This window comes from Perca fluviatilis, chromosome 10, assembly GCF_010015445.1.
Source record: "Perca fluviatilis chromosome 10, GENO_Pfluv_1.0, whole genome shotgun sequence".
In the NCBI taxonomy this organism is placed as follows: domain Eukaryota; kingdom Metazoa; phylum Chordata; class Actinopteri; order Perciformes; family Percidae; genus Perca; species Perca fluviatilis.
The window spans coordinates 16,341,512-16,461,812 of NC_053121.1; the positions used below are offsets into that span (position 1 = coordinate 16,341,512).

Here is a 120,301-nt window from a genome sequence, read left to right on the forward strand (position 1 = left end):
ATTCTTGAAATTTGGCACAAAGGTGCACTTGGACTCAAGAATGAACTGATTAGAATTTGTTAATCAAAGTTCAGAGCTCAAGGTCACTGTGAACTCACAAAACACATTTGGGCCATAACTCAAGAATTCCTGTGTCAGTTATGACATTTCACACAAATGTCTAATAGGATAAAATGATGAAGTGATGACATTTTATATCCAAAAGGTCAAAAGTCAATTTCATTGTCATCTAACCGCGGCAGGCGGTAATTCTATTGTTGTTGTTATTAAATTGTAGGTAGCCTCATTAGGCATCAAAAATTAAAGCTGTACTTAGCAATATTTTCTGTTAACAGTGGGGAAAATGACAAAGTATAGTCTATATCCACAACGTTCCACTTCCAGGATTGCTCCGGTGCCACCGGAAATTTCCTTTGTGTTGTAAATGTTGTGTTTTAACCTCCAGTAAATTTATGAGGACTATGGTTAACTGCTTCTCAGATATCTGCAGGGTAAATCCAGACAGCTAGCTAGACTATCTGTCCAATCTGAGTTTTCTGTTGCACGACTAAAACAACCTTTAAACGTACACATGTTCCACCAAAACAAGTTCCTTCCCGAGGCTATTTTGCAGCGGCACCGTGCCAGCCAAAGACAATTGTGATTGGTTTAAAGAAATGCCAATAAACCAGAGCACATTTTTCTCCCATCCCGGACTGCTGTGTGGACTAGCCAGACCCTCCTCCGCAGCGCTGTGGAGGAGGGTCTGGCAATGTGAGACTAGACAAAGTATAATTTGAAAGGGGTCACTTAGAGCTTTATCAACCAACTCTGCAGTTCCCCTCAGCTCTACAGAGCACATTAGTGTCTTTTAGCTAGTTATTTGGATTTTCTGTCCCACAACTTTGGTTTACACTCACCGCTCTCATCAGCTTTGTTTTCAACAACAGGCAGTTGTTTCCAGCTAAAAAAAAGCTCTAATGAACCCACTGTATGTTACCTACCCAGCACCCAAAAAGCAGACAATGCTAGCAGCTAGCTAGCTGGTGAACAATGTGGAGCATTTAGCAGCTAAAGAGCCAGATATTTTCATAAGGAGTTGGTGACCAAAACAAGAGTGAATAATGGACTTACATTCATCTGGTGGACAGAAACAACAGCCTCCAAATGAATGCTATTGTCTCTCCGTAGGCCTATCTCCTGGATGGTTAAATGGTCAGCAGTTTGCTAACACATTAGCTATATTATCTTCATAACCTGATAATGTATCAATGATGTGTTGTTTTGCTGGCCTCAAGTGGCCAAAAAACTATTGAAACAGTTTAAAATGAATTTAGGATTGTGAAAAGTTCCAGTTAACTAAATAACTCAAACTCCAATACAATAGTTATAGCAACGTAGAGGAATTTCTGTCGACCAGCAACGTATTATCTTCATGGCTAACTGGTTGGTAAATAATTTACATGCTTCCAGTCAGGAAGCTTGCCATAATCGCTTACCGATTGAACATGACCTACAACTTCTGAGAATTTTTGGCTGCCTCAATCAAAACAAAACAAAACCCCTCTTGAACAGTGACAGCTACTTTAAAGTAGCTTGGCAGAGTGCAGTGTCGTGGTTATGGACTTCACTGAGAGAGCGTGCGGGTCGCATGCACGCCCCACATCCTTCCTATGATAGTAGCTGTGTATCTGTCATGTGTTTCCTGACCTGAGGATGGACCGGATGGTGTGCTGGCACTTCAAGGACGAGTCCTTGAGTCCACAGTTGTCTCTCAGGAGCCAGCAGGATTATTAACCGAAACCTTTTCATCTGACACAGCAGGGGCGATCATGCTATCATGCATGATGCCTATTGTTTGTTATCACTGTTGTCTGAATGGCTCGCCTGGATACTTGTGTGCGGTTTATTGCTTTATTGGCCATTCGAGTGTTTTCATGCGTTTCTGACATTAGGCTATCTGTTTTATATTCACAATGAGATTTGGTAACTCCCTGGACATAGCTTTGTTAGGCTATCAACACAATTTAGTGTGTTTATGTTCCTCTGAAGCCAAGGGCGCTGCGGGCCTGAAACCAGGAGAGCATTTTAATTACAACCATTCAATCACAACATTGTGTTTTAAGGTCAGAGAGGTGGATTGCCGTAAGGGATCTGGGGGGAAAACGTATGCCCACAATAACACGCAATGACCCTTTGACTCCCTGTTATTCCACACACTCCTGATGTCTGGTTCTCCACGGTTCCGAAATCATTGGGAATAACAACATTATCATATTGAGAAACAAACATATTCTCTTATTGACAGCTGCTGTTAGATGGGTGGGTGTTTAGCAGTTTGGAAGGCACAGTTAGGAAGGAGTCAGCAAGTGTTATTATTGCTGTTATAGATTTCCAAGATAGATACAGCGTACTATTGAGTTTTGTTAGGTTATAAAAAGTTAAACCATGTGGTGATGTATACTTTTAGTTAAATGAACACTGTAGCTAGAAAAAACACTGAATCAACCGATTGCATCACACCACACTAATTAGCATTTGTCTGCCTCACCCCAAACTCAAGCTTCTAAAGAATTAATTAGGTCATGTCTGTTATTTAGCATGAAAGTAGATGCTCTAGAAGACTTATTGTTTAAACAACTTTTGGGGAGCCACTCCCTGCGGGGCCAGACTTGATTTGAAACAAAGGAAATGCAAACTCTGTAAACTTGAACAGAATCGGCACTACCATGATAAACGACCTTTGTCTGTGACCTGGAGTTAACCTGAAATTCAGAGGTGTGTCCTTAACCTGAGAGACAGGAATATAATTCGGAACCTGAGAATGATTCAGGACTGATTGATGTAATTTCTGAAGAGGAGGCATGTCATTTCAGTCCACTGCTGGCAGTGTTTCATGTTTTATGTTTGATTGTGTTTTGACTGTCGTTTTCATCGTGTTGTTCATTAAACCTTTTGCTTAACTTTCAATTCGACCCAGGCCTCTCCTTCCTCCTCAGAAATCAAACGAACACGTCTTTTAGTTTTTCTTAACAGTTTACAGCACACGGTGCTGGAAAGCAGAAGTGATTGATTACACTGGCTTGAACATGCATGCTGGTTCTTCTGTGGCTCCGTAAGATTATTTGTTGGGCATTTTTAGGCCTTTATTTGATAGGACAGCTTAGGCATGAAAGGGGAGAGAGGGGAATGACATTCAGCAAAGGGCCGCAGGTTGGAGCCGAACCCCGGCCCGCTGCGTCGAGGACTGAGCCTCCGTATATGGGTGCGCGCTCTACCAGGTGAGCTACAAAGGCGCCTGCTCCATAAGAAGTTTGACTGGACCTTGAAGCTGCTTATTCATCAGGTCTTATTGAAGTCTAAAAAAGGTATACAGTTTAATAATCTAAATGTTAGGCCTTGAAAAGTATTTTTAGAATGTTTTTTTTTTATTCTACGGTGTTGTAGTTCTTTCTTTCGCTAGTCCAACTGTAATCCGCTGTATTACGATTACAAATGAGACCAACATGAATCTTATATTGCAGCCAATCAGCTTTCCTATTATTGGCGCGAGTCTCTTTCGGATTGTAGCCTACCACATATATAGAAGTGCAAGTTTAAGGATACTTGGCTTGAAAAAAAATGAATTTAGGGCTTGGTTAAAGCCACTTGCTAACACAACATAGCCTATTTGAAGTCTACTACTTTTTATGCAAGAAAGCAATTAAACTGGGAACATTGGGTGTACAGCTGCTGGAGTCTCATGCAAAGAGGGAGAAACATCTAACTGCTGTGAAGGGTCTCCAGCAAACGACAGCCACCAGCCAGTTCTGCCGAGTGTATGGTGGCACCAGCCCCAGCTCACCTCCACACTGACCCACGCAGCAGCTCTGCAAACTCCCTTAAGCGACCTCCGTGTCGCTTTTGGATCAGAGCCAGCACTAAGAGTGGAGGTGCTCTGGGTCCTCCACAGGGTGACTAGACACCAGTCCTATAATGCGAATGAGGAAATCTGGGAATTGTTTCAGACAATGTTTCCAGACTCTGACATCTGATTTATTTTTTATTTTTTAATGTGTGATATTGGCCTAGGTCTTGAGAGCCAGGAAAACCACAACCTGGTCTTATTTCATTCATAATGGTCTTAAAAAGTCTTACATTTGACTTGGTAAAACCTGCAGAAACCCTGTGTAGCCTACCCTATCGACTTTTTATTTGTGTGAGTGTACACGTTTTCAATTTTCAAAATCCCTATGTGTAAAAAAAAAAACAGGGATAGCAGCTTACTATGGGCATGTGGTGCTCTTAGTACATGCTTTTCATTCACTCGGAGGACTCTCTGAGGAGGATGGATCTGTGGGCTGTGGGGGTTAACAGGACTTAGACAAGGCTGGAAGAACTCTGCACAGTTTTGTTTAATTGGAGGCATCATTCCATCTGACTCTTTGGATGAGTAATTACAAACTCTGTGCTACTCCCAAGGCATCCCTGCTCAGCTGTAGATTGTCTGGATGAAAAAAAAGATAACTTTTTAACCTCTAATTTATGACAGACATTTGGCCTTAACAGATAAAACTGGCATTTACATTATGGTGTCAGAAGAGTTCGAGGCTGGTCACATTATTCTGAGGATAAAAGACAGCCGACCAAAGGAGAAAATATCATGTAATAGTCTTCTAATATTCCTCCAGGGGCTGTGGTATTTTGTTCCCTTCCTTGGTGACACTGTTGTACTCCTGTGGTGGCTTTATACGAATGTCTGATGGTATTAGGAATACCTGCTGAGCGTTTGAATGGATGTCAGGAGGAATTTAAATGCCTTGAAAACCCCCAAGGAATGAAAGTCAATGTCGAACAGTGTTGCACTAAAGCAACACATGGAAATCCACATCTCTTAAACGGCATCATACATTCTCTGATCATGGAGATTATAGTATTCTTATTGTGCGTTGTATTGTCCTTTGTTATCCTAGACACAGTGAAGTACTCAGATCCTTTGCTAATACTACTATATATATATGTACTATAATACTATTTAGTAATTCAAAACCTTATCTAAGTAAAAGTATGTAAGTATTATAAGCAACTACTCATTATGCAAAAAATGTTCCCTGTAATGTAATATTAATCCAGAAACATCATGTTTAATAGTAAAACACTGACGTTTTAATATTGTGGTTCCGGATTAATATCACTGCTGCATTAATGTGTATGTTGCATTTTACAGGTCCCATGACATGGTGCTCTTTGGATGCTTTTATATAGGCCTTAGTGGTCCCCTAATACTGTATCTGAAGTCTCTTTTATATAGACCTTAGTGGTCCCCTAATACTGTATCTGAAGTCTCTTTTATATAGGTCTTAGTGGTCCCCTAATACTGTATCTGAAGTCTCTTTTATATAGACCTTAGTGGTCCCCTAATACTGTATCTGAAGTCTCTTTTATATAGGCCTTAGTGGTCCCCTAATACTGTATCTGAAGTCTCTTTTATATAGACCTTAGTGGTCCCCTAATACTGTATCTGAAGTCTCTTTTATATAGGTCTTAGTGGTCCCCTAATACTGTATCTGAAGTCTCTGCAGAATTACAGCCACTAGAGCCAGTCCCACAATGAGCTTTCCTTAGTATGTGTCATTTCTGTGTCTGTGAGGAGAGAGAGGGGGGGGGGGGCAAGATGGAGGGTGGGGGTGTGGCCTTGACCAACTGCCACTTTGCTTGTTTGAAAGCCATGATGTCTCTCTCTCATGGGTGGGCCAAATTCTCTGGGCGGGCAAAGCAGAGAAAGGGGAGGTAACCTTGCTCCTTATGACCTCATAAGGAGCAAGATTCCAGATCGGCCCATCTGAGCTTTCATTTTCTCAAAGGCAGAGCAGGATACCCAGGGCTCGGTTTACACCTATCGCCATTTTTAGCCACTGGGGGGACCATAGGCAGGCTGGGGGAAAGCATATTAATGTTAAAAAACCTCATAAAGTGAAATTTTCATGCCATGGGACCTTTAAGGTTGTGCTCATTTTCAACTCCTTTATATACTGTTGGGTAGTTTAATCTATAGCAGTGCATAAGATCACCATATGTTTGTTGCGTTGCCGTCCTGTGAGAACCACGTAACTCTAAAAAGTCAACTTTTCATGGTGTCAGCAAAACAGCCCTTTGTGACGATGCGCTTTCCAGCTAATCCAAGTTGGGGTCTAAAATAGTTTATTTAGCTTAGGAGTTCAACAGAGAAAACAAGGAACACGTCATCCTTCAGTTTGTTAGAACATGTTACACTTCAAATAACCAACCATGTGTTTCACTGGACAGAAGGGCGATGCAAAAATGTAATCTGCAAAGTAACTAAAGTGAGGAGAATGTACAATATTTGCCTCTGAGGTGTCGTGGAGTAGTATAAAGTTGCACAAAATGGAAATAGTCAAGTAAAGTACAAATACCTCATACCTAAAATGTGTCATGGATGTTAGGGGAAACCCCCCCAAGCACGCACACACACACACACACACACACACACACACACACACACACACACACACACACACACACACACACACACACACACACACACACACACACACACACACACACGTTTTATGAACTGGATGGTTGGGTGTGCATGCGCTCCAGTCACGAGCAAAGGAAAGGGAAATCAATTGTAAATCCCATTCAGTGCCTTGTGCATCCTTTTGACAAAACGGGGGTAAAAGACGTTTTTTTTTCTTCCTTTTCCTCAGCATTTCGGCGCTGTCCACTCTGTGCAGAGCAGCAGCAGACAGGCATCGATTGGCCGACGTTCACCTGAGTTTTTACCCCATCCACGGACATTCATTCAAACCACCTCTCTAGGGTCTCCACCAGCATTCAGACTAAAGACCTTTTTTTTTTTATAACAAAAAGCGCTCAAGCTTCTGCGCTTCTGGACCGGAGATCTGGAGATGAAGACAGATTTTACGCTTTTCTGTCGGACTTTGATTGGAATAGCATATGCCTCAGGTGAGGGGAGAGCTTTACAGTGAGTCTGAAACTTTTGAGCGCATAACTTTTTATGAGTGAAAAAAATGAGCTGACTGTTGACACTGCCTTTCGGTAAATTATTGATCCTAGGTTGGTTAAAGTTGTATTTCTAGAGGCGTACAAGTTGTATTCATGTCAAACTGCGGTCCTAATCTGAAGCCAGGGACATCCCGAATTTACGCTTTTCTTAATGACGCGTACTTTCTGTTTAATTAGCCTAATTTTAAAAGGGGTGGGGTATTTTTTATTTTTTATTATTGATATTTAACGCAACATATTTCAATCTTAGCACATAGCCTGCTTTCTGTTGGTAGTTCACAGTGCACATGAATTCCTTCATAATTCATAATTCATTCCCAGTGTGGGACTGAATTAAGAAGAACCCAGTGGAAGTCTTCGAGGCTACATGCAGATAGGCACTAGGGGGAGGCATGCTGTTTTTTTGCGTTTGATAAAGATGCTAATTGATGATGCTTAACTCAGAAGGAGAAGAAAAAGAACAGATTCTATCTATTATGTTGAATTTGAGTGACTTTGGATAAGGGTGTATGTATGTAGGTCACATTTTAGAGGCAGGGTGGGAGGAGAGGACTGACATGTGGAGTGGAGGAGGGAGGGGGGTCAGATGCCTTCAAATCTCTGGGTGAGAGAGTGGTTTACTTTTTTGGTAATCTTATTTTTGTAAAGCGAGTGAGAGGTGAGAGAATGTCACTTGCTTTGAATGCAAATCAACTTGTTTCAGGAATTGCAGGGTTATTCTGAGTGTGATCTGTCACCATGTGTGCTGTGTAGTCACTTGTGTTTCTAGAAAATTCACAAAACAAGTACAACTGAGACTAGATCATCTAAAGCACGTTGTTTTCAGTGTACTATTTCATATTAGATCCTTGAAACAGGGCCCTCTGATCGACTTTGTTGACTGGGAGCATGGCTGAGATTGTTTGCAGTTTTGCTCAGTGACTCAGTGTGTATGTTTGAGTTGTTCATCACTGATTGCTGTTGAACAGCTGTTCATATAGAACAGGGAATAGTTTTGTGAGGGGCAGTCGCCATATGGCTATCTGAATCATGACTCCGGGGTGGAGGGATGGCTCTCGCTCCTTTCATAAATATCACTGAGCTGTGCTGGGTGGGTCACGTACATTTGTAGGAACAGATAAACAGGGGCTCTGGTTTTTTTTTTTTTTTTTCAGAGAGGAGTGCAGATTATGGCATCACAAAATCCATTTCAGGGGAATCACTGCCCTCAGTAACAGTAATGATAGATTTTCTATTGTGCGACAAATTGAGTCTCTCGTCTTTTTTCCCATGGCCACAAGTCCCTTTGAGGGTGTATCCAAACTTTTGCGGTATTCAAAACGAAGAGAAAACTCAAACAATACACATAGGAGTTTTCCATGAATCCACAATGTGTACCTTGAAATTGCAAAGCTCCGTCTGACACTTGTGTCATCACACAAAACTGATGTGCTTTTTAGCGAATGTGTGTGGTGTTATCTGTTGAAAGACTTGCTGGCAGCCCCGTTCGTTCAACCATGCAGGGCCCCCATCTTTCTCAGTCGACACTGAACGCATAATGGACAATAACCAATATCTCAGAACTACCCTGCAGGCTGAAAGAACCATCAGCTTCATATCAGTGAGGCACATCTTTCAATTACAGCCTCACAGTATGTACCTAAGATCGAGTGCCACGTCGAGGTGGAGAGGTGAGGACAAGGTTCAGAGATTTTTTTTTCTAATGATGCAGCCTTATGTAAGGGTTGATCATATTCTTGACATAATGGATATGTAGAATTCATGTAAAAGGATTCTTTTCAGTATTTCCCCCCCCCCTTGTGAATACAAAGCATGACACAACTCCAAGAAAGACAAGGTGAACCTTTTACCTTTTGTCTGTTCTGCCTTTAAGAATCTCTCGTTAAACAACTTACGCATTTTATAAAGAAAAAGTCTCAATTGATTAAATAGCTCATATTTTAAATACTAAATAATCATATTTGTCTTTAGTCAGATAGGTTTTGTTAACCTTCTTAACCCCCAAATATCTTTTCAACAAAATACAAATGTGTGACATTAAAAACTGAGTCAGAGTCTTATGCAAGCATAGTCAGAGCCCTGCCACCTTACTCTGATCGGAGCGTGTGATTGAAGGAGAGTGGATTGCAGACCTGCCAGCCCAGAAGTCATTGTCGTTTAAGGGGAGGGGAGGGGGGTGGGGGTGCAATTTATGCAGCAGCTGCATTTATGGATTTCACCCCGAGCCATTTTCTACCATCTTCCTGTCACGCTCAGTCTCTGGTTTGAATTATTATGGTTCCAAAACATTTCTTGCACAGCTACAAAAAAAATCGGTCTCATTAAAAAAAAAAAAAAAAAAAAAAGACGTCTTGGTGCAACCTCGTTGGTATAGGATACCACTGAAATGAATTTTAAATAACTCATTGATTAATTCATCTCTTAATTTCGTTGTTTTTGTTGCAGCATAATTGGCTATTGAAAACCTTCCCAGTCACATGTGAAAGACACACATATGAGTCAATCTTTTTTTTCTAAAGCTGAGCTCTAGAGCTGAATGATCTTTGGCTTACTCTGCGTCTTGGGTGCATAGTGTTGATATTGCTTTTAGCAGAGTGTTTTCTGTACGCATACCTCCGCTTGATCAGATCATCCCAGAAATCTGACTCTAAAACTATGGGTATTATTCTAGTCGTCCACTTGTAGGGGTCGAGTTGTTTTAGCCAACAATAGCCCCTTATCCTCAGTGCTGATCTCAGGATTCAACATCAGGACTCTGAGGAGCGGACCCTCGGCGTCTGTCCTTGCATATCTGGTTCTATCAGCTGGAGAGCAGCTCGGATGAGAGAGGAATGCTGCTGCTGCTGCTGCTGCTGCTGCTCCGTGTGGGAATCGCTCTGCAGTAAAGTCCAAATAAATAGGGAGTCCGGTGCCTCACTCATCACTGGCATGAAGTAGTGAGGCCCCTTGGGCATTAGGATGTCTGGTCACTCACTTTCTCATCATGCTAAAGCACCAACACCCCAAATATGACTAGAGCTGAGAGATAAGCTCTTTCAACACCAGGAATCTGCAGCATAGGCCAAATATGTGTCTAAATTGGTGTTAGATAGTTGATGAAAACCATCTGTGGTATTTGTGTTTTTCATATTTCTGACCCCTCCATATTTTCTGTGCCCAGTTTTTAGCCATGCTAGATGCATGGCTCTGCGTGTGGTTCTACGTGTGGCATCAGGTGGCAATGTGTATCTGTTGGTCGCTCTACCACTAAAATATCTCAACAACTATTGGACATATTGCCATTTTTTTTTTTTTTACAGACTTTCATGGTCCTACAGGGATTGAATCCACTGCTTTTGCTGATCCCTGGACTTTTCCTCCAGTGCCACCATTAGGTTTAAATTTGTATGCTTTTAGTTAAACTAGTGCACTGCTTGTTGAACATGTGTCTGTTCGGAATGGAACAACTTCAAACTTCACACTGCGCTATCCCTTGGTTCCTGAGCAATTACACCTGCCATGACATTACTCTACTTTGCAGATTTAGATTATTAATAAAAAATATAATCCACTAATAAATGATGATGATATTATTATAGATTAAGCAGTAGGCTATACACAATACATTTACCAGCTACACCATTAATGTGTGTAACAAATTTGATAATTTAATGACATTGGTTGGACTTTGTGTTTACTGCTAATAAGCAAATGTTAGCATGCTAACACGCACAATTAAGCCACTGCTGTGCCTATGTACGGCCTTGCAAAACTGCTAGCCCGGTCGTAGACTCTTAGGGCCGGATTATGCTAGAAAAGAACTGGTTAGTTTGACATTTTTGTGCGACCACATCGGTAATCAAAAGTGTTTATGCAGGCTGAAAATCTGGTTATCATAGAGAGGGGGGAAATGTGATGTAATTTAAATACGGGATAAAGGCACACATTCTGCTCCAACAATGTATACGTTTCTTAGCATTCTTAACACTTCCCCACACTTGGAATAATTACCACGCAGAGAAGGTTTACCTATTGATTTTCTCTCTCTCTCTCTTTCTCTCTCTCTCTCTCTCTCTCTCTCTCTCTCTGTCCTTTCTATCATGCCTGAGTTTCATACTGCAGCCAGCAGAGCACATAGACAGTCAGTAATCAATTTTTGTGAGCACTTGAGCTATAACTCAATGAGTGAATTAACACACCCATGGTAAGACTGAGCGTGCACAATTAAACGTATAAGTGCTTTTACGTCGAAGATGAAATAAATGATATGTCACTGCAGCTAACATTAATGGTTGACAAAAAATGGTCACAAGGACTGCTGCACATTTTTCTGCTCATCTTAAATCTTGCCGAGCTAGTAGAGGTCGCATTTCATTTGGCAGGGAGGGGTTTATCAACAAATTAGGCAGTCCAGAGTAATTCGGGACTTTACAGCTACACATACTTACCTAGTTGTTCTCTTGACGTTGTAATGCAAGGCCAAATAAGGAGATTCAGCATCTGTAACGGCCAGCGTTGACAGACACTGAATTGCTTTGTGGCGTCTATTGCCTTTATTGGTTGATTACACGTTCTGAAGGTAGAAACTGGATCTTGGGACACGTTGGCTGTTACACGGATATTAACACACTCCAAAGTGCATGCGTTGCTTAGAAACAAGCACCATTTAGAGCACTTCCACCATCGCTATTACATTTAAATTGCTACTCAAAGGCAGATGTGTGTGTAAAGGGTTGTGACTTGGAAGTCCGTGTAGCATTTCATTGGTCACTCATACCTCTTGCCTTGTCATTGGAGGTCGCTTGAGGTTCATGGGAAAGAGTCCATTGGCAAAGCCTGAGGAAATTACCAGCTTCCCTCGCTTTAGGCATTCAGCACCATAATTGTTGACCCAGCACTCCCTACTTTGCCCTTGTTGTCTACGGCAACTTAAGCTGCCGCAGTGATTTACTTCACTGGGACATCTGACAAGGCAGCACATACTTGTTTATGGCCTGAATCTCCAGGACTTAGGTAACAAGCGCAGTAATGGGCAAGTTTGGCCCTCTGAACAGTCGCAGCATGAGTTTTAGGAGCATGCAAAACATCACAGCAGGCGCGGACTGTGCTAATCGTTGGCATTTGCTTGTACTAAAAGAGAAATTATAGAAGTTTCACAACAGAAATGTTATCGCCAGGAGCCAGGACAGAGCATTTACCAGGGGAAAACATTTCTCAAAAACGAAAATGATGACATGCAGAAAAAAAAGGGATCCCCACAGAGGAAGAGCTTGAATTGTCCGGTGTGCCTGTGAGGCAGGTACAGGAAGATTTAGTCAGGGACAGAGGTTTTAAACATAGGAAGCTGGACCAGATGGCGTGTCGCCGCATCCTTAATTTCGCAACCCTCCTCTGGCAGGATGTTGGAAAGGCCTAACTCCCCTATTAGTGGAGAGGACAGGGACGTGGTGGATGTCATCCTACTCTGTAGTAACAATGAAATCAAAGCCTGGCTGCCAGTCAGTCCGTCGCCTGGCTTTGGCCCGGCCTTGTGTCCAGATGACTCTTTCAGAGTGAGAGAGAGAGGGAGTATGTTATAGCATGAGGCCGGCTGACTCCACATCCAGAGTGCAGGTCTGCTTCATGGCCTGCATGGCCTCCTGTCCTTCGCCGGACATACAGGGCTATTTCAGAGTTTCCCAGCCTTGGCCCTTTGCCAGATACTGTGTCACTGAAATAACTAGCTGCACTGTCACTTACATGTTTTTTTTTTTTTTTTTTTTAAAGTGCAATACAGTTCTAGTATGGAATACTTTTGCTGTCTCATTCAATTGGGTTTAACTCTGTGTGATTTGTGTCCATTGAAGGGGAGTCAGAGCTGAATATACATGCATAGGCATTTATACAGCAAATAACCACAAAGCAACAGCACAGGTACCTAATTACAATTACTATATCTGTGAAAACCTGTGTCTGTATTTTTGAAGGACGCCCACGTCGCATCCTTTCTGCCAAACTATTTGTTTACACAAGGTTCCTCTTTTCCTGTTCCTGTCATGTGACTGATCAGGGACAAAACTACAGAGGAGCGAGGAAACACTAACGGCAACATCTCCTTCACCGTCCATGAAAAAGGGAAGTGGGAGACGCGTGAACGTGATAAAGAAAACAGGAAATTTGGTCCCAGTGAAAAACATTGCGTCGCTTTTTTCGCACAAGCTTTAATGTGCCCTGTGTCGTAGCCCTCGTCTTCATGTGCAGCTTTGATGCTCTCGACTCCTGCCTGCCTTGTCTCTGTCTGCTTGTCAGAGAAGCTTTACATTTTTAACGGGCTTAGAGTACCTAATGGCAGCTTGGCGTCTTCCTATGCATGTGTGTATGATTTATCTTTATTCAGCAGGTGGCCTCCATAGGCTGGGGCAGTCCAGTTTCAGTACTGCCTGACTGTGACAAAAACATCAGCATTAGCCCTGAACAGAGCTCAGCAAAGGATAAGATGAATGCAAATACGCAGAGGCATTTAAATGGGTTAAAGATCTACTATATCATTTATATATCACTGTTCTCCCACTTACTAGAGCAATTCTACAGTTCATTGTGCCATAAATCCTCACAAAACAAGAACATTTGAATAGAAAATAGAATTGCCTCTGTAACTCTACAAAGCTTTTAGTTGGACATTTTTGAGGCCACACTGGAGTGCTACATACATACACTGTCTGTTTACCCACACACACTTGTAGCCATCATCAAGCAAGGGAACAAGGGATTTGAGAAGAAACTCTGTTTGACTTGTTGTGACTCTACTGCACTTTTGAAAAAAATAGGCTGCAGTATTTCACCATTTTCTATATCTTAAAGCATACCTTCAACAGGGTGTCCAGGACCCCTAGGGCGTCCTCATAGTCAATGCAGGGGGGCCTCCAAATTATTGTTAATTTTTTAACGTTTTTTTCAATGAATCCATCATATCATTAGCAAATATAAATCCCCACTGAGGATAGGCTCACTTACTGGCCTAATAGGTAAGGTGATCACTAAGGTAGCCATCCACAGATACAGTTAATCCGGAGGATTTACTGTGCCACATGTAGGTTGAAATGAAAACATGATTTATAAAATCATGCCAACAATTATAAGGCTTATTTTCTTTTATGCTAAATTTTTGTGGGCATTTTAGGCCTTTATTTCCACAGGACAGATGAAGACTTGAAAGGGGAGAGAGAGGGTAATGACGTCGAGGAGTAAACCTCTATATATGTGTGCCTGCTCTACCAACTGAGCTAACCTGGCCACCTAAGGCTATTTTAAAAGCTTAGTATTCTCTGCACTAAAAAAGGTATGCCTAAAGGCTTTAGGCCGCCCTCCACGTAATTGTAGGCCGAGTTTAATACGCAACTTAATTTTATACAATATATGTAGTAGGGGGTCCATGCTCCGTCTCTCTTTCAGTTAAGGGGTCCTTGGCTTAAAAAGCGTTGAAGACCCCTGTCTGGAAATACACATATCACACTAGAGTTAGATGAGAAGATTGATACCACTCTGCTGTCTGTATATTAAATATATACCTACAGCCAGCTATCTTGGCTCTGTCAGAAGGTAACACAATCTACATACCAGCACCTCGGAAGCTCAGCTGATGTTGTTTTAATCATAGAATCCACATCTAAGTCTCGGGAAGACATAAAATAAGCATAGTTGCCTAATTGTATCTAATTATTCCTTTTAATTTGGAGGAATTTTTACTTTGTACCCTGGCTGGGACAAAAAGGAGATATTGTGGTTATGCAGGTTTTTCTGTTAAATTATTTTCATATTTTACAGCACTTGAACTGTTGCAAAGCTCTTACATGCAGCAGTCATCTGCCCCTCTTGGTATTTTGGCCCTTCAAACATAAATAAAGAGCTACTGCTGATGTTCCTCTGGCATGCTGTTTGAACACTTCAATTGCCAGTCGCACATCTTTCCTCCCCTGTCAACCAGGTATGTGAAGCTGACACATCAAAGTGCAGCCTGATGCACAGCCTGAGTGAACAGGCACAATTGTCCTTGAAAAATTCGGACTCCTGGCACTTTTCTCACGTATACATCTGGCACTTCCATCATGACAGAAGCACACAGCACACAAAATGCAGAAAGACCAGCTGTGTGACCCCATGTGTCTAATGTGGCCATCTCTATATGGTTGGCATGCTTGCACTTTGTTCCTCATCCTTATCTGAATTACATTTTACCTACCAAAGCACTTATCAGCCCCTCTCTTTTATTGCTGTTTTGAACAAATATCGGCCTGAAAGTTGTGCTTAGGCCATTCAAACCTTAATGTTTGCCTGACAGATCTAGCTGGAGCTGGTGCAGGGTACACACACATGGCTCCCACAGTGAGAATGGCTTTTCACAACAACAGAGAAAGCACATTTCACAAGAGCGATGTCAAGTTTTTACAAGGGCATGTTCAGTGAGCTGTTTCTCAAAGACAGGACTATGTCAAATGAATGCCAATGAAAAGTTCTTTTTTTAAATTCAGTAATTGCTGAATAATTTTTGACAGTCCCCAGTGATCAGTATGTCAGACATTGTGAACGCAATGAGCTCAATTACAAGGTTTATAAAGTCTTCAAGTGCTTAAAACATCTAACATTGGCTTAACAAGATTAACAATTTACTGCCAGAGACTGTTAATGCAGCGTTTTATACATCTAAATGTGTGTTTATGCCCTGTGTAATCACACGATAACAGAACGAGTGAGTCAAGTGTGGAAATATCCTGTTTTATCTTTGTAGGTTAAAATGATGCTTTTTGTTGGTTGAAGCTCATCAGCCGAGGCTGCTGCTTATCTCTGCACCACCAGCTGGAATGCATGGGAAAAAAGGGGGAACCAAGTTCAAATATTGTTTTGGCTCTCTGCCCCCTGTTCACATTCGTAAGGTGGTTGCCAACAAGCCAACCACCATCCATTTGCGTTGTCAGGCCAAGCAATCATTCTGAATAGATAGCTGTTGAACTTTCAAATGTTAGCTATAGAATAAGGATTTGAATAATGGGCCATACGAGTGATTTTGCATGTTTTATCTCACAACAAGTATACTTTACATCACTGCTAACCATTTTCATACCATGCTGTTATGTTTTCATTTTTTAAATATGTTTTTCTGACCTTCCAGGCAGCCAATGGCTTCCATTAATGTCTGTACTGTGTAAAAAAAAAATCTCTTTATTATCTGCCAGTGATATGTAATCTGTGTCAGTATACATCAACTTTGCATTTATTTTTGTCAAAATTACATTGTCATTATGAGTTTTTTTTCACATCAATCTTCACTTTGCAATGATAACAACACCCTGACAAAAATAAATGGAGGCAAGATGTTTACTGTGATGGATTACACAACTTAAGCAGTTCACTGATTGACTTTCATATCTCACAGAATGTAAAGTTAATATAAACTGTAGCTAGGGAGCTTATATAATAAATGAAAAAAGTCTTAGTTTTAACTCAAGAGTGAACTTAAAACATGTTGTCGCAGTGTACACTGACACTGTTGAGCCAGTCCTTTTCTTTTTGAACAGTCTCCCTTAACCAGAGTTCACAGCTGCAGCTCTGCTTACTCACTGTCCACCTACACAGCTGTTTGTGCATCGGCTAAAACGGCTTATACGATATACATATGGAGACTCCCCCCCCCCCGCTTCACTGTTTAATGCATATTAAAATAAATGAGCTGACTGAGTGATAACAGTCATAACAATCTGTCAAGAGACGCAGCATGAAAGGTCATAGCAGGAAAACGTGTTTATTATCATGACAAGATATGCTATCAGCCATGAAATTCTATGAATTGATGTGTTTGGTTTTCTTTGGCATTCGCTTTACATTGCTGAACATTGGAGCAGCGTGTGCTTTTAATTATATTTGACAGAGGGCAAACAATTGCTAATGGGATTATTATGTTTTCTCAAACCATTAATGTAGCTGACAGGATGACAGGCCTCCATATCTGGTGTCTCACAGTTTGGAAACATGATGTATACATTATACAGCACATCCATATGGAAGATATTGACATCTGGCAAAAAATATTTTCATCATTGTGAAACATGGGGAAAGAGCTAGCAGCTCCTGGAGAATCATGGGTGAGACTCACCAAGGCGTAGAAATGCCCCTTCATACCTCTCATCAATCTCGAGTGTCCAAACAGCAGAGAAGTCAGTGGCTGTTTTGGCCAGCAGCCATGTGTATCACATTAAGTTATGACTTTGCGGCACCTCCTTTGGCAGTTATGAGAGAGCCACTTAGGATGCCAAGTGATGTATAAGAGATCCAAGTAATGTGGTGCACATTAGCCTCAAACTCGCCCTGGAAATATAGACCGTGTCAGGACTGCTGAGCTCACTGGGCACCAGCATATTTGTCATGAATTGTATCAGTTTGAATGATCTGTGTTTTGCTTGACTTCAAAGAGCTTTTTGCTTTGTGTCTCCATGTGGGTGTAATGTCCATCTCTGCCCTCTGGTGTGAGACACTCTTGCTGTACTGTGATAGACACGATCAGTCTATCTTGCTATACTTGAGCAATTCAAATAGCAGAAGCTGAAATCTTCCCTTTACAGTAAATACATATTTTTCTCTCCCAAAATACACCCCCAACATCTTTATGTCTCGTCTCTCTTAGAGCATGCCAGTCAGTCATGACATTTCAAAGAGATTTACAATTTGCATCCTGTCTGTCACTGTGCCATCTCTCAACTGATTGTGAGGGAAGCATCAATCATTGAGACTCAGCTACAGTAGCGATTCATCTCAGAGCATATCACTCTAAAAGAAAAATCATGTCACTACACATCAGCCTGTACTCTATATTCTCTTTATATTTCCCCATATATCTCAGAGATCTTTTCAATTCATGTTGTGTTTACTGTTGAATATATACTATATATAAATGTCTGTCTTGCTGTGCACTGGGAAGTTTATCCTTGGACTTTGTGTTAAAGTCACAATGGGTATCATTTTGTTTTATTACAGCATATGTTTTAGTTTGTAGAACAATGTAGAAGGAATCTGTGTGGGTGGCAGCGTGTATTGCAACAATGTCTTGTTTGATATTATCACTCTGTGATATTATCACTTTTGTTAGAATTTCTTTAATATTACACACAGTGTAAAGCAACAAGTCCTCCAACCTAAACAACAAAACAAGTATTCTTTTCAATGCCTTCCGAATTTGTCCATAAGAGATTCATATGGAGGTTTTCTGATGTGCCACCTCTATGGTTAAGGTTTGGTCAAGTTTAGGCAACTAAACTACTTAGTAAAGGATCGGTAGTTGTGGTTAAAAGAAACCGCAATGACTGCTGGTAGAGAACAGGATGCAAACAGCAGTTATCGGCACACTTTGTATGCCCCAACCATCCACCCTGACCTCCTTTTTGTTTTGTGGCACTTCAACAACATCCCACTACTTCCGCCTTTGCCTTCATATACTTGTCATTTGTTGTCATTATTCACAGCCTCAAGAGGCCGACATCAGAAAAACAGATTTTAAAGGAATAATGTTGTTTAATGTTGCAGTTGTTTTAAAGGAATAATCTCAAAGATTTTTATTTAAATAGATGTCTGTTAAGTCCCTATCTATCGCCGAATGAGGCAACACAATGGTGATTGAGCCTATGGCCCACTGATGAAAGCCCTCGCGTTTGCAGTATTACGAACTGGGTGTTTGTGGCAACATTCCCTGGAAAGGGCAGAGGTAGTCTCGCATTGTCAGACCTTCCTCCACAGTGCCGCGGAGAACAGTCTGGCTAGTTCACACAGCATTCTGGGATGGCAGAAAAACGTGCTCTGGTTTATTGGCATTTCTTTAAACCAATCGCAATCATCTTGGGCAGCGCTAAGCGCCGGACGGAGCAACGGTGCCTCTGCAAAATAGCCTCGGGAAGGAAATTGGAAACAGAAAAGTCAGATTCGACAGATAGTCTAGCTAGCTGTCTGGATTTACCCTGCAGAGATCTGAGCTCTGTTTTGGTTGCCTAAAACTCCTGGGGGAGATTTGTTTCTCTAGCTGCAAAATGCTGCACTATGTTCACCAGCTAATCACTAACTTTGTCTGTCTGCTGTTAGGTGCAGGGCAGGTAGCCTACAGGGTGTTTACCAGAGCTTTTATCACTGAAAACAGCAGATGAGAGCTGTGAGAGTGAACAGAACACACAAGTCGCAGGCCAGAAAACCAAAACATTGTACTGAAAGGAGCTAAATAGAGCTGCTAGAGGAACTGCAGAGTCAAGTGATAATTCATATAACATATCACAGTACAAGTACTTTTAATCCATTTTTAATATAAAAATACCAGATTAGTGCAGCTTTTAAGTTGTTGTCAATTCTGATTCTACCTCTCACACTAAATTTGTCTACTATTTGAATGTCATAAGATACAAGCTCCCAGGCTTTTACATAGCTCTCCATCTAAAGCAAGAATAGTCAAGCTGTCCTGACAGGAATTTCCTTTCACACTTTCCCCTTGTCTTTAGCTCTTGGGGGGCCCTGTGTATATGTTTCTCCACTGTTTTGGCCTCAAAGCATTTCAGGTGTGAGGAAGAGTGGACAAAGCTGTGTTCTGTTGCAGACGGGTGGGGATGGGACTGAAGTCGGTGGTGGGTTCACATCTGAGCTGAGACAATATGTTGGGAAAACTTTGCTTCTCCTCTGGGACAGAGTTAAAGATCTCTGAAAGAGTAAGGAAGGAATACCCTGCTGGGAGCCAAGCTGGGAACGATTCATGCACTGCCACCACTTCTCACTTCAGTGGCGTAACATGTTTGTTTTCCGTCACCATCCCGATATTAGCTTTCCTAGTTCACATGCATACACGTGTTATTTTGTGGTTTTAAATTAGCATGATGTCACTTTTAATATCCGAGCAAAGACACAAAACAGATCTTGCTTGATGGTTTTGTTGTCTCAACTGTGATCCCCAGCAGAGATAAACTATGACATTTGAAATGTCAATCAATATATTATTAGCATGACAGAAAGTAAGAAGTTCAACACCAGTAAAGCACATGTGAAGAGTTCAACTTTTAGGGAAATAAACTTATTATTCACAGAGCCATTTTTTTATTTACATGCATTCTTCTTCCTTGTCAAAACCTATCCCCTGCATTACCCACAATGCAACTTGACTGCAGACAGTTTGGTCAGATATTTGGGCGTGTTGTTACATTACATTACATGTAATTTAGCTGACGCTTTTATCCAAAGCGACTTCCAGTTAAGTGCTTTTAACCCTGAAGGTGCAAACTCCAGACAACAAGTAGCAAGTGCAAGTACATTACCTTTTTTTTTTATGTTTATCCGAGGTGTAGTCGGAAGAGATGTGTTTTTAGCCTTCGGCAGAAGATGTGTGGGCTTCTGGCCATCCTGATGTCAATAGGAATAGTGTTGTGCTCATGGATGTATAGGTTGTGCTGGTATAGCGGCTTCTGTAGTCTGAGCTGCTAGCCTCAAGCAGAGATGAGGAGCAGGTTTTTATCAGACTTTGCACAGCTCCCTCTGGAGACACGGAAGGCTTGATACAACTTTTTCACACCAATAAACAGACTGCGCTGTGTAAAATCAGTGGAATTTGCATAACAGCCCCCCTAAAGCTCACTTATTAACATGTATTAACATATATTATTAATATCTTGTTTGTTTAATCCCTATAAAAAATGGTTAGGCTGGGTCTTGTTTTCACTGTGAGGTTGCCGCCTCCTGTAAAACCATATATACATAATATGGATTTATATTAAATCGGTATATATATATATATATATATATATATATATATATATATATATATATATATATATATATATATATATATATGAGCGTACAAACAGATATGAGAGTGGTATTAATCACTTTGAACTCTCGGCAAGAAAGCAAATAAGAATATTTTCCAAGATGTCAAACTATATACTCTTTAAAGAAGTTAATAAAATGATATAATATTGACATGACATGCTAATGAAATGAACAGTATAAACTGTATCTGTAATCCTTATATTTCTTGGAAACCCTTTCTTCATTTTAATGAATTCGTTCTCGTTCAGAGTAGAGGTTGAAAAAACAAGAATCTATATAGCAGAATGCCATGCAGCAGGAGAGTGGCCGTTATTATTGTCATGTCTTAGAGAGTGTTCCAGTGAAGTCCTTATAACAGAAGTAGAAATATACAAGTCGTGTCAAAGGAAGGCCATTCAAAAATAGAAGGTTTTTTTTTCGACCTTGCTGTGTAAAAGTTTACTTTACTGTATTCATGACTGAGCACTCAAAGTTGAGGCTGTCTTTGAGTTTCACTCTGTTTGCAGTATTGGAAGGAACCGGGGCTGATCAGTCTCCTTCCAATGGGATCAGCCTTTACTGTAAACACGATTAACAAAATATTTACATGAGAATAACCTTGCTCTATTGTGCTCCCTGGTCAGCAGGATGTGCTGGAGGAATGAGGCTTGTGTACAAGAATGGCAGCTGTCCGGAGCTCAGGGTTTTAATTGGCAGCAGGTCATGACTGACTCTTGTGAAATCATTTTTGCTGCTTCTCCGCTGCCGGTGCTGTATTATTATTATTATTATGTATTATAGCCTGAAGTCTGTATTACACATGCTTGAAGATGTGTGAGTCTGTCACATCGAAATGTCTATAGAAAAGAGAATAATGATTCAAATAATCAATGTAGGCTTTCAGTTGCTCAAATTGCTGCTGTATTTGTCCTTGGATAGTTTGTCCCGCTTTGTTCTCTCTGCTGGGACAGTGCCACCGTATAGTGCGTTAAATACAGCACACGTATCATTTTCAAACACTGATGTGAAAAATGATCAGAATTTGCTTTAATAAATGCAAAGAAAGCCTCTTCATCTTCATACACCCGCTCAGTCTGTGCTATGTGTGTGTGTGTGTGTGTGTGTGTAAATGTGTGTGTGTGTGTGTGTGTGTGTGTGTGTGTGTGTGTGTGTATTTTCATCTCAAATGATATCCAGGTGGGGCATAAGTCATGATGACACTTTTATATATGATAGACTGTAGGTGTGGAGTCTGACTAAGCGCTAATAGCACCCTGAGGGGACTCTGGGACGGTAATGACATTCTAGACCGGCCACATTAACCAAGCACAAGTCAGCGAAGTGAATGCATTGGTAATGAATCAAGGGCAAATGGTCTTTGTGGCTTTTTCAGAGGGGAAGCAGAGAGCTTCGAGCAGCATTGCCTCTTGAGTGGGCCATGGTTTCTCTGCCTGGGTATTTCTCTGCGTCAGGGACCGAGTGCTTTGCCTGCAGATTGCCTTACAGCTTGTAAATGTAATGAACAACATGCTATCTGAGCTGCTGTCGTGTCAGATTTCAGATTGGGAGATGTGTTTAGGAGATTCAACAGCCTAACAGCAGCTCTGTAAAAAACCCTAGGTCCTGACTGACCTGTGTAACATGAATCTAATGCAGTTGCCGTGTTCGCTCCCTCAGGTCTGGTAATTGGCTTTTCTATGACTCCGCCCATCCTTGACAGCTCCAAAGACGACCTAGTGATTCCAGTCCACGAAACACTCACCATTACATGCAGGTATGTGTGTGTGTATGTGTGTGTGTGTGTGTGTGCTGCTCTGGTTTGGAAGTGTGTACGTGCAATTGTGACTTGTTTGTTAATTCAGGCTTCTTATTTTTTCATCATAATGACCCAAAAATGCCAGAAGACGTTAATATATTGCTGTGGTGGTATGTGATCAATCAATCAATCAATCAATCAATCAATCAGTCAACCAATCAATCAATCAATCAATCAATAAATCAATCTTGACAAGTGATATTTCTTGTCCCTTTATACTTTTAATTCAGAGAGAAATATACTTTTCACTCCATTTTATGTGACAGTTGTTACTAGGTATTATGATTATGATATGATAGATGATCTTATAAAATATGGTACATTATTCTGGATTAAACTACCCAATGGTATACACTACCGTTCCAAAGTTTGGAACCAGCTGTTCCATTGATGTTTTTTTCTTTCCTTCAATAAAGGCTATTTTAACGATATTTTAAAGATACAAAACTATAATTCAGACACCAAATGTATTATTTGCAGATTGTGATACTAAACATTGTAGTAGCAGTCCAAGTCACATTGATGTATTGACCATGTCTTATTATTCATGTAAACCCCTGGACTCAGAGTGACTCATGCATGACACTGAATATGTGCAACATACAAAGCATCTCTGTTCTCTGTGCTAGTCAGACTTCAGGGGCACAGTCTATTGGTTTCTTTCACCAATGACTGATTTCTTCAATTCATATTTAACTGTTGCCCAGAAGAATCTTTGTCTCTTTCTGCTCTTTTAGTTGTCAGTCTGCTTGAACCATTCTACAGCATTTTGTTCTCCATATTTGTACACATAACTGTCTTTGCAAACCCTTTATACACAATAATAATAATATCTATTTGTAAATAGGACTTTCTGCAACCTAAAAGCATGAAAGTCCATACACATATATATAGAGTAGTCCTCTCAGTCCTCTCTGACTGTGCCCAATCAGCAGATGAATCGATAATGAAAATAATCCCTAGTTGCAGCCCTATATTAAATAGTTAAAATGAACGCCACCTCAAACAACTACATTAAGTTCTGCTTCATGTATCAGTAATACAATCAAATTATAAAAGCTTAAAACTCACAAGGGTCTTGTTTTTGCATTGCGGACCTTTTATAATTCAAGTACATTTTGCTTGTAATGCGTTGTTTCTTTTACTTAAATTACTTTATATTATATTTTAAATATTTTAAATGCAGGACTACTAATTTTACAGGGTTCTGTTGCTATTTTACTCTAAATAGATCTTCCACCATTAATACATTATTACAAAACAATGTCAGTCCAGTTTTCACTGGATTTTGTATGCATTGTGCAAAAATGTGTATGGGCTTTAAATCAATCATGTACAACATACAACAGCATTTATCCTTAGACCCTGTGGAAAAAGCCAGTAAAAAATACACCCAAACAATGGGACTCTACATTTTCAAATACATATGTTCTATAAAGACACAGATGTGTTTTTGTTTTAAAACACAGCCAACACTGATTTAAACTGAGTCCAAGTGAGATATGAATTCACTCATAATAACTGTCCTTTATCCTTATGAGATCTCTGATGCGCTGCCTGCTGCCAAGCTGTCACTCCATTCAACTTTTTGTTTCTGCGGTATAAAAAAAAAAGATATCTTGGAAAAGATGATAATAAGTTTGGAGATTTACCAATACAGGTCTTATATGGTCGTTTGTATTTAAACCTCACATGGCCAGCACTACTGAGAATCTCCTGGGAGAGGAAGTCAGTTTTGAGTAAATCTAGTCTTTACAATGTACAATTTTCTTGAGTCTAGATAGATAGATACAATTTTTTCAAGGGTTGGAAAATTACCCGCAGCAGAATACTTTCATTGCCTTATGGATTTTTTTGCAGTCATTTCCAGTCATCACATTTTGGCACTGTCTACAAATGTGGACATTGTAGTTGGTGGAGGCAGGTGGTGAAAGCATAGCTATTATGTTTCAGGCAGCCATTATGAATCCACTCAATCTTGCTCCTAAAGCCTCCAGGTCCAACCATAACTGAATTTATGTGACAAAGCACCAGTGGTGGAAGAAGTATTCAGATGCTTTACTTAAGTAAAAGTATTAATACCACACTGTAAAAATACTCTGTTACAAGTTAAAGTCCTGCATTGAAAATGTTAAGTAAAAGTATGTAAGTATCATCAGGAAGATGTAGTCATTGCAGAAAAATTACATTTTAGAAACTGTGTTTAATGATCTAATCATTTCAGCTGGACTTGTAGACCATTATATTGTTGGATAGTTTAAAGTTTAAAGTAAACTACATGTGTTTTGTGTGCAAACATCTTAATGTGTAAAGTAACTAGTAACTAAAGCTGTCAGATTAATGTAGTGGAGTAAAAAGTACAATATTTCTCTCTGAAATGTAGTGGAGTAGAAGTAGAAAGTTGCATGAAAAGAAAAGACTCAAGTAAAGTACAAGTACTTCAAATTTACAGTACCTGAGAAAATTTACTTAGTTACATTCCACCACTGTAAAACACAAAGCAAACAGGGATGTGTGGCTGCATGGAGACATTTACAGCAACACACACACACACACACACACACACACACACACACACACACACACACACACACACACACACACACACACACACACACACACACACACACACACACACACACACACAAATAAACATGCACACACTGGTATCCACTCACATACACACTCTCAACTTTACAGTTATTATCTATTACGTGACTCGTAGTTTCATATGTAAATATTACAGATACCAAAATACTTTTGATTTTTAACTTAATTTCAAGGATTCTGTTCACATTTTTTCAAGTCTTCAACAGTTTTTGAACCTATCCTTTTATTTCAAATTGTACCTGTGGATGATGATTTATCACCCTGAAGCTAGGGCTGCACGATATTAGGAAAATATCTAATTGCGATTATTTTGACTGATATGATATGATTCACGATATTGGAGGGAATGATCATTTTTGTATCATTATTCTCATTTTCATTTAAAAATATAAAAAAATAAGTGTGATTTTTTTGCAAGGATCTGTACCAAACAAAGATTTTTTCTTCAGTCTGTAGGCTGGGATGTCTCTGCAGCACCACAATACTTTATTTTAGAATGGTTTGACACATATTTTGCCTTTAACAAATATTGCGCCCCCCCTGCGATTTGGATATTGCACTAGTTCATATTGCGATTTCGATAAAATTGCGCCCCACCTGAAGCTCATACTAACGTCAACTCTGCCCCGTGTCCTGGCCTCCTCAGGGGACAGCACACTCTGGCCTGGGCCTGGCCTGATAAGACTCTGGTGGGACAGGAGCTCAGTGACCGTCAGGCCCAGCTGCCGACCACCAGGGCCCCGGGGCAGAGGATCGCCTTGGTCAGCGAGTGTCCGGGGCAGCCCGGGAGGCCGTACTGCAAGAGACTGGTCCTGAACGGGGCGCAGGCCAGAGACACGGGCTACTATCGCTGCTATTACAAGGATGTCAAGGCCATCATTGTCGGCACCACTGCTGTCAGCGTTTATGTCTTCGTCAGGGGTGAGTCGCACTCCCACCAACCCACACACACTGTACACTATGCTGACGCTAGGAAATGAAAATTGAAAATGTAGCCAGGAGTTTTGCTTTTCTATTTAGAAATCCATTTCATATAGTAGTGAGTCTGAAGTTTGTGAGGGCCATTTTGCTGCCAGCTTGTTCTGTGTTTAAAAAGAGCATGTTTCATCGCCTGCCTGCCTGACCTGGTCTGCAGCTCTTTGGCTTGCTTGTGTGGACTCTTTAGTCTTCAGTTTCTCCTTTCCATGGGAGGTTCACAAAAAAACAACAACATAGTTTTCCTACTGAAACAAATCTCCTGTTTGATTATGACTTCAATATCAAAGCAGCCACTTCACAACTGGCGTTACCTCAGAAACGCCCTGGATGCTGGCGGGATTAATGTTTCGGAAATTAGAGATGCAAAGTGTTTGATAGAAATTAGCAGCTCATTGCCTTTTCTAATTCGAGAAAGCACATGTTGTCATATTTATATTGAAATATAGCAGCAGCTCTCCTTTACTTTACACGAGAAGAGACTTTTCAGACTTCGCAGTGTCAAATCTGATAAGAAGAGCACAATAAAATATGTTTTGCTACCTAAGTTTTCTCTCCTGGTTTAACCGTGTCTTGTATGGCATTAGGATTCAGAGCCTTCACTCCTACTTTCTTGATTTGAGCCAACTTTAAGACTCTGAGCTTGGCCTTAAGGGTTTGCCTCTTTACTTTTTTCTTGCCTCGCTCCATGTGCTGTGGGAGAAAAATAGAAGTAGGAGTGGATAAGGAGAGTGGGAGAGAGACAGATGATTGTCATGTAAGGGAATGTAGCTGACCAGTCCACTCAAGTGAAACGACTGTTTATCCTCTCTGACAAGGTGCCAAAACAGTTTCCACAGATTCTACCAGGAGGCTGATCAGAAGCAGATGAAATCGCAGCCATAAATTAGACCCAGCGTGTGGCGGGATGAGAAGAGACGCATGTGGATTGAGTTAGACAGGCAGACGTCGCACTTTTACCCTATCTCTGCTACACACGATCATCCAAACACTCAAAACACGTGACTGTAGTGTGCATGAATGTACTGTATGAGTATAAGCTCTCTCTCTTGCTCACACACACACACACACACACACACACACACACACACACACACACACACACACACACACACACACACACACACACACACACACACACACACAGGTTTGTGGCACTATCTTTGTGGGGACCCGTCATTGATATAATGCATTCCCTAGCCCCTTACCCTAACCTTAACTGTCACAACTAAATGCCTAACCTTAACCCTTACCCTAACCCTAACCCTAACCCTAACCCTAACCCTAACCCTAACCCTAACCCTAAAACCAAGTCTTAACCCTCAAACAGCCCTTTAAAGTTGTGGGATCCAGCATTTTGGCCCCACAAAGCTGTCGGGACCCCACAAGTATACTGGACTCCCATTTTTTGGAACCCACGAATATAGTTAAACAAGAACACAGACACATGCACACACACACACAGACACACACACACACACACACACACACACACACACACGCACACACACACATATATATATTTATATATTTATATAAGCTTGTGTAAATACTATCTCTTCTGACACACACCTTTTCACCCAGGCTCATATCCCTGATGGTTTGCAAACTCTTCTTGCCCCGGGCGTGACATCTCCTCTTACAAAACCAATTGCACTCTATTACCTGCAGTGATTTATTGTGAAGAACTTTAACTGCGAGGATTTGTGTATTATTTCTGTTACCTGTGTGTATTTTGACCATCAAGGGGCAGAAATATAAGCCTTTCGATAGGACCTATTGTTTGGCCTTGCTTGCAGATGATTGAATTCATAGCTTTGAGTGAGGGAGAAAAAAAGTATTACAAAAAATAAGAACTCATCGTGAGAAAAAGAAAAAAATAAGAAAAGAAGCGAGCAGTCACACACCATCTTTGGCTGCTGTACAAAAGTCGCTGGTATTGATAGGAAAGCTTGAGAGATAAGCATTTCTGTAATAGTGTGCGCTCATTCTGTGGGAATATAAGACTTTGTAGTGATAACAGCTGCAATGTAAATTTGTCACACAATTGCTGTGATGTCCCCCAAAGCCCTCCTGTGACAGTAGCTTTGAGTCACAGACAATAGAAAGGAAAATATCAAGGTGTTAAGGGAGAAACACAGGACAGATATTTTTCCACTATCAGAAACTGTAGCGCTGTTTAGAGGAGGACTAAACCCCCGGCTGTCTGTCTCTCAGCTGACATGTAATCACAGTTCTTAATGCTATTTACTGTGTGGGGGACTGGCTGAACTGTTGCATTACATGGTAATTATTGATAAACTCCACATATGACGTGTCTTCGGGGGTCATTATCAGGCTTTGAGATATGTGGCCGTCCACTCGTGAAGTTACCTCAGTAATAGCTGCCATTACACGGGCTGGTAGGCTCATCATCAGGGTTACACTTTAACAGCTCCCTGTTTCTATTACCGCCCAGACCCCGAGCAGCCCTTCCTCAGGAGAGGCAGCTACAGCGCCCAAAGTGACCTAGAGACCATTTTAATGACTCGCTTCTCCACCCACGTCATAGTGCCATGCCTGGTCACCGTGCCTGATCTGAATGTCACCCTCCACACGGTTTGTACTCACCACAGACACTCTATTCCTCCAATTGAAGCTGTCAAGCGATGCTTTGATTTATGATTTTTTTTTTTTTTTTTATGTGTCATCTCAGTATCCCTCGCCTCTGGAGACAAGAGGGATGACATGGGACAACAAGCGAGGCTGGTCCATTCCCAGGCAGATCGTGGACAGCGTGCCGATGATCATCGGAATTGTGTGTGTCGCCACGCTGGGAGACAAACAGTATCAATCTCCCAACTACCTGATCCATGCAACAGGTACAAAAAACAAACTTCATATCTGTGCTACCTCCCAAGGTTTAAAGAGTTCAGTCTCCTCTGGCGTTCCAGCAAAAACATCGAGGATCACACAAACCTTAACTTTAGTAGTTACAAAAACATAACCGGCCCAGTACAAATATTTAAATTAGATTTGAAGCTCTACTCTTGTTGAAAGAGAAATTAGCAAGGAAATCAAAGGTGGTGCTCGACTGACTGCACTGCCACCATCATTCTGCATGGCAGCCAGTGAGCCAATTACGCCTTAATGCTGACAATTTAAAGAATTTTATTTCATAATGTAATTTCCTTGAAAACATACAACTCCCTTTTTAATAGGGTGACGTGTGCCATTATGCCAGCAGAATTAAAAGAAAAGAAAGAAGGGGAAGAGAAGAGAGGCGAAGGCATAATTGAATTGTACGAAACTAAGACGAAGAGGTTTCATGTTGAAGGTCCCTGTCGTTGCGAGTGAGCTGAGGGACCCACAGGCTCTTTGCTATGTCGTGTGAAGATCATTCACCTCTCACTTCAGAGGGCGAAAGGAAACTCATACCCACCGCTGCCGGGCCAAAAGTAACAGCAGCATCAGTCAGAGGAGAAACTGAGAGCGAGTCTTCACTCCGAATGCTAATGGAGCGTTTAAACAATCACGCAATCACAGTCTGCCGCACAGACATCACCAGCGCAGGTTGTTTTACACCCCATGCCATTTCCAGAGACTGCAGAGACTTGGAAATCAGAGACACTGGCCAGTGTCCAGAGCTTTCTTGCTTTTTCTGTCTTAGGCCTATCTTGAATTAAGGCTTCTCGCTATTCCACTTTAATTTCCTTCACTGATACAGACCTTGACAAATGAGTGGAAATAGTGCGAGCTTGGGACAGACAGCTTCTTTATAGTGGGATGGCTCCTCTGGTCCAGAGGAAAGTCATTTCCTCTGGTGGAGGAAGGAAGAAACCGCTGACGATGTCACCGTGACCTCTCTCACTGTCTCCCCTCCCTCTGTCCCTCTGTTTCTACCTCCCCCCTTTTTTCTCTTTCCCGGACAGGAAGTCAGGTTTACGATGTCAAGCTGTTTCCTGAGGAGCCAGTCGAGCTGATAGTGGGGGAGGCCCTCACCCTGAACTGCACAGCGTTGGTGGAGTTCGACGCTGGAGTGGACATTCAGTGGTCTTACCCTCGCAAACAGGTACGTAGCAGCAACGGTTGGTCACATGTTGAACGGCATCAGTAAATATACAATGCTGAATTTCATTTCATCTCACCAGCCAAACACTTTGGAGAACACTAAGCCCCATCGTGAAGCTCTGTCTCACGCCACAGAGGCTGTGAGCGTCCTGACCATCAACAGCGTCAGTGTCACAGACACTGGCCCGTACAGCTGCAACGTCACCAGCATGGACACAAGACACACGCAACAAACTCATGTCATAGTTTATGGTAAGCACTAGCTCAGAACACTGCAGTCTACTACACGGCCTTCCTCTTGTTCAATAGGTCAATCGGTAATCCTAAATATCACTTTGATCATGAGTATCTGTACATATTAACAAGACTAAATCCGTGTTAGCAGCTCTGTGTGGCTGTACTTGAGCTAAATGCTAACATGCTAACATAATTAAGCAGGTGGAATGTTTGCCATGTTCATGGTTCTTTGTCGCTGATCTTATCAGGACAAGAAAGGCTAAAAAAATCCCTAAGAGTGGGGGCGCCCTGGTAGTTCACCTGGTTTAGAGTGCGCCCCATATACTGAGACTCAGTCCTTACCGCAGCAGCTCGTGTTCGAGTACAACCTGAGAGCATTGAAATGTGCAGGGGTGTTTTATTGCTTATAAAATAAATTAAATTCAAGAAGAATTTATAATTTATTTCCTGAAAAATGATATAGCCTTACTTTAAAAGAAAAATAATCGATCAAATATTTAGTGCTGTAATCCTGGGTTGCTCTGATTCCAATGGTGACCCTGTATCACAGCAAGAAGATGTGTTCAAATATCCACAGAAATGTCTCAAACCACTGCTTGCGTGTTTAGCAATGAATTGGCAAAGCAACAAAGTCAAGATACTGTGTGGATAAACAGCAGAGGAGTGATTTGAGAAGTTTCCGTGGACATTTCAACTGAAGTTTTAAGCCTACAGGGGGTGAGTGTTTGTTACTGAGGAGATTTTTGGTGGAGATTACTTTGAGCTTTGAGACTCAGACTACAAATGAGTGAATGTCTTCTTCTTCCAGAAAAGCCATTTATCAGCCTCAACTACAGAAATGGACCAGTGGTGGAGGTAACTGCTGGCCAGAAGTCGTTCAAATTACAAGTAAATGTGTCTGCCTTCCCCACACCCGAAACACAATGGTAAGATGAGACTCTGGTGTATTCATTAAATGTAATGGGCAATATCCAAAAGCAAAATTAGGCCTCATACTGCTTAGGTTGACAGATTAATTTCGAGGCAGAGCAGCTCAGCTGGAGTGTATCCTGTTCTGCTTTGTGTCCAGGTATAAAGATGGAAAGCTGATAAACCAGCGGCCAGAGTTCAAGATGAAAAGGATGAGGATGCACCTTAACCACGCTTTGGAGATCAAGGATGTTTGTCAGGAGGATTCTGGTCTCTACACTGTGGTGCTGAGGAACAGTGCCGCTGCGCTGGAGAGGAGGCTCAACATCACACTTGTCGTCAACGGTAACTAGTCTGTGTACCCTCAGTGGAGATCACGCCAGATGTTTTCTTCATAAAACAGTGGATGTGCAACAGTTAAAACGAATACTACAAATCTCTAGAGGCTTACTAGTTTTACAAGAAACAAAGAGTGTATGCACAACCATGTATTATATTATTAAAGGGGTGATAGAATGATTATATAGTGTATTTTACACTGTTCCTTAAGGTCTCCTAATAGGGTATGTAACATTGGTTGGGCTGACAATTGCCCGAATGCTATTTTATTAGGCCCTTAACTACCCTGTGAATATGGCTTTATTTGGAACAAGAGCTTTTCTTCCAAATATGGTATGCTCATGAATATTTAGAATGAGTTGCGCGCTGATTGGTTTGAGCAAACCACATAGAAACACATTGGAGACTCGACAGCAGGTCTCATATTTCAGTTTCAGGAGTTGCAGGCCCTGGAGCTCTGTCAGAGCAGCGGCGTTTGGTAGTCCACTAACCCATAAAACAGTGACTTTGTGCGGGTATGGAGTGCTGTGGGCTGCCAGCCGTGACAGAGCTCCATTTACCTCACAGCAGGCCGGGATCTGTGAAGGAAGGCAGGCCGGGCAGCGAGGCAGCAACACAGGCAGCACCAGCCGCTGAACTCCTTGAGATCTGCGCGACCTATTCAGAAGACTAAGCTGACCTCAGATCAGTTGTGTAGCATATGTAAATGTTGGGGCGTGTCAAACATAGAGACTAGAGCCAAATGAGGAGGAGCCGCCGAGTTGACGTCAACTAGGCGGCTCGTTGAGATTTGCCCGTTTTCAGAGGCAGTTTCAAATTGTGAGATTTACTGAGTAAAGAGGTGTCATTGGGATTTTGAGGTTATATGTATGTCCTAGTTACCCACTAAACTGTCATTATTCAACTATGACAAGGTAAAATCAGTTTTGCATTCTATCACCCCTTTAACCATAAGTATTATGATGAGTATTTTATATTAGAAATTAGTTAATGTGTGGTTTGGATTTGGGGGAAGAAATTAAACAAAAACTGAACTGTTGCATCAATAAACAAAAGATGCGCACAAGAGTGCTGATGATAGATTGAATGGCAGAGCTGTGGGGCCTGGACATGTGAAAGAAATGAGTTCATGAAACCATCGTGAATGATAAATTACATTGGAGCTACAATGAAAAGCCATGATGTATGTAAAATTACGGATTAGTCCCTTTTACTTTCTTGTACTCTCTTAAGAATAGTTACCAGAAGTAGTCAATGTAAACACATTTGTGTGTTAAGTTTGTATGTTCCTTACATTTTATCAGGGTTTCCTCTCTGTTTTCTAGTGGTCTAGTTGTCTTCTAGTCATGTTTTAGTTTCCTCTCATAGCTGTGTATGAGGCGTATGAGGGTGATTTTCTCTCTGTTTGTTTTAGCTCTGTTACTGGCAACTAGTCCAGGGTGTTTCCTTGTTCTGCCCAATTAACATAAACTGGGATAGGTCTGTGACCCTAAATATTATGGCTGGCTGGCTGGCTGGATTGATTAATTGGCTCTCCTCTTCCGCAGTTCCCCCACAGATCCATGAGAAAGAAGTGGCAGTTCCGTCCAGTCCTTACCCCAGCGGTAGCAGCCAGATTCTAACATGCACTGCATATGGTCTCCCAGCTACCAATGTCAGCTGGCAGTGGAGGGCATGGGGCCCGTGTGTCCTCAACAGCACCCGGAGCAGTCTGTAAGAAAAACTACACACGCTCACACACAGGACTGATATTTTTTTTTGTTGCAAACTCTGTGTAACCAGTGTGGGAGCAGATAAGGTTTGATCGAACGGGACAAGAGGGGAGTGGGATGCGGTGCGTGAAGCGTTTTGTAAAGACTGGCTCTGAGTGAAGAAGAGGGAGAGGAAATGATGAAGAAAGAGGCGGTGGGGATAGAGATGTGGAGGTGGATAAAAAGAGCAGCAATAAAGAGGAAGGTGGAAGAGAAGTAAATAGAGAGAAGAAAGAGAGGACGAAAGGAAAGTATGTCTGTTCTATGTCCAACATGCTTCCTCCCTCGCGCAGCGATACTGTGCCTATTACTCTGTGGCTGATCCGCCACGGTTCAGCTGTCACACAGTCTTACTTTCTGACATACATAGGCAAAACACACACACACACACACACACACACACACACACACACACACACACACACACACACACACACACACACACACACACACACACATAAACACACTTATTATCAGGCATTGCCCTCTGCTTTTTCTCCCCTTCTCCATCTCCGCCTAATCCCACAACACAATATAATGGATTCTCTGGACAGCCATATACAGTAGACCTGCCTCCATCTTCCTCCAAGGCTTAATTTTTTCAAGTTATTGCTATTCTTTTGACCTTTCCATTTGGGCAATGCAACATGAGTGCAGACACGAGGCGCCCAGAGTATGCACTCAGAAACACACAACAGTGGCAGGTCAGGCGCAACTTTTGCTCCTGATGTCCAGTTCATGTTCTGTCTCATGTACATCTTGTGACATATGCAGTCGATGCTTGTGACATTTCATGGGCGCCGACTGACGCATGTCTGCGTTAACCTTTTCTGTTTGTAGAGTAAGAATTGAATTCCCCTTTTTTTTGTGTAGTCCGCTTGATGATGTGTCCTTGAACAAAACTCGGAATTCGCATTAGATGTTTTGAACAAAATTCTCTGCAAAAGTGGAGAACTTACTTACTGTATATAAGATGAGGACGGTGTCTGTATTGATCACATTGCACGGACAAATATAAGCTCACACGATCAAATTGTAGGGACTCCCTTGTGGGTGCAATAAACAGGTCCTCACAAGCCGTGCCAGAACTTGGTTTTACTAAAAAGAATAGTAAGAGCTGAGTAGATCAATATCACTCTCTTATTACATGGCTTTGTTGAATACTCGATTCTGATTGGTCAGTTATGGCATTCTAGTCTAGTCAGTCTGTTATTTATTGTTATTTCTGTATAATAGCAGACTGCTGTTATCAATAACAGACTGTTGCTAAAGGTAACAGTTCTGATCATGGACTCTTGAGAAATATTATGAAATCAATACAATTATTTTAAATCAATATTTTGTGTCAAATTATTGACTCCTTTAGTAAGAAGTCGTGTAATAAAGGGGTACTGTAGAGCGAGCGGGTCATTATCCCTTACATGAAATATAAACATAAATATGAAGCTATTGTCAGGACACTGTCAGGTTAGCTTAGCTTAGCATAAAGACTGGAAACAGGAGGAAACTAGCTAGCATGGCCCTACAGCCCCCTTAACACATCATACCTTGTTTGTTCAATCTATTCAAAAACTACAAATTGTGTGTGTGTGTGTGTGTGTGTGTTTTCCAAACTCTTCTGCATTACCAACATGCATCTTGGCTGAGCAGTTAATCTCACCTCCAAAACTCATTCAAACCACCAAAACCCTTCATTCATGTCTCAAAATAAGCTTGTTGGACCAAAACACTGGCAACAATTTTCACTCAGAAAGCAAAAATCGTCATTTATAACACACTGACCTATAGAACAACAGGAAGCATAAGGGACTTTTATATTTGAAGTTTTAATGATTTTTCACATAATAGAATAGGAATAGGTAATACCTTTCACTTTGACTGTACTAAAGTTAATGTAACAAGAATGAATCAAAAATTTGCTACAATATCCTGTATTCTTTTCATATCTGTGCATACAGTAATTTACTTAAAATAAAAAGTTGAAAAAAAATCATTCCTGAAATTTCAGGGCTGCAACAATAATGACAAAAAAAAAAACATAGCCAACATGTAGGCTATAGTATAATCACTCATACTGTACAGTACTGTGAGGGTCCTAGTCAGCCATCTCTCCTGCATCCTCTCATTACAGTAACTAGTAACTATTTACAGTAAATCACATCTTATGTCTTCTCTGTCAGCTAAAATCAGCTGTTTGGAATGATTATTACTTCATTTTATTGTAAATATTCTGCTAAGATTTTCTATAGATATATCGATAGGTTACTGCTGAAATGCACAAAATCTTCCATTATTCTGTTTTACAGTAAATGTCTTTTCAACAGTTTTGAAAGCAGTGTGTGAGCATTTGAACAATGTACTGCAGATTCTTTTGCAGGTGGAGTATGAATGAGAAAAGAGTTCATGGAATTTGGAAAATGTGGTCATTGAATGCATTTTGTGTGAAAGAAATGAAAATCCACAGTTTGGTCCACATAGACTTTTTGTTTCGCTGACTGTGTGAAGAGTTTTGACAGTGTGACTTCAGTTTGGACCGATGCATGTTAGCAATAAAAAATAACTGACCCTGACATGTGTAATATGTATGCATATTAAGAATTTAAACTCCTTTTATGTTGTGTGTGTGTGCGTGTGTGTGTGTGTGTGTAAGCTAATATTTGCAATAGCAATTTATACTGAGTGTCATGAGCAGCTGTTTGGCGGAAATATTCTGAGGGAATCAAATCAGGCTGAATCATCCACACAAGTTTAATTCACAAATAATTGATTTATGTATAATAATTTAAATGTATTTATGAAGTATGTAAACTGTTTGCACACTATGAAGAGAGTAAAACAAAATTGACCCTGATAGCCTTCTGCTAATATTTCAGCGGTGCCTTAAGGAGAAAATGCAAGAACAAAATATCCATTTCGCATTTCATGTTTCATTAGTTCTGCTATGATGTTCACACTATGGATCTCCATAACAGAACTGATATCATAGTTTTTCCATTAGTTGCCAGGACACTCAGCATAATTGACTTAGCTTTGGGATTTAGGATTTGAAATGCAACTCAGTGTGTGAAAAAAAAATCTCATAAAAGGATGTCTGGTTTGATGTGCTTCTGAATTCTCTCCCACTGCCCACTCTCTGCTGTGCAAGTCAATGAGGGGAGATGTCACAAATGTGTGTGTGTGTGTGTTTCTCTCCAGGGTCCGACGAGACAGGAAGGGCCGGAGTGACAGGATCGCAGACTGTCAGAACTGGCAGGACATTAACTCGGAAAACACCGTGAATGAAATCAAGGCTATTGAAACGTCGGTCGAAGTGGTGGATGGCCGACAAAAGGTTCATCACAGCTGTGATTGTGATTCTATGTAGAAGACTAACTATTCATGAATTTAAAAAAACAACAAATCACAATATCATAATATGATCACATCATTGATGATAGGATTGAAATATCCGTTAAGGAAACAGAATATGATTAGGACGTAGCCCAGATAAGAAGATATTAATATAACTGGACTTATCCGTGAACTGTGATGTATTTATGTAAGCGTCCCAAATTCTGAGCTCCATAACAAAATTTGTTAATCACGAACCATTTCCACAGTTGAAATATTTAGAGCGGTCTTCCTCTGCAGACTTCCTGTAAGGACTGATAATAAAAACATCCAGAGAGACACACATGTAAGGGGCGCATGTGCGCATACACATGCCTGAATATTTATAAACCTAAAAAAAAAAGATGAAATTATCACTCACAGAAAAACGCACACATGCAAAGTCCTGATGGTTTTTCAGTCACACCTGGGTGAGTTTGCTTCCTGCTGCCTTGTCGGCACAAAATCTAGTTTGTGTCAGCTCACATGACAGCAGACTGCCCTTTCATTTTAGAACACGCGTGTGTCCTCCATATGAATTCAAGTCTCATCCACCTTTTCTCACCCCACAGACAGTAAGCAGGCTTCATATTGGCAACGCCAGTGTTTCCGTCATGTACAAGTGTTCTGCTGAAAACAAAGTTGGCAAAGATGAGTGGCTGATCTACTTCTATGTAACCAGTAAGTATGTTATCCGCAAATTAGTTGACTTTACTAGAAATTTGGGGGGAAAACCATTGCCTTAAACCATCTAAGTTTTTACACAGGGTGAAACTAAGTTGTATTAACACAGAGCGGTAAGTTGATGCGGTAGACAAATCAAGTTTACATTAGTAGTCATAACTAAAAATCATTAGTAAACATAAATCATGTTGTCTAAAATGAGCATGTTAAGTTAAAGCTTTAGTGCGTAACTTTTTTATATTAACGAACATCTGTTACATTCAAGCCATTGCCAAATGAGTTGATACAAAGCTAACTAAGACTATCAGCTCCAAAATACTCTCTCTGTATTTCTCAGTATGGCTGTGTTCAGAAACTGGTGTCGTCCGGCGAGTTTTGCGCGCAGAAAATCGAGTGAAGATAATAGTGCGTTCCATTTACCTCGGGGACTGACGTCATACCCGAGTTGAATGCCTTCCTTTTACAAATCGTATTTTCATTGTTTTCATTAGCTCTATCCAGGTTAGCCATGGGTAGCAATGCCAGTTTATAACAACGCATTACGCTGTTTTTTTGTGCACACTAACAGCGTAGCAACATGTCCACAGATAGAAGTTGGACAGGACTGCGTGTACGACTGATTTATTGAGACACAAATAACACAGAAGTGCTTATAACTGTATGTTTCTACAGCTTTCACAACTGTTGGATTTTTTGCTCAGGGTAGGGGGTACTTTGATCAGGGGGCGTTTCCGACTTTGACCTCGGAAAATCCGACTTCCAAGTGCGAATGGAACGCACTAAAATGACCTCTTCGAGGAGGCGTGGGGGATCACGGAAGGCTTGTATCATGTGGACGCGCCGACAGTTTAGTTGTCATTACTTAGAATTCCTCATGGGGGAGACAGTAGCTATGCACTACAGCTTTAAACATGCAAAGAAACATAAACATAAAACCTTAGGCTACTCATCACTACTAGCAATAATTCAATCACACAGATACTATTTATTTCCCTTAATGTCAGTATGCTTTTTAGGACAATGTACTACTCAACACATGCGTTCCAGTGTTATAGATAGGATAGCGATGCACATACTACTTTGTAATTTTCAGTTGATTTGTGTTACGTGGAAAGTTTCACTGAGATAATAGAGTTACTAGCTTCCAACCTGTGCGCTTTCTCGCTGCCAAGAGCTCATCAGTCCCCACCCGGGTCTCGGTCATGGTACAACAATAAATGTAGATAAATATGAACACTAAATCAACCATAGAAAACTAAATCCCAGATAACATAAATGAACACCCAAAACATTAACAGAACAGTATTAAAACACTTTAATTAGGACAGAAACCGTCAGCAACATTTTTTCCCCATCACTTCAGCGCAGAACAGTTCAAATGACCCCGCCCCTCCCATACAGAAACTTAACATCCTTAGTTAGCTCTGCTTTATATGATATGTGCACTGCATAATTACAAACAACTAATGTGATTCAGTAATGAATATGGTTTTTAACAAAACATGAAAGAATAAGTAGGCCTAGTGACCACTAGAAAGTAAATCTGGGTTCACAGTGATCCGGTTCAAATTCACCCTGCATTTGACAACAAAGAACACAAAACACAGGGCAGACCCTTTAATTCTTCTGTGTTTCTGCCAAAATTCCTGCTAGTGGTGTGTGTGTAGTGTAGATGGTGGTTTTATTTGTTTTATATCTGTCCCTGAGGTTCACCCCATTACAATGGAAGTGAATCCAATTTGTGGTTCTCCCGGCATTGGAAAATTACGTTTAGAGAAATCAGCAGCAACATTACTTTGTACGTGAATGGATTATTGAACATTCAGGGAGCACCGTGGGTTTGAAATGAGAAAAGTGTTTTTGTAATTTGGGTAAACCAACCCTTTAAGGAATGATTCTCATTACAGTAGGCTCTGTCTTGCGAGGTTACCTAACCGCCCCACCTACCTTTCTCTGTATCTTCATAGCCATCCCTGAGGGGTTCAGTGTGGACGTTCAGCCCTCGGAGAATCCCCTGGAGCAGGAGAAAGTGTCCCTGTGCTGCAGCGCTGACAATTACACCTACGAGCAGCTGCAGTGGTACCGCCTCGACCCCCAGGCCCTGCAGGACGAACAGGGCAAGCCGCGGGAGTTTGACTGCAAGAGCGTGCACCTCTACGCGTCCACCCTTGACGCCGAGCTCTCCTTCCAGGACCACTCCAACAGCTGGGTCCTAGACTTCACCATCCCCTCCATACAGCTGCAGGATGAGGGGCATTATGTATGTGAGGCTCAGAGCAGGCAGAACGGGGTGAAACAGTGCCTGTTCAGATACGTCTCTGTGAAAGGTGAGAGATAAAAGCTCCAGACACAGACATACACACATCGCCCAGAGTAGTCACTCTCAACCACAGCTAATTAGAGAGCAATGCTCAACCCTTGGTAGCTGAAACACAAAGCAGTGGAGCTGATGTGGAGATGCTGGAGGCTTAAAGAAGCAGTAGGTAAGACTTAGGGGGACTGAGAAGTTGTCGATGGTCAAATTCTTTGGCTAAAGCCTGGATCTTCACAATCCTACCTACAGAACCTTTAAAAATACACACACTCACAAAGCCCACGCAGCCCGATACCTACCTTCACACACGTGATGGAGAGAGTACCTGGTGTTTGCACAGCATCTAGTGACAGGAAACAGAGCTGAGACGCTGCAGGGTTGAAATGCACAAACAAATTCCTGCTTCATTCATATTGTGTGCTGTAACCTTACCTCAGTGCCTGGAGCACATATGTACATTTTAATGGGATTTTATACTTTTGCCCTTTTTTATCAATCTTACGAGACCCTTCGGTGAATAACTATCATGTACATTGATGGTTCTTGGGTTGCACTGTTTGTGGAGACAAGGCACAGTGTTGATTTCCCTTCTCCCTCTCTTTTGGCCCCCCTCTCTCTCTCCATAGCCCCAGAGGCGCCTCGATACAAGCTCGGCCTCACCAACCAGACAGTGAATGTGACTGAGTCTCTGCGCATGGAGTGCGACGTAGAGGGCAGACCTCTACCCCTCCTCTCCTGGTTCAAAGACAACCTGCCTCTCCACCAAATGTCAGGTGTGTGAATACACCTACACAGGTGATGCACACGTTTACACAACAGTGCAGCAGCCCACCCGTCCACCCACACCAACAGTTACTCATAAAGTTTGCCCCTGTGAATATTAATTTAGCAGGGCTTGTGGCGCATGAGAGTTCATGCTCTGCTCGGGGGAATTCCCTTGAAAGTCTGCCACATTCTGGCTTCACATTAGATAAAAGAGCAGAAACAATAAGTGTTGTTAATATTTACTCGAAGATCGGCAGCTTTTGGCAGATGTTGCTGTTTTTTTTGTCGCAGTTTCCGTCATGACGAATAGCAATCCAGCTATTAAAAGCCAACAGATACACAACCACCCACCAACCCACCCGCACACTCAACAAATGTGTCAAACAGAACCAGTGACAAGAATGCTTGTATGGATGTGTTTGTTGCACATATGCCATTACACACCCACTCACACACAAAAACACACACACACACACGCATAAAACCCTGCAGGACAATAGTCATGGCTCATTAGCTTTCTCAGTGTGTATCGGAGTAGGTGGGAGGAGGTTGGGCGGGGTTGGGGTGTGGCACGCCTCACAGAACCGAAATACAGGGTTTATATGTTCACATTTTAAATTGAATACCGGAGGTGTGACCGAAATTCAAGAAACGCTGTTGAGAAAGTTGCTGGATTTATGATGTGAGAGCCGAAGTGGTGCATTGAAGTGTGGCGCTGTGTGTGGTGCTATTCAGGGATCCAGCTGCAGGACTCAAACCGCACGCTGAGTATCCAGAGGGTTACAGAGGAGGACGCCGGCCTTTACACCTGCACTGCCTGCAACCAGCGTGGCTGTGTCCACTCATCAGCCGCCGTCCGGGTCATCGGTGAGACAGCCGCGCTCACACATGCAGAAACAGATCGCCGGATACAATCTCAAAGACACCTGAATCAACTCACACACACTCAGCGCTGACAGGCTTTTTTTCGAGTGCACTCAGGCCTGAAATCCCAGTTGCCCTCGAGCTCAAATCTTTAAACACAAAATGTACATGTCTGGATTTTAGTCGTTCACCTCTCACACTTTTCACTGCAGCTGTAGTTTTTGTGCTTTTGTTGTAATACAGCTCTCCACAGTAAAAATCAAAGTCATTGACTGCTGGGACATTTTATATTCATGATGAATATATGAACGGGTTTGCTGGAAGTGATCTTATGATGAATGGCTGAGTTGATTAAATGACTGTTTAGCACAATAACCTAACCTAAATATTTCAACGTAAGGAGTTTGCGAGAAGGTTTAATAGTTTGTAATATAGCACCCCCTACAGTTGGTAAAGAGTAATGTCGTCAAAGAGAGATGTGAGAGGATAGAGTGGTTTCAGATACAACAGTTGCATTCTAAACATGACTTTCTTTCTTTCTTTCTATCAAGGTTCAAGTGACAAGGCCAATGTGGAGATTGTTATTCTCATCGGGACTGGAGTCATCGCTGTTTTCTTCTGGGCCTTGCTCATCCTCATCTTCTGCAACGTGAAGCGGGTCAGAGGGCGCCGCTTTTCACCGTGTGTCTGTGTTTGTGTCCGTGGGTTTGTGAGAGAAACTGACCGGCTGTGACGGAGACACGTTAACCTCCGGCTCACAACATGTCTGTCGGCGTTAGAGCCGAACCTGTTTGATCTCTGAGACAGTCTGCAGATCGCCCACTGAGAGAGTTACTGATATCCGCTGGGAGCGAGTCCAATTAGTCGTAGCACGTCTATAACGAGGACCAAATTGCTTTTTAGTTTTCCTCACTTGGTCACTCGTTAGATTGTCTCACACAGTCGCTCCGCAGTGACTTCACAGTGGGGTGCTGTCACTAACAAATGAATTAAGAGATGGCTCTTTTTCTCTCCGCTCTCCCACAGTAGCTTTATCTTACTTGCCTCCCTTGATCACTTGTGCCCTAGGTGAGGAAAAAAGAAAGAAAAAAAACAACATTCATTAAAAAAAATAAGAATAATGAGATCTGGGGTGACCTCCAATAATTGCCAGTCACATCACACCAGCTCCTCTCAACATCTGTAACCCTTTAAAAGCAGCAGGCAGTTTATTGAGCTAAGAGGAGAGGCCCAGATGGCTTTCTGAAGAAATCATTGTCTCTGAGAGGAAAACAAAAACAAAAAATACAGTACCCCATACAGGAAATAGCCTACTAAATATGAGCATTATGTTAATATCTATAATAGTAATATAAAAATATAAATGGCGTTTAAATTGTAAGAGAGACTGGAACTTTGGTTATTGTTACACCAACAATGCCACTGCTGTAAATACTCCACAAGCCACCTAAATAAACTGTAATTATCTTGCTAAAATGACAAGTTGAGATTATGAAGAAGAAATGGTTTGGAAATTTGCTTTAAATAAAAGTAGTCACTGCTTTATGAATAATCTCACTGTATAAACTTGATTTGAACTTAATTGTGTAGAAAAGGCACATAGCGTCTGTTACCATTAAATCTCATTGTGTATGAAGATTTAAACAATAAATGAACCCGCTGTGCAATCTGTGTAAAATGACACACTATACATCAAAAACTGGAGACTGCAGATGTTATGCACATATTCCTGCTGCTGATGGCTACAGGTGTTTACTGTAACTACACAGTGTCTCCATTATGCCTACGTGCCAGCGGCTGGCCTTGAAAGCCATCCAATAGTAAAACGGCTACTGTTGCAATATGCTTTTCAATTGTGAATGGATGAAAAGTTTGTACAAAAAGTTAACTTTTCAGGAGCTATGAACATCTACTTTGCTTCCACCTTGATCATAATTCATTTTTGACTCATCTAATGTGATAAAAGTAAATGATAGAAATGTAGCTATCACAGCTGGCAGAATGACATGTTTACTACAGTGGTCATTTGTTGCAATATATCATTGTGGTTGACACTCTTTCTCTGTCTGAACTTCAGGTTAACCCGGCAGACATAAAGACGGGCTATCTGTCAATCATTATGGACCCGGGCGAGGTGCCTCTGGATGAGCAGTGTGAATACCTGCCCTACGACTCCTCGCAGTGGGAGATCTCCAGAGACAGACTCCGACTGGGTGAGCAGTCGGGAAGGGTGGGAGAAAAGGATGGATGGATGTTGGGATAAACGAGTGAATGGGGGCGAGGGGGTTTGCGAGGGAAATATGCAGCCGGGGATGAGAGCGAATAGATGGATGTAACAGATTAGTTTTCCATTTCCAGAATCCTTAATGGCGTGACTTTGGATCGCAGCCAGTCGGGCAAAGTGCTGCCAAGTAAAGTGCTAATGTTACATATGGGTTCATTCCCAAAACGCCCCGAGGAAAAGCATCTGTTCCACGACAATTCCCAACTCATGGGAACATGTTGTTTCAGAATTGTGCAGTTGAGATTCCAATTCCTCCCCCTCCCTTGTCTATATGGATGCCAGATGCATTTACATTTTGCAAGAGCTCCCGACCAAAACTGTTTATGTATTCCAATGAGACTAAAACACAAAGCCTGCATAGATCAATGAGCATGAATATTCTGTGGTTGTTCCTGTTCTTTCTCCTGCCACAGGAAAGGTTTTAGGCCACGGGGCCTTTGGAAAAGTAATTGAGGCATCAATCCACGGCGTCAGCAAGAGCAACAGTTTGGACACAGTGGCTGTCAAGATGCTGAAAGGTGAGATTTGTCTTTGTGTATGAGTATTGTAGCTAAACAACCAGATGTATTTTATGCATTATGTTCCAATGTGTGTGTGTGTGTGTGTGTGTGTGTGTGTGTGTGTGTGTGTGTGTGTGTGTGTGTGTGTTGTGTGTGTGTGTCTCTCAGATGGATCCACAGCCAGTGAGCACAAGGCCTTGATGTCAGAGTTAAAGATACTGATTCACATTGGTAACCATCTGAATGTAGTGAACCTGTTAGGAGCCTGCACCAAACCAAATGGTGAGATTTACATCTATTACTCATCTCATATATTGTGTGCGTTTAGACGTCCTATATATCAACCTATGTTGTTCATGTTCATCATGTCCCTGTTAGTTAGTTTTAACGTCTGATCATTGCTCTTCTTTATATTCATTTAAATTTTTTTTTTTAAATATACGCCTAAAGTTTGGGTACAGACAAACTCTTTCCAGCTATGCTGCTGTTTGTTGAAATCTCTTCTGTATGTGTTTACATTATTTTGTCTACCCCCTACAGCTTTTTTTAGAGCAAACCAACTGAGAAAGTCAAACAGCTGCCTCTCTTTTTCTTTTACACCCCTACGTTTATGTCCATACACCCACTTGATCTATAGAGCACCTTTCTGAGGGATGCACATCTTGAAATGTTTAACCATGTTTACCTTAAACAAAAGCAGCAATTTAGCCTTGCAGCTAAACCCAGCCATGAAATGCTTACAGAATGCCAGCTCTCACTGTTGTGAATATGGTGTAAAAAAAAAAAAAAAAAGGAAGAAAAAAAATAAGAGTCCCTTAACAAGAGGCAGAGATTATTTTAATGTGTTTTACCATGTAAAAAAAAGTGTGTTAAAATATGTGTAGCTTTTTTTCACACAGTACTGTGATGATAAAAGTTGTCTGTATCACCAGGTCCACTGATGGTGATAGTGGAATACTGCAAGTATGGGAATCTGTCCAACTTCCTACGAGCCAAGAGAGAGTTCTTCCTCCCATACAGGGTATCCCAAGCACTGCAGACACCGAAACACTGTCTACCATTTTCTTTTTGTTTATAGAGAATCTTCTTTGCTTTAGTAGAGCCGATATTTCTGTCCATCCTTTTTCAAACAGTATTTACTTCTCACAATTTTTTTTTAAATATATATTGATTTTGGAGATGATGCATTACATTGTTTCCCCGCTCAGGATCGCTCTCCTAAAACTCAGAGCCAGGTGAGACGGATGATTGAGGCGGGTCAAATGGACCACAGAGCTCGCCACCCGCCTTCTCCTCCGTCCTGCCCACTCACCAGTCCTCAGAGTCCACCGTCCAACATGCCCACTGAGAATCCTGCTGGGGAGAAAAGTAAGGCTGCTTTAATTCACAAGAGTATTTAAAGCGTAACTCTCGCCAAAATGCAACCATGGGACTTTTTTGTGAATATACCCGAGTCAAACTTTTGGTAAAAAGCATAATTAGGACGGAAACGTCACTTTTAAGATTCACCGTATTCTCGTTTTCGGTCAAATGGCCTTTTGAATGGGAGTGCTAGGGGCACTACTATGATAGCATCAAAATCACTATTTTTAAAACACTAAGAAGGCTCGACACAACATGAGACTTTGCTAGAAGTATCACCAGGGCTCTACACATGAACTCCATCGTTGAGAACATTGTTTGTGTACACAGAGTTTACTAAAAAGAAAGGTTTTGAACGACTCACTTTAGCAGTTGTTGTTTACGCTATCCGCCATCTTGTCAGTCAAAAAGAGTTGATCTCCGAATGCGACTTAACAGGGAGGAGAGTGGAAGATGGAAAGCTCCTAAAGCTTAGTTCCATATAAATGCACGGATAATTTGTTGTTTTGTCGTCAGTGAACAACAATATTGACCTTGTAGTTGAAAAAGGAGTCTCGTATAAGAATGACATTTCCTCCTATGGAGTCCGTTCATTCGCATTCGGAGATCAATGCTTTTTGACTGACAAGATGGCGGATAGCATAAACGACAACTGCTAAAGTGAGTCGTTCAGCAATGTTCTCAATGCTGGAGTTCATGTGTAGAGTCCCTGGTGATACGTCCAGCAAAGTCTCATGTTGTGTCGAGCCTTCTTAGTGTTTTAAAAATAGTGATTTAGTGATGCTATCATAGTAGTGCCCCCTAGCACTCCCATTCAAAAGGACATTTGACCAAAAAATGAGAATACGGTCAATCTTGAAAGTGGCGTTTCTGTCCTAATTATGCTTTTAAACGAAAGTTTGACTCGGGTACATTAACAAAAAGTCCCATGGTTGCATTTTGGCGAGAGTTACGCTTTAACTCATTGTCTTGTTACAATTATAGTTTAATTTCTCCTTCTTTTTCTTACCGTGAATGACCCTCCCCTTCATCTTCTCTCTCCAGTGGAGGACTTGTGGAAAACTCCTCTGACGATAGAAGATCTAATTTGCTACAGTTTCCAGGTGGCTCGTGGGATGGAGTTCCTGGCCTCCAGAAAGGTTAATTGTCAGCTTTACAAAGACAATTAGCGAATATGCTGGAGATTGGTCATTTAGCTTTTCAGTCTATCGTGCTTTTTAAAGTGCTCATATTATGCTCATTTTCAGGTTCATAATTGTATTTTAACGTTGTACCAGAATAGGTTTACATGGTTTCATTTTCAAAAAACACCATATTTTTGTTGTACTGCACAGCTCTCTCTCACTGCTGCAGATCCTCTTTTCATCTGGTTTCTGTTTTAGCTACAGAGTGAGACCTCTTTTGTCCTGTACTATCTTTGATTGCACTCGCACATGCGCAGTAGCTCAGATCGTAGATCATGTCAGCTAGCTCCGTAGACAGTAAAAGAATTGAGAGAAGAATTTCTGTTTTCTGTTGCTGTTGATGGACACTATTAACCCAGTGCACCCATGACATTGAGAAGCTACTCACAGCTGCAAAACATTAACACAAATTGTGGATGCTTAAATTGTTGATGTCTGTCAAACAAATGTGGATCTGAAGAGGGCATATTTGATTCAATATTTTGTTCTCACAGACAGCTGAGATTTTCTTTTTAAATGTATCAGCACTGTAAAACACTGTATCCAAGTAGTGCCAACTGTCATCTCTGCTGTTATTGGATTGTTTTGATTCGTTGGTTAGCTGATTTAATTACTTATTAACAGCCACGGCCCGGCTATCTCACACGAATCCAGTGGTAATCGGGTGAAAAATGAAATTAAACTGGTGACGACAAAAGCGGACTATAACTTATAATGACTATCAACGATATGACTGTACTCTAAGCAGACTGTCTTTGAATGACTCACAGTCGTGACCCTGTAGGCGCGTTTACTCGACAGCTTTGTGAATGATGTTGGATCTCCTGCGGAGATTCCACAGAGCTCAGCCAGGATGAGACACAGTCCAGTCCCAGTTACAAACTGGCACAGACACACACACACACACACACACACACACACACACACACACACACACACACACACACACACACACACACACACACACACACACACACACACACACACATTTTAAGGCAACAGATTATCAAAAAACAATTAAGCCAGATACTTCCTCCAAATCATATCTGTAATTCATTCATCGGAGAAAACAAAGTGGAATCGATACATGCAAACATACAACGGGTACACACATGCCCACACAACCGGCCGCAGGGTTATGATGTATGTGTGGTTGTGTGTGTGTATATCCACAGTGTATCCACAGAGACCTGGCAGCCCGGAACATTCTCCTGTCAGAGAACAACATCGTGAAGATCTGTGATTTCGGCCTGGCCAGAGACATATACAAAGACCCCGACTACGTCAGGAAAGGCAATGTACGGCACCTCCCACTCCATTAGCCATCTCCGTTTACTGTAGGAAAACACTTAACTCCTTTTTGTTGTCATCACCCCCATAAGGGGTGAATTTAAAGGAATGGTGTCATTAGTATAAATTTAACTATATGTCTGGTATTAATAAGTAATGTTCTCTCAGGCTCGTCTGCCATTAAAGTGGATGGCTCCAGAGAGTATCTTTGACAAAGTGTACACCAGCCAGAGTGACGTGTGGTCTTTCGGAGTTCTCCTCTGGGAAATCTTCTCACTGGGTAAAGACACTCTTTTCATCAAAAAGTTTCAATACAGTCTCCTCCCGAAGTGTGTTGATTTTAAAAGTGCCTATCAATCTCCGTTTCCGCCAGAAGCAATTAGGAACTTATTCTTTGTGAACTTTTCGAGGAGGAGTAAATCTTCATCCCTGTTATCCAAACACACGATGACTTTGTTTTTCCTTTCTCTGACATTTTAATTAATGTTTCATCCTAAGGTGCGTCCCCGTACCCGGGCGTACAGATTGACGAAGACTTTTGCAAACGATTAAAAGATGGTGTGAGGATGAGGGCTCCTGAGACTGCCTCCCCTGAAATGTAAGCTTTGATTTATTCTTTTTCTCATCTTTTGCTGTCAAATAGGATTCATAGTCCTTTAACTGCTTGAGGCCATCCCAAAGGCAAACAAGAATATGCTCATAAATATCATATGTTTGACTAACTTGTACATTTAGGAGAGGATATAGGGTCTATTTGTTTTTTTGCAGCTATATTAGTGAGACAGGGAAGTTGGAGCCCTCAGTGTTGTCTTTGTTGTGACGGTGCTGCCCTCTGCTGGTAGATACGGCATCATGCTGGCCTGCTGGCAGGGTGAACCCAAAGAAAGACCAAACTTCCCTGCCCTGGTGCAGATCCTCGGAGACCTGCTGCAGGACAACAGCATACCTGTGAGCTCACTTCTGGGGAAACGTTCATTCTAGCGAGTTTTGCAAAGAGTTTTCAGTTCTTGATCTTCTCTCTTTTCCCTTCAGGATGGGAAGGACTACATCCCTCTGAGCCACTCCCAGAGCTCAGAGGATGATGGGTTCTCGCAGGCCTCGTCACGCCCTCCATCTGAGGAGGAACTGAGACTAGCCTTCAACACTCTACCCGCCAGGTACTCATTTGCACATCCTGTATCCCTTCAACTGTTAAATAAAGGTTTTAAATATGAGCAACATGCTTCTACTTGAACAAACAGTTTTCTGCCAAAGTTCCAACAGTTACGGTTACTTCACATGAGAGATTTTGTGTTTTTGTCTGAGCTCCTCTCACTGGTTGGACAGGGGTTTAAAAGTTGCAAAGAAAAACTCCCGCACACTGTCTAACTTGCAAAAATGTAATAATAGGCAACGTTTCGGTACTAGACCATCAGGCAAATGGTGTTACACCCTGAGAAGCCATCTTTTGTGGGAGGTAACTTTTTTGTGCGCCAATCAACAACTTCCACACGAAAGGCAGGTCGAACCCACGGCCGCTGCATCGAGGAGGTAAACCTCTATATACAGTATGGGCGCGCGCTCTACCAGGTGAGCTAACCAGGTGCCCACTGGTTAAATTTCTTTAATTTATACTTTACTTTCAATTTCATTAATTTATACTTCAGGTTTCAAGGAAATTACGATTTGAAAAGTAAATATATGGTTTTAACAGCTATTATGGAAAAACTCTGAGATAAAGTTACATTTAAAGATTTTTTTCCACATCACGTTAATGACGTGATACACACTGTCAGCCTGTCAGGACACTGAGCCTACGGAAAAGAGACCATTTAAATCAACTAGTTTTTTATTAAACTAGCGGTCCCAAACCTTTGGACAAGATATCATTTTGTTGGTTATAAGATGTTTTATGGCATAGGAAAAACATTTTAAATTACCCAGATGTACCATCGTGTCTGTATTTTCAGATGATGTTTGCTTTATCTTGTGTATTGAATAGGTATTCATACAGTATTTCTTTTACTGAAAGAAACATATTTTGCCATCTTTTTTAACCCTTTCTTATTTGTAAATGTAAAGTTTTTATATAGCGCTTTTCTAGTCTTAACGACTACTCAAAGCGCTTTGACATAGTACAGGAACCACTCACACACATTCATACGCTGTGGCCGAGTCTGCCGTACAAGCTGCCATTTATTCACAAACATTTACACTCCGATGCACAGCATCAGGGGCAACTCGGGGTTCAGTGTCTTGCCCAAGGTCACTTCGACATGGGAACCACCAAACTTCGGATTGGCAGACGCCTGCTCTACCACTGAGCCACAGCCCTTTTTTGTCTCGTGGCATTTGTATGTCAGCAGGAGGCCCCATCATGTATTCATGTGATAATCCTTTCTACACCTCTTGACCAGGTATTATAACTGTGTGCCCTTTGCCGGCTGTGTGTTTGTGGGACCTTCCAAAATATGCCAGCCCACAGTGAAGACATTTGAAGAGTTGCCTCTGGAGATGCACCGACAGAAAGCACCTCAAGTAAGCTCTTTATCTTCTTATCAACTGTTGAAAATGTGACTGGTGACATTTGGTAAACGGCATTGAGGAATGTTTCCAGAAATAGTTGCAGACACAGGACTGGGGTCAAACGAAGTCATTTAATTCACACGATGTCCAACTGTGTCTCTTCCCAGGACAACCAGACAGACAGCGGGATGGTTCTGGCCTCCGAAGAATTTGAGAGAATTGAACACAGGCACAGAGGCGCCGTCTCAAAAAGGTTAATCATACAAAAGCGTTGAGCCATATTGATGTCTGGAACTGAGAGTGACGCACAAAAGATATTCAGCCAGTGATTTAGTCACAGTGCAGAGTCAATATGAGAGAACAGTCATTTTCTCCTGGATGGAAGCATGTAGAATGAAGTCACTCACAGCTTTATATGTAGTGGAACTACAGTAGATTTGCATACATTTATGCATGAGTACGTAGGAGTAAGCAACAGTCTGAGTCATTTAAACCCATGCCACGTATTCATCAAACTTTTGAGAGTTAGAGTCAGCAATGTTCGAAGAGCAGTAAAAGGTTCTAGTGAATACTAAGACACATTTATCCAGAAACTCACTCCTACTTACAGAAAAGATGTAGGAGGAACCTTTAAGAGCGGCTCTGAAGCGAGTACATGATTCATCACATTGTACATTCAGAGCAGGAAAAGCAAATCAGACACAAGGATGTTACCCTCTGCCCCATTGTTCAACATATAACAACTGTAGCAAGAGAAATCTAGTACCAAATTGACAAGGAAGGCAAAAAATAAAAAAGTGATGCTATATTGTATCAAAAGTGTTTCTGGACATTGCCAGAAAGACACAGCTTAGATAATGTATTGTTCATTATTACCAACTCAGGTTACTCTCAGGAGCTCTCTCAGATTTAGGAATATTTTGGTCAAAAGAAGTACGATTAATAGCTTTTATTCTTAAATTTGAGATTACGAACACATACAGGATAAGGCTGGCAATATCCATTAGGTTTGTTATTGCCGACAAATCCCATGAAAAGACCAAAAGTTAGTCTGTCTATCGATACTTTCTGACTTTCCTCTCTGTCTGTGATATTCAGCCCGATGGGCTCCAACTGAAGCCATAAAGAATGTTATAAAGAATAAATTGTTTTAGTTATTTAAATAAAATAACTTCCTATATCAGCTGGATTTTTCCTATCAAACATTACTAAAACAGGAGTAAATCGTGTATTCATTGGGGACTATTTTTAGCGAGTGAGTATTTATGTATCTGACTGGTGTATGTGGGATTGACACAGTGCAACAGTGTAGCTCATTGATGCATTTTTAATAGTTTTTGGACAACAACAGAGCTCTATGTTACAGAGCAATACGCTACATTAGGCAACACAGAGAATACTGGTTAGTAGGATCAGATGGTTCGTAATCTGTTTTTTTCATGAGATTGCAGGACCCCAGGAAGAATAGCTTCTAGCATTATCAATCAGGAATATTCACTTTTAACAGTCTCAGGTTCAGAGCTTAAAGTCGGACATGAGTGACTGTGGTTTTCAACTAACTTCCCAGTTGAGAAACAATCGTTCATGAACTCCAATGTCCAACATACCTACAGGTATCTGTAGACTGTGTCTCCTGATTGCTGACTGTGCTAATCTATCCGCCTCCGTTGTCAGTAATAGACCATAATATTGTTTTTGGTTGTCGTCGTTCTAACCGCAGTCGTATGGGCAGCAGCAGCAGCACAGAGCCTCTGACAGCCTCCCATGGTTCCCTGGGTCGATGCAGCGGCGCCGGCAGCTCCATGCACCGTCCCAACTTCTTCAGCCAGCTTTCAGGACAGACCTTCTACAACAACGAGTACGGACACCTGTCCGAGGAGGGCTTCTGCGACTTCTTCTCCTCACCTGACGCCCTTTGCCCAGCCTCATCCAATGTGTAATCAAATCAAAGATGCAGCTCGAGAGAATGGAGGTTAAAAAAATTAAAAATAAAAGTGGGACAGCTCAGGGCGAGGGGGGCGTGTAGGCTTAAGTAACATCCTAGTAATAATATGTAACTAGCCATGTATTAATAAAGGTTATAGATCTTAGAGCTTACCCATACTCATCTCTTTCTCTCTTCCTCTCGGGCTGCTGCCTCAACAACAGACTGAACTATTATGTGCCTGAAGTTCCTCTAGCCAGCCACTGGGTGGCAGCATTATGACAAAAACAAACTCCAAGTATTTTCTATTCACACTTTTATCTTTTATATACAGTATTCTTCCTTCATTTGTACAAATTATGACTCATATGGGAAGAAATAAAGAAATGTATCTTCTTCTCGCCCTTCTCCCTCTGATTAATATGAAGTCAAAGCTGTCATTAAGTACATGTTCTAAGAGCAACTTTGCATTTGTCATGCTGTGATGTATTACAGGTCCACAGCGAGCTAGAGCCACAAGCTCTGTGATGAGCCACATAATGGACCAATCAAGGAAAACGTGCAGATATTTGTGCATCTGTGTCATTCAGCGGAGGTGGAGACGCTTGGTTACGTGACACCACGAACAACGAAGAAGTGACGGAGGTAAACAGAGGGACGTAGGGCGAATAAAAGGGTGTGAGTCACACTAAGCACCTCTTATCAGAACTGGACGTAAGCATGATGACAGCTGGGACAGCTGAACCACCTCTTACATGCTCACATCAAAAACGACAACCTGCTGGTTGTTGACACTGGCTGCCAGCTGAGGGAAATGAGCATCTGGGTGCAAAGTCCACTTCATAAAACACACAATTACAGCCACTAGAGCTCAGTTAATGTTTAGAAATCAGAGGTGCAAAGGTTCCATTTTCAGTTTCTACGAATTATTGTCGATAAGGGTACCTGGACCCTACACAACCTGGCATCCGTGACTCGACTACTTCAGGTTTTATTATGAAATCAAGTGAATTCTTGTACGTTTTCAGGCCAGATATATAAAATCCTTCCTTGTTAAACCTCAATTTAGTAGGCGAGGACTCTCTTTGAGTAGAGTCAGAATGGATAGAAAAGAAAAAAGGAAAAGAGGAAATAAAATGAAAAGAACTAGTACAACATGTAGAACGAATGGCAGCTATCTTATAGAAACCTGAACACACAACAGTGGTTTTTATGGTACCTTTACTTGAGGAACACAAAGCATTACAGACTCATTTGAGACAGAACAGGATGTAAATGACCTTATCAGTAGAAAGACTAGTTTCCGAGGGCTTGTGATCAGAGAGGTCTTTTATACAACAGTACAAGAGAAAGATAAAATGACGGAAGAGGAAAAAACACCTTGGCCTACAGGTTCTCTCCTTACAAATCTTTTCTTTACAACTTCATAGAAACTCAATAAAAAAAAATTTAAAAAAAAAGTTCACGTACCGTGTAAAAAAAAATAAAATGTAACTAAATAAATTGATCTCTTAGAAAAAGAAAAAAAAGACATTCACTATATTTTTTGCAGTAATTCAAATGTAATGGAAAAAGTCAAAGCTAGGACCTTTAACAGTGAAATATTTGGTATACTACAATGACTGAAAGGTAAACAATGATCTCTTAAAAAGTGAATCTAAACAGTAAGTTACATGCAATAGGTGCAACTGGTTTTAGTGGACAAACATACATGATGATGGTAACCCTGTTTGGTAGAAGAGGAAACCTAAAAGGCACACAGTTTGAATACTGGAGATAAAAATTAGAAGGTCTGAAAAAAAATAACGTAACATGATTTATGTATTTATTAAGTGTAAATTACAGAAATACTTTAAAGTCCAGTTTTATAAACCAGAACACTTCCTTCAAATGATCATTCCCCTTTTGCGGTACTGGGGAAACAAGCGCAGTATGGTTAGACCGATATTACTGCATGTACTGACAGAAATTAACCTTTTTATTCATATAAACAATTAGTTATGTCTTGTTGCCTGTTAATCATTGAGCCATAACTTGAAAATATCCCTATAAATTGAATATATGCGATTTGTGTTGAATGAAATTCTTAAAAAAAAAAAAAAAAAACACAGGTGCAGCCTTCAAATACCCATACAGGTTTAACCCTGCCACGCAGTACTTCATCTCCACAGTAACAAAAGACTGAAGACACTGAAGACGGAGGAAGCAGACATGTGATAGTCAGCGGCGTCACCAGGGCAGATTGAGCCCCGAGTGGAGCTTAAGAAACTGAGACGCAGCCGTGCAGCCTGGTAGTTAGATCGAGTGCCGGAGCCACTTCACTGATCACGCTGATAGAATCTCCAAAAGGAAGTGGGTTCGAGCAGGACTGGATTTAGCTAACAGGCTAACAACTTTGCACTTATATAAATACGATGTAGGGAGGAGTGGGGAGCGGTCCTCATGACATTTTCCCAATCTGGATCTTCTTCCAGGCCTCTGAAGCGGTGAAAATACAGGAGTCGATGATTCCTGCGACTGTGAACGTCCCGCCGACGATGGCACAGATCTACAGAGAAAAAAAATCACTCTGTCAGTCTCGCCATTTGAAAGCTTTGATGTTTTCTTCTGCGGTTATAAATGGCTCAGTATCAGCTGCTTCCAATCACATTTTAGCATAACAATACATTACACTGACACATCAGTATGCGCTGGCATCCAGCAGCGAGTCCTGCTGCAGCTTGACTCACAATCTTAAACCATGACTCACAATCACAGTCATATCCCAACCCATGCCTCAAGGCATGATAAACCTAAACAACTCAAAAGACAAATAACGGTGCAGCTCATCAGCCAGGCAGCCAATTTGATCCTGACGACATTATCAGTCAGAAGGAAACATTCCGATGAGGTGGTACAGGCTCAGCCAAAATTCCTCAACCGACACGTCAGGTGGGGCAAGATGGCAGGGAACGAGAAAAGGAATTCAGGATGTAATAGAAATAGTTTTCTTCTTAAAAAGCTGGTAGGTGGACTTTGTCATCTTTGGACAGAGTCAGGCTAGCTGCTTCCCCCTATTTCCAGTCTCTATGCTAAGCTAAGATGACTGGCTGCTGCCTGTAGCTTCAGATTTAACAGACAGGTATCCATATTCTCATCCAACTCTCAAAAAGAAAATGAGCGGTTTTCCCAAAATCTTGAACACTTTCATTAAAGCGTGTGTGAAAAGTCCCAACATAGTTTTGCAAGACATCCCGTGAGTCCATTTTGATTTCCCACTCAAAAAGTGTATTGTGTATTAGGTGATTTTTTTGGCGACATGGGAGCAGTGCAACAAGCCGACATATTGTTAGCTTATGAAGTTGTTATAGTAAATGTGTTAGCTAACAGTTGCCTTTTTACAAAGCCAGCAGACACGTCGCAGCATCAACATTTACCTGGAGTTCCGTTTCTGGCCACCCAATAAATGTAAGTCCAGTATTCACTCTCCTTTTAGCTCTGGCTTTGGTCTCCACCGACTCCTGAGGGAAATATCTAACTCTTTAGCTGCTAAATGCTCCACCATGTTCACCAGCTAGTGGCTAACTTTGTAGGTCTGCTGTTTGGTGCTGGGCAGGTAGCATACAGTGGGTTCATCAGAGCTTTTCCCCCTAAAAACAGCTGACTGTTGGTGAAAACAGGGTTGACGAGAGCGGCAAGAGTAAACCGAAACAGCATAGCTGCCAGCGGTAAGACCAAAACAGAGAGCTGAAAGATACTAGAATGTTATCTTTCTGTTGTTAGAAAGAACATGAATTAGGGCAGCGGTACAGCAGCTATACAGTATATTCCCATAGGAGTCGGAAGAGACCAAATCAGAGCTAAAAGAGAGTGAATATTGGACTCTGCTGGATGTGTAAAAAGGTTACTGTTTGCTTGTAAGTTCGCCATATCAACTGGTGATAATAATGTCAGATCACAGCTTTCACTGGATTTAAGAACTTTAGAAGACCTTGAATTAAAAAAAGATTGCCTTCACTCACTGTCGTGATGAAGCGGTAGAAGGGCTGTCTCCTCTCTGTGTACTTGACTGTGATTGGACTGAGGTCGTATCGGAACCAGATGGCTGGGATGATCCTGCCCGTGTGGCTGTAAGCAACGTACTCCTGTGTGGGATGTAAAAAAGAAAAGAAAAAAAGAGTGCGTTACAAATTTTAATGAGTTTTGGAGCTGTGCCAGGCGAGAGAAATCAATTTAATAAACAGTGAGACGGTCAATCCCATTAGGTTTAGAAATCAATTTAGAGCAATCGGTTATTTCATTTCACAGTAGTGGCGGCGGCGCTGTTTATGAGTCGTAACAGAATTGGTTTTGGATAAAGTCACTCAAAAGCCATAAATGATTCATTGAAAATGAATCTTGGCTGAATAAAAACTGATGAAATAAGCGGGACGAGGCAAAAATGTGTTTTGAGTTATTACATGGATATCAGTGAGTTTATATGAATCACATTACTGCAAAAAAGGAGAAAAAAAAGCTACACTGATAGGTGTCTCAGCTGGACCTTTATTTGTTCTTTGGCAATGAGATTTTGGAATATTCTGCTCAGGCACCCTAATCCTCTAATCCACCTAATAATACTCTTATTACTCCAAACCCAGCTGTCAGTCAATACAGTTCTAGGAATTGGGTTCTGTGTTTATGGTTTGTTGACATCTGGGGAGCGTTTCCAGTCACTAGGGGTGAGCTTTCACTTCCGGGTCAGTGCACAAGTTAACACGGTGATACATGCTCTGGCCATATGTTGGGATGGTCACGCTGCCTTGACATGTGCAAAAACAACCTAGACGCAGAGGGCTGGCTCCTACAGGTGAGAGAAGATTCAAAGAGGGCTAATAGGAGGAAGACAGCACCTTATTGGCTACCGTGTACTGGTAGGAGAACCTCTGTTTCCCTGATAGGTCCTCATACACTGTTGGAACGATCTTCAGTATGTAGTCATGTGAGGCCAGAGCTGCAAAAGAAACAAAGTGATTTCAATTTTTTAAAGTGTCCAAAAATGGATGTAGTTTTAATCGTGATGCAACTAGCTGGAGCTTTTCCATCTGAGATGCAGTGTCAGCTGTGGTTCCACTTTGGATTCCTTAGATGTCCACTAGGTGACTCATTTCATTGGATCATCTCATGCTTTATGTAAATGTCACAGTGGTTATGTTGAGTACATGTATTGTGCAGCGTGGATACTTACGATTAGATGACAGCCTGTCAGCCCCTCCTAACGCATTGAAGGCTCCTTGTACTTTTTGTACCTGCGTGACAAAAGAAAGAAAAGTAATCTGCCTTCAGCCTTGATACTGTAAATCTTACATATGTGTGTCCATTTTGTTTTGGTCCCAACCTGGAGCTTTTCTCCAAAGGCCAGCTTGTGGATGTTGTGGGTCATGTCTGGGCTTTGGGGCTGCGCTGTAGCGCTGTGTGTCGACACATGGAAGTTTCCTGGCACCTGGAGAGAGAGAGAGAGAGAGAGAGAGAGAGAGAGAGAGAGAGAGAGAGAGAGAGAGAGAGAGAGAGAGAGAGAGAGAGAGAGAGAGAGAGAGAGAAAGAAAAAAGACACACACACACACACACACACACACACACACACACACACACACACACACACACACACCCACACACACACACACACACACACACACACACACACACACACACACACACACACACACACACACACACACACACACACACACACACACACACAGTCATTTTGTGTGTCTGTGTAAGCACATGCAACACATTTAGTTAACTAACGACCAAGTCTGAATACACACATAGTTGGTTGGGAAACTAAATGGCCCTTGCCTCCGGAAGAAAAATCCACTTTAACACGTTTCACATATTTCCAGATATTCCACATTCAAGTGTGTTGAATGTACAACTGCTGGGATAATGATATTAAATGGCCTGGAAAGACTGACGCACAAGATGGTGGTAGGGGCAAACAGGGCTGCACAGGGCCCAGACTGCAGGTGCTACTGAAGCCGATGCCAGAGCTGCTCAATTTAACATAACTCAATTTAGACTGGAGGAGGAAGCAGGTCGGCCTCCATCCTCTCAAGCGCGTGGGGGTCTATGTTTAACTCAAGTCCAAGACAAATAAACAACAATGTGGTCCAATAGCTTGTGTCCCACAAAAATATCAGGCCTCTTATCTAAGATACTTATCTAATTACTGAGCACAGGAACCTTGCCTTTCTCTGAAGGGGATCAGCCATATAAAAACTCATACAGTGTGTGTGGGTTACTCTTCGTCTCCACTCCACTATGTGATGAGGCCTTACTTTGTTGATGGTGAACTCTCCCTCAAAGCGACAACCGTCACCCTGGTTGAGAGGGATCTTCATGGAGTTGTCTATGTGACCGACCTCGTGGCGGCCCATCTCATCCTGGATGTCCAAACCCACCACTGAAAAAACACGATCATTAAATAACAAATATGAAAGAATATGAACAGAGCCATTAAACAGTTTGCTGTGCTGGGTTCTTTTACTATTTTCAGTGCTGAGACAATTAGTTTGATTAATCAAATAAACAACAGAAAATGAATCATCAACTAGTTTGACAATTGATTAAAAAGGTCCCATGGCATGACAATTTCACTTTATGAGGTTTTTTAACATTAATATGAGTTCCCCCAGCCTGCCTATGGCCCCCCAGTGGCTAGAAATGGCGATAGGTGTAAACCGAGCCCTGGGTATCCTGCTCTGCCTTTGAGAAAATGAAAGCTCAGCTGGACTGATCTGATAACATGTATATGCCTGTTTATGGTGAAAATGAGCAATTTATTTCAAGATAGCATATTCGCATTCACTGTAGAGTCATCTGACGTTGGTCTCCAATATGGCACCCATGATTTGAGTTGGCCACACTCTGTATATAAAGGGCACTACTCCACCTTGCCCCCCTCCTTCTCCTCATTAGCATTTAAAGCTACAGACACAGAAATGGCACATACTAAGGAAAGCTCATTGTGGGACTGGCTCCAGTGGCTGTAATTCTGCACCAAGGCTGAATTTCGGGAAAGACACTTCAGATACAGTATTAGGGGCCCACTAAGGTCTATATAAAAGAGACTTCAGATACAGTATTAGGGGACCACTAAGGTCTATATAAAAGAGACTTCAGATACAGTATTAGGGGACCACTAAGGTCTATATAAAAGAGACTTCAGATACAGTATTAGGGGTCCACTAAGGTCTATATAAAAGAGACTTCAGATACAGTATTAGGGGACCACTAAGGTCTATATAAAAGAGACTTCAGATACAGTATTAGGGGACCACTAAGGTCTATATAAAAGCATCCAAAAAGCAGCATAGGACATAGGACCTTTAATCTCTTAAATCATTTGTTTAGCAAAAATACCAAACTAGGGCTGCAACTAACATTTGTTTTCATTATTAATTCATCATTTATTTTGTTTTGATTAATCAACTTGTTTCAGCTCTATACCAAACATTTGCTACTTTTTCTCTGTTTTGTATGATAATCTTTGAGAGTTTAAATAAAATGAAAAAACTATAAACACTGAAATTATGAATACATGTCAAAACTAACATCACCGTAAATTGAAAATCGTTTTTTCTGACAAAACAAGTTCACTGAAGACGGCATTTTCACAGATTCTTTGGACCCTTTAGGGCTCAACAATTAATTGGTTAATCAAATAAATGATACATAATGACAATCATTAGTTGCAGCTCTATTTTTGTACAGCCAAACCAAACAAGCAGTGGGAGAAAAGAATAAAAAGAGAAATTCTGCAGAGTGACACAGAGTAAACACACAAAGTCCAAACAGCCCACCCAACCTGCCTGTCTGTGTTTTTCCATCTAGACTTCACTGCCCCTCCTGCAGCCCGCCGTGTGTTGGCACACTGGCACTGGCCTATTTTCAGAGCCGGCCTGCGCTGTGTGTTGGCTAGCAGTGCAGAGAAGGACGTCTGCTGGACCTGTGCTTAAACCTCCACATGCCGTCTGTCTGACCTTTGACATTCAAGACAAGTTCGACCAACCCCCCCACCCCACCCCACGCCCCTGCCCCTATGTTTATCCAGACCTCTAAATACAGTGCACAAACATAAGTTTAGTCTGCCACTGTGACTGTGTCCGAGCTGGTTGTTTCTCCTTTTTAAGTCATTTAGAACTGGAAGTGCGTTCACGTAAAAGTAGTTCGGGGGTGGGGGGCAGGGAATATTATAGGGTTATTACACGCAGTTCTGCTTTTTCATGGAGTCACAAATCAAGATCTGGCAAGCCGTAAAGGTCAGTGGAGGGAGACTGTGTTTAAATCTGGAACAGCAGAGCAGCGCAGAGAAATAAAAAAAAAGGGATGGAAATGCCAGCTTTTCCATGATGAAATGATTTCTCCCCCCAAGTAAATTTGTAATGGACGACAACCTGTTTGGAGGTCTGGAAAATAAACTGATGTACAATATTAACTCGCAGAGAGGATGGCCGAGGAACGTTTCTACTCATTCCATGCAGCTGCAGTGTGGTTAGACCAGCGTGTTTGAGCGGGTATTTAAGAGGGCCCCACATTTCTGCAGAGAAAAAAAAATTCTGCAAATCAACAAAAACCACCATATATACAATCGCCGAGCGCTTTAATTAGAAACGGCATGAAACGGCCTTTGTTTAGGCATGCCATGGGTGAGCTCGTCTAAACACATGGCCAACAGCTGTGTGTCTGCATGCCAAAGCCTCTCTGGCAGAAATCTGGACCTCATTTTTCACACAAGCATCTATTAGCATTGCCATTTTTGGATATCGCTTGAATCGAACAAATGTGAACAAGTGTGTTTTCTGTGCTGCGGCTGCCCAAGCCTCGCCAGTCTCTGTGTGTGTGTGTGTGTGTGTGTGTGTGTGTGTGTGTGTGTGTGTGTGTGTGTGTGTGTGTGTGTGTGTGTGTGTGTGTGTGTGTGTGTGTGTGTGTGTGTGTGTGTGTGTGTCTCATTGGGCATAGTTTCTGACGGGAGTCATGAGGAGCAAATAACCAGTGACTGCTCTCCGTCCTAGCCACTTCTCTGACATTGAAGTAAAGCAGCCGAGCCAAGAGAGGCAACTCAAACTGAGATCACTGTGTGGCAACACGAGATCAAACAGAGGCGTCACAGGCCGGAGGCTGACCTTAAATCGAGTGTTATCTCGCAGCACGCCACAACACAGGCGGGTAAACAAACCCTTATCAGTCAACTCCATTATCTAGGGCAGCATTTATCTTTTGCCAATATGCCGTGTAAAATGATAAGGCATGGTAAGTATGATACTGTCAGATAAAAGGGGAAAAGTGTAAAAAGGAGCCCATAAACAGCGTGTCAAAAGAAAACACACAAACAGGAAGTGTAATGCAAAGAAATGGTGTAGAGTTGTATGTATGTATGTATATACTCACAATCACAGTGTAAGTTTGGCAAACTGATGTTTAAACTCACTTCTATCTTCCCACCACTGTCTTTATCAGGATCATCCACATACAGTTCATTTACACTGTAATGGACAGAAAACGAGAAAAATGGTTAGATAAGTAAAGAAAAGACTACTTTCTCCTCCCAAAACACACACCACTTTAACAGTCAAGGATTCATCGTCATATTTGCCAAACTGCAAAGAGCATTTGTGTAACTCTGTTAATGTCATTTTCTTCCTGTTTCACCCCCTCCCATTCCCAAGTCATCCCTTATTATACATCACCAAGAAGCTGACGTATGCACAAAGCCAATTTCCTTTCACTGGTTACAACAGGGCCCGAGCAGAATACATCATAATGGGGGCATTGACAGTCATGATTAACTCCCCGTCTTCTATATTTCAGACAGCAGGTCCTGCGCCCGTGTGGCAACAAAGGAATTGTCCTCTAGATTTGCGTGTTTCAGCCACAGGATGTTACCATATACACCCTCTTTCTGACATTTGATGCCGTGATACCTACATTTCTGTGGCTATGAATCCCGTCAGCTCAGACAGGAACAAGAAGAGTATGAAGACACAGCAGAGGATGGAAACTGTGGACAGAGAGGAAGAAAGTTAGAATCAAAATTAAACTTAAGTCCCTGTTGATCACACATGTGGCATTTATTTCACATTAATCTCTAATTACACCGGCATTTCAAGGTATGATGCAAACCAAATGAGCCGAGCTATGACCTAAGATATTGACATTAATGAAATCACAGTGGTTATAATTATTTTCTTTTTCTAAATAGCTGTTTTACTGGCGGTGTTAAGTCTGCCATTACGCAGGTCTTTAAAGACCCTCCTACACTAATTACACATTAAATACACGACAGGCAGCCATTACAGCATATCTGCTTTGAGAGAGGTGAGCTCATGCTACGCAATTCCTACAAACAGCTCTTTTTAGGTTTCTTTAGACAAACTTACACACGGACAATCACCCAGGCAAAGAATGGCTCCCACAAAGAAGCTTTAAGGAGTTTAACTAAAAGCTAGACAGAAACCAACTCATGAAAATTAACCTTAAATAAGAAGTATTTTTTGTTCAGTCTGAGCCTAAATAAAGCCTAAGTTTGAAAAAGAGGAAGCAAACAGGCTGTCTTTTTTTTTTATTTCATGTGTCAAACTAATCAGCCAAACGGTCATATAAAACATGTGTTTACCAAGATAAATATGGAAGGAACTGATCCGTGCCTGCGCAACTGTGGTCTATCCGGTATGGTGAGAGCCTCGGTCAGAAATCTCTCAACTCAGCAGGTGAGGCATGTTTACGTGGCAACTGTCTCCTAGGAGCTCACCAGTCACATGACCTTGTGGTTGAAAGGGCATCACAGCCAAACCTGCGGCTGGTGGAAGCTTTACATGAGGTAATGTTTAACCAACAAACAATAGGGAGCGTCACTATGACACATAGTTCACCAATTCCAGTTCATTAAAAGACTTACAGTACAGTAAGAGTAGCTTCAAAGGGCGCAATACTGGATGTGGATTACTAAAGATCAGCGTAATGGGCTGCTATGGTTTTAAACTTCAACAGCTCCGCCATGGACATACTGACGAGCCAAATGATTAACAAAGACCTTACATGAGTGTTTTATTTACACTCGAGCTCATTCTACTCACTATTCACGCACGGGATGAAATGGGATTTTTTTTCCCCTCAGAATTGTGACACAAAGAATTGGATAATATCATGAATCAGTCAGTAACGTGAGAAACTAGCGCTGCATCTCCACATTGCCATATATTTTTGCACTGCAAAGACAAATGACAATTTTGTAACATCACAGGCAGTACAAACGTATATTATGACAAAAGAAATCAGTCACAACAACAGATTGATACAGATACAGCTCCGGAAACCACTGTGGCCCAAACACAGTTATTGTTCACAGTAAATACCGTAAAAATTAAACCCCAAAAGGCATGCGGCCCTAAAACAGAATAACAAAAGCAGACAGGGTCAAATATGTGGCCTTTTGTGAGAAGGGGGGAGTACATTTCTGGTTGCCTCTGAACCACGCACAAGCCAAAATGTGAGTTGACCTGCCGTGGGTGAAGCAAACACCCAAAGAAACAGTTGTCTAATATCCAAATCAACCCAATACCCTCAACCCTAGACAGTGGAAGGAGACAGGAAAGGGTGTAGACTGTGAACAGGAAGAATTTCCTCATGGGTGGAAACTGTGTGTATATCTTTAGCCAATCCATTCTCTTTCCTGTCATCCAGGAAGGTGTTTATAATCGGTTTGAAACTGTTCCCCGGTCAATGACAGCACTGCCTATCCATTCTGTCATCAGTTTGGTAAGAGGTTGACATTTTGTTCGGTCGTTAGCTCTCCAATGAATAACCACTACTAGTAAATGACAGAGGAGCCAAAAATGTGTCATCAGGCCTTTTGTATTCAATCAAGCAGTGAATAATCGATTCCATTCCCCGATTACACAATGACTTATTGATGACAAGCAGGAAAACACATGACCTGACAGCAAAAGCATTCAGATTTCTTCTGATGACTTCTCAGGTGCCTGAGGTGATGGCAGAGCATGATCATTAACATTCTTAACATATTAGTTTGTGCCTAAACAGGTACTTTGCCATGCTAAATGACTGTCAGGACGCACCTCTACGCTGGGACAGGCAGGAACTTGAATTACAGCTGCCTAAACTGTTCCTCAATGTCATCCACCTCCCCAAAACTCTATCGATATGCTAAATAGTACCTCTTCCCTCCAGCTAGGATTACAAAGTTATTGGATATTGTCATTTAAGAGAAGGCAGTGTAGATAGAAGTGATAGAAGACATGTTTATCAGTTGAAATTAATACTTTTATTTGGATGAAAGTATGTTCTTGTTACTGGTTGTTTGTTTTTTTCACTTTGAAAAAAAACCAACAACCTAACTTTCACAATATGGAGACAAAGAGAAATGTTGCTATGACTAAATCAGCTATAGAGATTGCTGAAATGTTCATTATGAATAGGGTTTACAGAAACATTTAAAAAGGAATAGTTCAACATCTTGGGTACACACCTAATTGCTTTCCTGCCAAGAGTAGGCTAGATTGACATCACTCTCATGCCTGTAGCCACCTTAGCATAAAGACTGGCAACAGCTAGCTCTGCACTTTTCAAAAGGTAACAAAATCAGCTTAGCAACACCTCTGAAGCTCAATAATTAACAGGTTTGTTTGTTTACTCCGTACAAAAACAGAAGTGTAAAAAACACAAGCTGTGGTTTTAATATGAAGCTAGAGCCAATAGCCACTTAGCTAAGCTTAGCACAAAGATTGGAAACAGCTAGATTGGCTCTGTCCAGAAAAAAAACTAAAAAAAACGACCACCAGCACCTTTAATGCTCACTAATTAACACGTTACATGTTGTTTGTTTAATACGCGCACAAACTGAAGTGTAAAAAACAACAATGAAACCGCAACTTGTCATTTGGTTTGGTGTAAATTTCTTATAAGCTGGTGGTAGAAGGATTAGGTTACCTTCAAACAGAGCGAGGCTAGCTGTTTCCCCGTTTTCAGCCTTTGTGCTAGCTAAACCAACTGTCTGTAGTTCAATATTTTATGTACAAACATGATAGCAGTTTTAATCTTTTTAGTTAATTTTCAGAAAGTAACCAAATAAGAGTGTTTTAGGTTTGTGTCTGAATGGCAAATAGAGCTTTATTGCACCAAACTTTATCATGTAATTGTTTTCATAATTAATCCTAAACACACTTATATGGACAAATGGACAACTAAAACTTGATTAAACAAGTTGTCGTGAAGGACTACTCACTGAAAGCTCCCGTGTATGTGGGCTGGGTGAGATCTTTTGGCACTTTCCTGTAGATATCGAATCTGAGGAGAGAAAGAAAAAAAAAAAGGAAAGGGGAGTAAGAAAAAAAAGAAAATAGAAACACTACGTGCTGAGAAAAGAAGCACATTCTGTACCCATAAGGCTGTACGTGCAATATTACAGAAGAGTGGTGGAATGTTAGCTCTGGACTCCCGCCATCACACACACACACACACACACACACACACACACACACACACACACACACACACACACACACACACACACACACACACACACACACACACACACACACACACACACACACACACACACACACACACACACACACACACACACACACACACACACACACACACACACACACACCTCAACAAAGGTGGCGCTCAACATATACACAGGAAAACACAAAGCCAACATAAACACATACACCAATGGAAAAAAAAGGCACACTGGAATCATAAACACAACTACAGTAACAACTCTGAATTATAAGGTTTGATCTTCTTGGCGGTGAGTGGAAGTTAGTGTACAATTACATACAGCCACACCAACAGTGAAGAATTCAGGCTGCAGATTTATTCTCATCTAAATCTTTAACTTGACATATTTGTACTAACTTTTGATATTTTTCCAATTGTGTGTGAATCAGAAGCGGAGGAGGATCGTTGCAACCTGACACAATCAACTCTCTCATGAAATACTGTTGTTGCCTATTTGGGGAGCGGAGAAGGTGAGGAAAAAAAAACCAAAAAAAACTCTGCTTCTCAACACCAAAACTATTTAGGCTCACAAGTTCTTGCGCATGTCCTTTTTGGGCAGTGAAACGTTTTCGACCCCAAACTCATCACAGACAAACCCCACCCACCTCCCTCTTCTAACCCCCACACACACACACACACACCACACACACACACACACACACACACACACACACACACACACACCACACACACACACACACACACACACACACGCGCACACACACACACACACACACGCACTCATCAACTGCTTCCATAACACTCACATCTGTTCGTATTTCTTCCACCTAGAGCTGTTGGTGAAATAACCACAGCTGATGCTATGCAGGGTGGGGGTGGGAGAAAGTAGGAGAGAGGGCTTCCTGTCCAGCCCCAGACCTGCTGCTTCTCTTATTTGGCCTCAGCTTTCACTCCTTTGTTTTCATCTACCGCTAAAGGACCACTGGTCCCTCCGTCTCTTCCTCGCTCCATCCGCTTTCATCTATAGCTTCCTGCGACAATGTCCCATTAGTATTAGATCACTGTGTGCTAATAGCTGGCCTGGCAGGATACATAGGGCAGACAGCATAGAAAGGGGCTGGGGGGGGGGGGGGCCTCGGGGTTGGGTCGCTCTGTATCAGGATCAGAATAACTTCTAGAGTAGCACACTTCCTGAATGTTAAGCTTTAATGTGCAGAGGGAGAGTCTCTTTCCGTGCTCCCCTGTAGGTTACGCTGCAGACAGAAGCGGCACTAGCTCCACACGGGACATCCTGCACAAAGCCGCCATTTAAAAAAAATGCCGTTCCACCATTAATAGAGAAAGCAACTTTTTAATTTATTTGCCATAGATTTTTTTTTTTTTTTTTTTTTTTTTTTAAATGGCAGCCAGCAATACTATGCTGGAAAATTGACTCAATTAAAGTGTAGACATTGTTGAAAGGATCCAGCGAGCGTCGTATTGAAGATTATGTCTCGGCAATTCGCGATGGCGAAAATAACCCTAACCCTACACTGAGGGGTACTAGCCGCAGTGGAAAACTAAACCGAGAAATGCATCCACTACCAAAAGGCAACGGCAACTATATAAACTACTGCAGGAAGTATACAAATATATGACTACATACAAATTTACAAATATATGATATCAAGCAAGTATACTTTTAAATTACATATTAAATGAACAAATTATTCACCATCATTATTATTATTTATTTCATTTCAATTCAACTAAATTTGAATGTAAATTATATTGAGATCATTTTGATAGTATTTAAAGTATGCTTCATTATACCAAACCAGAACAGCCAATGTCACAGTTTATCACTAATGACCCAACCTTTAATGCATTTTGAAGATGTTACTGATATACATGGATATCTTTTTGGGGGAACTGGTACACACACTTTTTGTACAAAGCTCTTTTTAAGTTCTACTGAAAACATAGTTGTTTTGTAGCACATAAATAGATCTTGGGTTATAGTTTGCATTTTATCACATAAAAACAAGCCATTTTAATATACTTGCCTGTCTTAAAAATCATATATATTTTTACACACTGAACAAACCTCGCAAACTGTTGATTTGCCTTAGAAGTCTGTATCTGAGACCAGGTTATAAATAGTTACAGAGATCCTCACGTCTTGCTGTAGGATGCCAAAGACTTATTTTTAACGGTCACGGTTTCCCGCTGCTAAATGCGAATATGAGCGAGGAAACAAAATCTCGCTCGTCTGGTCACTCGAGACGTGAGATGGAAAGTGATGCTACATGTGAACTCTAAATAGTCTCAAATGGATGTTACTGTACCACCAACAGCCTGGATATATCTGGACACAAGGTCTGAATTACACTTAAAGTTAAAAGGTTGGAGATAAGGACAAAAATAACATGAAGGCATCACAGCACTATCTTGATATGCAAGAAGTACGATTGGCATATGTTATTGTTGTCGCATTACAAACTACTGAGCTGAATCTGGAAAAATGTGAATCGCCTGTACTATTTCTTAGCATATATTAGTATTAGTTTATTGTGAAGTGACATACAGTATATAAAATATTTGAATTATTAGACTTTTATGCAGATTCAACACACTTCAGTCACACTGAATGAAATAAGATCGAATTTCTAAAAAGTATAGTAAAGCATAATTGGTTACACTTTACTTGAAGGTATCTACATAAGAGTGACATGACACTGTCATGAACGGGTCATAAACATTATAAACAAGTCATAAATGTTTATAACATAGTGCTTCTTTTAGCAAGTGTCATTCGGTTTTTGTCACAACAAGTTATGGTTATGGTTATGGTTATGGTTAGGGTTAATGTGTCATGACTGTGTCACTCTTATGTAGATACCTTCAAGTAAAGTGTTACCGCATCATTTATATTACACCAGTTGAAAATATATTTTTGATACATAACATCCATTTTGTTCAATGAAACTTACATATAAGGCAGCATTTTAAATACATGAGTTGATATATAATTCCATAAAATATTAAAAGTGACATGACAAAACTAAATTTGTTTTGTAAAGAAATACATGAAGAAATACACATGTGAAGTGTATTTCTTTAAAGCATTGTAATACATAATTTGAAATGTGCCAATTTAAATGTAATATATATCAAATATTTGTCTACTTAAATACTGTATAACACATCTAGGCTACACTCATTTCCTGGTTGGAGAGCTCAGTTTCGCTTAATTTCCTCCGCTCAGAACACTTTGTATTCATGAATACTAATGTTGACTCCAGAGAGTTCACCTCTCAGCCCATCGTTGATGTTTGTAATTTCCTGAATTACAGTCTACACACCTCCCTCCGTCACTTCCCCACTGCTCAGTCTTCTGTAAAAAGGCTCCAATGTTTTGTTATTGGTAAGAACATCATGTACTAACATCTCTCTGTTGACACCACAGGGCCGCTTTGAAAGGAAGGGCCCTTACCAAATAAACCAAATCTTGCAAATGAGTCATAGTGAGTCAATAGTTCATCCTTTTTTTTTTTTTTATGTACAGTATTGCTGAGTACACCCACATAACGGATGTTTATGATTAATGTTCTTCTTCTCACATAGGACATTCTGACATCACAAGCTATAAGCAACCCTTATGTGCCCAGGTCTTTCTTTACACAGGTTTCCACTACTCATTCACCTGCCTGTTGTGTACATCAAGTATCCAACGGTAAACAGACACCCAGATTAAAAGATATGACAACTATTGACACTGAGCATCCTCACTGAAGCTCTCAAGTCACCATGATCGGATCATGCCAGGGAGCAGACTCTAAAATCATCAGGTTAGCACAAACCAAACCTGTGTTTGTCTGAAGGTCAATTAAACTTGGGGATGGAACCCTTTCAGTTATTCATTCAGAGGAGCTGCTGTTCAGCCATTCTAAATGAGGTGATCCTTATTAGAAGCTGATCTTTGTCTATATTACTTCTAAATCTGCTTCTGAGGCACCATTCAAAAGCAACACAGAAAGCCATTCTGTTACACTGTTTTAGCCATTTAAAGGTAATGTATCAAGTAAAAAGGCCATTTTAGAACATTCACATTCAGTCTAATACATGTTTAGTAATAGTACATGACAAGAGGTGTAAAGATAAGAGCATTTTACAGTGTTTCCTTTAGGATTTGTTTTTAGCAGTGGGGGCAGGTCTGTCCAAACAACAACAAACATTTCCAATTTATATTATATTGCACTGACTCACTTACCATTTTAATGTTTGATATCAGGACGTTGAGCCGACAGAACCGACAAGCTGAACGTTGTCTAATTAGAACGGACCCACCGCGGTGATGTTTTTGGTGGAGCTGTTTGGTTAATAGTCGACTTGGAAGAAAGCGAACGTTTTGACAATAAACTACATCAACACAACAGTATGTGGAGTTAAACTGGGCGGGCCCAATAACCTCTGAATACTTCTACTTGTTGAGCGGCAGCCAAGGGGGGGTGCATTATGTCGGCAGGATAATTTAAAAGGCAACCATGACTACATTGTGCGTCTGCCTTATTTCTTGTACCGTGGCGGCAGAAATTTTGCCATGGCGGGCCGCCACTACAAAATACATAGAAAAACATAGAGGAAACACTGATTTTAAGAAAACCCTTTATGAGTGGACTCATGTCAGGTTGGTTTTTAAATGGATGTTTAGTTTATGGATGGGAATTCAATGCAGTCATTCTGTTTGGAACATTGGGATTTCTGGTTGGATGCAAATTGGAATCAATAACAAAAGAGTAATAATAATATATACATTTTGAATATTAAAAGAAGAAAGATTAGATTTATAATCAATGTCTAATAAAGTAATCTATGGTAATCTATATTGCTACACACTCACACCGGTGACGTATTTCTGAAAGTAAAGTTGTAGTTAGTTGGTCAATCAAACTATTTCAAGCTTGTTGCAGTGCAGGTTTTGTATGATCAGGCCATCAGGTCAGTGAGGTACCTGAACGGGACATGACCACTTGATAACCCCATGACACACCGCGCTCACTCACAACCCTCAAACACAGGTTATCTACGGTAGTAGTGAAAAGGAAAGTTACGCCAGATCCTGTATGTCAGTAAATTCATTTTCCCATTACAACACAGCACTGATCTGCATGTGTCATCTAGGGCTGCAAGTGACCACCCTTTTTATCAGCAGTTACCAGGTAGTTTGTTTTGTCTGACCAACAATCCAAAACCTCAAAATATCAGATTTACAGTAACATAAAACAGAGAAAAGCAGCCTCATGTTGGAGAAGCTGAAATAAGAGAATATTTGGAATTTTTGTTTCATAAATGACAGAAAATATAAATTAATTACCAGAATAGTTGCAAACAAATCAATTAATCAACTATTTTCTCAGCACTAGTGTGATCTTGCCTCGTATTTATATAATATATTTATATATTCTCTATATTATTATTATTATTATTTTTTTTTACACACGTTTTAGTTCCCACCTTCCTCTTAAGTTTGTTTAGGACATATGCCTTAGGGAGCTAAAACTATTAATAAATATATCAGTTAGTCGATCGCCATAAAAATACTCAGCAACCATTTTGACAAGTTAATTAATCGTACAAATTTATTCAAGCAAAGATTTTGGGAAAAAAATACCTAACAGTTTCATTCACGTGAAGAAGTTCTGCTTTTCTTTATCATGTTATTGTATTTTTGGGTTTTGGTGACACAAAACAAGGCAGTTAAGTACTGTATATCCCCTTGGGTTCTGGGAAGTTGTTCTGGGCATTGTTTCAGTACTTTTTGGACATTTGATGAAAGAAATCTACATAATAGTCATCATTATAATAACCATTGTAGCCTTAGTACTTTAAGTTAATACTTTACACTAAAATTTAAGAATTAAGTTTGGATTGTAACCAAAAGAGTTTGACAGAATATCATCTGTCACTGCCCAAATTATTTTGTGACCACTGAGTGCAGACACCCGGTCTGTTAGTTTGATCAGGGTGCGCTATATTGACAGATTCAACAGCCCTGTAGGTGTGACTATTAGCTTTCTGCCTGTTGTCCAAGTAACTATAGGTTAGTTAAATGGGTCAGGTCGGGTGTATTTCTGACTGTTTATTACCTGGTTTTGACGGTTTATTGGTGGCTAATAATTCTGAGTGATTTGACCCTTGTTGTGTATTGTGAGAATTAGAACTTTGATTTATGAATAAGACTAAACCAAGCAATTTCGTTTGTTTAGTAAAACATGCAGCTATGGCCAAACTGTATTGACTGTATTAACTGTTACTATGCCCTGAGGCAACTGTAGCCTACTAAGTTTCAGGTCTTGCAAATATCAGGATAGATGATGAAAGCTGCACATGCGCAGGCAGGAACCCACACAAAAACTCTGTGAGCATACCTGAGAATCACTCTACCGGCTCAACACAAACTCTACACCCCCTGCGACAACGTAGCCTATTCATGCCAAATGTAAAAACACCACAGTGACAACTTTGACCCGCTCATTAACGTTAGTAGGCGATGCTTTGCCAACCGTTAATTCATCCAGAGCTCACAGACTGTAAAACACCGCCGCAGTCCCTTCATACCTTACCCAAAATGACCTGAAGCTCCGTACTCACCTCCTTACATCGAAAGGCATGATGTTTGCACGTTAGACAGGGGGTATGAGCGGACAAAGCTACAAACAACGGGCTATCACACACAGCTCTCTTCAACGCTACCGGTTGTTCATCGGTACCGGGCTGACGTCAGCTTAGGACGCTTTGCAAATGCCGATTGGCTGAGAGCTAACATTACTTCCTGTTCGCTCTGATTCTTCTTCCTGTGAGAGCGCCGCGTCGTTTTTATGGCTTTTGAATTTACGTTCGTTGAAAATGGTCTAATATTTAAAAAAAATAATAATAGAAGCAGATTCATAATTTTGAAGCCCAATCATTTCAGATGTCCTAATTCATTAAAAAAACATCCCTTTCGCATAATTTATTTACTAAATTAGATTATTAGGCTACAACTTTTTTTTTACAAATACATTTTGGTTGATGAATGTTATGACAATTATGAGCAATAGTTTTTTTTCACAGACACACACATTATTTTTTCAGGGACCATAATTATGTAGCCTACACAAAACGAAATATCGAATATGAATATCATACAGAGAGAAGAGATGCTTTGTACCACATTACTTTGCATCTGTTTTCCCTCGACAATTTATACAAAGGGTAGGCTATCCTTTTAATGAAAAACAGCAACACAAATATCATTTATTTCTTCATCTACGTATATAAAAGAAATGTGTGTGTATTTCATCTGTTGTCCCCAGCCAGATGTAAAAAAAGGCACCCTAAAAATAGTATAACATGTCATATCATTACAACATAATAAATATGCACAAAATAGTAACCTGCAGTACTAGGTAATGTGGTTGATAGCATAATGTCTTTGTTACCGTACCTCCTCATGTAAAACCTCTGTAGCTGGTGCAACTGGTGATTGAGCAAGAAATATAACCATATATACTTGTGATCACATACAATATTGTTCACATATTAATACACACTTGAACATGTCCTTATTTATGCTCACATCTACATAAAAGTGTGTTATAAATCATTTATCAAGTATACTGCTTGAAGTAAAGCGTTACCAACTAAGTTTGAGTAACTGTAATGTATTGTACTGTTTTTGAAAGTTTGTAATGAGCTTGAGCTTGAGTGAACAGATCATTTACATTTGTGAAATAAGAACAAGATAAATAAATATTTACATTATTTTGTAAATAGACCTTTTTTGGTATTATTGTATACCCATATCCACATGCTGATTTAAGTAGCTCATATTTCAACCTTTAGCCAGTGAGTAACTACATGTTTATCTGCCTACTACAGTTAGTGACCTCAAACAGGCCATAAACATGTTGCCTTTATGAGAAAATTGCCTTAAAGAATTTTTTTTATTAAAATTCCTGTGGTGACATCTAATGCCCCCATGGCCCCAGACACATCAACTACACTGTTTGGATAGCATATCATCACCTTCCTAAAATAATGGCCTATGTCATTTTTTGACAGAAATGATTTTCTTGCCTAAATCATCTCCTCATGGTGTTGGCCACCTCTGGTAAAATTGCCTACATCCTCAGTTGAACAGGTCATGTGATTCTACACCTTTAGTATGGCCTATGTCAAGAGTGTGACTTAGGCCGTTTTATTTTGCCTAAGTCAAAAAACAATGTGACTTAGGCAATTTTACAAGCTTTTCAAGAAGAACAAAAATCTACCACTCTATCACTGAAGTTATTTCCATGATTCAGGGCTCGTCCACATTGATGAGGTTTCTGTGCATGTAAACAAACTGATTGTTGACAGAGTTGAAGGTTTAAAATTGCCTAAGTCACAAAAGCATTTATTCCACTTATGTTGCATAATTGACAGACATTGTTATTAGTATGCAATAGTAATCTATTGTCATAACATTTTTTGAGTAAAATTATTAATACATATATTCAGTATTTGGTTCATTTTTGTGTTTTCTGAAAAACCTGAAAAAAATGACTTGAAAAAAAGTCTGAGAACATTGTTAAGGCCTGAAAATTTTTCATCAACATGGATTACTTGTTACATACAAAAAGGTAACCAGGAAAAAAATTGTGGTGCTTGATAAGTTGTATATAAGATCAGAATGATTAATTGGTGGGGAAGTTAATTTGTGTGTGTGGTTTTTTTTTTCTCCCCTAGTAATACTAGTTACATGTTAACATTACGGTTATCCATTGTTATCACATGTGTCAGATATAGCCTAGGTATTTTTTAACTATGTTACCGTCATAACTCAAAAACAGAGAGCTATACGTCATGATTTGATGTTGAAAAGAAAACATTTGTCATACAAGAAAACCCACAAACTCCATCAGTTGTGTTTTTTTTTTGTTTTTTTTGGTGTCCCCAAACTCATGTAGGAAACTAAACATTTTTGGCTCAAATAACGTTCCCTTTGTTGAGACACTAAGACAGGATAGGCCCTGTGTTTTCCCACTGATGGTTCAGCTGTTGCCCGTAGTGACAATGACAGTAAACAGGCAGGGATGACAGCAAGTGACAGCGAGGTCGGACCACAGGAAATGCCTCTTTCGTCCTCTGTTTCACTTCCCTTACTGGATGAATGTCACGGTTGATTATGGGCCACAATCATGGGAATCCCAAACATGCAGAGCAATAGGTCTAACTTTAGACCTTCATTTAAATATTCAGTCCCACACAGTACAGACACACCCATACAGGTTTCTTCGGGGAGGACATTTGCACGGATAAATGTTGTCACTTAGAGAACAGGATTTTTTTTAATGTAATTGTGAGTTCTGATTTCATGGTCTTTTTGCTGGTTATCATGACCAAACAGCTACAGATATAAATATAATACATGGGTTTAGGCAGTAGAACTTTTTGTAATATGTTTTGTAGAACATTTTGGAAAGCAACATTGGCAAGTGCTGTGAATAATTGAATGAGATGAAGATTTACTTCATGGAAATACACAAATGCTTCACCATGTAGGCTGCTATCTGTCTCTCCTCACTCCTTCATCTGGTGTTTGATTTCTTTCCTAACCTCCAGGATGTAAGCCCAGCACTTCATGACTGGAGGCAAGATGCATTTTAGGACAAAATGTTTGGGTACAAACTGTTTTAAGAGCCCTGTTCAACTCTACTTCCCTGTATAGTTTGTAACATTCCTGCATGTGTCTCACAGTTGACTCATCTCACAGGAGTGTGAGGTTAAACCGGCTGGAGAGTTTTTGCACTTTGTTGTGATTGGTTAAGTTTCTGTCCTTAAAGCTTCCCCTTCCCTCCCCCTCTTCCTTTCTCAAATAACACATCTCCGTCTGCTTGAAGTCAAAACAGTAGGCTATGGATGTGGATTCACACGGCTGAAAGTCCTCACATATTCAGGTTACATTTAAGTGAGAATGATGTCATAACGGCCTATGTCAGCTTTATCTTTTGAAGCAATACACAGTTTAAAACTGTTGGCACATGAAACGTGGTACTTTAGTTATAAAGAATTAGAAATACATTAGATTTTTTTAGGGCAATGGGGCATCATCTGAGCACTATTGAGCTGAAACTTAATGGGATTTTGAATGGTATGTTACAACAACACCTTTTTGAAATCTACATAGTAAACATTTGTTTCACAACAAAACAACCTAGGCACATCTCTACCGTGTAGTTTCAACACACCCTCCTGTCAGTAGACGCCTGTTGCCTGTCAATAATGATCCTCATGCTTACTTATTATGAGACAGCAGCGTTGCCCACTCTGAGTCAGCAAACCACACCAACAAATGAAAAGGGTTTCCCAGAGTGATTGGAATCATGTTTGCTTTTTAAAATATACATTTCTTTCTTTGGGTGGGGAATGCCTCATTTATCTGTTTTTTTAATTTGGTAACAGATGAAACAAAACTGACAGGTCAAGAGATCTCCATTCTGCTGTTATCTTTCTGGTCGACCAGTGTTTTTGTTTCTCAGCATGTGGAAATTTACTGGACTTCAGATTTCTATACAGTGATTAACTTTTATGGTTAGCCTTTGCTCTCGGGGCATTGAACACTATGTACCTCTGACTAATAAAAACAAAGAATAAACTTTTATGGCCCCCATGGCAGATATTTACTTATTATCTTGTTATTTGTCAACTCTCAGGTGAAGAGGCAAAATAGAAATCTAATTAAACACTAACATCATGGAAAATTTGGCAAATTCCTTATTTGCAGTTATGATTTGGAAACACGAGATTAATTCTACAAGTATTATAAAAGATAAAATAACAATTAACGAGAAATGACCTCTTATAACACATCCGTGCCTGAGTCTCCCAGTTAAAACTTTATGGTTTAACTTTTTAATTCATCCACACTCGTAGTATATGGACATCCGGGAGGCTGCTGACTGAGGTCCCTCTGGACTCACTCGCTAACTGTAACTGGACTCACATTTACATTTATTTTCTGTGCAACTTTGGCAAAGTGCAATGTTTTTGTAGCCTACATCATATATAATAACCCCCATTTTGCACATGCAATGCACATCCAATCTGCACACGGTTTAAAGGGCAAACTTTTTTTGTTTACTTTTTTCTTGTTGTTTTTACTTTGAACTCTTATATTATGTTGGTTCTAGTGTTTTCTAGTGTTTTATCTGGGCTATCTGACAGCGTGCTCTCCTATGTGCCGTGCGCACTGCGCATGTGCACAAATGTCCTGCATGTGCGACGTGCGCGCGAGGCCCGTTCTGCAACCGCACCATGTACTCGTGGGGGGAGGGTGGCGGTCCATGCGATGACGTCCGCAGCGCTGACAGGAAGCCAAGAGGGGCGGGCGCCTGACGTGAGTGGCCTCTCATTCACAAGCACGAGCTGTATATAAACGCTTTCCGAAGCGCTCTGAGCCAGAAGCAACTCAAACGCAAGTTGAATATATATTAATATTTGAAAGAAGAACCACAACTACAGGATATACACTCAATAAAAGAAAAGGACCAGCTACTGATAGTCTTAAAACTTTTTGGACTGTTTTTCTTTTCCGGAAACAAAGGACTCGCCGCTTCAAAGATTAAGCTACTTTGGGGGAAAAGCTTCTTTTTTTTTTTTTAACAACAACAACCTAAACTTCTTTTTTGTTGCCGTACAAGCTTATGTATTTGGATTTTACATTTCTATCCCGCCGCCCTACTATGGTCATTATGGAGGTCCCCACTATCGACTGTGCGTCCCTCCGTGGTCTGTTGGAGGGCGACGTCCCGGCGGGCTGCTTGGTGCTGGACTGCCGATCCTTCCTGTCCTTTAACTCGGCCCACATATCGGGCTCTACCAACGTGCGCTTCAGCACCATAGTCCGCAGGCGGGCCAGGGGTGGTCTGGGACTTGAGCACATTGTCCCCAACGAGGACACCAGGAACCGGCTCCTGTCCGGGGAGTACCAGTCTGTCGTGCTGCTTGACGACCGCAGTTTGGACTTGAGACAGGCGAAGAAAGACGGGACATTGATGCTCGCTGTTACGGCCCTGTGTCGCGACCCCTGTGGGTCTAGGGTTTTTATTCTTAAAGGTGAGTTGTTGACTGCTTGAAATAGCCTCGCTCAATTGTTTCACTGTATCCTAACAACGGGGCAACAAATGCGGATTACAGCTGTCACCATACCAGCTGGTACTGGAGTAAACAATGTTCCAAAATAGCTCCATGAGCAGTTGCCACCTTTTTTTTGCAGACCCATATTTAAACGAGGATGTGTCTCTGTGCTATATGGTGTGATCTAATCTAGATGTCCTTTTTTTCTCCCCTTTTCAGGTGGCTTTGACAAATTTTCCACAGAGTTTCCAGAGATGTGTACCAAACCCTCCCCTCCACAAGGGCTTAGTTTGCCCCTGAGCTCCAGCCATCCTGGGAGCGCAGACCCAAGCTGTAGTCCATGCAACACTCCTTTATACGACCAGGTTAGTATTTGATTTAATCAGATTGCACACCGTGCTTTGTTTGTTTCTTACTTCCTGTTGTAACTGTTTTGTAGCTGACTGAATGGGGTTGCATTGTTTTGTTTTTTGTTTCTGTTTAGGGTGGTCCTGTGGAGATTTTGCCTTTCCTGTACCTCGGCAGTGCTTACCACGCTTCAAGGAAAGACATGCTTGACATGCTTGGGATCAGCGCTCTCATCAACGTCTCTGCTAACTGCCCCAACCACTTTGTGGACTCCTTCCTCTACAAGAGCATCCCTGTCGAGGACAACCATAAAGCCAACATCAGCTCCTGGTTCAACGAGGCAATTGAGTTTATCGGTGAGTACACACTCCATTTTTACCCCCTTCACACTCTTCCCCAACTGCCAAATTTGACGCGCCTATCACAGCTGTTACTCCTGAGCCTGCTGATGGCAAGCAACACAAACACCCAACCCCCCTTTATCTTCACAATACTCTTTGACTCCAATGTAAAAAAAAAAAAAAGTTCCCTCCAAAACCGACCAGCTGGCTCAGCACAGGCTCACCAATAGTGGTTACATCATCACCACCTCTCTGGCGTAGGAAAAAAGGGATGCCCCCATCTAATGAATTGCGAGGCAGCAGCCCCAAACTAGTTTTGTAGTGGGTAGGCAGGCTGTGCATGAATGGCTCCCTCCACGCCACTCTTTGTTCTGGCTAAACAAAAGGCAATTTCTCTTCTCTCACTGTCGGCCTTCCTCCCAGATCAATACCCCCCAGCAGGGGTCTGTCCCCCCCACCCTTTGTCCATTCAGACTGCCTCCTTTGGGAATAACCCCCACAAGCTCATACCCTGCACCCCTTTTAACTCTGTTCCTGTCTCTTAATGAGCACTGTTGGATTTAAAAGGGAACTGAAAGTGTTGCAAAGTCTTCAGTTTTTTTTTGCCTTCCTGTGGCCTGCAGAGTTTTAACTTCTGTTATTTGCAAATGCATTTAATCACGTGATAGATGTTTACGGTGAACTAATGTTGCTTTCTCTTCCCTTCTTCTCCCCCCAGACTCTGTGAGGAATAAAGGAGGCCGTGTGTTTGTCCACTGTCAAGCTGGCATCTCCCGCTCGGCCACCATTTGCCTTGCCTACCTCATGCGGACCAACCGCGTGAAGCTGGACGAGGCCTTTGAGTTTGTCAAGCAGCGCCGCAGCATCATCTCCCCCAACTTCAGCTTCATGGGTCAGCTCCTCCAGTTTGAGTCCCAGGTCCTGGCCACATCTAGCTGCTCGTCGGAGGCTGGCAGTCCAGCAATCCGCAACAACAGCACAGTCTTCAATTTCCCAGTGTCCATCCCTGTACACACCTCTGCTGGTCAGCTCTCATTCCTCCACAGCCCCATCACCACCTCTCCCAGCTGCTGAGGAAGGTGTGGGGAGCACAGACTTTGTTTGGACTGGTAACTGAAGTGACTTTACAAAGAGCACTGCACAAAACACAGTCCTGATTCTAATCCATTTGATGGTGATACTGTCACTGGACAGAATGAGAACTAGTATTTGGGGTCAGTTTGTGTGACTCTGTTAGCTGCTGGCCAAAACTTTTCAAAGAGAGATTAGAGAACTATTACCACGCAGTATTCATGTTGTACCTTCTCAATGTGAAAGTCATCCACAGTTTTAATCCTAGATGACTTTGAGAAATGGCTGAAAAGGTAGTTTAGATTAATCCTGTAGAGGGAATTGGAAGTATCTGAATATTCTTTATTCAGAAGGACTGGTTTTTATTTTTGTTTCCATGAAGGCAACTGCTTTTGATAATCGTAATCATTTTTAAGCAAACATAATGGAGAGGATTAACAGTTGTCTCAGGAATGTTGACTTATCCTCTCAAAATTCTATTTTGCTTTCTGTACTGGTTAAAGAAAGCTATTCAAGCCCATTGCGCAACATGGCATGGGAGTTACTCCTTCATTTGACGAACAATGAATGTATCCCCTTCTTTTCAGTGTAGATGTGGCAGGAATCTTCATGTTCACTTTGAGAGTTGAATGTGTTGCCAATTCAAATGCAAATACCTGCGATACAAGACATCATGAAACCTTGACGATCCTGACACATTGGGGAAATGGACCATAATTACCTCATGTTTCTGTACTGTGTCCTACAGCGCTGAGACAGACAGAACTCCAAAACTACTAAAATGGGGGCACGTAGTCCCCAGTGGCTGCATTCTGACATATTTATTGAACTAAAGTAATATATTTCTTTATCATATCTATTTTTGCATACGTTTGTTTAAATGTTTTTATACCGTTTAATAAATCTCATTTGACTTTTGTACTCAGTTGAAGATTTTCTATTTTTTTTCTCTGTCTGACAGACATTCACTGGTGTGACCAATGGTGCACAATGACTTGCAAATCATTTTAGGCAAAACAGATTTAGTTTTTGTCACATCTAGTTATCTACCAATATATCAGTCTTCAGGTTATAAATATTATGCAAATTTAGTGTGAAATTCATAAGCTTACTGTCTCAAAATTGAATGAATAAATTATATCCCTAGAAATAAAAAATGTGTTTGTGTATGGCCTGTAGTACAAACATTTTAGGGCAGCAACTAACCATTATAATTTCCCAAAGCACAAGTCGACATTCAAATTGCCTGTTTTGTGTGACCAACAGTCCAAAACTGAGACATTTCCTTTAATATTATAGAAGACTAAATAAACAAGCAAATGTTCACATTTAATTGAAGTTACACAAATTAAATGTATTAGCATTTTAGCTTAAATAAATTACTTACATTTTTCTATTATCAAAATAGTTACATTTTCTGTTGATCAAATTAAAAAAAAAGTTTATGTTTATGTATCCAACAACGAAAGTTTTTATTTATTTTGATGCTTTTGAAGATTGCAATTGAAAATTGCAATGCACCCAAACAAACTTAAAGTGAAACTGACCTACTGAAATGTCATAAATATCTCTGTGCCCATCCTTCCCTGTTTTTTTCCATGCGATGGAATCCTATCATATATCTGCATAAGGATTTTGGCCACATAAGAAGCATGATGTCATGGTGTTGCCCATTGTTTTGGCCACACTCCCTCTTTATGAACCCATCTGAGAGCAGGGCAGCAGCAGGAGGCCTAAAGAATGAGCTAAGGAGCCCTCCCTCTGTGGCCACAATAGGAGCAGCTGCAAGGCGTTTGGGAAAAGTGTGACAACTAAAGAGCATTCAGGGCTTATTCAAGCACCGGCCTTGTGTCCCCTGCCTCCCCACCAATGGGGAGGTGGAGACAGAGATGGCCGTGAAAGGGAAAGGAATATGTTTGGGTTGCAAATTAGCCAAAACATTGGCTTTGACCCTGGGTGGGGTGTGAGAAAAAGGAGAAAAAACTTCCTACGGAGGTGATGGTGATGATACCCCAAGGCCTTTACTACAAAACAACATTTTTAATGAAGCTCAGGTTTAGGGGGGAGAATACCTTTACATTTTGACAACACTTTCATGGATTCTGAGAAATGACTAAATGTGTTCTTTAAACGAACACCCGCTTCTTATCTGACAGTAATCCAAATGTTTGTCTCTGAAAGAAAAAAAACCACCATTGACAATGCATCTGTGATGAAAGGCTCATTCATGACCTCACCAGCTTCCTCAGACAAGCTGTGGTTTTGGTGACATATGTGAGACTTCCCCCCTCCCCCTCCCCTAACCAGCCCACCCGCCTTTGTGTCTTTAGATTTCCTGTTGTCAGGAGGGAGGTTGGCAGGAGTGTGTTGTGTCTGTATGTGTGTGAAAGTCGTTAGGCATCTTTTATGATCCGATGAGGGAGCTTCGGAGGGAAGAAGCCCTAAGTCAATTGACCGGTCAGGGACATACAGCATTGTGATATGTGTGTGTGTGTGTGTGTGTGTGTGTGTGACAATCTAAATGTGGTGTGAGATAATGTCAAGATGCTATCCAAATGAGGCTGGATGCTGAAACAAGAAAAAATGAAAGTACAAACTTGCTTAAGTTTACTTCAGATATATTGAATCCCATATTTCTTATCATATTCTCACATTTTCAGTCGATATCAGTCAGTCAGAATTGACCATAACGTCATTTGCCAGTTTCACTATGATCCATTTAGCAACTGAGAGTCGTTTTAATTAACACAATCCAGAGGAAACATGGTTATATAATGTGTCAGAACTGCTGCCATGACAGAAAGAGACATAACCCCACCCTTCCCTTTTTACACAATCCAGTTTGGATCAAATATGTGGGAGTTGATGTAAGTTTTCATGACTTTTTCTACATCAGATATGACACATACCCACTTCCTTAAAAATTGAATTCTGTCACATGTACCTAAACAAGTTATATTAAAACTTTGACTAATATGGAATCAAATGACTCTGACTTTTGAAAGTTTTGCTACAAGCCTGCTCACAATGTCTCAATAAAAGAACATGAGATCATAATCATCATCATTATGAAACAACATGACATCCCAGTCTCCAGTTCCATTAACCTTTACAGGTTAAGTTCTACTTGAAGATGGTTGTAATTGATGTATATAGTAGAACGTTACATGTTAACTGTCATAGCAGTGTCACAACACTATATCAATGTGTTCTTATGTGCAGTATCAGGGAATGTATTGCATTCATTTGCAAAGAAATGTCTTTGTGACAGAAAATGGTAATAATTGTGGCCATTTGGCAGACACATGAAAGATCTTGGTTAAGTTATCTGGTGAATGCGAACAAAAAATGACATACCAGTGACATATTTTGATGACAACAGAGAAGATGACAACACTATAAGATCCATAACATATCACCAACGTTTTGGCCAACTGCGGTCTATTTCAAGGCTGGCTTAACACATATGTCAGATCTTCTTCTCTTCAAAATATGTAGCCCTGACATGTAGTTGCAGTTTTGAGAAGGTTATGTGACAGCCATGGCAGGACACGCTAAAGTAGTAAATAAGCCACTGCAAATAGCAACACCCCTGTGAAGAGCTTACGCATACAGAATTAAGCTTTATAAAGAATTCAGAGTTATAGTGGTACATTACAATGACTGGTCACAAGCAGGAGGACTCCATTGGTATTGCCGTTTTCTTTTGTCTCTGCTGAATGTGTAATTAGTAGAAAAAAGTTTGCTAACCTGATAACATGATTCAGTCTATAAATACTCACTGTTCTATAAGTCTTTTAAATGTCAATTAAATGTCGGATGAGGATAATTGTTTTTGTAATTAATTACACTGTCCAGGAATACATCACACCTGCTTACATTTGAAGTCCATTTCAGCTGCATTACCACACAATGACAAACTAACTAATTTTTTTGTCTCCATTGAAAGACCCACATGGGAACGTGACACACAGACACACACATGACTAAACAACAAAGGCCACAACGTACCCACTAAATCTAACCTGACTTCCTGTGTGATAAGGGCTTAAGTGTGAACGTGATTGCCTGTCTGATAACTGGAGGATGCAGGGTAATTACACCTCTCACACTATATCGTACCTTAAAACCGGATTAAGTCTCTCACACTCACACATCCATTCTCACAAGCACACACAATATCCTGTGTGAGAAGACTGAGTCCATTGATGTCATAATACTCACCTGGAGTAAATCTGTAAGAGGATTATGACTGGGCCTCTGTAACATCCCGTGGCTGTAGCATTGTGCTGGCTTGTTCTAACCTAAATGCACAGTGCAGGCAAACGCACACAGTCTGTTGTGCCAGATGCCAAATCTCATGTAGGCTTTTTCGTAAACAGAGTTAACATGGAAGTTTCCTGTAAAAGAGGTCAATGTGTCAAAGCCAAAACCTGCTTCAAAAACCTTTAATGTTTAAATTAACCCAGCAATGTTGCATGTTTAAAAGGGAATAAAAATAGAGAGAATGAAACTTGCTACATATTTTCAAACTTCTTCTGCAACTGCTGATTTAAAAAAAAAAAAACTCTACCAAACCTTCTGTTGAATGTTCTTTGTGAGATTTCAGAGCAAAGCTCGACCAGAAACCCTACAAAAAGAAGCCGGAAAAGCTGCTGTTGCATGACAGGAGCCCAGATAAGGCCAGATCTCTGACATGATAACCAAAGACTTGTATAGCTCAAGGAATGTCAGGACATTACGTATGGCTGCAGTGAAGTGGCTTTTCCTTGCCAGCAGAGATCCCCTTCCTTTAACAACCCTATCTGGAATGTCAGACGACCGTGGAAATGTCTGCTCTAAAGGTGTGCGCTGGTTCATCAATCAGGGCACCGCTACAGAAGTTGCATTAATCTCCCATTGTGTTTGTGGTTGTTCCACCTGTCCAGATAACAGAGTTCTGCTATGCCTTGGTATAAAAGGGGGTCATTTAATTCTCTCAACAGCAAAGTCAAAAAAAGTAAAGTAAACAAAAAAGTGTGTAGAAGTAACAACATTCAATGGCTCATAATCATAAAAACAAATGAGACATTTGAATGATAGCCAGCAGTAAGACATCTATCAATCCCTCCAGAGCCTCATCCACTGAGCCTGAACAGAGCCTGTATTTTTCCACTCACTGGAGGTACAGGGTTGTGTTTACAAGCATCAGTGAGATCCTGTGTGGAGTATTTAAGGAATGTCTGGCATCCTGTCTTCTACACTGACTGCACTCTGGGTAGATGATGTCACACCCAAAGAACATACATACATACATACGAGCAGACATAAATCACATTAGGGCGGCGCAGATGTGCTTAGCAGCAAAAACGAATATGAATACAACAGTCATAAAATAAAAGCAGCAGCAATCAGCAGAGTCGTCAGCCTTGATTTAAAAGAACTGAGAGTTGCAGAGATTGTTTCAGATACGTGGTTGCATTAAAGCAGTATTTTGTAATCAATTATTTGAGAGACAGGAAGCCAGTGTAAAGACCTCAGAACTGGGGTGATAGTGAGGACTCGAGCAGCAGCTTTCTGAATCAGCTGCAGCTGTCTATTCAATTTTTTAGGGAGATCTATAAAGACACTGTCACAGTAGTCGAGTCTTCTAGATCCTGGTCAGACAGTATCAGTAGCTCAGTCCGTAGGGAGTTGGGCTAGGAACCGAAGGGCCCAAAGTACGGAGCGTGGTGCCAGTTCCCCTCCTGGGCACTGCCAAGATGCCCTTAAGCAAGGCAACAAACCCCCAACTGTTCAGGGCGCTCATCATCTTCTTCTTCTTCTTCTTCTTCTTCTTCTTCTTCTTCTTCTTCTTCTTCTTCTTCTTCTTCTTCACAAGTCTCAGTATATTCTTAAGGTGATAGTGGGCTGACTTTGTCGTTGTCTTAATGTGGCAGTTAAAATTTAGATCTGATTCCATGACTAGACCAAGATTTCTTGCTTGGTCTGTGGTTTTTAACATTTTAATAGTTTTGTCTTTGTATAATTGAAGAAAATGTTGGCACATCCAATCCTTGATTTGTTCAATGCACTTACTCAGTGCTTGTATTGGACCTTTAGTCCCCTGGTTGCTTGGTTATGTAAATGTGTGTGTCGTCTGAATAATTATGGTAACTTATTTTGTTGTTTTCATTATCTGAGCTAGTGGAAGCATGTAGATGTTAAACAGAAGAGGCCCCAGAATGGAGCCTAGTGGAACTCTGCATGTAAATTTTGTGCGCTCAGATGTGTAATTAACTATTGACACAAAGTAGTCCATGTCCTTTAAGTAAGATTCAAACCAGTTTAGTACTGTTGCAGAAAGTCCACCCAGTTTCCCAGTCATTCTAGTAATATGTTGTGGTTGACTGTGTTAAATGCAGCACTGAGATCCAGTAATACTAAGACTGATGACTGAAGACTGAAGCAGATGTCATTATAAACCTTAATGAGAACAGTCTCAGTGCTGTGGTGTGGTCAAAAACCTGTCCGGAAGACATCAAAACAGTCGTTTAGTGGTGACAATAAGTTGTTTGGCACTAGAAAAACAGCTTTTTCAATGATTCTACTTGAAATCGGGAGGTTTGATATGGGTCTATACTTGTTCATTAATCATATGGCTAGATTGTTTTGCTTTTTAAGAGTGGCTTGATGACTGCAGTTTCCAGGGCTTGTGGGAAGACATCTGATAAAAGAGATGTGCTTACAGTTTGTGTAAGATCTGAGGCCATGAAATTGAATCAGTGCAGTAATACTAAAAGCAAAGATCATGCTTCAGAGATTTAAGGGCCCTGGGCAAAAACAAGCATGGGACATCTCACATGACTGAGAAATGATCACCACTCATGTGGTCTTCTTGGTGGTACTTGCGGCCGTTCTTCAGATGAAATGGTAATATTGGATTAGTCATTGGGGACAACATGATTTTTGACAAACAGCAGGTTGCTTGCCTTTTTAATAACTTTTTTACAACAGTTGCTGCCAGTCTGGTTGATAATTTGCTGATTGTGTCAGGTAGATATGGCCCACCGTTTGTAAACTCCTTTTATAAAAACAAGCATGTTACTCCTGATGCTTTTGAGATTGTCCCTGTCTCAGAGGAGAGGATGAGAATGTGTCTATCCACATTGTCAATTAACAAAGCCACTGGACAGGACCTTATTCCGTCCAGATATCTGAGCGATAGTGCCAATGTAATTTCTAGGGTACTCACCACTATAATAAATGTATTTTTAAGTCAGGGTATCTTTCCAAGCAACATGAAAAGGGCCAGGGTAATCCCCCTTTTTAAGAAAAATAGCAGATCAGATGTGGGTAATTATAGGCCTGTATCAATTCTGACAGCCATATCAAAGGTGTTTGAGCATCTTGTGTATGAGAAGGTGGAAGAGTACCTTGTCAGACAAAATCTACTGTATGAAGTTAAGTCTGGATTTAGAGCACAATATTCTACTGAAACCTGTCTTATTCATTTATTTGATTATATTCGACAAAACTTTGATGAAGGAAAGCATGTGGGCATGATTCATCTGGATTTGCAAAAAGCCTTTTATACTGTAAACCATACAATACTACCATCACAGCTACAAAGTATAGGCTTCAGAAATACTGCAAATACTGGTGAAATGGTTCACCTCTTACCTCACTGGAAGAACTCAAGTTTCTGATGTTGAGGGGACCATATCCGATCCTCAGGATATTACTTGTGGGGTGCCCCGAGGTTCAGTCCTGGGCCCCCTTTTATTTTTAGTTTATATCAATCACATGCCAGCTGCGGTGAAATATAAGCTGCTTTTATATGCTGATGACTCTGCATTACTGGTCTCTGGGAGTGATATCAGTGAAATTGAGAAGACTCTAGGTAATGAATTAGATAGTGTTAGCAAGTGGCTCATAGTCAATAGGCTTTCAATACATCTGGGTAAAACTGAGTCCATTTTATTTGGAACAAAAAGGAAGTTGTCTAGAACAAATGCACTTACAGTCACATGTAATGGCACTGAAATAGTGTCTCAGGAAAGTGTCACATACCTGGGATTAAGATTAGAGCAGTCATTAACCTGTAGATCTATTGCTGACAAAATATTATCCAAGTGTGCCGGTATATTGAAATTCCTGTATAGCAGGACAAGGCATCTTTCTATCAAGAAATTACTGGTTGTATCACTGATTCAATGTCATTTTGATTATGCATGTTCTGCCTGCTACTGTGGATTATCAGTTAAACTTAAAAACAGACTGCTGATGCAATGATGATGCAAAATATGATGCAAAATAATGCTATCTGCTACCTGTTAAATGCACCCCCCCGGACAAATATTGGTAGAGATGCTTTTAAAAGTACATGTTAGAGTGGAGCAGTTAAAATTGAATCATATGTATAATGTCATAAATGGCTCTGCTCCCAAATATTTACACTCTCATACAAAAATGCTTCATACACAGCCTAATCACAATACTAGGGCCAGTGTCCGTTCTTGTAAAGTGCCCAGAGTCAACAATGCAGCTAGAAGTGCTTTTTTCTATACAGGTATAACATTGTGGAATAATCTGCCGTTTTCCCTCAAAATTGTAAATACCAGAGGGGCTTTTAGACATCAGGTTAAGGCATTTTTATGGAATACAGTAACTGATCTTTTTAATTAGAGTAGACTGATTATTTTATGTGCTCTGTGATTTTCAGATTTTAGAATGCTCTTGAACCTTGGATGATTTGTGTTAAATGTTATTGTCTTTGTCCTGCAATAGGTTGTTGTCATGTGTTAAATGTTCTAACACCAAGGACCATGTTGGAAATAAGTGTTCAAAGTTTAACATGTTATCCTTTGGATTATGTTGTCTGTCAAATCCAAAATAAATCAAATCAAGTTAAAAAAAACAAAAACAAAAACGCAGCCAAGCGCTTATTATTAATTAGATTAATTAATTTATTTTTTTATTAATGGTGTTATGATAACATGTCTATCTTGGCCATGAAAGGTGATGACCAATCTCAATGTTTTACTTTATATTTATATTTTTCAGGTTTAAATCATACTTGTTAGTTGTGTGTTTTGTAATCAGACTTTATCCAAACATTTTACACATGTTCTTTTTCTGTTGATATTCAGTTGTTAGGCTAATATAATGGCCAATTTTCACCACAGAATTATTAAAGTTTTTACTCATCCAATTAATCAGACAAATCAATCATTAAACTATTTTTGTCCTGTCTGTTTTGTTTAAGGTGTGTTGTGGTGACCTGCGTAAAATACACAACAGGGAAGATCTCTTAAAAAATGTATGGTTTATTAAATGTAGCTCTGTTATTCTGTGTGATTATGTAATTTAGCAGTGATGTCCAGAAAAGTACAATTGTGACAACACTCTCACATGAATGGATGGAATTCTGTATGTGTTGAACACATGTTCAGTAGAGCATCACACATACTGTACATGGCATGTTCCCTAGAGAGAGCTCTGATACTGAGCAATGTCTTCTTTCAAGTTGATTGGGTGTGAGCGCCATCTTATGGAAGATATTGTGTGTTACCAATAAAAAATATATACTTTGTAATGGGAATGAATAGACTTTACAGCCTGCAGACCAAATTGGTTCCCTTAACATTTAGAAACATTCAGGCTGTTTCACTCAGGGGTGCAGTTTTATTACACAATTATTTTTTTCATACTGACTTCATCACCCCATGTCATCAGAGAGTTGAGGTTGTCCAATTCTCAAAGTCTCTGTTGACAGTGAAGAGGTTGTAAAAATAAGCAAAGCGTGGGTTTAGAAAATGCAACAGCCCCGCAGTCAAACACAGACAAGAGTTTTCATGAGTGGGACCAGAGAATGTAAGATTAACCTGACCTTGCTCCCTCTGCTAATAGTGTGTTTTTACATCAGCTATTCAAATTAATACTAAAGTCCAGCAAATACCCTGGGTCCACTAGATAAAAAATGCTGAGCTGAGCTATAAATTGAGAGACAGGCTAGACCGCAATTGGTCAAACTTGAGTGATTCTGATTCAAACGGTTGACTTTTGACTTGTTTTCATGAGTAATCTATATTCACTGATCATTAGCTTAATTTTAACCAAAACATTAACTTCAAAAAAAGAGATGATAATAACAATTCAGCATCAAATTCTGACAACATTTAACTCCAGATTAAGGTTTTTTAGACCATTTTCACTGAGGACATTTTGACACGTTAGAGCAGAAAGTGTAAGTAACAATATTGATGAATAGTTGTAGGCATATCAGTTGGAGGGTCCTTACTAATGACATTAGAGATGGCTCAGTTCTTCACTACATTTATTTGATAGCTATAGTTAGTTACCATAAATTGTAGGCTACTTGTAACGTTTTTTTACACTGTTGTATTGTCACTTTTACTTAGTATCTAAATACTTTCATCACTAATACCAAGACTCTGAAACTGAAGCAGCTAAACTGAATTCAGCCATCATTCATTTGATCATTTACAACTGTGCTTTTCCAACGTGACATGTCAACATGTCCTGTTAAAAAGGCCTTTTAATGAATAGCATGGTTAGTTGAAAAAAGAAACACAATAGAGTAGATATGACTGTACTAGCTTGAATGTAAAGGACTCTATTTAAATAAACTATTTAATACTTTTGATTTGACCTTTATTTTTACTCTTTTGGCAGAGTTAAATGAAGGCTGTTGTGAGCAAATAAAAGTAAGATAGGCCTGCCTACCACAGCAAACATCAGTGCCCTCACCTCTCGAGGACAGGAATATTACCATGCACGCCCACTTCCCCATTTTTAGAAATTGCAGTGAGGGCTGTGGCAAAAGTCACCAGTCTTCCCTTCTAATGCCATGTATTTAACCGCGCGCGCACAAACACTCACGCACACGCACGACGTCCTTCCCCTCTCAGGTTGGATTTTATTGGACAGAATAAAGAGATAACAATATAGCTCATGTTTACACATCTTCAAATTTCAGGCGGGAGTCTGGTCACTAATATAACACAGTTTCTGCTCCCTCTCACCAAAAACCACTAGCCTAACTAGAAGAGACTAGACTACCAGAATCAACCTTATTTTATTAAACGTCATTAACTTGGCTGTTTTTTTTTCTTTAAATCAAGAAGTTTTGTGTGGGAAACAACATGGGAAATGAACAATCGTCAAGGTGCATTCCATTTGATTTGAACGATGTTCCTCTTTCCAACAAAGAAAAGAAACTTAACTGTGCCCCAGATGGTAAGCCAGACTCTTTACTTATTTCACACCTCCTGTTTCTTTGTGACTTGACAGTCTAAAAATGACCTTAAAGCTGTTAAACATTAAATAGATGAATAGTTAGGCAGGCTTAAAAGTGCATTCAGGGATTGTAGCAGAGGGATACTTGAAACATCCCAGCAAAACCACAAACATACATAAAATGAGATCGGCCTACAAATAACATTATTATAATAATTCACTGACCTTTTCAGACTAACTGTAGGCCGAAAAAAAAGGCAAGGCAAGATTGATTGAAATGATTTGTTTTCATTTTTGATAGCACATCTTGACTGCTACAATCACATTATAGCCTACGTTTGGTACTGTTATTGACACCAATTTGTTAGCTCAAAAAGCTGATCCTGAACCAAAGTCTGAGCTGTTTTACCACATCTCATATTAATTAAACTTTATTTGTTGTTTTAGACGGACAGGAAATGCCTGTCACTCATCTCTTGCTGAATTGAGCCATGTGTGGCTGAGAGAGTTTCACAGAGGCCTCTGGTGATGTCATAGCTTTCCCAGAGCCCTGCTGGGGAATGGGGAAAAAAAGATTCTTAGAATAGAAAAGGAAGTCACTGGACAAGAACCACTGTGATCCAGAAGAAAAGAAAACGAGCAATTTCAGTATGTTTTCAAAACTTCCATTATTATCTGTTTCCTCTTTTTGGCTCTATTTTTTGTTTTAGAAAAAGTAGGCGGAGTGTGGCAAAAAGATAGTACAAGCACTTCTTTAGTTTTAATGCTGTCGTGTTCTTACTGTAAACCAGGCCTATGATAACAAAATGTGGATTATGTTCAACGCCAAACAAAACAGCACATTTAATGTGATAGAGTAAAGTTCCTTAAGGGAAAATCTCTTTTTAGACATTGCTGAAGGGCACTTCAGCAACACATATTTGAAATTAGTCATTCATAATTTATATTCATCTGCATTGATGTAATGTTACATTCCTTTCACTCTCTCTAGCTCTAAATGTTTTGAATGTATGTTTGAAGTCATTCTTTTCGAACATACCAATATGCATCACTAGGTGGCGGCACTGTATTATATTGATATCGCAAACTGGGGAGAGCCATTGCAGAGCCCAGCACTTCATTATCTGACTTTGGCAAGAAAAGGAATGAGTTCATTGGATTATTGTAGCCAAGCTAAGCTACATCTTTCATCATTTTATTCCCTGTATTAGATCCAATAGTCTGATTAGATCACTGCATAAAACCCTAAACATTGTTTCTATTTAAACATCCATTGTCGAAATGTAAACCGTGGTATAAGACATGTTTACGCTGTGGTTCAGTGGAAGTGGTTGCTTATGTCTTGTTCCCTCAAGCAGCAGGTGTGGCTGTGTAATTTCCACTTAGATCTGTTCCTATATTTGAAGCTAAAGCAGGGCCTGTCTTTGGAGAGTACTAGTGGTCATTGTATATGTTAGAGCACTCCCCCCCTTCGATCACGATGTCAGCAGGCGACCTGATAGCATCAGGCAGAGTGAGTGTTTTGAAGGAGGGTGAGAGTGGAGGAAGACATAAGTCCTCGAGAAAGCAGAGTATAGAATTTCAGGTCAGACTTAATCTGTTACACAATGATCTATCATCATGACTGCTTCATCTGTTGTTTTCAGATTACATCTATGCCTAGTTTTACTCAGGTAGCATGCTGCGTAAAGTATCTATGATGCACATCTGTGTGTCTGGACAGTAAAAGGTGTGTGTATGTGAGTGTGAGTATGGCCTCGGCCATTTCTCTCACATGCGATGAAGCTCTTGGGTGGCATACGGGAAGGCTGTTAAACATTGAGCACCATCTTAATTATTCAAGACTGCTTGACTGTGTGCATTTGTGTGTGTAATATGTGTGTGTGTTTTTGTGAGTCTGAAAGAGAGAGACAAACGAGAAAGAAAATGAGACGCATCATTTTATCAGTAACATTCACTGGACATATATATATATATATATATATATATATATATATATATATATATATATATATCACCTATTATCTTTACTAATTAATTATCTGTACTGATGGGGAGTCTCTCTGTGAGCACCTAAGCAGTTGCCATACATTTTAATACATTTTAATTACATTTAAATTTTATGAACAGTTCATGGCAGTCGTTCAGCTGAGGATATTTTTTAATATTGGGCAATGTCCTTTTTGATTGGGATTATTATTATTAGATTATTAAATATCAATTTTTTTAAATCCTTACTTTTTGACAAGCTGGAATTAGCGAATGTTCAACATTTTTGCTTGATAAATGACTTCAAAACAATTAACTGATTATCAAAATTGTCGCCAATTAATTGTCTGACTGATAGTTTCAGCCCTTATTAGTGGTTTAGTTTACATAATCCTAGCCCTATATTCAGCATGGCTTTCAACACAGTACAAGAAAATCACTCTCAATCTTCCACTAACTGTGGAGAATCCAACCTGATCTGTTGCAGCTTAAAGGCTGACAGCGGAGCCCATATCTCCCTTATTACAATTTCAGCTTCCCCCTCTGAAGTTCCAGTTCAATAATGTTTCCTCCCTGTTTTGCTCCTTGTCTTGTCTCTCCACTTCCAAGCAGGGGAGAGGGTTTTGGCGTCGTAGAACTGTGACCCGGATGCTCCCTATAAAACTTGGCTTAATGTGGGGAAGCACCTGAAAATGCTATCATAAAGAAAGAAGAACAATTGCTGATGAAGGCAGCTTGTAAATGAGAGCCATATTGTCTCTTTGACCTATTAATGTGCGTTTCTGAGAGTCAGAGTCGTAAAAAACATGGCCACTATTCTGGAGCTCCGTCTTCTTATAAATACCACTGATTCAAACACAAAGAAAAGGCGAAGCTGCACTAGAAGTAATAATGGAACCACTACATTTTTGCCTCTGTATTGCTGCTTGTTGTTAATAATCCTCTGGGATATTAGATACACTTTAGGAAAGGAAGTTCTCATATTTACAAGTTCCCAAAATAGCCCCGTCACCCAGCACTCTCAGTATATCAGTGTCCTACCAGAAGCAGGGGCCCCGCAGAAGTTTCCCACACGTGTCACAGGCCAATGTCATGACAAGAGAGCGAGGGAGAGAGGAAGAGGGCCAGGGAATGGGTAGGAGGCAAGATTAGCCTTAAGGAGAGGCAAAGAAAAATAATGAGTAAGATAAACAAAAAGCTCATGTTAGAAGAAGACAGGGGTTAAGACAAAGGGCGTCTATGGTGGTTGCCTTCATGGCAGCGGTGGGACGTGAAGAACAGGAAAAGGGGCACAGATGGGCGGAAGCACTCAGCAGTGTAAAAGCGTTAAAGGTGAACCGAGTGTCTGTGAAATTGACCCCGATGTTTCCCCCCTTCGAATCAAACGCGACGGTCACGTAAGGGAGTGTTTATGGCCCCCACAGCTCTGTCTTTCATCTCACTGATGATTTCAGAGCTGCAATCCCTACCTGTAGCATGGCCCAGTTGTTTACCTGTTGGAACACATTAGCTGCATACTGTACATTGTAACATCTCAAAGTGTCATGGACGTGATATCAACTTACAGAGTTCCCAGTGGCTCATATCCTGCTTTGACAGTTGTCTTTGATGTCTGGTATGCAGTCTGTCTAAGGAGTAAACCTCCAGATAGCGGATAGTGTCCAATCCAACACATTGCTAGATCCTGACAGCACAGGAATTATCAGTTACATTTGTTGGCATACCCTTAGTCAAATGCCTTAGATTAAAGTCCTCCTCCACTCAAAAATATGTTTTAAATATTGTTATTTCACTTAGATGTTTGGCCTTCACTGTGAAGAGTGGTGTATGTGCAGAGTTTGACACTAGAAGGCTATTTTCAAATTATTTGGGACATGCACCTACATGCATGATTCTGTGCTTGGAAGCCAATCATGGTCCAGTATGAAACATCACACAACTGTGATGTATAAACGTAAAGCCTCCAGGGCACAGACACTGAAAATGGACTCTTCATTGGAGACATCTTGTGTCCTGCAGTTAAAGTTTACAAATTCAAAATATTTCCATATTCGTAGACTGGATGGAGAGGGAGTACGTAAGATTTTGACTCGGTAATTGAACGTTTTTGTGGAGAAACCATATCAGAATCACAATTATTATTCCAGGCAGATCATTTCACACTAAGATCACACTAAATGCTTGCTCTTTGGGGAATTACTGGAATTGTTGGGTATTTGTAAATTCTAGAGTGTGGTCTAGACCTACTCTATCTGTAAAGTGTCTTGAGATAACGCTTGTTATGATTTGATACATTAAATAAAATAAAATTGAATTGAATTGAATTTGGATATGTCTTAAAACATGTCTCTAAAAGCTGACATTGCACACAAACATCCATAACACAGTGATGGAAGCCACTAAATCGCAGGTTTTGGGTTTGTGTTGGATATATCAAGTTTTTATCTCTTTTACTGAATGTTTTTTATTCACACACTGAAGTTATCGGCATTAATACTCCGTCTCATCTGGATATTTACCTCTATTTAATAAAATATATGTGAACTGAACTGCTTCAGCAAAAACAAGCTGATCTGAATCATATGAAAACAGAGCTGCTGATCTGTCTCTGTTGCCTGGTTCAGCTGCAGCTGCGGGGCTGCAAGTCCATCACAAAGAAGATCTGTTTCTCCCTGTGCTCCATTTATTTTTCTTATTCGTAGTCTGGAAATCTAATGATAAGACGGAAACCTGGCTGGTTGTCTCCCTCTGTCCCATCATTTTCTGAAAATGTCCTCTATTTTAACATCAATCTTTACATAAATAGCAGTCAAGTTATAAGAGCAGGAAGTAAAGAAGCATTTTCACAGACCACGTTTAATTTGACCTGAATACTCGAGATAGAGGAAAGAAATACACATGATCGTGTTTCATTTGAAAATGACTCAAATTTGATCTCATTCTCACTCACATCTCACTCTCATACTGTCAGAATGTGTGACGGTTGGAAATGATTCTGAAATGATACTTCAGGTAGCAGGAAAGAAGGAAGCCGTAATGTGCTCAGCGAGGGGCATCCGTCCAGAACAGAGTGGTATAGCTAGCAGAGGAGTCGGTACACGCCTCAGCTTCAAGCTGCTCCATGGGAACCGGGGATGGATGGCAGCTGTTTCCCTGGAGACCTGGGACTAACACGACCTGCTCTCTAATTACCTACGCCCACCTGAGTCAGCAGCGAGGCAGGGGAGCATGCCTCAGCTCAAGACCCTTAACACAGAAACAACAAATATCTCTTTGATTTCATTTTGCCACTTTGTTCTGAAATAGTTGTGGAAGAAACATGAATAAAGGCCAAAGGACAGCAGCTAAGGACATGAAGGCTGGAAAGGAAACGACACAGGCACTTGGGAAACAATGCTGGCATGACCGTAGAGCTAAGCTGAAAGGTAAATTTGAAAAATGTTTGCTCTTTTGCTGAAGACAGGTGGTAGAATGACTGTGTCCCCTTTTCCCTGCATGTTAGATCTTGAATTAGCAACAAAAACTAGCAAGCTCTGAACATGTGAGTGACACAATGTCAGCTAATTAAACCCCAGCTTGGCTTCCCTGTTCAAGTCAAAGGACATGATTTGTTGGCATGTTACATGAACTGAGGCAACGCTGTCTGCCTTCATTAAAGCTAATGCAAAGAGAGTTGAAGGCCTTGAAATCACCCTTGACATCAAAAGCATAGCACGTTATTACCAGACCCGCTGGTATACTGCTGCTTGCGGCTTGAAGATATGTGCAGAGGGCCTTACCACCTGGGTCTCTGTCTGTTGATTCACATGTAGCTCCATCTCTCTGGAAAACGACAATCATTACTCCTCCTGTTCCCCAGGAAAATAATGACTATGGACCAGTTAGCCCTGACCTCGATTGTAATGAAGTGTCTGGAAAACATAATGATGTGAAAGCTAAATTCAAACATAAATGGACAGCTGGATTCTTATCAGTTTGCTTATGAAGACAATCGTGGCACGGATTTTATTTACCTTGAAAACCCCAAGGCCTACGTTAGGATGTGCGAGTTCTCCCATTCTGTTTACATTATATACAAATGATTGTACAAGCAGCACTTTAATGTCAAGTTTTCTGATGACACATCTTGGGACTTATTAATTCAGACACTGGCTTTAGTTTAAAGGTTAAAATGTGGTGTGATGACCATCATTTCATTGTAAACATTAAGAAAACAGAAGAAATGAGTTTTAATCCAGGACATCTGGGGGATCTTTTCCACTATTGGTCCATAATGCTTGTATTACCCAGGTTTATTCTTACAAATACTCCGGTGTACACTTGTCTGTAATCTGTCTCCTTGGAATGTCCATGTAAATTCGGTATGCACTAGGATCCAGGAACAACTTTACGCAGACTCAGGGTGTTTGGGGTTGGACAGAGGGTAATGATGTTATTTTATCATGCTGTGATAGAGCGTATGTCTTTACTTGTCTGTGCTATGCACTTTACGTCTGTTACTGCACTATAGTTGTATGTATGTGTGTCCAAGACAAATAAAGTGATTGTATCTTGACATCATGTATCATGTCTTATATGACAGTTGACGTGACTCATTCACCCAGAGTTCTGGATGGAGAGGCTTGACTTATGTCCCCCAGAGTGTCAATTATTTGTATGTCCCTCATAGCGATGCACAGTCCAGTGGAGAACAAAAACTGCTTTGTGCTACAGCCTCTTTTTTAGGTCATTTGTTTTGGATCTGGGGATCTGTTTTTGTTTTTGGAAGCGAGCCATAGTTAGAATGCCTGGGACTGTAATGATGTCATGAAAATAATAAGCATCTACCATCAGTCATAAGATGAAACCAAAGGGAGATACATTATTTTGATAACACTGAACGCTCAGGCGCCAATAAATTCTGCATTGACAAGACAACAAAGTAACTTTCATGACCTGTGACATATGCAGACCAGAATGGTTTGTCCAGTCAGATTTTTCTGCCTTCTATGGGACATTTGGAGCTGGACAGCCTCATAATCTTCAGAGAGGGGCAGAAAAGGGGCAACTCGTAGAAAAACATTCATCAGGAAAGCTAGAGCAGCAGAAGGTGACCATACATACAGCCCAGGTCTGCCTTACTGTCTTTGGCTACCAACTACAGAGGAATAGAAAGGGGTTTGGAAGGAAATATGCTATTATGTAATGGACCCGGCACTCTCTGTTATCCCTATATGCCCCTACCTATGGGACTGTGAGACAAAACGGGCACACACTAATGGTCGGTATATAATATGACAGCTGCTGGCTGTTGTTCTTGAACTTCTTGAACTTCTTTCACTTCATGGAAACATTAGAATCTTTACTTGAACCTAGAGTTGTCCAAGCTTGTTGTTGAAAGTGGGCTTAGATGTCTTTTTTAGCGTACTGAGTGACTACACAGGGTAATAATAGCAGAAGTATTTTGTGTCATGACCCCAGGGCCTTCATTGGGTCGCCGAGCCCCTCTGCGGTCAAGGTCTCTTTCACCATGGGGGTCTGGTGTGTGTAAACATTTAGTTACATCTAGCAACATGTAGGAAATACTCAAATCTGTTAATATTTGATTTTTGGAAAAGTGCCAAATTAGTCTTGCGGTACGGGTGTTTTTAAAAAAACACTTTTCACCCTCACACTCTATTATTACAGTTCACAATACAGTAACGCTGGAAAACTCTGTTCCACTTTTCCGGAACATTATCTTCAATAAACTGATGCTTTAGCTCTAGTGAGAAACAACAGTACATGATCAACACATGAAAAGAAAGTGATTAAAATGTTATGTGGTTGTAGCTGAAAAGCCCCAAACTGAGCTCAGCAGTTCCCCAAAACCACTCCCGTTTCGCTAATAAGATTTTGGATTCTTTTCTTCCGAATATTTGAGAGTGAAGCAATTTAGAGGTTAGAATCTGGGGTCCTGGAGGCAAATTCTGACAAGCCTTAAAATGCCTGGGAAGAATTTCCTTTTGAACTATGTCATAAATTCTAATGATGTTAACAGGTTTGATTTGGATTTTCTTAACTATAGGTTTGTTGTTTAATATATACCACAAGAATTCACCGCTTTTCCCCCTAAACGCCTGACAGGATTAATGTGAATACGGCCCAATACTTTTTTTACAGCTGCAGTGCAGCAGTGAAATGCTGTGGTTGAACAACATCCATCCCCTTTTAAAATATTATCCCACAAAAACACACATTTATATATATACATACACCAACATAAACTTCCTTCCATATTTACACACAACTCTCTTTATTTAGCATCATATACCTGAGAGACTCCCTTATTTTTATCCGTTTTTGAAGAACTATTAACACATTGTAAATTGTAATGCCGTCTATTCTTGGCATGTGCCTGACAGGCCGTATAAGCGAGCCTGCTGTTATTTGTGTGAAGTCATGTTAAAAATGACAAAGACCTTGACATAGGCACCCGTAAGACCTTCATCTTCCTCTTTGGCAGAGACTGGCCACCTCTTAGACAACTGTATAATTCCATGAATTTTCCCCTGCATCAAGCATGCTACTGTCTAGTCACTGCTAAAGAAGATGACGGAAAAAGAACTGAATGAGGACTGACTTCTTATGTGGAGCAATGTTTGTGCTTTTGGATCACAATTTTAAAGATTGATTGCTCCATCTCGTAAACCCACAGAAGACATTATAGATGATGTATTAGGGTATACCTTCATTTTTGTCTTATATCTGGAGCCACTATGCAAAAAGCTAGAAGAAGTTGGCTATGTTGTTCTGGGCCAAGAGCATTTCCTGCATCTCCTTCGGTGGTGCATCCGCTCCTCATCCCAGAGAACATCGAGACAATAGAACAGATGGAGGAAGAACACTGTCCGTGCATCTGGTTAAATGCATTGAAAGGCCATTTTTAGCATGTCTCCCACTGACAGAGAGGCCTAAAACAACATTTTAGTGGAGCCGTGCCACTATTTCATCTTCCACTAGCACAAACTAAAAATGTAGTTCTTTGTAGCAAAGTGCAACATTGATTTGCTGACATTTTAACGTACTTTAAAATGCTCAATAGCTGAAAAGATGTTCATATAAAAAAAAAAAAAGTTAATCCCGCCCCGCTGACTCCATTGTGTTAGCGTAGCAGGGGTCATTTAATGTCAGTAGCTGACATGTTATATAATGTCATGATTTAGACTCCTAAATGGAAAATGAATCAGGAAATTCCTCATATTCACAGTCAATATCCTTTCCGTTATCATTACCATTGTTAAGAACCTGCCTACCAACAGGAATAAAGTGGACCTTGAGTTACGTTTTTTTGTTTTTGTCAGAAAATTGTTTCTTTCTCATGTGTGGTATTATCGCATGATGACATGTTGTGAAATGGTACTGACATATACTGCAATAGACTTTGCAGGTAGAAGTAGTTATAAGGTCTATAAGGTCTGCTTTTCATAATCAGCATAATTTTTTAACTATTTAAATTGTTTTCCCTGCACTGAAGAAAACCGAAATTAATTATGAATTGTCAATTCACTGCATTACAGTGCAGTGCTCATACCAGCGGCAGTGCTTTACTTCCCCACTCGCCAGTGAATCACTTCATGGTGGTGTTTTTAATTTACAGAAATCAGAAATTGCAGAAGTGAAACCAAGCATGCATGCATTTTGTCAGCTCAAGACTGCCACAGCGTTCAGTCTCACGATCTGAGGATTTTGGAAATTAGAACAATCTGTGAGGGCACTGAGCAGCACATGGCAAGAACGCCCCCTAAAATGGATCCAATTAAAGGCAAACGCTGCACTGTTGCTTTAATAAAAAAGAGAAGAAAAAAAAACGTTTTCAACTTAGTACGTTTCATCGTCTACGTGAGGGACTTTTTTACTGAGACAATGGCTTTGGCAATAGTTGAACTCTTACTGTGTTTTTGAAAAGCAGGTGCTTGACTCCAGTGGCCTGTTAAGAGTTGACCTAATGAAAAGACAGGAGCACACATTAAAAACAGATGTTAATGCACTGTAGTAGAAAACAGCGCTTAAACAAAAAGAGGTGACCAGAAAAACAATGTTGTATGAATGTGGCTCATTGTGCTGGCCCATGTGTGTTTGATGGAGATGGCTGTTTTCACATTGAAGGTGGGTATGACTCACTTCACCCATTAGATCAGTGGTTTGGACAGCTTAGCCCTCCCCTGATACTGAGACCACCGCATACAAACCTTCCCAACAGCCATCTGCTCAGCATTTCTACACTGTTTCTGAATCTTTAAAGAGAATTAAAATACTGCAAATGCAACACTTTGCTGTCCAAGGACCAGTCACTGCGCCGCGCTGCGTGGCAGCAATCACACTGCTGTGGGCCAAGTTTCCTTGAGCAAACGAGGCATGCCTGCCCTCCTTCTCTGGAAATAACTCTATTCACTGTAGGGGCCCTCGTGAGATCGCTGCATCACAGATGCTTGATACCCAAAAGGGGGACAGTATGCATTATGGTTCACATTAGAGCAAAGTATTCCTGTTTGCTCTATAAAAATAGATGCATCGTTCTGACAGTGTGTTGTACTTTATGTCCTTCACCTAGTTGCGTTGGCGTAAATCACAACTCTGGACCAATCATTTTCACACTAACTAATCACACCAAAATCTCTAAAGCTTGCCAGCATGCGCGGCTCTGTACTGCAGTGGGAAGTTATGTTTGAATTCTGTTATGTACATGGGTGGTCAAACCAACAGTGTGGCCTCTTTCTCAGTTGGTCTCCACACCCACTTCCAGAGGCGTCTTTGCTTCTGTCATGCTGTCAGAGCAATCAGACTGACGTATCTATGTTAACAGTGTCCAGGGGTAAGCGCTTAGGGTGATGCCAGGTTGTAATTTAGGCTTTGGCTGAAGCAGACCACCGACACACTCTCTCTAAACTAATTCCACTGTCCGCAGACTGTCTGAATGTACTGAGCGAGTTCTGACTTCATATCAGAGTGGTACTGTATATATACAGCGTACCAAGGGCGCATACTTTTCATGGTTGGCTCTTTCAACGCTGTTGTTTTATTTTAGATTTGACCATTGTTGAAGCCTGTGTGTGATGAATTAGTCTGGTTCAACGGAAGAACATTTCCAGGATAATTGCCTGACATCCCGCACAAGGCTCACCTTCCACTCTTTAACCCTCCGGTTGTCCTCGGGTCAAATTTGACCCATTTTCAAAAAGTTTTCAAAAGAAATTTGGGTTTCTTTCAACCAAATTGTCAAAAGAAATAATAACGTGGATGGTTCCATACAACGCTCTTCACAAGTGAAATAAATGGGGTGTTTTATGAAATTTATAGCATTTGAAAAAAAAATGATAAAAGAACGTTGAAAAAAACAAAAATGTCAAAAACAAGCGCAGAAACCCCCCGACAAAAACATTGGAAAAAGTGACCAAAACTTTGGGGAAAGCTTCAAAAACGTCGGGAAAAGAAGCGACAAAAATGGCCTAAAACGTAACAAAAAAGTGTGAATTTAAAGTTTTGACCCAGAAAAAAACAAAAAGTTGCATAGTAGAGGGGAAGACAACACAAGGGTTAATGTGTTGCCGATCTCTAATGCCGTTAGCTTGGGGAAACAACAATAAACTTTGAGCTAGCAAGATACATGCTGAAAATGTAAAGTTTTTGATTTTTTAGGACTTTTTCCCCTTTATTTTGAAAGTGGATATACATGAAAGGTGGAGAACACACAGCAAAGGGCAGCAGGTTGGATTCGAACCCTGCGCTGCTGCAAGACTCAGCCAACATGGGGAGAATTCTCTTACTGGGTGAGCTAGAGGCCACTAACAAAGTTGCAAGTTTTGATGAAAATTTGGATCGTGCAACAAGGCAGGCCTGCGTGGTTATTTCAAGGAATGATTATAAAGATTTACAAAGAATATGTTTATGGCATTTACTGTCTAACTGGAAAATTTTGGGACCGATTGGTCTGGATCACATGGCGATACACTGGTAAGAGCTAATTACGTTTAACCATGTATCCAGATAATTTAAATGGCTCACACTACTGTATTGTGTGAACAGTTAACTTCATTTAATATTTAATGTGCCGTTTGCTTTGGCGGGGTGCAAATCCATCCATCCATCTTCGTCCGCTTATCCGGGGTCGGGTCACGGGGGCAGCAGCTCCAGCAGGGGACCCCAAACTTCCCTTTCCCGAACCACATTAACCAGCTCCGACTGGCGAGGCGTTCCCATGCCAGGTTGGAGATATAATCCCTCCATCTAGTCCTGGGTCTACCCCGAGGCCTCCTCCCAGCTGGACGTGCCTGGAACAACCTCCTTAGGGAAGCGCCCGGGGGGCATCCTTACCAAATGTCCGAACCACGGTGTTCCATGTTCCACCAAAACAAGTTCCTGTCACTGCGTCCAGACCTTAGTGCCGTCCAAGACGATTGTGATTGGTTTAAAGAAATGCAAACAACCCAAAGCGTTTTTTTCTCCTATCCTAGAATGTATCTGTGGTGTAGCCAGACCTGCGGAGGTCTGGCAATGCGAGACTAGTGCTGAATTATCTTTTATCTATTCACATTTACTTAAAGTACAAAGTCCAGTAGTCCATAGTATTCTTAAAGGAATAGTTTGACATTCAAGGGGAGATAGGCTTAATTCTTTCTTGCAGAGAGCAAATCGATACCACTCTCATTTTTGTATGGTACACAAGCTACCCCCAGCAGCCTGTGAGCTTAGCTTAGCAGAATGACTGAAGACAGATGGAAACAGCTAGCCTGGCTCTTTTCAACGGCTACAAAATATGCCTACCAAAGGCCTCCTCTAAAGCACATCAATTAACATGTTATATCTTGTTGATTTTATCCCAGAGTCTTGTCTTCACCATGAGGTTGCCAGTTGTTTGTGCCCTCAAAAACCATTACAAATCAATGTTTGTGAACTTGTTTCGGACGTGTTTTCTGGGCAAAATAAACCAATGTCCGGTGCACCGTACTTTGGATTCAGCGATGCATGTATTCACAGCTCTGTATACACATGCTCATTGTACTGTAATGTTTCACTGTGAGTCAGAGACAAGAGTAAAGTTATCACATTAACCGGTTTATTAAACCACTCAAAGCAGTGCAGAGAAAACTCAGGCTACTGATGTGTTTCAAGTCTTGCAGAAAACAGCACTCTCACTTCACAGCCCCAGTAACAACAGCAGCAGAGATTAAGTCGTCACAACCGTTTGTTCATTTTGCAGCTTTATAGCGAAAACACTGCAGCCACCAGAGAGCTTTGTCACTTGAACAGATGTCATTTTGGGGCACTTACTGAAACAATTGATGCTGTTGCTCTTCTTTGGGGAGGCTGTCTGGAATAAACATATTTCCCAAAATGTTGAACAATTCCTTTAACATTTCTCTGTGCGTTTGAATACTCCTGCAGACATCCAACAATGTCTTAAACGATTGCGCAAAAAAAATGATCCTAAAAGTACACTTCCTTTCCTTTGGAATAGATTTAGCCCAGCAATCATTATGCGTTCATTAACACCCCATAATCTGCACAGTAAAGCAAGCATGATGGGGAGCGGCACTTGTTACTACAGCTCTGCTGTGTTTACAGGGAAAGCTTGATTGCAGACTCCATTGCAGCCTCATATTCACTTCCTGTGTTAATCCCCTTTGCCATAGCAGATCTTTCTTTCTGAGGCAACGGCGAGGGCGTGGTGGGGGGGGGGAATTTCACTTCTGCTTTGCTTCACCCCAAACACCATTCACGCAAGGCTCATATAAAGAGCCACATATCCTGCTAAAACAAACAGCATTGAGGAGGTAGAAACAAATGCTTTTGTCTTTGAGTTATATTTAGTGCCTGCCTGCCGTCACCCAAACGCCGTCTCTCACGAGACTTGTTTGCCCTCAAACTGAATTAGATCATATATGACCATGTGGGCAGTAGAAGCACTTTTCCTCCATATGTGCTATGGATCATGTCTGTATCGTCAACCTGCATACATAAAGCAGAAAGTAGACCCCTTCTGCTAAACGTTATCCAATTAGTCACAATCCGAACATCACATTGACATCACACATCTACATTTTCATGCATTCTCATTTATTAACCAGCAGGCTTTGTTCGGGATATTTGACACACAGCTGCTGAAGCGCCCCTGGCCTCTTCTAATTCCCCACTATGGGAGATACGCTGACGCTATCCCGGCACTCCCTTCACTGATGGTTTCAGTCCCATAAACCCCGCAGGCCATGGCTCCTCGGAGAGTGGTGTGGTCCAGAAGACAGGAAACAGCTTGAGAGAAGCCCAGCAGTCAAGGCTGTGGGAGGGCAGAGGATAGGGTGGGGAAATAAGGGGATTTCCTCATATGGCGCTTGGACTTTTATTAAAGAGTGCTTTTCTGTTTGTCCAATATTTGAATATGTGATTAATTGATGTTTGATAAGCCCTCACAATGGGTCTGTGGGATCTGTGATTTAAACATCTGACACCAAGGATCCATGCATCATGTAAACGTCTTGACTCTGTATTCAGATCAGTCTAACCCCTTCAGGATGATACTACATTTTTGAAACAACCAGATGAACATAATCATTTTACTGTTATCAAAGTTTGTGCTGTGCTTTCTGAATGACCCTCTCTATGTGCAAATGTAGCTACTGACTAGACTAGACTAGATTCAATCATTATGTTTGTGTACAGTAGGCTACACAGTCATTAGGCTTCATCTTGCTTTGGGTGAATAATTCACTGAATTATTCAGAGGCTCTGTGATGCTCTTGAGGGGGAATCTCTGCTTACTGTGTCTTTAAAGTCGTGCAGAGGGGAGCTATACTAAAGAAAGGAGGGGGCTGCTGTGCGCCAGTTGGAGGTGTCTGCCTGTCGCAGCGGCTTGGTGTTGACATTAAAGAAGAGCGCGTCCATGCTTCAGCGGGGATCTACGGCGCAATTTGAGATACTCCGATTGAACCGGTTCCAGGCAGATTGTCATCAGACTGAAGATACATGGATGGACAGAGAAATAGTGCAATCGGAATTAACTTGTCAGCCGGTGCGAGGAATTTCTGGATATAATGGGGAATACGACACCTAAACCTTTGATAGGTGAGACTTGTTATTAATTCATGTATCATTCACGAGGCTTGCAATGCACTCCCACGAAGCGGTGTCTGCGCGAAACCGCTTGATAGCCAGAGATACACATGGCTAGACCTGATACCTCCACTTGTGTTCGCTCCGCGTGGAGACGCGCTTCCCATCACGGGGGGAGCTGAGCGCGATTCCCTGCAGGGAGCAGGTCCAAACAAGCGCTCTCTGAAAATGCACTTTTTAACTCATCAATTTATAGAATTATAACCAGTGAAATAGCCAAAAATGAAGAACAAAGAGTAGTCACATAAAGGGCAACATTTGACTATTGATGATCATCTAGCAGGATCGTAAAAAAAAAAAGAAAAGTGAATCTAATTTGTAACTATCCTATCATAATAATTTGGTTGTTGAGAATGTATACTGTATTGATCATTGTTTTAAATGTATCCCTGGTTGTAACACAAAGCCTGTGCATTAAATGGCTGATCCGTTTATGCTTTTTTTTCATAGAATTAGATTGTTTTCTAATGTTTTCTGATACAGTAGGCTATAGGCTATGTAAGTCAGGCTTGTATTTCAGATAGGAAATATTACTGTTTGCCATACACTGTTGTTTTGTATAGATAGATAGATAGATAGATAGATAGATAGATAGATAGATAGATAGATAGATAGGTAGATAGCCTTCAGCAGCCCAGTCACACAAATCACAAAACTAAGATGACGACACATGGTCAATAAGAAAAAAAAAACATCTTAAAACTACAATCTTAACTCTAAACTGATCAAACACTTTATAATAGGACCATTCTCTAAGACATATACTACATACAATAGTCTGCAGTTATCCCAAGTATCGAAGCTGACTTATATAATGTTCAATCTGAAGTGAATTATTCCTGTTTGTGAATTGATTGCATTAAGCTGTCATTACGAGCTCTCAGAAAATCACTTTGTCATGACACCTACAGCGCATTACTTGGTAATCAGTTCCCCATATCACTTTGATTTAATGTCTGTCACAGTCCCACGCCCCCAACAGACCCACTCAGTGGCTAAATGATGTGGTTACTGCCGCCAGAGCCAGCTGTAGGGTTTGGACTGAGAACAGTAAGTTAGTCACAGAGGAGCAGGAGCAGCATTGGTCGCTTGCAATGTATGGGTTTGATTAACATGGAATTAATAGAATACCCGTGTTTACTGGGTTTGCATTAGAGATGTGCACAAAATATCAGGTTTGTATAGGTTCATCTCAGTCAGTATATAGTCACTTTGCAGGCCTATGTGTGAGGAAGAAGTCATAACAGCAGCTGTGAAAAGAGTATCAAGTGATGTCATTGGCTTTTTTTTTTTTACCAAGAAATTCATGTTCACAACTAGAAGCAAAGATCTGACTAAACTCCACACAGCCTAGAGATATGAGAGAATAAAGAGTCTGATCATCTTGTGGCCAAAGATAACTCTGACGAATGCACATAATCAGTCTTACATTTCGTAAAGCTCCTCTCTGTGTGTCTTGTGCAGTCTTATGATTATCAGGGAGACATCATTCCTATAATTCAGCAGAAATATGCTGTATTATTGAGACTGAGCTTTGCATGATGACCACATTTGTGATCCTGATGAGGTCGCTGTCTGGTCCCACTATAATTTCTGTCTCATCACTTTCCAGTCCTAATTCCCAAGATGTATGTCTGTCTCTCACCTGTCTTTTGCTGTTATCATGACTTTGATGGTCCAGCATGCAAGTCTCACCTATACTGCTGTTAAGTACTCCTAACAGAAGGTCGGAGTAGTTATCCATCACTGACACACATTACCATTACACTCAAGTCACAGAGCTATGTGCCTGATCTTCAAAAAAAAGAGTCATCCAGTTAGTTTTGAAAAACCCAGAAAGCCGTTTGATAATACTTAGAGCTTTTATGGTGGTATTTCCAATATCATCAAAGACTCTTTAACCATCTGGCATTCCCTATTAACCTGCATGCTATCCAGGTAGCAACATACACAACATGTATCCTTGCTCTTTTTGTGCAACAATTAAAAAAATATTAAAGCATTAATTTGTTTCAATCAATATAGACAAATATGAGTGATAGTAAAATGCTTTAAAAGGCCCTGTAGAGTTTTCTTGTAAACAAACTAAAGCTATGTATACATTCGGTGTTAAACGTGGGGTATACTCGCCGCAGCCGACCTGTCGAGCCAGTGTGACGTCATGGGAGCGCCATAACTGTTTATACTCACGCGCATGGTGGTCGCGACACTAGTTGAAGTTTTTTCCTGAACAGAGGTGGCGCTAATGAGGATAGGCTACCGACTTTGCTATTTCTACGGATTAGAAGAAGAAGAAAAAGGTAAACAACGGCAGAACTGGCAGCAGCATTAACGTAAATGCTTCGATTTGATTCGATGACCTACTTTGTCGGATCAAGCCTTTCATTCACCATAAAAGAACTCATCTTAACCCAGTAAGTTTACAAGAGAGACTTGCAGTCACTCTGAGAGTCCTGGCATCCGGTTGCCCTCGAGCTCGTTCATGCTTCCTGTTTCCGCTTGGTTGCGCACCGCTGAAAAAAATAGAGTGGTGCGCACCCTCTGGTCACGCACTTAAAATCCTGGCGTGCCAGCGAGAGCTACGTCATTTTGATGTCACATTGGCGCACCCGAGCTCGGCTGCGGCAACTGTAAAACGGCCCTTACTCACCAAAACGCATTGTGTATGTAACCTTGAAGTCTAACCAATGTGGTCATCAACCTTACTAATTTTCATAAACTTCAAATTGTTGAAAAAAAAGTTTTTTTAAATTGTTTATTTATTAGTTTTCAAATTGTTAGACAGTTATTCGTGTTTACATGCCAACTGTCTTCGTCTTTGTTGGCACATTGCTGCGTTTCCTAGCACTTTACCGCCACCATGGTGCGAAACCATTGGCAGGGCTGTGTACTGCATCAATGTGTCCTTGTGTGTGTGCACAAGTCAACCAAATTGGGGACCCACTCATAAAAAAATAACTGTTCCACAGCGCTCCTAGAGGTCAAAAACTCTGCAGGGTATCTTTAAGTTTTTTTTTTCACATTTTACATCTTATAATGGCAAACAAGTGTCTGTAACAGTCTTTGCTGAAGGTCCTTTAACTGCAGAGTCCCAGTGTGTTCCTTTTTCAACGAGGCAGTTGAGCCTAAAGCTGATCCTCAGCATGCTTTTTGTCCACACATTTTACCCAAAGTGTATTTTACTCCCTCAAAAGCCAAATTCCCGGGAGTAGAAAGGAAAGGGGCACCCGCACATCATTTGAGATGTTACAGATGTTCTTGCTGCTGCTTCGTAGTTTAGAATATAATCAGTGATAATGTCTAATTTAGGAAATGTACTGTGGAACATTTCACTGAGTTATTGTCTTTGCACCAGATCACAGTGAATTTTAAACAGAAATGTAATCACTGTGTGGCCCTGAAGGCGAGTAGAAACATCGCCTTGCTTTGAATGTTGGATTTCAGCCAGTCTATATACCATAAACACTCATCTACAGTTTCCATTTGATTTAATATAAAACCCCCAAAGTCTCATTTAAGCCAAGGCCCAGTTTGACTTGTTTGATTTCTGACCCGTTCATTTTGTTTTGTGATGCTCATGAAGAATTTCTTCTCCCAAGTAGAACATTGACTCCGGTGAAGATGAGATCAAAGATAAAGCGTTTGAGTATTTTGGAGATTGGGTATTTTTTCACTGTCTATTCATTGTGTGATTCCCTCTCTCTCACTTCTGAAGATAACGTGGAGGAATAAAGTGGCTATTCATGGTTTGTTTATGCTGTAGGCCAAGGGTGTGTGTAGCCCATAAATAAGAGGAAGGCTTATCACATCTGTTGTCGACTCTCCTGTGATGCTATTAATATTAGCACTGCTCAAATATATGTGGATTTTAAATAAGACAAATGTCCCTTTTATGTTTCCCAGTGATATATGCACATGGGTTTTGTCTAAATTTACCTTGTTTTATTTCTGTGGTATAAATGTCCCATATGGATGTGGTAAGCCTTTTATACTGTAAATGTGGGTTACATACTAAAAGAGACTATTTAATGTACTTGTTGAGAGGAGCAGAGAGGCTTTAACGTGTGTGGGAAAGGAAGTGTGTGAGACTGCGGGCTCCTTTACATAACTGGCCTCTGCCCTCTAAACCAACTGCCGTGGACAACTTGCAAACAAGTTATTGTGTGCTGATATGTTCACCTCTTTTTCCAACAGCTGGTGTCACTAAAATTCCTGTTTTGACCTTGTCTGTGTCGCATAAAAGACCATGTTGCTTTCTAATTTGGTTGATGAGGTTGAATTACTGAGGGCTTTCTTTCCTCTAACTGTACCCCTAATATTTTGGTACCCACAGATGCGACTCTGCAACCCCGCCCGGTGGCCAGCAGGCAGTACTACACCCTGCCTAAGAATGGGGCAGGTGTGGAGAGAAGAACGTCCGCCGCTCCGGTCAGCATCAATGTGGAGTCACCCCGCTTTCACCCCCACGCCAAAGGCAAGAATATCAGGCTGGATGGGCAGCTTCGGCGTGCCACACGCAAGAACAGTTTCTGTAATGGCATCACTTTCAGCCACAGGCCTGTCCACCTCTATGAGAAGGTTTGTTTTCTAATTTGTATTAATTACTGTACTTTTAACAGCTAAGAGATTTAAAGAATTGAAGTTACATTTTGATTAATACCATTCATTCAGGTGCGTCTTCGCCTGAGTGGCGTGCACACTGGCTGGAGTGGAGCTCTACGCTTCGGTTTCACCAGTTTAGACCCCAGCGAATTGGTCGCTACAGACATCCCCAAGTATGCTTGCCCAGACCTGGTGACACGGCCCGGCTACTGGGCCAAAGCTCTGCCTGAGAGGCTGGCCTTGAAGGACAATGTTTTGTCATTCTGGGCTGATCGCCATGGAAGAGTTTTCTACAGCATCAACGATGGAGAGCCCATCCTCTTCCACTGTGGCCTCAGCATCGGCTGTCCACTCTGGGCCATCATAGATATCTATGGCATCACTCAGGAGGTCACACTGCTTGGTAAGCACTTTATTAAGTTGTTTACTTGCTCTGTGAAATGACTCCTATAAAATACTTGTTGTTTTTGTCATGACTCGGCGAGAGTCGAGCGAGGCGAGCAGAAGCTGAGTCATATTCCAAAGGGAAGTGTGATGAACAAATTTCACAGCTGACTGGTCGTTAATCTGAACGCAATCCATCATTACAATTCATATATACCCATTAAAGTTTTGAGTAATACATATTTTTTGACTGGAATCGGTGTCAGCCAGAAGGCCATGTATTTTCATCATTGCTTTGACAACCCCGAAACCTCCAGAATTTATTTTTATAGTGTCAACACATTCACAGCTAATTTAATCAGCTTCCTGAGAGTCAAGAAAGCAGCTGCGTAGTGAAGCTCTGCAGCAGCGGAGGCCAATGTAGTAGGAGTAGGTAGTATGGCCTGGGGTGGCACAATGATCTACTATCTTTTTGACACAACTAGTTTGTCTAGAAAACCAGAACCATAACATCCCAAGATAAACAGGATGTGGACCATGGATCTCAATCCCCCCTGAACATCTCACTCCTAACCACTCTCCACTCTCTTGCTATCACTTTGTCACTTTCTCCCTCTTCCTTCATTTGCATCACCCTCTCCCCTGTGGTTCCCTCTCATACTCACTGGATGTGTTTATCTTCAGTCTGACAAGAGCTATGGCCATGTTTGGTCAAGGCGGCAGATCCCAGGAGCTTTGGAGGGGCCAGTGCACTCAACTGCTCCAGCATCACTAGAAATAGTAATGAAGGAATGTATCATAAGTCAAAGGGGGATGGCTATAACAGGACTTTTTTTATATCAGCCCCTCACACATGGAGAAATTCAGCTGTACTATGAACTTTATAACTATGTACTATGAGCCTGGCAGTTTAGAGAGCTCATGTTAAGGAAGAAAGGGAATGAATAAGGGAGTTAAATATACTGGTGACTGTCAAATAAACTGCTGGCCGACAGCTTATTTGTATGAAAAACAAAGGTTTATTTAACTCCAAACAAGAAACATCTCAGCTAAAGCACCATACGAAGGGCTCTCAGCGTAGAGAGTTATTCTAGTTCTCTTATTAGTTACTAGGAGTGTCCATGAACATGTATTATCCAATACGTTGACAGCGAATACTGTGTGAAAGACATGCTTCATCTTGTATTTCTAAACTGTTTGCTGTCAGTCACACTGGGAAAAAAGTAATAAATAAGTGGATATATAATAAATATATTAAAAGCAAAGATGGGAACTCGACTTTGAGACTCGGACTCGAGTCGCACTTAAGTCGCACAGACAGTGACTTCAGTCTTGAATTGAGATTTGTCCTCGAAAGACTTCAGACTCCACTCGGGACTCGTGAACAGTCTTTATTTTTAGGAAACGTCTGATGAGCTAAATGTTATTACCCTCTCTGCATAACCTATAACCTACCTACATAATCTGTAACCTATCTGCTGTGCGCGGCCACACGTGAGAGAGGACAACAAACATGTCGACCGCACCGGCAGATTCTGCGGCATTCATCAGAAGCTTTGGCTTTAAAAACGTCATACAACAAGGCCCAAACAAAACAAAAGAAGCGCTGAATGAATAATATGTGGTATCATGATAAAGGATTCTGGCTCAAACACATCTAATTTTATCAGGCACCTGAAAGCAGGTCAGCAAACATGTTTAGCTCAGCATTGGCAAGTTATGTTAGCTTGCTTCATGCTTTAGCTACAACCTACGGGAGGTTAACTCCGACTGTTGTTGACTAGATGTTATTATAGCTATTTAGCTATGTTCGAATACGTGTATAAGCAGCCTGGATGGAACACAGCAGGTGATACAACACTTATAAACATGAGAGACTTGAGACTTGACTTGGACTCTTACTAGCTCAGAGACTTGTGAGCATCTCTGGTTAAAGGTCCCATATCATGCTCATTTTTAGATTCATACTTGTATTTTGGGTTTCTACTAGAAAATGGGTTAGGGTTACATGCTTTAATGTTAAAAAAAACCACTCATACTGTGGATATGCCTGTATTCACCCTCTGTCTGAAACACTCCATTTTAGCGTGTGTCTCTTAAAGCCCCCTTCCTGAAAAAGCCCAGTCTGCTCTGATTGGTTTGGTCTTTCGCATCTGCGCTCTCTGCACCTTCATTACAGCCGGTGAATGATTGTAAAGTCTATGTAGCAGGACTTTTCTACCAATATATAGTATAGTTGTGACATCACAGTCCTGACGGCTCATTTAAAGGTCCCATGGCATAAAAATTTCATTTCATGAGGATTTTTAACATTAATATGCGTTTCCCCAGCCTGCCTATGGCCCCCTAGTGGCTAGAAATGGCGATAGGTGTAAACCGAGCCCTGGGTATCCTGCTCTGCCTTTGAGAAAATGAAAGCTCAGATGGGCCGATCTGGAATCTTGCTCCTTATGAGGTCATAAGGGGAAAGGTTACCTCCCCTTTCTCTGCTTTGCCCGCCCAGAGAATTTGGCCCACCCATGAGAAAGAGACATCATGACTTGCAAACGAGCAAAGTGGCAGTTGGTCAAGGCCACACCCCCACCCTCCACCTTGCCCCTCCCTTTCTCCTCCTCAATAGCTACAGACACAGAAATGGCACATCCTAAGGAAAGCTCATTGTGGGACTGGCTCTAGTGGCTGTAATTCTTTCGGGAAAGAGACTTCACATACAGTATTAGGGGCCACTAAGACCTATATAAAAGCATCCAAAGAGCACCATGTCATGGGACCTTTAAAGGCACCGTTTCTCAATACGGGCTGTGTACTTTTCTCTGTGGATTTAGTGTTTTGATACTTTCACAGTATTTATACAGCGCCTCAACCTATTTAATCATCAAAAAAGAAAGCTCACCTTTTACAATATTGGACCTTTATTAACAAATTTGTAGAAATGTCATGTCATAAATTTCAAGAGCATGTCAACGATTAGTCAATTAATCGATTAGTCAGAAAATAATTGGCAACTAGTTTGATTAATCATTTTGTGAATATTTGCTGGTTTTCTTTGTCTTCCATTTTTCAGTGTTCTCATGGTTTACAGATGACTAATCAATTGAGAAGATAATCAGCAGATTAATCTATAATGCAATTAATCATTAGTTGCAGTCCTAAAATATGCCCATATAAACAAAAGCGCTCATTGAGCAAAAACGGATATCAATGAGGCCGCAGCAACACATGCAGATAGTATCTCAGCACGCAGCTATTCTTCAGGTATCATAGAAGAAATAAGGACTCTAGAAAAAAGAGAAAGAAGCAAAAAGAAGGGAAGTGACCCAAGCTTACCTGGGACAGATCATATCATGTCCAACTCACAGACTTATTTGTTTATATTCTCTACCACAGAAAGCACGTTTGCTGAGAGCGTGGGATCCAGCTGCCTGAGTGCGGCCCGTCTGAGTGCCTATCTGCCCCAGAGTAGCCACGACTCAGCCAATTACAACAACAATCAACTGGAGAACAACCAGGCTGCTGCTGCCAAGATGGCCAACCTCCAGCTCAATAACTACACACAGCTTATCCCCTGCTGCTCCTCCACCTCTTCCTCCTCCACATCGTCCTCATCTGCCTCCACTGGATTCAGCACCCCGAGGGTGGTCCGGGGCCTTCCTTCCCCGCTGGACAATGACTTGCACTTTCACCCCGTCCGTGGCTCTGATGTAATACTCTCTGCAGACCGCTCTGCCGCCTGCATCCACTTTCTGGACAGCAGTCGGACTCTGGTGTTCAGTGACCGTCCGCTGCATGTGGGTGAGACTTTGTACGTGGAAGTTGGCCACCTGGGCCTGCCCTACTTTGGGGCGCTGTTGTTTGGTTTAACATCCTGTGACCCTGCCAGTCTACATGCCGCGGACTTACCGGCAGACCCTGAGGTTCTCCTGGACCGTAAAGAGTATTGGGTGGTGCATCGAGGCTTCCCCATGCCTTGCTCTGGAGATGTTCTCAGCTTCAGTCTGCTGCCCAGCGGAGATGTGCTCCACGGGGTGAATGGAGTGGGACGTGGCAGGCTGCTCTGTGTGGACACCTCTCAGGTCCTCTGGGCCTTTTTCACCCTGCATGGGGCTGTCAACAGACTCAGGATACTGGGTAAGACGAGTGCATTTACAGCAACACGGACAGGTGATGGCATGAAACACCAAATATTACTGAAGTCTTACATTTATTTGTTGAAGTAATGTAATTATGAGATGAAACACAAACTCCCAAATGGACTACTTGAAGCAAAAGTTCGACATTTTGGGAAATAAAAGCATTCACTTTCTTTCCGAGAGTTAGAAGAGGAGATTGATGCCACTCTCATATTTGTACGTAGCCAAGCTTAGCACAAATACTGGAAACTGTGTAAGGTAGCATATTTCCCAGAATGTGCAACTTTTCCTTTTTATACTAAAATAATAAATGCCTAAAAAGGACATACTCTTCAATTATCATCAGTCTATTTTTGAGTCTAGGCAGCCACCGCATTTTATTTTTTCCCAGACTAAAGGAATGCAGTGAGTTTATGTCTGTGCCTGTTCAGTTTAGAGCTGTGACCTATCTGTCCTCCTCCCACATAAACTCCCATCAGCTCAAACACAACAATATTATCATCAAACAGACACTAAAAGAAAATCACTCTATGAAACTTCAAGTATTACAGATATGTATATCTAATCTGACTGGTTAGGGCCGGTCACACTCTGGCCTTACACTCAAACAGTTCAAGGACACTGAATTGAAATGATACCAACTACAGTTACATATACACTTTGTCTGAATGGCACCTTTAAAGGCTTTACGTGAGTCTAATTATCTGGGTTTTGTTCATGTGTATATATCTTTGTGTTACAGGAACACTGCAGTCCAGTCCTCCCTCCACATCCCCCAGCACTTCTCAAAGCAGCAGTCCCGATGACAGCGACTCCGACCTGGCGTTCACTGTCAACAGATCCTCCTCTGCCTCTGAATCCTCTCTGGGTAGGTTACCAAATGTTGACAGCACGCCTGATGCTACAATGTTTGAATCCCCCACCCGGCCACGGCAGGAAGGCTCTTACGGTAGTAGAGGTGTGGCAATTCTGTCGGACTGTACTAGCGAATCACGGGAAAGATATTTGGTTTCACTTTTGAAGTGACAACAACATGTTTTTACCTTGTTAGAAATATTCCTCCATGATTTGGTAGAGCTATAATGATTAGTCAATTAATCGATTAGTCAACCAAAGAAAATGAATTGGCCAATATTTTAATTATTGTTTAAGTGTTGTCATTTTAAAAGTAAAACATCCAAATATTTTCTTGTTTAAACTTGTTTAAAATGTGAACATTTGCTGTATTTCCTTGTCATACTGTTATAGTGGTTTTTTTTGTATTTTGGACTGTGGGATGGATACAAAAAATGTATTTGATGACATCACCTCGGGTTCTAGGAAATTGCGAGGGACATTTTTGACTGTTGTTACATAGATTAGTCGAGATAATAATCAACGGAATAATTCATTTTGAAAATAACTGCTAGCTGCAGCCCGAGTACGCTTTTGTTCAATACCTAATCAAAGATTAGATTCTAACAAGGAAATTTGTATTTGTCATGGCTTACTAACAAAAAGAAACACACTACAAAACACAGACAAAAAAAAGCAGAATATATAAAAGCAACAGTATTAAGGATCTGAACCTATTCCCCCAACAATGACAAGAACAAAAGTTATCTGTTTACATGCATCCAGGTCTGCTCCATTTCAAGACCCACACGTTTTCTTTCTTTTCGTGTAGTGACTGCTCCCAGCTCCCCCCTCAGCCCTCTCCCTCTCCGATCATCTCCGACTCTCACCGCCTCAGAACTGCCCTCTGCTGGAAAAAACGGAGAATGCACCATTTGCTTCGACCAGGACGTGGACACCGTCATCTACACCTGTGGACACATGTGTCTGTGCAACAACTGTGGGCTGAAGCTGAAGAGACAGATCAATGCGTGCTGTCCGATATGCAGGAGGCCGATCAAAGATGTTATCAAAACATATCGGCCATGATGGTCCAGATGTTCCAACAGGTGCTGTGACTTCCGCTGCTGGATTCCACCTGTGACCCCTTCTCAGGCTTGGTTGGACACGGATCTTGGCCCCAATTGGAGATTAGCCAAACCAGGACATAATTGTGCCTATATGTCCATTTTATATGGGTAAATCTTTTGTGAAGATAGAATATGCTCTTCATACGCAGAACTGTGATCCTGTTAATACATAGACTGCTACATGAGCTCCTTTGATTTGGCTGAGAAAGAAGAGATGAATCATGCGCTCCTTTTTTGTAATGTGAATGTGATGTCTCTTACGTCACATGTATTTACTGAGCAGAAAAGCCTGCTGTGAATATTTGGTCCTTACACTTATCGTCCTAGATTAATGTGTGCTTCAGCAGAGTTTGTGGACCGTAGTCTATAACTTGTAGTGCCTTAGATTTATGTCACATTGTGTGTACAAGTAATCATGCTACCAATCTTAGCCATATTTTTAATGTACAGTACGGAAAGTGTGTGGTGAAAAGACACACAGATGCAGAATATATGCAATGAAAGGTGTTATAGAAAGATTCTTTAGTGCAGGGGGGGTCAAACTCAACTTTAATAAGAGCCAGAATGGAAAATGTGAATCACATCAAGGGCCAGACATGTAGAGTTTATTGACATGCTTTTATTTAAGAGAAAAAGTCAAATATGTTGACTGTTTTATTGTGTGTCTCATATAGCTTTCTCACTTAACATTCTGGGCCTAGTTGCCTGGGTAGCTCACCTTGTAGAGCAGCTGCCCACCTATAGAAGTTTACTCCTCAGCGCAGCGGCCGCAGGATCGACTCTGCCCTGCGCCCCTTTGCTTCATGTCATTCCCCCTCTCTCTCCCCTTTCATGTCTTCAGCTGTCCTATATAAAAAAAAAAAAAAAAAAATCTTTTTACAGTGTGGGCCTCATACAGCCCCCAAAAAGTCAGAAAAAGGTCCTTAGCCATCAAAGACAAAAAGCGACAAGAAACGTAAAAAAAACAACACCGGAAAAAGTGGCCAAAAACGTCTGGAAAAAGCACCAAAAACATGAAAAAGGGCCTAAAACGACAGAAAAGCCGGATCAAAATGTGACAGGGGCCGGGTTTGGCCCTCAGGCCTTTAGTTTGACACGTGTGCTTTAGTGGAAAGATGTAACTGTATATTAAGTGTGTTCAGTGGCGTGCTTTAAGAAAAGTATGTTTGGAAAGTACAAAATGAAGAATCCGGTTTTACACGTTGAGAGATTAATAAAAGTGGACTGTGTGATTAAAATGTGTGTATTTTTCAATGATAATATTTCACTTTATACATTTTATTTTTATTGTTTTATGAAAAACAAGTTTTCTACATCACAATCACTTTCATGCAGCCCTTATATAACCTTTGCTTTTCCACCTGAGAGGGACATAATCATGAGGACTCAACGTCAAAATATGCATACATTTTAATTTGTTGGCGTTTTTATCAGAAGTGAGATTAAAAGAAATCAATTTCATCTGTATAGCTGTAAATATGGCGGCCCTTTTAAGTGTCATGAGAATATTTTGGGGGAAATTATTAAGCATTGCTAGTACCACCTGTGTGCTTTTCTTCTAAAATATGAGTCAGCTATTTTTCTTTTTGACATTTTTATAGAAAATCTGTCTCAATAATCCTTGCTAAAACACGGCCGTTCTTTTTCACTGGAATTGTAACTTATACGATTTCAGGTGACAAATAAAATGTATTGATTGCTTGATTGATTGATTAATTGATTGATTGACTGATCCAAGGTCAATATTGAAATTGAAAGCCAACGTTTAAGGATGAGAAGTCCTGGAAGTGCTCAGAAAATAATCAAATTTTAATAATTTCATGACAAGTGATATAATAGAAATCTCCAGAAGAGTTTTGACAGGTATTTTGCATTCATTTTATATTTTCCTATAGTAATAAAGTAGAAAGTAGTAGTTTAGCATCCTAGAAAATATACAAACCACATACAGTATATTTATATGTCAGGCGTCAGACATTTTGACTTGTCAGCAGAAAAAGCACAGGTGAAGCACATTTAGTTAACGGTTGAGTCACTTTAAGTAATGTATATAAAATATGAACGTCTGCTATATGAAAAAGTCTATTGTAATGACGGTAAAGAGGGTGGAGATGATGGGTATCTGCAATATCCAGACAAAGTACCATCTGAGTCAAGAGATTTTTTCAGTGTCTTGTTATACATTCTCCATAAAGTAAATTTGAGTATGTGGCCTAAAGAATTTACAGAAAGTATAATTAGCATTTATATCAGCTTTAAAAATGTGACCTTGACACTGCGGTTTGCATCTGCCAAGTAGAGCTGGCGATGGGTAGAAAATCAAATATCACAATATTTTTGACCAAATACATCAATGTCAATATTGTGGCAATATTGTAGGGTTGACTATTTGTGCGTTCACAAAATATTTACACAATGAGATTTTAGATAAATAATCATCAGTAATGTGGATATAATGACTAAGTGGGTAAAGGCAAATAATAGAACAGTTACAACAGTCTGGTAAGTTCAGAAAATGACATTGCTTTACTGTAATGCAGCCTTTAAAACCAGGAAAAGACACCACTTATGTCATATCACGATATTACGATATCCAAATTTAAGACGATATCTAGCTTCATATATCGATACCGATATAATATCAATATATTGCCCATCTCTACTGCCAAGTTATTTCCATAATGACACATGGTATTTCCGTGATGACACATGGTGTTCACAGCCAAGATTGAGTTGAGAATGCCAAATTTCTCCCCAGGGCTCTGAGTAAAGTTGTTGTTTTTCACACAAGTTGACTAATTACAGTAATGATTTACTGTATCACACAGCCACAGTGCTTGTGTGAACTGAAACACCACAGTTAACTTTAGACTCATTCACACTGACTGACAGTTATGCACAATTTCCTCATAATTAAAGTAATTAAACAGTTGTGTCAAGAGTGTAATTTGGACTTCA

General features: G+C 40.9%; 4 protein-coding genes across 6 annotated transcripts; 3 read left to right on the forward strand and 1 right to left on the reverse strand.

Moving 5' to 3' along the window:
* Positions 1-6,598: 6,598 nt before the first annotated feature.
* On the forward strand, positions 6,599-52,920 carry flt4 (fms related receptor tyrosine kinase 4). 3 transcript variants are annotated; one of them, XM_039813547.1, is made up of 30 exons: positions 6,600-6,948; positions 22,465-22,561; positions 25,860-26,134; positions 28,647-28,786; positions 28,884-29,049; positions 30,100-30,239; positions 30,319-30,490; positions 31,284-31,401; positions 31,545-31,729; positions 33,271-33,436; positions 36,670-36,805; positions 37,416-37,524; positions 39,495-39,854; positions 40,468-40,614; positions 41,342-41,473; positions 42,022-42,128; positions 43,548-43,683; positions 44,168-44,272; positions 44,423-44,536; positions 45,187-45,275; positions 45,463-45,622; positions 46,661-46,755; positions 47,976-48,098; positions 48,259-48,370; positions 48,589-48,688; positions 48,933-49,038; positions 49,123-49,247; positions 50,487-50,607; positions 50,763-50,848; positions 52,316-52,920. In XM_039813547.1, exons 1-30 carry the CDS (start codon positions 6,891-6,893, stop codon positions 52,533-52,535), a joined length of 4,200 nt encoding a protein of 1,399 aa, XP_039669481.1. In that variant the 5' UTR covers positions 6,600-6,890; the 3' UTR covers positions 52,536-52,920. The 3 variants fall into 3 exon arrangements, with proteins under 3 accessions (XP_039669482.1, XP_039669481.1, XP_039669483.1); XM_039813548.1 differs by lacking the exons at positions 22,465-22,561; positions 25,860-26,134 and having other exon boundaries at positions 6,599-6,948; positions 52,316-52,535; XM_039813549.1 differs by lacking the exons at positions 6,600-6,948; positions 25,860-26,134 and having other exon boundaries at positions 52,316-52,535.
* An 803-nt stretch (positions 52,921-53,723) lies between these two features.
* Positions 53,724-72,820, reverse strand: ergic1 (endoplasmic reticulum-golgi intermediate compartment 1). The gene is made up of 10 exons (XM_039813550.1): positions 72,662-72,820; positions 65,784-65,845; positions 62,468-62,540; positions 61,931-62,025; positions 58,819-58,943; positions 57,876-57,980; positions 57,726-57,786; positions 57,391-57,491; positions 56,521-56,643; positions 53,724-55,067 (listed from the first exon to the last, which is right to left on the reverse strand). The coding sequence occupies exons 1-10, from the start codon at positions 72,679-72,681 to the stop codon at positions 54,960-54,962; spliced, it is 873 nt and encodes a 290-aa protein (XP_039669484.1). The 5' UTR covers positions 72,682-72,820; the 3' UTR covers positions 53,724-54,959.
* A 4,665-nt stretch (positions 72,821-77,485) lies between these two features.
* dusp1 (dual specificity phosphatase 1) lies at positions 77,486-80,854 on the forward strand. Its single transcript, XM_039813881.1, has 4 exons — positions 77,486-78,148; positions 78,389-78,534; positions 78,654-78,873; positions 79,577-80,854. The coding sequence occupies exons 1-4, from the start codon at positions 77,737-77,739 to the stop codon at positions 79,930-79,932; spliced, it is 1,134 nt and encodes a 377-aa protein (XP_039669815.1). The 5' UTR covers positions 77,486-77,736; the 3' UTR covers positions 79,933-80,854.
* A 24,959-nt stretch (positions 80,855-105,813) lies between these two features.
* On the forward strand, positions 105,814-118,581 carry neurl1b (neuralized E3 ubiquitin protein ligase 1B). Its single transcript, XM_039814367.1, has 6 exons — positions 105,814-106,215; positions 110,597-110,841; positions 110,935-111,268; positions 114,637-115,377; positions 116,122-116,247; positions 117,046-118,581. Exons 1-6 carry the CDS (start codon positions 106,185-106,187, stop codon positions 117,300-117,302), a joined length of 1,734 nt encoding a protein of 577 aa, XP_039670301.1. The 5' UTR covers positions 105,814-106,184; the 3' UTR covers positions 117,303-118,581.
* The last annotated feature ends 1,720 nt before the right edge of the window (positions 118,582-120,301 follow it).

What these genes read in the sequence shown, in the direction of transcription:
- flt4 (XM_039813547.1), top strand. Translation starts at nt 6,891, where the DNA reads ATGAAGACAGATTTTACGCTTTTCTGTCGGACTTTGATTGGAATAGCA. An exon ending in AACAGCACCCGGAGCAGTCT is followed by an intron (nt 33,437 to 36,669) that starts GTAAGAAAAACT and finishes GTTTCTCTCCAG; the next exon opens with GGTCCGACGAGACAGGAAGG. An exon ending in ACTACGTCAGGAAAGGCAAT is followed by an intron (nt 48,099 to 48,258) that starts GTACGGCACCTC and finishes ATGTTCTCTCAG; the next exon opens with GCTCGTCTGCCATTAAAGTG.
- ergic1 (XM_039813550.1), bottom strand. Translation starts at nt 72,681, where the DNA reads ATGCCTTTCGATGTAAGGAG. An exon ending in GCCAAACTTACACTGTGATT is followed by an intron (nt 58,944 to 61,930) that starts GTGAGTATATAC and finishes GTGTTTTTTCAG; the next exon opens with TGGTGGGTTTGGACATCCAG. An exon ending in CCTTTGGAGAAAAGCTCCAG is followed by an intron (nt 57,787 to 57,875) that starts GTTGGGACCAAA and finishes TTTGTCACGCAG; the next exon opens with GTACAAAAAGTACAAGGAGC.
- dusp1 (XM_039813881.1), top strand. Translation starts at nt 77,737, where the DNA reads ATGTATTTGGATTTTACATTTCTATCCCGCCGCCCTACTATGGTCATT. An exon ending in ACACTCCTTTATACGACCAG is followed by an intron (nt 78,535 to 78,653) that starts GTTAGTATTTGA and finishes GTTTCTGTTTAG; the next exon opens with GGTGGTCCTGTGGAGATTTT. An exon ending in CGAGGCAATTGAGTTTATCG is followed by an intron (nt 78,874 to 79,576) that starts GTGAGTACACAC and finishes TTCTCCCCCCAG; the next exon opens with ACTCTGTGAGGAATAAAGGA.
- neurl1b (XM_039814367.1), top strand. Translation starts at nt 106,185, where the DNA reads ATGGGGAATACGACACCTAAACCTTTGATAG. An exon ending in TCAGGAGGTCACACTGCTTG is followed by an intron (nt 111,269 to 114,636) that starts GTAAGCACTTTA and finishes TCTCTACCACAG; the next exon opens with AAAGCACGTTTGCTGAGAGC. An exon ending in TGCCTCTGAATCCTCTCTGG is followed by an intron (nt 116,248 to 117,045) that starts GTAGGTTACCAA and finishes CTTTTCGTGTAG; the next exon opens with TGACTGCTCCCAGCTCCCCC.